General features: G+C 37.6%; 6 protein-coding genes and 7 non-coding genes across 39 annotated transcripts in view; 12 read left to right on the forward strand and 1 right to left on the reverse strand.

Moving 5' to 3' along the window:
- The first annotated feature begins 489 nt into the window (after nt 1-489).
- On the forward strand, nt 490-5,731 carry LOC103718845 (glucan endo-1,3-beta-glucosidase 8-like). Its single transcript, XM_008807838.5, has 2 exons — nt 490-1,163; nt 4,386-5,731. Exons 1-2 carry the CDS (start codon nt 835-837, stop codon nt 5,491-5,493), a joined length of 1,437 nt encoding a protein of 478 aa, XP_008806060.5. The 5' UTR covers nt 490-834; the 3' UTR covers nt 5,494-5,731.
- A 26,724-nt stretch (nt 5,732-32,455) lies between these two features.
- Nucleotides 32,456-35,836, reverse strand: LOC103697398 (protein SINE1-like). Its single transcript, XM_008779247.6, has 3 exons — nt 35,544-35,836; nt 33,768-35,125; nt 32,456-33,132 (listed from the first exon to the last, which is right to left on the reverse strand). Exons 2-3 carry the CDS (start codon nt 35,115-35,117, stop codon nt 32,608-32,610), a joined length of 1,875 nt encoding a protein of 624 aa, XP_008777469.4. The 5' UTR covers nt 35,118-35,125; nt 35,544-35,836; the 3' UTR covers nt 32,456-32,607.
- A 22,125-nt stretch (nt 35,837-57,961) lies between these two features.
- LOC103697399 (antitermination NusB domain-containing protein) lies at nt 57,962-84,483 on the forward strand. The gene is made up of 7 exons (XM_039132000.3): nt 57,962-58,366; nt 58,459-58,535; nt 58,813-58,947; nt 82,787-82,841; nt 83,018-83,105; nt 83,814-83,912; nt 83,993-84,483. The coding sequence occupies exons 1-7, from the start codon at nt 58,050-58,052 to the stop codon at nt 84,119-84,121; spliced, it is 900 nt and encodes a 299-aa protein (XP_038987928.3). The 5' UTR covers nt 57,962-58,049; the 3' UTR covers nt 84,122-84,483.
- Nucleotides 84,484-86,090: 1,607 nt separating this feature from the next.
- Nucleotides 86,091-86,171, forward strand: LOC120112691 (small nucleolar RNA R12). The gene has a single exon (XR_005514262.1). It is a non-coding gene; the product is annotated as a small nucleolar RNA R12 (small nucleolar RNA).
- A 183-nt stretch (nt 86,172-86,354) lies between these two features.
- Nucleotides 86,355-86,439, forward strand: LOC120112653 (small nucleolar RNA SNORD24). Its single transcript, XR_005514228.1, has one exon. It is a non-coding gene; the product is annotated as a small nucleolar RNA SNORD24 (small nucleolar RNA).
- A 3,849-nt stretch (nt 86,440-90,288) lies between these two features.
- Nucleotides 90,289-119,453, forward strand: LOC120112477 (uncharacterized). 26 transcript variants are annotated; one of them, XR_016396396.1, is made up of 6 exons: nt 90,291-90,697; nt 91,361-91,439; nt 93,196-93,242; nt 97,646-97,775; nt 97,856-99,587; nt 99,731-100,278. XR_016396396.1 is itself a non-coding variant. In XM_089925309.1 (5 exons), exons 1-5 carry the CDS (start codon nt 90,381-90,383, stop codon nt 97,982-97,984), a joined length of 702 nt encoding a protein of 233 aa, XP_089781435.1. In that variant the 5' UTR covers nt 90,291-90,380; the 3' UTR covers nt 97,985-100,278. The 26 variants fall into 26 exon arrangements, 3 of the variants coding, with proteins under 3 accessions (XP_089781435.1, XP_089781436.1, XP_089781437.1); XM_089925309.1 differs by having other exon boundaries at nt 97,856-100,278; XR_016396409.1 differs by lacking the exon at nt 93,196-93,242 and adding an exon at nt 91,566-92,149 and having other exon boundaries at nt 90,317-90,697; nt 97,677-97,775; nt 97,856-100,278.
- LOC113461329 (small nucleolar RNA R12) lies at nt 91,571-91,651 on the forward strand. The gene has a single exon (XR_003383543.2). It is a non-coding gene; the product is annotated as a small nucleolar RNA R12 (small nucleolar RNA).
- Nucleotides 91,833-91,917, forward strand: LOC113461328 (small nucleolar RNA SNORD24). The gene has a single exon (XR_003383542.3). It is a non-coding gene; the product is annotated as a small nucleolar RNA SNORD24 (small nucleolar RNA).
- LOC148702440 (small nucleolar RNA SNORD24) lies at nt 92,071-92,152 on the forward strand. Its single transcript, XR_015969215.1, has one exon. It is a non-coding gene; the product is annotated as a small nucleolar RNA SNORD24 (small nucleolar RNA).
- Nucleotides 99,942-100,022, forward strand: LOC113461799 (small nucleolar RNA R12). Its single transcript, XR_003384074.3, has one exon. It is a non-coding gene; the product is annotated as a small nucleolar RNA R12 (small nucleolar RNA).
- On the forward strand, nt 100,207-100,291 carry LOC120112639 (small nucleolar RNA SNORD24). The gene has a single exon (XR_005514213.2). It is a non-coding gene; the product is annotated as a small nucleolar RNA SNORD24 (small nucleolar RNA).
- A 12,083-nt stretch (nt 119,454-131,536) lies between the features above and the next one.
- LOC149752824 (zinc finger A20 and AN1 domain-containing stress-associated protein 9-like) lies at nt 131,537-133,397 on the forward strand. 2 transcript variants are annotated; one of them, XM_089925314.1, is made up of 2 exons: nt 131,537-131,662; nt 132,639-133,397. In XM_089925314.1, the coding sequence occupies exon 2, from the start codon at nt 132,659-132,661 to the stop codon at nt 133,166-133,168; it is 510 nt and encodes a 169-aa protein (XP_089781440.1). In that variant the 5' UTR covers nt 131,537-131,662; nt 132,639-132,658; the 3' UTR covers nt 133,169-133,397. The 2 variants fall into 2 exon arrangements, with proteins under 2 accessions (XP_089781440.1, XP_089781439.1); XM_089925313.1 differs by lacking the exon at nt 131,537-131,662 and adding an exon at nt 131,665-131,795.
- The window catches only part of LOC149752825 (uncharacterized), a 15,806-nt gene continuing 4,818 nt past the window's right edge, over nt 133,192-144,179 (forward strand). The window contains exons 1-6 of the mRNA XM_089925312.1: nt 133,192-133,239; nt 134,279-134,321; nt 134,592-134,620; nt 134,702-135,190; nt 135,536-135,804; nt 136,593-140,337. Coding sequence (XP_089781438.1) covers nt 135,005-135,190; nt 135,536-135,804; nt 136,593-136,713 — 576 coding nt within the window. The 5' untranslated portion in view covers nt 133,192-133,239; nt 134,279-134,321; nt 134,592-134,620; nt 134,702-135,004 and the 3' untranslated portion in view covers nt 136,714-140,337. The remainder of the gene's footprint in view (nt 133,240-134,278; nt 134,322-134,591; nt 134,621-134,701; nt 135,191-135,535; nt 135,805-136,592; nt 140,338-144,179) is intronic.

Below are 144,179 nucleotides of genomic sequence, written 5' to 3' on the forward strand. Positions count from 1 at the left end.
CGGGAGTCCCGTACCGGCCCGGCCGACGTGGGCTGCTAGATCTCGGCAGCGTGTGCCACGTCAGCACCCCACGTCGAGTGAGCGGCGCTCCACGATTCATTCAGGGTCCGGGTTGTGTATCTTACGCGCGAAAGAACGATTGATCTTCTTTTGCGACATCGACCGTTGGATCTCACGTCACACAGCTCTCAAAGCACTACAAACCCCTCCTTTCAGGGCTGCACGGCTCTCGAAGTGGCCATAGCGCCATCCAACGGTGGTTCGCGCGAAGGAAAGTGAATCCTTCTTTCGTGCTCCCTCTTTTCTACCCCTTCGAAGAATTCATCTCTCCTAACCCCTTCCCGTATCCAGGTAATCAGAGGGAGCGAGAGGGGAAAAGGCCCTGCCCTGTTCTTCTCCTTTTGGCCTTTGGGAGTTCTCCTTCTCATAGGCCCCTTCATTTCCAAGAGCTTGAGGGAAGAAAAAAAAAAATACTCGGCAGGTTGATTCTTTAAAGAAAATACATTTATTCTTTGCTTCGGATTCGGCCTCTTCCTTCTCTCTCTATAGTTTTCGTTTCTTTGCTTTTCTCCTCTCTTTTTTTCTGTGGCGATCACAGGGATAGATATAGGCTGTTGCTATAAATTTTACGCAGGAAAAGAGGAAAAAAAAAAAACGATTGTTGGAATTGGGTTTGGGTCGCAAGGTGGTCTTCTAGTAATCTCTCTTGCGGCAATATCAAAAAAAGAAAGAAAAAATCTTGAGCTTTAGGGGAGGATATCTCTCGCTTAAAAAAAATCAGATTTTTGGAGGGATATTTGTTCTCTAGCCAATCCTTGGAATTAGCCGGAAAACATGGCAGGTCGCCACTTCTTAATATGGCTTATCTCCATTGGCTTCTATTGTTCCATGGTGGAAGGCCTTGGAGTGAACTGGGGGACGTTGGCCACGCACCCACTGCCGCCGAATATCGTGGTCCAGCTCCTGAAGGACAACGGGATCAATAAGGTCAAGCTGTTCGATGCCGATGCCAAAATGATGAGCGCACTGGCCGGGAGTGGGATAGAGGTGATGGTCGCCATTCCCAACAATCAGCTCGCCGCCATGAACGATTACACCACCGCCAAGGAGTGGGTCAGAAAGAATGTCACTCGGTACCATTTCGATGGAGGTGTAAACATTACGTGCGTCTTTCTCAACGATTCCATTTGTTTATTTCATACGAGATTTCATCTTAATTCCTCGTGCATGATCATTAGTCTCGATCGGATTCTGATTGCTTTTTTTCTGATTGCTTTATGGAGTTTTCTTAGCAACATCTATTACCTACAAGTTTCAGGATAGTTTTCTCTTTATCTTTGCATGAATAGACTTTTGATATGTGCAATGGACCTACCCCATGCGGCTGATTTTCTTATTGATTTTTTTTTGTTGTTGATTTTCCGAATTTCTGACTGAAATACGAGTTCAAGAAGAATATTTGGAGTTACATTAACTTCCTGTTTGCTTTTAAAATCCTTTTTTTTCTCTTCAAAGACCAATGATACAAGAAAAAACATTCTTCATATTTATGTATGACTGTAAAAGATTTAGCTCTTGGATTTGGCAGGTATACAGCTTATTTGCACATAGCGTAGGTTTTATAGTTTTAATTAATGGATTTTATATTGCTCTTATTGATTTGAAGAATAGTTGGGTGTTTCTTTCTAGACGAATCCTCGCAATTGCTCTCGAACCCACTGACCCACATTTGGTAAAAGAATCCTTCTTGTGATGCACTAAAGTGATCATGCGCATGAGATGTTCCTTTAAAATTGTCAGGATGTGAATTTTTGAAATTCTCTCATCTTTATTCTTAGAATAAAAGGACGTAGTTTTATGAGGTTGTGCTATTTAAATTACAGCATCTGAACTCAGGTTTATGAAAATATTAAATTGTTTAGCATTGCAATCTGTTAAAGTGCCATCTGAGAGACTTTCTCATTGGCCCATATTTGTTTAGATAAAAGTATAGAGATTAAATACCGCTGTAATACAGTACCATGCAATGCAGATTGCCGTTATGGGACTAAAATGATTAATATCGAGGTGTGCTATGTTAAGCAAAAGGAGTCCAAGTCTCCTATCAACCTAAAATGGTGAACTCTTCAACCAGTTCATGGGGAGCATGTTGCGATAATATGTTTTCACATTCGACATTAATTGGTCTAGATGTAGTTTCATATACTTAAAATCTAACTCTTCTTCGAGCTTCTGCCCCTTATCGAAAGGATGGACAACAAGCATTGCTCTGGGAAGAAATTTTGTCAACGGGAATACGTCCGCTCCTAATAGTTTTGATCAAACTTTCCTACTTATTAGTGTCATTCCAAGATATCTGTGCACATGGTAGGTATTGTTGTTCTTCATGTGTACTATAAGAAGGTTTAGAGGGAGATATGGAACTCTACATTGTCTTTCTGTAGGGCAATTAGTAAGGGTAGCTTGATAATTGGCATTATAAGAAAATGGAGCTTAGTCCTTCTTTACTGAAATGTGTGTGAAGGTTTGGGTAAGAGAGGGAGCACATGTGGCAGCAAACTTTTGTGGAAAGGTACAAGATCTTTTTCCACTTCTGAAGGGAAGAGATGGGGTTTTCATCCAAAAAAAGGGAAGAGATAGGGCACAAGACAAACAGAGTGCAAATCCATTCCCCTATTTGAGTGGCTTTATACAAATATAAAGTGAGCATTGCTACTTTCTCCTTGGGGGGGGATTAATGGCAGGGTTGCATATAAGAAACCTTAAAGAGATGGAGAAAGGTAGACTTTTCATTCTCTTAAATGTCATCTCTGATGTAAATGTCCATATTGTTAGTGAGAAATTACATGTTAGGCACTAAGACATTTATGACTGGCCTCTTCTCACCCTACTTAGATAGCTAATGAGAAATGCCGATCTTGGGAACTTGGTGACTCTTGTTTGGGGAGATGGGAGCCTGCCATATGCGGTATGCTCTTTGTTGCCTGGTGGTTTTGAAGAAGATCAACCCTGAGATGTTCATATTGGGGCTTGAGGAGGTGTTCTCCAATGAAAACTCCTATTTTGCCATTACACTTCATGAACACGGTTTTTAACTATTTGGGAATAAGGGAACAACCAGATATATTTATATCAAGAAGATTGTAGCACATGATCAGTGCAAAAGTTCTTAAATTTCAGGTAAGCATGCTTTTTCTTGATTTGCATGCAATGTGCCACAGAACTTGATCCCATCCCTTACATGATCTGATGAGGTGATTATAAAGAAACATGTAGAAAATTGATTGATGAGAAAGCACTCTATTCTGACACCATTATCAATAATATCAAGAAAAACTTTTTTTTTCCCTTTCTTTCTCATGATGTCTTGAGATAGCATGCCTTTCTAGCCCTATAAGAATCAGCATTTGAGCTTGATTTGGATCCTTATAAGATCCATTCTGCCCTATACCGATTAGAAACCTCCCGCCCTTTGGTTCCCACTAGAATGAAATTCTTTTTTTCTCCCCCTTTTTATTTTGGTAATTCAGGTCCCTCCATGATCCATTTCTGTCATGAATTTGGACTATAGGGGTATAGACATAGCTAAAGATGAATGGAGGAAAATGAAAAATAGGGCTTGTAGTTTATGGTTAATAATGGTCACAGATCAAGTTACAAGGTAACAGACAAATGAAGTTGTAAAGATAAAAGAGTATGCTAGGAAGTATCAGTAAGGATAAATGCAATGCATCAAACGCTAACCTTCTTTTGGGCTTTGAGGCCTTTTACATTACGATGTACCCCTCTCTTTCTTCAATAATACCAGCCAGTTATTGAAATAAGAAAATGTAGATTTTGATGGAATCCTTAACAGAGGTAATGGGAAACAAGCACCTAAATTCTCTGGCTGCCTAAAACCTTGAAAGAGTGGATCAAAAAATTCTTAATAAAGACCCAGACATTTTTCACAATTTACTATGAAGATGGTTTGGTTTCTTCCAGTGCACACAGCTGCAAGTAACTTAGACCAAGTACTGAAGTGTTTTCCCTGATTCATTTGAACTTTGAAATCTTGAAGTGAGCAGGGTTCCAGTAGAAATTTAATGCTCTTGTTTGTCTCCCACTAGAAGGATGACCTTATGAGACTCAAATCTTAAGAGCATAACCCATTAAGAGTACTAAGCAGCGATGGGTACTAATGTATATCTTCTGTGATTTGACATCATGCCTGATCTCTTCGATTTAGCAAATTCTATCAGTTCATAGAAATGAAACCGCACCTTTTCTTCATCGACCACCATTACATTTCTCAGTAATTTGAAGCATTTAGTGTTTCTATAAATGCGGATTCTCTATTAAATTTGAGCACAAACTAATGATTAATTTCTTCTCCCTTTTAACAGATATGTAGCAGTTGGAAATGAGCCGTTCCTGAAATCTTACAACGATTCGTTCTCGAATGTGACTTTTCCTGCACTGCAGAACATCCAAAATGCGCTCAATGAGGCAGGGGTTGGTGACAGTGTAAAGGCCACCGTTCCACTCAATGCCGATGTTTATGAATCCCCTGCAGGCAATGCAGTTCCATCGGCAGGAAGATTCCGATCAGATATCAATGATGTCATGACTCAGATTGTCCAGTTCTTCAACCAGAATGGCGCTCCCTTCACCGTTAACATATATCCTTTCCTAAGTCTGTATGGCAACGACAACTTCCCTTTGGACTTCGCTTTCTTCGATGGAGCGAGCCCGCCCGTTGTTGATAATGGGATTGAATACACCAATGTGTTCGATGCCAACTTCGATACTCTGGTCTCTGCTCTGAATGCAGTTGGACTGGGTAATCTGCCGATCATTGTTGGAGAGGTTGGATGGCCAACCGACGGTGACAAAAGTGCCGAAGCATCCTATGCCCAGAGGTTCTACAATGGCCTTCTGAAGCGTCTGGCAGCAGGCCAAGGAACACCTCTCCGCCCCAACCAGTACTTGGAAGTATATTTGTTTGGCTTGCTCGATGAAGACGCCAAAAGTGTAGCTCCAGGAAACTTCGAACGCCATTGGGGGATCTTCAGGTATGATGGGCAGCCCAAGTTCCCTGTCGATCTTTCTGGCCAGGGACAGAATAAGATGCTTGCGGCAGCGAAGAACGTGGAGTATTTGCCTCAGAAGTGGTGTGTTTTCAATCCAGATGCCAAAGACCTAAGCAAGCTAGCAGACAACGTCAACTTTGCTTGCACTTTCTCTGATTGCACTTCACTTGGCTCTGGGTCTACGTGCAGCAACTTGGATGCCAATGGCGGTGCCTCCTATGCCTTCAACATGTACTATCAAGTTCAGAACCAAGACGACACGAGCTGTTTTTTCCAAGGTCTCGCTATGGAGACAGCACAGGACCCCTCAACAGCAGATTGCAAGTTCACTGTGCAGATCAAAACATCTGCTTCAGCTTCCTCTTTTCCACCATTGCTTATGGCGTTTGTTTCGTTGCTCCTTGCATTCTTCTTGCTTTAGTTCATGGAATTAATTTCAAAGGGATGGAATTCCTTATTTATCATTTTGGTTTTAAACTCTTGGGATGTATATGATCTCGTTTCCTGTTTCTGGACTGCTGCTGTACATTAAATGTTGACTTCGAATGCTTGCTTGTTTCATCGTTTGCTTCGTAGCATGGAAGATAATCCCTTTAGACTTTATTCCTCCTTGGTGCTTTCTTTTCTGTGGGTGGACGGTTAGCAGAGACCATGGATCATAGCGCATGCTCTTGCAGGCTCTTTTGTGTCAGTCCAAGCTTAACAAAGCCTGCTTCAGGAACTGGTAGTTCTAATTTTGAACTCATGATGGATCCATCAATCTTCCAATTGGTCCGTTCATTTAGGTAAATGGGATTCATGAGGGCTATTTCGGTGGAGTATGCTTAAAAAGATTTACTTGCTTTTACCTGCCTATTGTCAAACCAAAGCGTGACGATTTTTTGACACTTTCTATTTCAGAAATCCTGTGAGACATGATTTTCCATGAGGAGGATATAAGGTGTAAAATGAAGTTTTTGAAGTTATGTTAATGGATGACAAAAAGGATTACATAACTTATTACAAATAACAAGATTTTTTTTTTTTTTTCAGAAAGATTTGTTTGTGGGGGAAGCTTTTTGGATTGATTTGTTTCGAAGTCCATAGGGACCCAGAAAGCTGCCTTCGCTTTTGGCGTTGCTTCGTAGATATATAGATTTAAACCCAAAACATGAAGCATACTTGGAAGTTGAACGGATGCATGTCAGGCTAAAAGCATAAATATGTGCTCAAGCTTATTGAAGTACATGATGGACAGATTTTGCTACATTATATCAAATATTTTCCCATCAAAAAGTTACCATCATGCTTTGATTTTTTAAAACTTAATCTAATCCTAACCCAATCCAACCTCTATATCTCCCAATACTAGTCCAACCCGATGCAGTCTTAGGCTAGGAACTTTTCTAATTCTAGCTGGTCCAGATTAGCATTAGGTTGCATTGGGTTGGTAATAGGGTTGGGTTGGACAGAACAAATATTTTGAGATCAAGGAAAGGTCCTGAAGTTTTTGATGGATTGAGACCTCAACAATCCACTTATGTTGATGGTACGCTTATACAATTTATTATTTAGCATAATCAAATATATAGTTGTATGAATGATATCAATAATTTATCTAAAACATGTATACATATGTCTATATCTACACACACACACACACACACATATATATATATATATATATATATTCGACTATACAAATTAACACTTATTGGTCACTTTTATACGTCATTTGTATAAATGAATTTTTAAAATAATGGCAATTATAACATTATAATGGCCGATATAACAGTTTCAAGGCCCCTCCATTATTTTCTCTCTAATAACAAAGAAAACAGATTTGTTATAACAAGTTATTTGCATTTATACTATTTCTCTAAATAAAATATTACTTTTAAAAATTCAAATTTTTATATAAATTTTCCTAAAAGAGTTCATACCATCTAAAACAAAAATTTTATAAAGTTAAGAGTGATTCAATTACAGCCCGTTATTTTCTTTAAAGCATCATTATACTATCTTTACTTTAACATTAAAAATTTGAAATTATACATTATAGGACGAAATAAAGAGCATTTTAAGAATCCAACAATAGTTTTGGTTGTAGTCTGTTATAACAAAATAATAACATTATTAAAATCTTAGTGCATATTATTATTATTTTTTTTTGGTAGACGGGCGTCTCACTACACAGCATGAGTACGTCTCGAACCGTCACAATACAAAACACGGGCTAAGCCCTGCGGAATGGGGACAGTGCCCTCCTATTAAAAAGCTCCGGTATGATGTGCTGCAAACGAGGCGACCCAGTCAGCCGCACTGTTCGTCTTCTGAAGTACATGTGTGATCCCAAATGAGTCGAGACCCTCCAAAAAGTGGCATACATCACAGATGAGAGGATGTAGATCTGACCTAGTACGTTCACTCCTGTTCCAGTCAATCGCTATAGCTGAATCGCCCTCCAAGAGTATCCGCTGAGCCTCAGGTACAGTCTAGCGTAAACGAGACCCTCCCACGCCGCATGCAGCTCTGCCACTAGGATCGACTCGTCAAATATGTGTCGTCCCTCTGCCGCAATCATCCGGAGGTTGTGGTCTCTGTGTAGTGTGATTGATATTGCGGACTAAAAGAAGTCATGCTAAATATTCTTTCAAATCTGGGAGTTACAAACTAAAAATTAGGGGTACCCATTTTTGCGTAATAGCCAATAGGGATTCCAGCCATCTAACTGGGATCTACCTTATATACCTTTTAGTCAAACTTTGTTAAGTAGCTCAAATTGCCAGAACATTATGTATCTCATATTTCCAAGCCTATTAAAGAAGTCACAAGAATATTGCCCATCTGAGGCAATTGAATAAGAGTATTTCTATGATTTCATATAGACAGAAAGAGAAGGCCTTAATATTTTGAAATAAAGGCTAGATCTCTTACCTTACGAGGCATCACACCAAGAAGCCCCATCATTAGTACCCAGTGGTCCTTTAAACAAAATACAGAAGAAATGAGCAACTATTACAATCCTTTCTTAAGAGAAAAGAAGGCAAATAATAAGGAAATAAAAGAGATAAAGAAAGAACTGAAGTATATAATCTTGTGTTTCTAGCATTATAGTACATATTCCTTCTAAAGATGGCAATCTCTTGATGAAACATTTCAATTAATTAGGCTGACATAGACACTTTGCATTCTAATAGCATTTTTATTCGAGCTCAGATTCTCTCCAGTTCACCATTGGTCCAAAGAGATCCAGTCTTGCAGTCACAATAATTCAAGTATTGCATCATAGCCATGATTGCAGGGCTTCATTACTGAACATGTTGTCTCATGTATATAACATGGGGCCCATGCAGTCATAATCACAATGCAATGCATGGACAATCACGATAGTAGATCTACACCTCTCCAATCTAGCATTTAACTAAAGAGGATCTATGAACTGGAGAGGATCATGATGCGATTTGAGAGAGTTAAATAAGAGACACCCTCAAAAGGGTTCAGCATAGGTCTATGGGGTGTCAATGGAGCTAAATAACCCACTATCTGATCTGAGACTAACTGGAAATATAAGATTCCAATATGAAAGCAAATCCAATGAGCTATTGGTTTAGGTTTCCATCCCAAATTTTTTTTATTGGGTCAGGTTTGGATTTAGATGGATCCATACTCAAAACCTTGAAACCCAGGATACATGCATATGCACATGCATGCATGCATGCATACATACATACATACATATGTATGTATGTATATTATACATCACATATATCAAGCTTGATATTGTAGGAGTTGTTCCTTATTTATGTCCTTCAATTATATAGATACTTAGAAGTAATGGTTGAATATATATCATTTTTGATACATTTTTTTTATTTTCATGTAGAATATATTTTTTTTTTAGTTCCATAGCTTAGGATGTAGCACTTTAGATGTATTGAATAATTTGAAAAAAAAAAGTGCGACAAAACAACTTACTAAATATCCGATCTCTACCTGAAACTTGATTTGATACCCAAATTTTTTTGCTTCCAATATTGGATATGGGTTTAGGATTTTAATTGGGTCTGGATTTGATATGAATCTACCACATATATTTCGTGTTTGGATATAGGTATGAAGAAAACCCCATTCAAACTTGATTGGTTGATACCACTTGGTAGGTCCTATGCTCATTTGACCATTTGATGGTCCCATCCAACATTAGCCATCCAATCAAACTTATGAAACTTCCAGAAGAGAGCGATGGGATTAACAAACAAATCACCACAAGTCCAGATATGTTCCTAAAATAAATTATTATTAATAAAAAAGTGATTTCTATTTTATGTATCGGAAGAGGGAATGACACAAGCCAAGGAGCTTAAGTGATTGAGGATCTTGCTAGTGCAGTCAAGGTATGTCAGTGGAAACAAAAGGAAAACCTAAATGAGGTTGAGAAAGTGTTGACGGTTAAGAATACCTATAAGTAAGACAAACTAAGGGTGTAGACTGCTAGGATAAGCCCGGCAGGTTCCAAACAAGGCCTCTCCCATCTTAGAAAGGAATTGAGATTTTCTATTGATACAAAAAAATATTTTAAATTTTATAAGAACATTTAAAGAACATATTAGAATGCTAATCTAAACTAGAAGCAAGCAAGCAAGGAGACAACTAGAAGAAAGATAAGAGATAGGATAATTAATTGGAGTCTCATCAAATGAATCCCTCAATTTGATCAGAATTGTACCAATCATCACTTGGCTTTGCCAAACCTACATAGACATCAATATCAACTTCATATAGAACATTCTGAAGTTACACCAGAAGAAGAAAGGCTTTCAAGTGACATGAAAGTTACTACAAACTTGCACCATAGCAAGATAAACTCACCCTAATAAGGCCCTATTTAGGATTGCTGTTGTAGCAGAGTTTTTGTCAGTAAAGTTTTTGAAAGCAGAGCTTTTGCTAGAAGAGCTTTTAACAAAAAAATTGTTTGCTATTTGGTAACTACATTTCTAAAATACTTTAAAATTTTAACATCTGTTTGATAACCAAATTAAGTAAGTGCTTTTAGTATGAGTTGACAATATGCTTAAAAAAGTACCCTCTGACATTTTGTATGGAATTGCAAATACCTCTTGCATGTCGAATTACAGCAATGTCAATCTTGCATTTTTAATATTACTATAATGTAATCCATCATTCTACTAATTCGAATCAGGCTAGTCAAAGGTGCCTAGTGGTCAGTTGATGTGGAGGTAGTTCGCCAGAAGTGCCTACTTATCAACTGACATGGAGGCCAAGATAGAGAGCAAATTGAAAAATAAAAAATAATATAGCAAATTGGTTTTAAAAAGATAAACAAAATAGAGAAAATAAGAAGAGATCTAAGAGAGAAATGGTGATCGAACCTTGGAGATATGTGTGTTGAAGTGGACTATCACTTTGCTCATGAGCAAGTTATTCATGGTGATATTCAAGTTTGCTTTGTTGATATAGTTGATTACTTGGTTGATATTTTACCAAGGATCTCACCACAATATGGTTCACTCAACTTCAATTTAAGATCGACATCATTCATGGGTCATTTATCTTTAGAGAATGTGACAACGTACCACCCATTAATGGAATCAAATCTATTTCATCCATCACACCATCTGTTTCCACTGAGAACTACTCCTATTAATGAGACAAATAATAGCATGCATGAAAATAAATCACGGTATATATCTCCTTAGAATGAAGGAAACAAATAATGGCATACAAGGAAACAAATCATAGTACATATCTTCTTATGATGAAGGAAACAAATAATGGCATATAAGGAAAAATAAATAAAGAAAACAAATCATGGCATATATCTCGTTATTATGAAAGAAACATATAATGATATAATACAAGGAAACAAATCATGGTATATATCTCCTTGTGATGAAAGAAATAAAAAAATGCATACCACAAAACAAATTATGGCACATATCTCCTATGTTAAAAGAAACACATAATAGCATATAATTAAACAAATCATGGCATATATTTATTTATGATACTGTATAGTTGACCAATCTTTGTAATTATGACATATATTTATCATATCACTATAATTGAGCCCATAATTGTGTAACTAGTCTCTTGTAAAGCTTTTATATAATCTTTATATCTCATCCCACCAAGTATGGTGTCCTTGATAAATCATATTATCTTCTCTCTTTTACTAAGCTCTTAATTTTCTCAACTCAATGTTGCTGGTTCTCTGTTAACACTAGATTGATCCATGGGTGAAGAGAAAACATTGCTTGTTGAGTGGTTTAAGCCTTAAGGTTCAATCTTGCTATAGTAGTTTTGGAGACCATGTTCATATTACCACCTCCATCAATGATCAACTCAGCAAATATCTCATTGTACCTAATAAAGATGTGAAAAATACTAATACAATTCACTATCCCCAATAGTTGATAAAATATACCTCACCACATTACAATAGTGGTTATCTACCTCTAAATCATCCTCCAACTCTACCTCATCGCTAGAATATTCTACCGAATCTATGACTTGGTCCTCAACCTTTTGCAGATCATCAAACTCTTGCTCTAAGGCTAAAGCTCACTAAGGACAATGTGCAGCTATGCATCTCCTATTGTGGTAGTGATGATCTGTATCAAAGAACTACTAGAATAAAAATTACTGACAGAACCCTTGAAGCTGTCTGGAAAACAACCCTAGACTAGATAGCAGATTTTGATTAGAAAATAGGTCCAGACTGATGATAGTCACTCATCTAAGAAAAAAATCTACACTGAAGAGTCTTAAGATACCTTTCTACAGTGATGACATTTTAATATGCTTCCTCCAAAGAATCAGGCGCATATAATTCTACTCTTCTCTTAATATCTTCCCATAAGCCCATTTATAAATCTCTTAATTGTGTGGAATGGATCTTTTTGCATCCTAGTTCTAAGCATGAGCTCATCAGATCTCTCCATGTATTTGGACACCGTTGAGGTTTGCCTATGGTTCAAAAGCTAATCATGCAATTAATAACTATAATAAGAAGGTAGGTACTTCTCCATTAATTTGTCTCATGATTGCCTATTGGGTGATCAGTGGTTCACCAGATGTTGAAGATTTTGCTGGACACCCTGCCAATATTTTATAGCAGCTCCTACTAACTTCATCTTTGCAAAACAAACTCTCTCCCTATCAGTCATATCATACCAATCAAAGCGTAATAACCCAAGACTTCACCCAAAGAAGCTAGACGGAAGGTGTTATTTGGGTTCCTTAGCCCTGTAAAAGTATACAAAATCTACCTAGTGTGTAGCCGATGTGGGATTAAACACATGCCCGCATGGGTCCTCACATACTCTCTTTGTTTATGCTCTAGCATGCTCACCAAGCTAAGAGTTCAAATCTACTCAAATCTAATCGCAAGTACCATAATTGATCTATGATCAGCCCTAATAGGTCTATGCTGCATGTTCCTTAGTTCACATGGGCTATGGACTGGGTCTGCTCTGATACTATTTATAACATCCTAGGACCTCACTCAAAAAGGCTGGTCAAAATATGTTATTTAGGTTTGTTAGCCCTATATATGTACTCAAGATCTATCCAGTATATAGCCAATGTGGGACTAAATATACACCTGCATGGGTCCTCACACAAAGTAAGCTCAAGCTCATCCAACTAATCTAAGAAGGTCTCAGGGTCTAATGTAATATTATAGTCTTGTATATGCTGATGCCTAGGAATCTAGTGTTTTTCTATAAACTCATCCTCCTTATGTACATCCTCATGAGCCCTAGACTCCATATTATAACAAGAGTCCTTAGGTAAAACTCTAGCATGTCTAGGAGCATAACCCATCCTATTAGTAGCTACTACTGACCGAGTAATGGGGAGGATACCTTGGACAAAACCAATTAAAGGAGGGGACCCATCTGGCTGCCTAATAGACTCGTCTACTTCTAAACCTCTTAGGGCTTGAGCTACCTACCAACTCAATTACTCATATTGTTGACTCATTCGTTCAATTTTTTGAACTATGGAGTTTATAAAGGCTTAAGGGACAAATGGTTGTGTAGAAGTGGAGGGAATAGGATCTATAGTAGTTTGGTCCATTGTTGACAGGTGGTCACTCTATTTTTTTCTGGTCATAATGTGATACACTCAAGTGTAGGGCAATAAAAGTATACAGAAATAGACTGAAAATTATAATAAGTAATTAAGATTTCTAAACTACTAAGATGCACACATATAAAACTATTAAGTTTAATACAGATGATATGCTAAAGTTCAAAAACGAGAATGCATGCAAATAAGGGTTAAGTGCAAGAATTTGGGTTTTGTTATGGTTGGAGAAAAGGCATTAAGTTAAACTTGGACTAAATCAATTTACTAGTGACCTAATCAAATTAATATCAATCAAGCTTTCAAAGGGAAAGATGTTGCATCACTAAGAGTACTTTAAATAACTACTTCACCTTCTCGCAAAGAAAAACCCACTATAGATAAAGAATCAACAAAAATCGATAGAATCGGCACATTAAAATTAGCTAGTGACAGGCTTCCGAAAATTCAGCAAGTGTTGACATAGTCGTTGATGTGGCAAAGTCGGCTGATGTAGATGTTGACATACCACCACTAACAGGTTACTAAACCGGGTTGAGTCAGATCAGGATTAGTTCCATCTCTGCACGTTAGATCAAGTCGACATGTCGAATCTTGATTTAGATCCAAATCTGCTTGGGCTTTCTTCCTCATTTGGTTTTAATCTAAAGCCCTAGGTAGTGCGGCAGAAGGCCTCAGCCAGGCAGCAGTGGACTCAGTCTGGTTGGTGAGGGAAGTCTAGGTCGACGGTGACTCGATGACAGCAATACAAGGATGGCATCAAGGAGACGGGTGGACCGCAACCGAGAGTTCTCAAGCAGGGTCGACTTATTATGGGAACCGAGAGTCCTTGTGATTGATCCCGACAATGCAGCGGACTTTCGAGGGAGAGAGAGTAGCGAATGACATTAGACTGGATGGAAAAGCATGGGTTTAAGTGGTCGATGGTGGAGTTGCAAGATCCGACAATCATGATCTTCGAGAGGATGATGCAATTGCAGAGGATGTAGAGACCGACGAAAGGAGAGGAATGGAAAAATAGGGGGGGGATGGGGAATAGAGAAATTGTCCCCTTTTTTTGCCTCTTTTTTTTGACCTTAGGAGGAATCCGATGAAGGTGTGCCGCAAGATGTTGAGACTATCGAGATTGGACAACACCAATCTCTAGGTGAAGCTATGGGTGGATTATGCTGTGGTGGAGAGTCAAAATATGCTCTAATACCAAATTTACACAAAACGGAGGAAGGAGGAGAGGGAAGAAGATTAAAAAGAAGAGGGAAAAAAAGCGTAATGGTCAGCTTCAGTGAACCAGTTTGGGACGGTTGAGAGTGCCGAAACGAAAGATTCAATCACATGAATGGCACATGATTGGAGAGGATGGCTCTTACCAGGAGTTTGTCTCCTCTCTCGACTCCATCAGGTGTGGAAAGCCTAGAGCACATCTGAGCCCTAGACTTAGCCTATAAAAGGGAACCTCCTCTCTTGCCTCTACATCTCACCCCAAACCTTGATCGACCACCAGTGAAGTCCATTGTGTTTCCCTTTGATTTTCGTTGAGAGCTCTCGGCAAGCCACCATTGATTAGCTCGCCAAAATAAGGTAATCACTCTGTACATCTCTTCCATACTCACCTCCTAGTCCTTTGGCCAACATCATGGCTGGATTTCTATTGGTCAGTCGCTGGATTTAGTTGCGAGAGGCTCTTCTGTTTTTGGTTCTTTCTTCTTCTTTTTTTTCCTTCTTCATCCACAGTTGGCCACAATGGCCATTGTTGCCATTGCAACCATCACCATAGCATGAGCCGAGCTGGATGCTGGCCATCGTCGCCGACCATCTTGAGGTCATTTTCATCAGATCAAAAGCAAGGCCTCCTACCTTGTTATCTATGTTTCTCTTTTTTTTCCGCTCATCAAAAGGGGTGCTTCTTTTATTTTTTGCTGACTCGCTTGTAGAAGGAGCTACTAGGGTATGAAGAAACATTAGATAAAAAAGGAAATAATGCACATATTAGATCATGCACATCACTCTTGAAAGGAGATTTTAAATTAGTGCCAATGCCATGACTTCTAAAACAATAAACCACCACCATGACAATTAATATATTAAAAGTGAAGAAACCCTAGATGTAGCAGCATGTCAATGCTCCATGCCATGACAAAGGAGAAAGCTCAATCATGTACAACTTAGGGAAACCCCAAAACAACAACCATAAACAAATATCTCTGATTCTTTAGAGCCGTAACCTAAAAAACTGCACATTGGCTCTAGTCATTTTGCTGATAGTCTATTCTAATTATAGTAAGAGCATATTATGCATATAGCCAGTCAAAATACAAAACTGTCACAGAAAAATTTTAGAAAACTTAGCATTATAGACAACAACATTAATTGCAAGAAAAACAAAATCAGAAACAAAAACAAAAAATGTCAACAACGACTGGGCATTACAATGGAACTACATAATCTCATCATTGTCAGTCCACCACGCCTTGGCATTTATGTTGGAACTACATAAGAAAGCTCATCATCATCAATCCACCACCCCGATAATACAACAGCAAGAAAAATTATGCAAAGGCAACAGATGAAATGGAGAGCAGCTCTACCACATATACTCCTTTTGCGTGGCATTCGACTTTCATTTCTGCCTTCACAATCTGATCCGGAAAAGTCTCTGCAAGCACTATCTGCATGATGATCACCCACAGATGACACCAAGCCAGTGGTTTCTGTCACCAAGACAGCACCCAGGATATGCTGTTGATTGTCCAACTCTCTCCTGCTTTTAGGATTCCTTCTTCCTTTAACCTCACGGTTCAAATTCTGTGAGAGATCATTCGTACTTACTGCCCTTGCATGGTTCCACTGCACCTCACCTAAGGTTGTGCTCATTGACATCTTACTACATTCTTGCTCAAGATCCTCCAAGCTGGGATTTACTGAATTCTGATGAGATCGGAGAATCTTATGCGGAGTTGAGCATACCTTTATGTCGTCAGCAGTAAGATATTGTCTAGATATCTTAAAGACCAACACAAGCAGTAACATATTATTTCTTCTCTTCTGGTACTAGATAATCCTATCAACCTGCAGGGTTTCACTTAGCATGTCCAGACCCAGAACCAGTTATTATCCATGAAAAGAATATGAAAAGTAGCGCTTAAAATGAAAATACTTAGTGACATAAGTTTACTACTACACACTGCAGTTTACAAGAAAGGAAACAGTACTGATAATTACTTGACTCAAAGACTGATGTGGAAGTTCATGATAATTATGAAATTAATAACAGAAACTTTCAGAAACATTTGTCTCCTGATTTTTCTATTTACCAAATCCATCTTAAAAAAAAATCCAGCTGAATGAAACTACAAAGCTAGTGGTACGCAAGCCCATAAACTATCCCATGAAGAGATAATTCCTTTTGTTGTACATGATCATTGTATTAAAGATAGGAAAAAATTAAAAAGAAATGTGTAGCTAAAAATTGTATCATGATACACAGAGGTCGCAAGAAAATGAAAGTAAACCATACAATGGCCGTTGTTGCCATTGCAACCATCACCAAAAGATTTAGTTGTGAGAGGCTCTTCTGTTTTTGGTTCTTTCTTCCTTTTTTTCCCTTCTTCATCCACTGTTGGCCACAATGGCCATTGTTGCCATTGCAACCATCACCATAGGATGAGCCGAGCTGGATGCTGGCCATCGTCGCCGACCATCTTGAGGTCTTTTTCATCAGATCAAAAGCAAGGCCTCCTACCTTGTTATCCATGTTTCTCTTTTTTTTTCCGCTCATCAAAAGGGGTGCTTCTTTTATTTTTTGCCGACTCGCTTGTAGAAGGAGCTACTAGGGTATGAAGAAACATTAGATAAATACGGAAATAATGCACATATTAGATCATGCATAGCACTCTTGGAAGGAGATTTTAAATTAGTGCCAATGCCATGACTTCTAAAACAATAAACCACCACTATGACAATTAATATATTAAAAGTGAAGAAACCCTAGATGTAGCAGCATGTGAATGCTCCATGCCATGACAAAGGAGAAAGCTCAATCATGTACAACTTAGGGAAACCCCAAAACAGCAACCATAAACAAATATCTCTGATTCTTTAGAACCGTAACCTAAAAAACTGCACATTGGCTCTAGTCATTTTGCTGATAGTCTATTCCAATTATAGTAAGAGCATATTATGTATATAGCCAGTCAAAATACAAAACTGTCACAGAAAAATTTTAGAAAACTCAGCATTATAGACACCAACATTAATTGCAAGAAAAACAAAATCAGAAACAAAAACAAAAAATGTCAACAACGACTGGGCATTACGATGCAACTACATAATCTCATCATTGTCAGTCCACAACGCCTTGGCATTTATGTTGGAACTACATAAGAATGCTCATCATCATCAATCCACCGCCCTGATAACACAATAGCAAGAAAAATTATGCAAAGGCAACAGATGAAATGGAGAGCAGCTCTACCACATATACTCCTTTTGCGTGGCATTCGACTTTCATTTCTGCCTTCACAATCTGATCCGAAAAAGTCTCTGCAAGCACTATCTGCATGATGATCACCCACAGACGACACGAAGTCAGTGGTTTCCATCACCAAGATAGCACCCAGGATATGCTGCTGATTGTCCAGCTCTCTCCTGCATTCATGATTCCTTCTTTTTTTAACCTCACGGTTCAAATTCTGTGAGAGATCATTCGCACTTACTGCCCTTGCATGGTTCCACTGCACCTCACCTAAGGTTGTGCGCATTGACATCTTACTACATTCTTGCTCAAGATCCTCCCAGCTGGGATTTACTGAATTCTGATGAGATTGGAGAATCTTATGCGGAGTTAAACATACCTTTACGTCGTCAGCAGTAAGATATCGTCTAGATATCTGAAAGACCAACACAAGCATTAACATATTATTTCTTCTCTTCTGGTACTAGATAATCCTATCAACTTGCAGGGTTTCACTTTGCATGTCCAGACCCAGAACCAGTTATTATCCATGAAAAGAAATATTAAAAGTAGCGCTTAAAATGAAAATGGTTCGTGACATAAGCTTACTACTACACATTGCAGTTTACAAGAAAGGCAACAGTACTGATAATTACTTGACTTAAAGACTGATGTGGAAGTCCATGAAAATTATGAAATTAATAACAGGAACTTTCAGAAACATTTGCCTCCTGATTTTTCTATTTACCAAATCCATATTTTAAAAAAAATCTAGCTGAATGAAACTACAAAGCTAGTGGTACTCAAGCCCATAATCTATCCCATGATGAGATAATTCCTTTTGTTGTACATGATCATTGTATTAAAGATAGGAAAAAAATTATAAAGAAATGCATAGCTAAAAATTGCATCATGATACACAGAGGTCGCAAGAAAATAAAAGTAAACCATACAATGGCCATTGTTGCCATTGCAACCATCACCATAGGATTTAGTTGTGAGAGGGTCTTCTGTTTTTGGTTCTTCCTTCCTTTTTTTTTCCTTCTTCGTCCACTGTTGGCCACAATGGCCATTGTTGCCATTGCAACCATCACCATAGGATGAGCCGAGCTGGATGCTGGCCATCGTCGCCGACCATCTTGAGGTCTCTTTCATCAGATCAAAAGCAAGGCCTCCTACCTTATTATCTATGTTTCTCTTTTTTTTCCGCTCATCAAAAGGGGTGCTTCTTTTATTTTTTGCCGACTCGCTTGTAGAAGGAGCTACTAGGGTATGAAGAAACATTAGATAAATACGGAAATAATGCACATATTAGATCATGCACAGCACTCTTGGAAGGAGATTTTAAATTAGTGCCAATGCCATGACTTCTAAAACAATAAACCACCACTATGACAATTAATATATTAAAAGTGAAGAAACCCTAGATGTAGCAGCATGTGAATGCTCCATGCCATGACAAAGGAGAAAGCTCAATCATGTACAACTTAGGGAAACCCCAAAACAGCAACCATAAACAAATATCTCTGATTCTTTAGAACCGTAACCTAAAAAACTGCACATTGGCTCTAGTCATTTTGCTGATAGTCTATTCCAATTATAGTAAGAGCATATTATGTATATAGCCAGTCAAAATACAAAACTGTCACAGAAAAATTTTAGAAAACTCAGCATTATAGACACCAACATTAATTGCAAGAAAAACAAAATCAGAAACAAAAACAAAAAATGTCAACAACGACTGGGCATTACGATGCAACTACATAATCTCATCATTGTCAGTCCACAATGCCTTGGCATTTATGTTGGAACTACATAAGAATGCTCATCATCATCAATCCACCGCCCTGATAACACAATAGCAAGAAAAATTATGCAAAGGCAACAGATGAAATGGAGAGCAGCTCTACCACATATACTCCTTTTGCGTGGCATTCGACTTTCATTTCTGCCTTCACAATCTGATCCGGAAAAGTCTATGCAAGCACTATCTGCATGATGATCACCCACAGACGACACCGAGTCAGTGGTTTCGGTCACCAAGAGAGCACCCAGGATATGCTGCTGATTGTCCAGCTCTCTTCTGCTTTCATGATTCCTTCTTCCTTAACCGCACGGTTCAAATTCTGTGAGAGATCCTTCGCACTTACTGCCCTTGCATGGTTCCACTGCAGCTCACCTAAGGCTGTGCTCATTGACATCTTACTACATTCTTGCTCAAGGTCCTCCAATCTGGGATTTATTGAATTCTGATGAGATCAGAGAATCTTATGCGGAGTTGAGCATACCTTTATGTCGTCAGCAGTAAGATATCGTCTAGATATCTGAAAGACCAACACAAGCAGTAACATATTATTTCTTCTCTTCTGGTACTAGATAATCCTATCAACTTGCAGGGTTTCACTTTGCATGTCCAGACCCAGAACCAGTTTTTATCCACGAAAAGAAATATTAAAAGTAGCGCTAAAAATGAAAATAGTTAGTGACATAAGCTTACTACTACACACTGCAGTTTACAAGAAAGGCAACAGTATTGATAATTACTTGACTTAAAGACTGATGTGGAAGTCCATGATAATTATGAAATTAATAACGAGAACTTTTAGAAACATTTGTCGCCTGATTTTTCTATTTACCAAATCCATCTTTTAAAAAAAAATCTAGCTGAATGAAACTACAAAGCCAGTGGTACTCAAGCCCATAAACTATCCCATGAAGAGATAATTCCTTTTGTTGCACATGATCATTGTATTAAAGATAGGAAAAAAATTATAAAGAAATGCGTAGCTAAAAATTGCATCATGATGCACAGAGGTCGCAAGAAAATGAAAGTAAACCATACAATGGCCATTGTTGCCATTGCAACCATCACAATAGGATTTAGTTGTGAGAGGCGCTTCTGTTTTTGGTTCTTTCTTCCTTTTTTTTTCTTTCTTCGTCCACTGTTGGCCACAATGGCCATTGTTGCCATTGCAACCATCACCATAGGATGTGCCGAGCTGGATGCTGGCCGTCGTCGCCGACCATCTTGAGGTCTCTTTCATCAGATCAAAAGCAAGGCCTCCTACCTTGTTATCTGTGTTTCTCTTTTTTTTCCGCTCATCAAAAGGGGTGCTTCTTTTATTTTTTGCAGACTCGCTTGTAGAAGGAGCTACTAGGGTATGAAGAAACATTAAATAAATAAGGAAATAATGCACATATTAGATCATGCACAGCACTCTTGGAAGGAGATTTTAAATTAGTGCCAGTGCCATGACTTCTAAAATAATAAAGCACCACCATGACAATTAATATATTAAAAGTGAAGAAACCCTAGATGTAGCAACATGTGAATGCTCCATGCCATGACAAAGGAAAAGCTCAATCATGTACAACTTAGGGAAACCCCAAAACAACAACCATAAACAAATATCTCTGATTCTTTAGAGCCGTAACCTAAAAAACTGCATATTGGCTCTAGTCATTTTGCTGCTAGTCTATTCTAATTATAGTAAGAGCATATTATGTATATAGCCGGTCAAAATACAAAACTGTCACAGAAAAATTTTAGAAAACTCAGCATTATAGACAACAACATTAATTGCAAGAAAAACAAAATCAGAAACAAAAACAAAAATGTCAACAACGACTGGGCATTACGATGGAACTACATAATCTCATCATTGTCAGTCCACCACGCCTTGGCATTTATGTTGGAACTACATAAGAAAGCTCATCATCATCAATCTACCACCCCGATAATACAACAGCAAGATAAATTATGCAAAGGCAACAGATGAAATGGAGAGCAGCTCTACCACATATACTCCTTTTGCATGGTATTCGACTTTCATTTCTGCCTTCACAATCTGATCCGAAAAAATCTCTGCAAGCATTATCTGCATGATGATCGCCCACAGATGACACCGAGTCAATGGTTTCTATCACCAAGATAGCACCCAGGATATGCTGTTGATTGTCCAGCTCTCTCCTGCTTTCATGATTCCTTCTTCCTTTAACCTCACGGTTCAAATTCTGTGAGAGATCATTCGCACTTACTGCCCTTGCATGGTTCCACTGCACCTCACCTAAGGTTGTGCTCATTGACATCTTACTACATTCTTGCTCAAGATCCTCCAAGCTGGGATTTACTGAATTCTGATGAGATCGGAGAATCTTATGCGGAGTTGAGCATACCTTTATATCGTCAGCAGTAAGATGTCGTCTAGATATCTGAAAGACCAACACAAGCAGTAACATATTATTTCTTCTCTTCTGGTACTAGATAATCCTATCAACTTGTAGGGTTTCACTTTGCATGTCCAGACTCGGAACCAGTTATTATCCATGAAAAGAAATATTAAAAGTAGCGCTAAAAATGAAAATAGTTAGTGACATAAGCTTACTACTACACACTGCAGTTTACAAGAAAGGCAACAGTACTGATAATTACTTGACTTAAAGACTGATGTGGAAGTCCATGATAATTATGAAATTAATAACAGGAACTTTTGGAAACATTTGTCTCCTGATTTTTCTATTTACCAAATCCATCTTTAAAAAAAAAAATCAAGCTGAATGAGGCTACAAAGCTAGTGGTACTCAAGCCCATAAACTATCCCATGAAGATATAATTCCTTTTGTTGTACATGATCATTGTATTAAAGATAGGAAAAAAATTATAAAGAAATGCGTAGCTAAAAATTGCATCATGATACATAGAGGTCGCAAGAAAATGAAAGTAAACCATACAATGGCCATTGTTGCCGTTGCAACCATTACCATAGGATTTAGTTGTGAGAGGCTCTTCTGTTTTTAGTTCTTTCTTCCTTTTTTTTTCCTTCTTCATCCATTGTTGGCCACAATGGCCACCGTTGCCATTGCAACCGTCCCCATAGGATGAGCCGAGTTGGATGCCAGCCATCGTCGCCGACCATCTTGAGGTCTTTTTCATCAGATCAAAAGCAAGGCCTCCTATCTTGTTATCTATGTTTCTCTTTTTTTTCCGCTCATCAAAAGGGGTGCCTCTATTTTTTTTTGCTGACTCGCTTGTAGAAGGAGCTACTAGGGTATGAAGAAACATTAGATAAATAAGGAAATAATGCACATATTAGATCATGCACAACACTCTTGGTAGTAGATTTAAAATTAGTTCCAATGCCATGACTTCTAAAACAATAAACCACCACCATGACAATTAATACATTAAAAGTGAAGAAACCCTAGATGGAGCGGCATGTCAATGCTCCATGCCATGACAAAGGAGAAAGCTCAATCATGTACAACTTTGGGAAACCCCAAAACATCAACCATAAACAAATATCTCTGATTCTTTAGAACCGTAACCTAAAAAACTGCACATTGGCACTAGTCATTTTGCTGATAGTCTATTCTAATTATAGTAAGAAAATATTATGTATATAGCCAGTCAAAATACAAAACTGTCATAGAAAAATTTTAGAAAACTCAGCACTATAGACAACAACATTAATTGCAAGAAAAAAAAATCAGAAACAAAAACAAAAATGTCAACAACGACTGGGCATTACGATGGAACTACATAATCTCATCATTGTCAGTCCACCACGCCTTGGCATTTATGTTGGAACTACATAAGAAAGCTCATCATCATCAATCCACCACCCCGATAATACAACAGCAAGATAAATTATGCAAAGGCAACAGATGAAATGGAGAGCAGCTCTACCACATATACTCCTTTTGCATGGTATTCGACTTTCATTTCTGCCTTCACAATCTGATCCGAAAAAATCTCTGCAAGCATTATCTGCATGATGATCGCCCACAGATGACACCGAGTCAATGGTTTCTATCACCAAGATAGCACCCAGGATATGCTGTTGATTGTCCAGCTCTCTCCTGCTTTCATGATTCCTTCTTCCTTTAACCTCACGGTTCAAATTCTGTGAGAGATCATTCGCACTTACTGCCCTTGCATGGTTCCACTGCACCTCACCTAAGGTTGTGCTCATTGACATCTTACTACATTCTTGCTCAAGATCCTCCAAGCTGGGATTTACTGAATTCTGATGAGATCGGAGAATCTTATGCGGAGTTGAGCATACCTTTATGTCATCAGCAGTAAGATATCGTCTAGATATCTGAAAGACCAACACAAGCAGTAACATATTATTCTTCTCTTCTGGTACTAGATAATCCTATCAACTTGCAGGGTTTCACTTTGCATGTCCAGACCCGGAACCAGTTATTATCCATGAAAAGAAGTATTAAAAGTAGCGCTTAAAATGAAAATAGTTAGTGATATAAGCTTACTACTACACACTGCAGTTTACAAGAAAGGCAACAGTACTGATAATTACTTGACTTAAAGACTGATGTGGAAGTCCATGATAATTATGAAATTAATAACAGGAACTTTCAGAAACATTTGTCTCTTGATTTTTCTATTTACCAAATCCATCTTAAAAAAAAAAATCCAGCTGAATGAAACTACAAAGCTAGTGGTACGCAAGCCCATAAACTATCCCATGAAGAGATAATTCCTTTTGTTGTACATGATCATTGTATTAAAGATAGGAAAAAATTAAAAAGAAATGTGTAGCTAAAAATTGCATCATGATACACAGAGGTCGCAAGAAAATGAAAGTAAACCATACAATGGCCATTGTTGCCATTGCAACCATCACCAAAGGATTTAGTTGCGAGAGGCTCTTCTGTTTTTGGTTCTTTCTTCCTTTTTTTCCCTTCTTCATCCACTGTTGGCCACAATGGCCATTGTTGCCATTGCAACCATCACCATAGGATGAGACGAGCTGGATGTTGGCCATCGTCGCCGACCATCTTGAGGTCTTTTTCATCAGATCAAAAGCAAGGCCTCCTACCTTGTTATCCATGTTTCTCTTTTTTTTCCGCTCATCAAAAGGGGTGCTTCTTTTATTTTTTGCCGACTCGCTTGTAGAAGGAGCTACTAGGGTATGAAGAAACATTAGATAAATACGGAAATAATGCACATATTAGATCATGCACAGCACTCTTGGAAGGAGATTTTAAATTAGTGCCAATGCCATGACTTCTAAAACAATAAACCACCACCATGACAATTAATATATTAAAAGTGAAGAAACCCTAGATGTAGCAGCATGTGAATGCTCCATGCCATGACAAAGGAGAAAGCTCAATCATGTACAACTTAGGAAAACCCCAAAACAGCAACCATAAACAAATATCTCTGATTCTTTAGAGCCGTAACCTAAAAAACTGCACATTGGCTCTAGTTATTTTGCTGATAGTCTATTCCAATTATAGTAAGAGCATATTATGTATATAGCCAGTCAAAATACAAAACTGTCACAGAAAAATTTTAGAAAACTCAGCATTATAGACAACAACATTAATTGCAAGAAAAACAAAATCAGAAACAAAAACAAAAAATGTCAACAACGACTGGGCATTACGATGGAACTACATAATCTCATCATTGTCAGTCCACCACGCCTTGGCATTTATGTTGCAACTACATAAGAAAGCTCATCATCATCAATCCACCACCCCGATAATACAACAGCAAGAAAAATTATGCAAAGGCAACAAATGAAATGGAGAGCAGCTCTACCACATATACTCCTTTTGCATGGCATTCGACTTTCATTTCTGCCTTCACAATCTGATCCAGAAAAGTCTCTGCAAGCATTATCTGCATGATGATCACCCACAGACGACATCGAATCGGTGGTTTCGGTCACCAAGACAGCACCCGGGATATGCTGCTGATTGTCTAGCTCTCTCCTGCTTTCATGATTCCTTCTTCCTTTAACCTCACGGTTCAAATTCTGTGAGAGATCATTCGCACTTACTGCCCTTGCATGGTTCCACTGCACATCACCTAAGGTTGCGCTCATTGACATTTTACTACATTCTTGCTCAAGATCCTCCAAGCTGGGATTTACTGAATTCTGATGAGATCGGAGAATCTTATGCGGAGTTGAGCATACCTTTATGTCGTCAGCAGTAAGATGTCGTCTAGATATTTGAAAGACCAACACAAGCAGTAACATATTATTTCTTCTCTTCTGGTACTAGATAATCCTATCAACTTGGAGGGTTTCACTTTGCATGTCCAGACCCGGAACCAGTTATTATCCATGAAAAGAAATATTAAAAGTAGCGCTAAAAATGAAAATAGTTAGTGACATAAGCTTACTACTACACACTGCAGTTTACAAGAAAGGCAACAGTACTGATAATTACTTGACTTAAAGACTGATGTGGAAGTCCATGATAATTATGAAATTAATAACAGGAACTTTCAGAAACATTTGTCTCCTGATTTTTCTATTTACCAAATCCATCTTTAAAAAAAAAATCAAGCTGAATGAGGCTACAAAGCTAGTGGTACTCAAGCCCATAAACTATCCCATGAAGAGATAATTCCTTTTGTTGTACATGATCATTGTATTAAAGATAGGAAAAAAATTATAAAGAAATGCGTAGCTAAAAATTGCATCATGATGCACAGAGGTCGCAAGAAAATGAAAGTAAACCATACAATGGCCATTGTTGCCATTGCAACCATCACCATAGGATTTAGTTGTGAGAGGCGCTTCTGTTTTTGGTTCTTTCTTCCTTTTTTTTTCCTTCTTCGTCCACTGTTGGCTACAATGGCCATTGTTGCCATTGCAACCATCACCATAGGATGAGCCGAGCTGGATGCTGGCCGTCGTCGCCGACCATCTTGAGGTCTCTTTCATCAGATCAAAAGCAAGGCCTCCTACCTTGTTATCTATATTTCTCTTTTTTTTCCGCTCATCAAAAGGGGTGCTTCTTTTATTTTTTGCTGACTCGCTTGTAGAAGGAGCTACTACGGTATGATGAAACATTAAATAAATACGGAAATAATGCACATATTAGATCATGCACAGCACTCTTGGAAGGAGATTTTAAATTAGTGCCAATGCCATGACTTCTAAAATAATAAAGCACCACCATGACAATTAATATATTAAAAGTGAAGAAACCCTAGATGTAGCAGCATGTGAATGCTCCATGCCATGACAAAGGAGAAAGCTCAATTATGTACAACTTAGGGAAACCCCAAAACAGCAACCATAAACAAATATCTCTGATTCTTTAGAGCCGTAACCTAAAAAACTGCACATTGGCTCTAGTCATTTTGCTGATAGTCCATTCTAATTATAGTAAGAGCATATTAAGTATATAGCCGGTCAAAATACAAAACTGCCACAGAAAAATTTTAGAAAACTCAGCACTATAGACAACAACATTAATTGCAAGAAAAACAAAATCAGAAACAAAAACAAAAAATGTCAACAACGACTGGGCATTACGATGGAACTACATAATCTCATCATTGTCAGTCCACTGCGCCTTGGCATTTATGTTGGAACTACATAAGAAAGCTCATCATCGTCAATCCACCACTCCGATAAGACAACCGCAAGAAAAATTATGCAAAGGCAATAGATGAAATGGAGAGCAGCTCTACCACATATACTCCTTTTGCGTGGCATTTGACTTTCATTTCTGCCTTCACAATCTGATCCAGAAAAGTCTCTGCAAGCACTATCTGCATGACGATCACCCACAGACGACACCGAGTCAGTGGTTTCTGTCACCAAGACAACACCCAGGATATGCTACTGATTGTCCAGCTCTCTCCTGCTTTCATGATTCCTTCTTCCTTTAACCTCACGGTTCAAATTCTGTGAGAGATCCTTCGCACTTACTGCCCTTGCATGGTTCCACTGCACCTCACCTAAGGCTGTGCTCATTGACATCTTACTACATTCTTGCTCAAGGTCCTCCAATCTGGGATTTACTGAATTCTGATGAGATCGGAGAATCTTATGCGGAGTTGAGCATACCTTTATGTCGTCAGCAGTAAGATATCGTCTAGATATCTGAAAGACCAACACAAGCAGTAACATATTATTTCTTCTCTTCTGGTACTAGATAATCCTATCAACTTGCAGGGTTTCACTTTGCATGTCCAGACCCAGAACTAGTTATTATCCATGAAAAAAAATATTAAAAGTAGCGCTAAAAATGAAAATAGTTAGTGATATAAGCTTACTACTGCACACTGCAGTTTACAAGAAAGGCAACAGTACTGATAATTACTTGATTTAAAGACTGATGTGGAAGTCCATGATAATTATGAAATTAATAACAGGAACTTTCAGAAACATTTGTCTCCTGATTTTTCTATTTACCAAATCCATCTTTAAAAAAAAAATCAAGCTGAATGGGACTACAAAGCTAGTGGTACTCAAGCCCATAAACTATCCCATGAAGAGATAATTCCTTTTGTTGTACATGATCATTGTATTAAAGATAGGAAAAAAAATTATAAAGAAATGCGTAGCTAAAAATTGCATCATGATACATAGAGGTTGCAAGAAAATGAAAGTAAACCATACAATGGCCATTGTTGCCATTACAACCATCACCATAGGATTTAGTTGTGAGAGGCTCTTCTGTTTTTAGTTCTTTCTTCCTTTTTTTTCCTTCTTCATCCACTGTTGGCCACAATGGCCACCGTTGCCATTGCAACCGTCACCATAGGATGAGCCGAGTTGGATGCCAGCCATCGTCGCCGACCATCTTGAGGTCTCTTTCATCAGATCAAAAGCAAGGCCTCCTACCTTGTTATCTATGTTTCTCTTTTTTTTCCGCTCATCAAAAGGGGTGCCTCTATTTTTTTTTGCTGACTCGCTTGTAGAAGGAGCTACTAGGGTATGAAGAAACATTAGATAAATAAGTAAATAATGCACATATTAGATCATGCACAGCACTCTTGGTAGTAGATTTTAAATTAGTGCCAATGCCATGACTTCTAAATAATAAACCCCCACCATAACAATTAATATATTAAAAGTGAAGAAACCCTAGATGTAGCGGCATGTCAATGCTCCATGACATGACAAAGGAGAAAGCTCAATCATGTACAACTCAGGGAAACCCCAAAACAGCAACCATATACAAATATCTCTGATTCTTTAGAGCTGTAACCTAAAAACTGCATGTTAGCTCTAGTCATTTTGCTGATAGTCTATTCTAATTATAGTAAGAGCATATTATGTATATAGCCAGTCAAAACACAAAACTGTCATAGGAAAATTTTAGAAAACTCAGCATTATGCACAACAACATTAATTGCAAGAAAAACAAAATCAGAAACAAAAACAAAAAATGTCAACAACGACTGGGCATTACGATGGATCTACATAATCTCATCATTGTCAGTCCACCGTGCCTTGGCATTTATGTTGGAACTACATAAGAAGGCTCATCATCATCAATCCACCACTCTGATAAGACAACCGCAAGAAAAATTATGCAAAGGCAACAGATAAAATGGAGAGCAGTTCTACCACATATACTCCTTTTGCGTGGCATTCGACTTTCATTTCTGCCTTCACAATCTGATCCGAAAAAGTCTCTGCAAGCACTATCTGCATGATGATCACCCACAGACGACGCCGAGTCAGTGGTTTCTGTCACCAAGACAGCACCCAGGATATGCTGCTGATTGTCCAACTCTCTCCTGCTTTCATGATTCCTTCTTCCTTTAACCTCACGGTTCAAATTCTGTGAGAGATCATTCGCACTTACTGCCCTTGTATGGTTCCACTGCACCTCACCTAAGGCTGTGCTCATTGACATCTTGCTACATTCTTGCTCAAGATCCTCCAAGCTGGGATTTACTGAATTCTGATGAGATCGGAGAATCTTATGCGGAGTTGAGCATACCTTTATGTCGTCAGCAGTAAGATATCGTCTAGATATATGAAAGGCCAACACAAGCAGTAACATATTATTTCTTCTCTTCTGGTACTAGATAATCCTATCAACTTGCAGGGTTTCACTTTGCATGTCCAGACCCGGAACCAGTTATTATCCATGAAAAGAAATATTAAAAGTAGCGCTTAAAATGAAAATAGTTAGTGATATAAGCTTACTACTACACACTGCAGTTTACAAGAAAGGCAACAGTACTGATAATTACTTGACTTAAAGACTGATGTGGAAGTCCATGATAATTATGAAATTAATAACAGGAACTTTCAGAAACATTTGTCTCTTGATTTTTCTATTTACCAAATCCATCTTTAAAAAAAAAATCTAGCTGAATGAAACTACAAAGCCAGTGGTACTCAAGTCCATAAACTATCCCATGAAGAGATAATTCCTTTTGTTGTACATGATCATTGTATTAAAGATAGGAAAAAAATTATAAAGAAATACGTAGCTAAAAATTGCATCATGATACAAAGAGGTCGCAAGAAAATGAAAGTAAACCATACAATGGCCATTGTTGCCATTGCAACCATCACCATAGGATTTAGTTGTGAGAGGCTCTTCTGTTTTTGGTTCTTTCTTCCTTTTTTTTTCCTTCTTCATCCACTGTTGGCCACAATGGCCATTGTTGCCATTGCAACCATCACGATAGGATGAGCCGAGCTGGATGCTGGCCATCGTCGCCAACCATCTTGTGGTCTTTTTCATCAGATCAAAAGCAAGGCCTCCTACCTTGTTATCTATGTTTCTCTTTTTTTTCCGCTCATCAAAAGGGGTGCTTCTTTTATTTTTTGCTGACTCGCTTGTAGAAGGAGCTACTAGGGTATGAAGAAACATTAGATAAATAAGGAAATAATGCACATATTAGATCATGCACAGCACTCTTGGAAGGAGATTTTAAATTAGTGCCAATGCCATGACTTCTAAAACAATAAACCACTACCATGACAATTAATATATTAAAAGTGAAGAAACCCTAGATGTAGCAGCATGTCAATGCTCCATGCCATGACAAAGGAGAAAGCTCAATCATGTACAACTTTGGAAAACCCCAAAACAGCAACCATAAACAAATATCTCTAATTCTTTAGAGCCGTAACCTAAAAAATTGCACATTGGCTCTAGTCATTTTGTTGATAGTCTATTCTAATTATAGTAAGAGCATATTATGTATATAGCCAGTCAAAATACAAAACTGTCACAGAAAAATTTTAGAAAACTCAGCATTATAGACAACAACATTAATTGTAAGAAAAACAAAATCAGAAACAAAAACAAAAAATGTCAACAACGACTGGGCATTACGATGGAACTACATAATCTCATCATTATTAGTCCACCACGCCTTGGCATTTATGCTAGAACTACATAAGAAAGCTCATCATCATCAATCCACCACTCCGATAAGACAACCGCAAGAAAAATTATGCAAAGGCAACAGATGAAATGGAGAGCGGCTCTACCACATATACTCCTTTTGCGTGGCATTCGACTATCAATTCTGCCTTCACAATCTGATCTGGAAAAGTCTTTGCAAGCACTATCTGCATGATGATCACCCACAGACAACACCGAGCCAGTGGTTTCTGTCACCAAGACAGCACCCAGGATATGCTGTTGATTGTCCAGCTCTCTCCTGCTTTCATGATTCCTTCTTCCTTTAACCTCACGGTTCAAATTCTGTGAGAGATCCTTCGCACTTACTGCCCTTGCATGGTTCCACTGCACCTCACATAAGGCTGTGCTCATTCGCATCTTACTACATTCTTGCTCAAGGTCCTCCAATCTGGGATTTACTGAATTCTGATGAGATCGGAGAATCTTATGCGGAGTTAAGCATACCTTTATGTCGTCAGCAGTAAGATATCGTCTAGATATCTGAAAGACCAACACAAGCAGTAACATATTATTTCTTCTCTTCTGGTACTAGATAATCCTATCAACTTACAGGGTTTCACTTTGCATGTCTAGGCCCAGAACCCGTTATTGTCTATGAAAAGAAATATTAAAAGTAGCGCTTAAAATGAAAATAGTTAGTGACATAAGCTTACTACTACACACTGCAGTTTGCAAGAAAGGCAACAGTACTGATAATTACTTGACTTAAAGACTGATGTGGAAGTCCATGATAATTATGAAATTAATAACAGGAACTTTCAGAAACATTTGTCTCCTGATTTTTCTATGTACCAAATTCATCTTTAAAAAAAAAAATCTAGCTGAATGAACCTACAAAGCTAGTGGTACTCAAGCCCATAAACTATCCCATGAAGAGCTAATTCCTTTTGTTGTACATGATCATTGTATTAAAGATAGGAAAAAAATTATAAAGAAATGTGTAGCTAAAAATTGCATTATGATACACAGAGGTCGCAAGAAAATGAAAGTAAACCATACAATGCAACCATCACCATAGGATTTAATTGTGAGAGGCTCTTCTGTTTTTGGTTCTTTCTTCCTTTTTTTTTCCTTCTTCGTCCACTATTGGCCACAATGGCCATTGCAACCATCACCATAGGATGAGCCGAGCTGGATGCTGGCCATCGTCGCCGACCATCTTGAGGTCTTTTTCATCACATCAAAAGCAAGGCCTCCTACCTTGTTATCTATGTTTCTCTCTTTTTTTTTGCTCATCAGAAGGGGTGCTTCTTTTTTTTTTGTTGACTTGCTTGTAGGAGGAGCTACTAGGGTATGAAGAAAAATTAGATAAATAAGGAAATAATGTACATATTAGATCATGCACAGCACTCTTGGAAGGAGATTTTAAATTAGTGCCAATGCCATAACTTCTAAAATAATAAACCACCACCATGACAATTAATTTATTAAAAGTGAAGAAACCCTAGATGTAGCAATGTCAATGCTCCATGCCATGACAAAGGAGAAAGCTCAATCATGTACAACTCAGGGAAACCCCAAAACAGCAACCATATACAAATATCTCTGATTCTTTAGAGCTGTAACCTAAAAACTGCACATTAGCTCTAGTCATTTTGTTGATAGCCTATTCTAATTATAGTTAGAGCATATTATGTATATAGCCAGTCAAAATACAAAACTGTCATAGAAAAATTTTAGAAAACTCAGCATTATGCACAACAACATTAATTGCAAGAAAAACAAAATCAGAAACAAAAACAAAAAATGTCAACAACGACTGGGCATTACGATGGAACTACATAATCTCATCATTGTCAGTCCACCGTGCCTTGGCATTTATGTTGGAACTACATAAGAAGGCTCATCATCATCAATCCACCACTCTGATAAGACAACCGCAAGAAAAATTATGCAAAGGCAACAGATAAAATGGAGAGCAGCTCTACCACATATACTCCTTTTGCGTGGCATTCGACTTTCATTTCTGCCTTCACAATCTGATCCGAAAAAGTCTCTGCAAGCACTATCTGCATGATGATCACCCACAGAGGACGCCGAGTCAGTGGTTTCTGTCACCAAGACATCACCCAGGATATGCTGCTGATTGTCCAACTCTCTCCTGCTTTCATGATTCCTTCTTCCTTTAACCTCACGGTTCAAATTCTGTGAGAGATCATTCGCACTTATTGCCCTTGCATGGTTCCACTGCACCTCACCTAAGGCTGTGCTCATTGACATCTTACTACATTCTTGCTCAAGGTCCTCCAAGCTGGGATTTACTGAATTCTGATGAGATCGGAGAATCTTATGCGGAGTTGAGCATACCTTTATGTCGTCAGCAGTAAGATATCGTCTAGATACCTGAAAGACCAACACAAGCAGTAACATATTATTTCTTCTCTTCTGGTACTAGATAATCCTATGAACTTGCAGGGTTTCACTTTGCATGTCTAGACCCAGAACCAGTTATTATCCATGAAAAGAAATATTAAAAGTAGCGCTTAAAATGAAAATAGTTAGCGACATAAGCTTACTACTGCACACTACAGTTTACAAGAAAGGCAACAGTACTAATAATTACTTGACTTAAAAACTGATGTGGAAGTCCATGATAATTATGAAATTAATAACAGGAATTTTCAGAAACATTTGTCTCCTGATTTTTCTATTTACCAAATCCATCTTTAAAAAAAAAATCTAGCTGAATGAAACTACAAAGCTAGTGGTACTCAAGCCCATAAACTATCCCATGAAGAGATAATTCCTTTTGTTGTGCATGATCATTGTATTAAAGATAGGAAAAAAATTATAAAGAAATGCGTAGCTAAAAATTGCATCATGATACACAGAGGTCGCAAGAAAATTGAAGTAAACCATACAATGGTTCAAATGCACATCCAACAATCAAATACAGCATCATTATAAATAAGCATATTCAGAATACGAATTCTGAAAAAATAAAGCATATTAAAATCCATGAAACTCGGAACATATACCTGAGGACTGGGAGTAATGGCTCTTGTTTCCAAATATGTGATGCTGGGCCGGGCAACTTCAGACAATGTCTCTGAGTGCTCTTTGTGTGTCTCACTTAGCCCTCCATTTTTAGACTGCTCAAAATGAATTACTGAACTACCACGACTGGAGCCAGCCTTGCAAAGGCAGCCATCTTTCAATGTCCTGCCCACGACACCAAAGTCACCACTCCACGACCTTCTTTTGTCATGTCTAGCACACACAAAGTCACAAGATGATTGCTCAACTGGGAATAATGAATCCACAAAAGCATCATAATCAACAAAAGAAACAGCAGTTTGTGACTCGGGCGTGGGAACTTCAGGAGAACCAGCACCCCTCTTGACTATATGATCTTTGGCTGCCCATAACTTTCCCCCATTGTTTCTCCTATCAAAATCTAAACCAATGATTGGATTAGGAGAGACTTCATATCTAGATCCTTTCTTTGCAGCTATTGTCTTAGCAGTCTGTAATGCCTCGAAAGCTGCACCTCTGACATTCAGCATATGATCCCTCTGGCATTTCCCCATGACATCAACAATGTTTGGAATTTCTGAAAAAATGCTCCTCGAATCGACATACTTCATCAAGATATTAATCATCTGAATGGCTGATAACCTTACCCGAGAATCGCTATCTTTAACACCAGCACACAAAATCTGTAAGCCAGATCTCACGAGAGACCTTGCATAAGCCTCAACTATCAGAGCATTGTCCTTCAGTAGAGCCACAGCCAATGACAAATGAGAACTCGTCTGAGTCTGCTTCTCCTCAAGAGCCCCAGCAACTTTTAGGCAGACTTCATTCACCAATTCATCCGATGCAAACTGCCAGTTATCGGACCCCACAAAAGCCTTCAGGCATAGAGCCACCCCGGAGGCGACACTCTCCTGGGGACCCATCAGACAATCAGAGAGCGGCTTGCAGAGGGAGGAAACAATCCTCCTCTTCTCATCATCCGGCATGGAATGATCGATACCATACCGAGCAATTGCAGAAACGACTTTGGAGCATGCCTGCTGGAGGGCGAAAGATCCAGCGCTCGAAAGCAATGTCTGTATGATCATCGACATGATGCTGTCAATATGTGGCACCATGCCGCGGCCATGGACCCTTGCAAGAACCTCAAACAGGGATACCCTGCACTCGCCGAAGGATGAGCCCGGCTCCTTGGTTTCACAGATTTGAGCAAGAAAGAGGGGGATGGTTCTAGAGTCCAGATCCTTGACATAAGATTCTAAAGCCTTCATGGCGGCCCTGCGACTGTCCGGGTCCTTGTCGAGGTTTTCGAGCTCCTCACGGAGCACCAGAATTAGATTTCTACCCATCAGAGGCACTGAAAACATCAAAAAAAAGAACCGCAAGAATAGTCAAGAATTCCAAGAGAATCGATCCCTTCCCGGTTGGATTCAGTAGAACGATAAAAGAAAACTCAAGCTAATAAGAGAAGGAAGACAGGGTCAGAAGAATTAGGTCATCAAGAAGCGGCTATTGAAAAGTTCTCTCACTATTGCGGCGATCAAAGAGTTAGCAGAAGAATTTAAATCGTGATAAAAATAAGATGATTTTGGGCAAATTCTTTTGAAATGGGATCTAAAAACTTCAACAAAAAAAGGAGGTCTACAATTTTATTCCCTACAATCGATCTGCTGGAAAGTTTAAAAAGAATAGAAACCTATCTCGATATAAGCAGAAGTGATTACAATCAAAAGGAAAGTAAAAATATGCAAGAAACCGATCGAAAAAAGACGAACCTGATCGGGAGAGTGAGAAGCTTTCGGCTGTGTTCGCTTTTTCTTTCTTTGCTCTGCTTCGACTGATGAACCAAAGAGCGGAGAAGAGATGGATCTTTCTTGGCTAACCATGTATGTACGTAAGGATTCGAAAGAGGGGAGCCGATTTTCACCAAAAAAAAAGAGGGGAGCCGAAAAATCCGGAGGCGAGAAGATTCGGAGGGCTTGTAAGAATTAGGTAGGGTTTTAAGTGTACAGAAAAGGGCGGAGTTTTTTTCCTTCTTTCCTTCTTTCTTTTTCCAGGCAGGCTGGATGGAGATAACTTCTCCAGCGCTACTTTATGAAATAGTAACGCATTTTACTTTTCATTATTATAATTATTATATTTCAAAAATTATTAGTTAAAGATGATATTTTAACAGACTAGTAATAAAGCATAATATATATATATATATATATATATATATATATATATATATATGAGCGGCTATTATTGGTAAGAACCGCCAAAGCAAAAAAAAAAAAAAAAAAAAAAACTAATAGTATAGATTAGCTGCTGAAATATCATACTCTTGATATAATTAAGGTTAAGTTTTGTTACAGCTAACAAATTACTATGAATTTATATGATGGAGATGAAGGACTCTTTCTTATACATAAAATGATGAAAAGTTTTAATAAAATTATAGCATGGTTAAAATCTTGAAAAAGAAATCTAATCATGGTTAGTAAAAATTGAAATTAAGAAGATATAGGTGTGTTTATATAGCATGGAATCCAAACATTTGCCCTATAGCATGCTTTATAGGGCCAAACTAGCATTGATATGGCAAAATATTATTTGATCTTTCATTGTATGATATAGAAATTCCCTCGTGCCACAGGGGAACAAAAGAAAAGACTACGGTGGTAATTGAATGGAGTCCTGGAGCATTACCATTCTCTTTGTTGAGGCAAAAAGACGCTTCTCTTTTGTTGCTTTGAGGTACAATTTTCATATTTTAAAATTTTGATAAAAACTTATGTTTTAATAGATATTTTAGAATTTGCCTTAATAAGAAACTATTTTTTATAGATATATAAGCAAATATGTATATATGTTTAATTGTTAGGTAAATATTCAAATTTTGTTAAAAAATAGTTTCTTATGAAAAGTTTATACTAGTTTTCTACTACTGCAAGATATTCTAGAAATATTTAGTATTCAATTGAAAATTAAAGGAAAGAAAATATTTGCTTGTCCGTCCTTATAAGTAACTAGATCTTTTCCGATCCTAAAGCAAAGACATGTTTGCTATGAGAGAATTATTCATGGAATAGCAATAACCTTAGTCAAGCCAGGATAAGGGAGTAGGTAATTTAATTCTATGACGGGTGGCCAGCTCAGCTTAGGTTGGCTGGAGTTTATAGGAAATGACAAAAAATTAATGTGAATAAGTTGATGCATTAAATACAATAGCTTCCAACGATGTGATTATAAAAATTCAGACTATAAATGGAAGTAACTGGAACGCAATCCTTGTACATAAACGGTTTTATTAATTTTATTATTTCTTTTTTCCTACAAATATCGATGCTATCAAGATATGTCATTAATCTTTTTCCCATAAAGATAATATCATTTAATTCATTATAAAGTCACCTACATGGATCCAAACACTTATAGGTTCGTATAATAGTTAGCACATGAACATGCAACTACTCACTACATGTATATTATTTTACTCCAACTCCATATGTTAATAATTTTGAGTCTGTTTGGCGTCGTTGGTATTTTGGTGTTTTTTCTCTATAAATTTGTGAAATAACATATGAAGATTGATGTGCAAGATAGCATCTGCATGAGATTTCTGCTATCCATTGCTTCTATTTCATTCTTTTTAAAAACAATAGATCTATGCATCCAATAACTTTGATGCAAACAATGCCAAAAAGACAAAATGTTACATGTCATTCATTCTAATTTATTTTTCTTCTTAGATTTCTGAAAGCAAACACAGAGAACACAAGTAATATCAAATCGACCCTTAGTGCTTAGTATCAAATGAAAGCTCTCCCTTTCTCCCCTCTCCATAAATACATTACTTTTTTGCTAAAAAAGAACAATAATACAGCTCATTCTTTTCTATCCTTTCCACCTTGATTATTGTTATTGATAGTACAAAAGGTGCCTTCTACATTGTATTAGCATCAATTAGGGGATATGCATTTTTTTCTACATTGTATATTCCATCATTGTGTTTGAATGCATTAATATAGTGCGCTTTAAACATAGCTAGCTAATTGTAATATTTTTTTTAAAATATGGTAGTAATTCATCACTATTCAAGTTTGACTCTGAGACTTCTCTTTTGGAGAGGAAGGCACCAACCAACTCAGCTAACAATTGTTGGTTGATTCATAATTATTTTCTATACGCAGTCATGGACAATATTGAGTATGCACCGCATACATCCTTAGAGTCAAAAAAAGAGTTTAAAAACATTAATTGATTATCGAAGTGGTCAGCGTGTTTTAATTGGATGTCTCTATGCACTTGAAAATTGTTTAGCGAGGGAGGTTGCACTCGTACCAAATTGCTTTCATTATACATGGCCACTACATAGTGTTCCTCAACCAGTGTGTGACTTTGTATTGACATGAGGGTGTATTTTATATTGAATTGGTGAACAGTGGACATTTATATCTGGAAATCACTATTAGAATTTGAGATGAGATTCATGTGTACAACTTACAAGGGGTCCTTAGATGCGAAGAGCACAACTTCTTCTTGTACTCTCTCTTGTGAATTTAGGGCCAACCTATATGTTGATTAAGATACCTTATATATGCTTGATATCGAGCAATATTTGCCAGACTTGAGTACGAGTGAGGTTTAGACTAACCAAAGTAGAAACCATCATATAACAGTATAACACTAGCCATATTAGAGCAAAGATATATTCAGCTACAAGAGATAAGGAACTTAGGCAATCAGTTTTATTTTATAAAAATATTGATAAATTGATTTGCAAAATTAGTACAATTAGTAAGTATTAATTTGATACATGGTTTCATGCAAAACAATTTACTAAAATATGTCTTGTTGCCCAAGGTGACAAGCCAAGAGGGGGGGTGAATTGGTTTCTTTTAAATTTAAACTATCTTACTCAAGTCAAATGGATGGTTAGTAAGCTAAAGCAAATCACAACACAAACAACACAAAGTATAGTGGTTCGGTGCTCTCCTTAGCACCTACGTCCACTCCCCAAGCGACCCCTTGGGAATTCACTATAATCTCGCGGATTACAGTTGGATTGTTTTCCGGGCTCACAATCCAAAAACCTTTGTTGGTTTTACGGGCTCACCAATGAACCTTTACACTTTGGTTTTCCGGGTTCACCAAAAACCTTTGTTGGTTTTACGGGCTCACCAACGAACCTTTACAATTAGTTTTCCGGGCTCACCAATCAACCTACTCCGTTAGTTTTCCGGGCTCACCAACCAACCTTTACAAGTTGTTTAACAAATAAAGAAAGAAGATTTAAACTCCTAAATGAGCAAATGAAACAATATAAACTACAAAGAAGAGTATAGAAAATATTTATCGCTTTGAAGTGGCTTCTCTCTTCTTTGTCAAGGATGCTTCACTCTACAAGGGAGGATGGAGCTCTTGATGACTCTTTGAATCTGCTCAACCCCTTTCTTTGATTCTTGAATGAAGCACTTGGATGAAGAAGATTAGGGCACTTTTGTTTTCTTGTGTACTCTTTGATATTGCTTTCAAAAGGTTGTTCTATCTGATGAATAGTGCCACTTTAAATAGTCTCCTACATCCATTGAACAAGCCCCAATGGTTAGAATTCCAAAACTAGCCATTACTGACTTTGGGAAGGACAAAAAGTACATCTGCAGAACTAGCCGTTATGCTTCAGCCCGTGTTTGGGTCGGCTCAACCTGTCCTTGGGTCGACCCAACTTTCACTTGGGTCAACTCAAACATTCCTTGGGTCGACTCTCTCAGAAAACACAGAAACTTGAAATTCAGCCTTCCTTCCCTTGGGTCGACCCAACCATTCTTTGGGTCGACTCAACTTCTTCTTGGGTCGACCCTCTCAGTAATTTCAGAGAACCATTTTCTGTCTTCTTTTCTGTCTTGCCTTTGGGTCGACCCTCTCAAGGTTTGGGTCGACTCAAGCTTGGGTCGACTCAACTACTTCTTGGGTCGACCCTCTCAGTGAATCCAGAGAACCATTGTTCTGTCTTGTTTTGAGGATCTTGATGTTTGGGTCGACTCATGCTTTCCTTGGGTCGACCCAACTCACTGTTCATCTGTGCCATTTTTGCAGAAGTGTGCCAAATGATTTTTTGATGTGCCGGGGTCGACCCAATCATCCTTTGGGTCGACTCAATCCACACTTTGCTGCATCTCAAGGTTAGATTCATTCAAATAAACAATGAAATGTATCTATATCAATTTATACAAATATCCTGAGAGTAATAGTCTTATAAATGAAGTATCAATTTAACTTATAACATACTCTAGATAATTGCTTGTTAATCATCAAAATAACACTATCATCCTCAATCTCCCCCTTTTTGATGATTACAAAATAAAGAGTATGAGCCTATTGATACTTGTCTTTAAGATCAGTTTTTAAAAGGGCTTAACTTGCTGAATTTCAGCTTTTCATATATAAGAGTGAAATCTCCCCCTATTTCATTTAAATGTTGCCAATTTGACTTTTTGAATTGCTCCCCCTTTCATTTATAATTCATTAACGATGAAACTTCAAAAATTAGAGATAAAATATGAGTTTCAGGTTATGTATCGGGGTGCGAGAGGTGCGTGCCAAATTCTGAAATTATATGTGCCAAATTCTGAAATTTGATAGAAATTTTTGATTTGATGATTTTCATTGTTACAAATTGCTCCCCCTTGGATGTATAAGCTTTCTTATATGATTTTCAATTTGTTTGCCCAATTATTTCTCTTTTCTTGCATAAGTTCTTATTTCTCTTTCTTTACATAACTTCTTATTTCTTTTTCTTTACTTCTCCTTTCTTTAACTTTCTTTACTTTTGCTCTTATTAAACTTTCTTTACTTACTCTAAAGATATCTTTAGTTCTTCCCTTTTTGTTACTTTATTTACTCTAAACAATATCTTTACTTCTCCCCTAAGATCTTTACTTCTTCTAAAATAAATACTCTTTCTTTACTTCTTCCCCTTTTTGTTATCATCAAAAAGATACATGGGAAAGATGCAATAAATACCAAACTTCAAATTTCATTGATCAAAATGGGAACATTTGCATACATTCATGCCAAAAACAAAAACAGATACAATGTTCCTGAATCAAAGTTTAAAGATACATGATAAAAGCAAAATACATATGAGAACTAGATATCTAGCCTAGGCTCTAAACATAGATGCTAAGATCAGCATAGGGAGACTCTAACGGCTGGGATCTAGTCCTCATCCTCCTAGTGTACGTGGTGAGGGGAGGTCGAGCCTGGTGAGACTGTGTCTGGCGTGGAGCACGACGAGCTGGATGACTCTGTGCCGAAATCTCTGACTCAGCAGCCTGTGGCACAGATGGTCCATGGGTCTCTCTCTCTCTCCGGAGTGCTCCTATCTGCTGCCTCAGATCACTGATCTCAGCAGACATGACGTCCAATCGGGCGTCCAATCGGCTCGTCAGCCCGTCAGTGATAGTCCTCGCCTGAGCTGATATGAGCTCAGTCATCCTGCTCCAGAACTCATCCGTATCTCTCAGAGGAACGGATGATGATGGTCCAGCCTCTGAAGGTGCAGTAGGATGATCCATATGCTCCTCATCCTCATCCTCTAGTGCATCTCCCTCTGGTGCCTCACCTTGAATGCCTGCTCCAGTGTGAATCCACTGCCCGTTCACTTTCTCATATCCCATGCGTATAAGTGTCCGTGCAGTGTATGTGTCAGTATGATGCAGACTCTTGGATGCCTCCTCCTCGAGAGCTAAACCGTGCTGTCGAAAAATCAAGGTGAGTATCATACCATAAGGTAGTGATACCCTGGAGTTGCACATCACCTTCCTCATCTGTCTCAGTATCATGGCCGGAAGATTTAGAGGAATCCCCTGAATCATACACTCCATCACTGCTAGATCTCGCTCTGTGATGAGATCGAATCTCCCGGTCTTTGGAAATAAGATTCTATTTATTATACTGAGCAGTAATATCATTTCAGCAGTAAGAGAACTAGCTATTACCTTCGCGGAAAAGTCGAAGTTCTCATTTTCCATGATCAACTGTAGAGCTCTCATTTTGTTTTCAAGCTTTTCCGGAGTGGCTCCTACGCAGGGTAGATGAAGTAGCTCACTCAAGCTCTCCTCGGAAACTCGAACTCGAACCCCTCGAACTTCCGAAACAAGCCCTCCCATACCAGTTTTGAGGAAGGCATAGAACTCCTGAATCAATCCGGGGTAGATCATCACGTCTAGGGAGCAAAGATACTCCCAACCTTGCCTTTGGATCCATTCCCTCAACCGAAACCCTTCTTGATCAAAGAACTCGGAATGGATCCTTCTCCCCGTTGTAACCGGTCTCCCCGCAAATCTTGCAAGTATCACTGAGGGGGAAGGAGGAGGAGGGGCCTCCGCACGTGCCTCACGTCGTGGAGACACGGTAGATGGCTCCGTAGGTTGCCTTTCCTCCCGTTGGATCCGTGTGACTCTTCCGGATCTCTTGGCTACGGCTCTTTTGGGTCCCATTTCTCTAAGATCTCAAGGTAATCTACTGTTTGGAGGAGTTTGGAGGAGTTTGGAGAGTGGGGATTAGAGTATTCAGAAGAGGACAAGGGCAAACAGTGCCCTAACAATGCTCTCGGGTCCCCTTTTGATAGTGGGGTCCCGACGTTGGGTCGACTCAAGATTTTTCTTGGGTCGACTCCACGTTGGGTCGACCCAAGTGCAGAATTTTTTCTTTTCTCTTCCTTTTTGCTTCTAAGAATTTTTCTTGCTTCCAATCCTTATAAACTCTTTATGGGACAATGATACATGAGTAAGGAATCTCTAGATAACAAATTTGACTCATGTTTCATGGAATTTTAGAAATTAGAAGAATGTATCATGAGACTACTAGCTCTCTTTTTATATTTCTTCAATAAAAAGGATCACATATGCCTAATTCTCTCCTTAGCATGCAGAATCTATCTTCACTCAATGGTTTCATAAATATGTCGGCTAATTGTTTTTCAGTGCATATATGCTCAATACATATATTTCCATTTTGCACATGATCCCTAATAAAATGGTACCTTATTTCTATGTGTTTGGCTTTAGAGTGCTGAACTGGATTTTTAGTAAGATTGATGGCACTAGTATTATCACACTTAATAGGAATATTATCTAGTGTAACTCCATAATCCTCTAGTTGTTGCTTAAGCCATAATACTTGAGCACAACAACTACCAGCAGCTATATATTCAGCTTCAGCTGTGGACAGTGCCACTGAATTCTGCTTTTTGCTAAACCATGATACTAAGTTATTTCCTAAGAATTGACATATGCCACTTGTGCTCTTCCTATCTAATTTGCATCCGGCAAAATCAGCATCTGAATACGCAAGCAAATTTAGACAGGAGTCCCTTGAGTACCATAGCCCTATATTGGTAGTTCCTCTTAAATATCTAAGGATTCTCTTAACAGCACTTAAATGTGACTCCTTAGGATCCGATTGGTATCTAGCACATATTCCTACACTAAATACGATGTCGGGTCTACTAGCAGTAAGATAGAGCAAGGATCCAATTAGTCCTCTATAGAGCTTGATATCAATACTCTTTCCTTTTTCATCCTTGTCTAGCTTGCTAGTGGGATTCATTGGAGTGCCTACTCCCTTATGATTTTCATTTCCAAACTTCTTTAGTATTTCCTTTGTATACTTAGTTTGATGAATGAAAATGCCTTCTTTAGTTTGTTTGATTTGTAATCCTAGAAAGAAGCTTAGTTCTCCCATCAAACTCATTTCAAATTCTCCATGCATTAAATCAGCAAATTCTTTGCAAAGAGTATCATTTGTGGCACCAAAGATTATGTCATCTACATATATTTGTACCACTAATAGATTTTTGTCCTTTCTTTTGAGAAATAGAGTTTTATCTACATTTCCTCTACTAAAGTCATTATTAAGCAGAAATTTGCTTAGTCGATCATACCAAGCCCTAGGTGCTTGCTTTAATCCATATAATGCCTTATGTAGTTTAAAGACATGATTTGGCAATTCATGATTCTCAAAACCTGGAGGTTGTTCTACATATTCCTCCTCCTCAATAAAACCATTTAAGAATGCACTCTTCACATCCATTTGATATAATTTGAAATCCATGAAACATGCAAATGCTAGAAGTAATCTAATAGCCTCTAATCTAGCTACAGGAGCAAATGTCTCATCAAAATCTATTCCTTCTTCTTGATTGTATCCCTTAGCTACAAGTCTAGCCTTATTTCTTATAACTAATCCATTTTCATCTAATTTATTTCTAAATATCCATTTTGTTCCAATTACTGAATTATGCTTTGGTCTTTCAGTTAATGTCCATACATTACTTCTTTTGAATTGATTTAATTCTTCTTGCATGGCATTTATCCAGTTAGTATCTTTTTCAGCTTCTTCATAAGTCTTAGGTTCTAATTGTGAAACGAAAGCAAGATAATCATTTAAATTCCTAAGAGATGATCGAGTTCTTACCTCTTGAGATGGATCACCAATGATTAAGTCTTTAGGATGTCCATATGCATACCTCCATTCCTTTGGCAAGTTTTGGGATTGTGGTGGCACGCTATCATCTCCCTTATCTTGATTTGGCACATCATCAATATTCAACTTTTCAAAGTCGATAATTTCTGTATCATCATCAACAATATTTTCTTTCCTAGCAGACTCACTATCAGACTCATCAAATATAATATTGACTGACTCTTCCACTACTAAGGTTCTTTTATTGAATACTCTGTATGCCCTGCTAGATGTGGAGTATCCTAAGAAGATACCTTCATCTGACTTGGCATCAAATTTACTTAGATCCTCCTTGCCATTGTTTAAGTGAAACATCTACATCCAAAAACTTTAAGATATTTAGCAGTTGGTTTCTTATTCTTCCAGAGTTCATAAGGAGTTTTCTTGGTTATAGGTCGTATTAAAACTCGATTTAGAATATGGCAAGCAGTGTTTATAGCTTCAGCCCAAAAGTACTTTGGAAGATTTGACTCACACAACATTGTGCGTGCCATTTCTGCCAATGTCCTATTTTTCCTTTCAATAACCCCATTTTGTTGAGGCGTTCTAGGTGCTGAAAATTGATGTGATATTCCATTTTTAGTGCAAAATTCTTCAAAGTGTTGATTTTCAAATTCCGTACCATGATCACTTCGAATTGCTACTAAGGTGAGTTTCTTTTCATTTATGATATTATTATATAGTTTCAAAAATTCTGAAAATGCTTCATTCTTATGTGCCAAAAATGAAACCCATGTATACCTTAAAAAATCATCAACAATAACTAGTCCATATTTCTTCCCTCCTAGACTTGCAGTTCTAGTAGGTCCAAATAAATCCATGTGTATGAGTTCAAATGGTCTAGTTGTTGATACTACATTCTTCGATTTGAAAGATGATTTAGTTTGTTTTCCCAATGAACATGGTCCACATATTTTGTCCTTTTCAAAGATCAATTTTGGCACATCTTTTATTAATTCCTTCTTAACTAGTTTTGATATTAATTCCATACTAGCATGTCCTAATCTTCGATGCCAAAGCCAACTAGTTTCATTTTTCTTTTCTTCATTAGTAATTAAGCATAAACCATTTTTCCTGCCTAACTCATGAAGACTACTAAGTAAATATTTCTTTGCCTTTGTCCTACAAGTACAATGCTATTATCTTTAGGATTAGTGATTATGCATACAGATGCTTCAAATGTAACTTTAAACCCTTTATCACAAAATTGACTTATACTAAGAAGGTTATGTTTCAAACCTTTAACTAATAAGACATTTTCTATAAAAATAGATGGAGCAATGAAAATTTTACCCTTTCCAATGATATCCCCTTTACCATTGTCTCCATAGGTTACTACTCCACCTTTCTTTGATTCCAAGGTGACAAATTGATCTACGTCACCGGTCATGTGTCTTGAACAGCCGCTATTTAGATACCATCGTTTTTCCACTTTATCAGCTGTAAGACACACCTGCAATCAAGATCAAGAAGAAACTTTAGGTACCCAAACTAAGTTGGGTCCTTTAGGGTTAGTACTCCATGTTCCTTTTGGAACCCAAACTTTCTTGAAGTTAATCTTTTGATTATAACTTGATTTGTTTTGACTGAACTTTCTAAAGTTACATTCATATGCTCTATGTCCTAACTTATTGCAGCAATAACAAGTAATATTTTCACTTTTAGCTTTTACAAAAATGTTCTTTAAGAATTTTTGTTTCCTATTTGTTCTATATCCTAAACCAGTCTTATCATATACAGCTTTTTGGCTATCAAGAATCATATTTAATTTGGTAGAACTAAGTTTAAATTTATCTACCAAGGATTTATATTTTTCAGCATCTTCTTTTAGCTTGATATTTTCAGTAATTAGATCCTTGGTTTCATTTGTAAGTTTCCTACTCAAAGTTTCACAGGTATGAGACAGTTTTAACTTGTCCTTAATAAGAGATTGATTTTCTTCTTTTAGAACTTTATTTCTATTAATTAGTTTCTTATGTTCTTCCATGAGTTCTAAGAATGCATCATGTAATTCATCAACAGTAAAATCACAGTCAAGTTCAGAATCTACCTCATCGTCATTGGCCATATGACACATTTGGGCCGTCTCTTGATGATCTTCCTCCTCCGAACTTGATTCCTCACTTTCACTCCATTCAGCCATGAAATTCTTCTTTTTCAACTTTCTTGTCATCCACTTCAAATCTGGGCAATCTATCTTATAATGCCCGGGTTTGTTACACTCATAGCAAATGGGAGTTTCTTTTTCCTTTTCTTTGTCCTTACCCTTTTCTTTGCTTGAGTTACCTTTAAGAAAGGGTTTCTTTTTATGGAACCTATTCTTACCTCTCATAAATTTTCTGAATTTTCTCCCAAGCACAGCCATCCCTTCTTCATCGATTTCTTCATCATTATCTGAATCTTCTGATTCAGTTAGTTGTTTAGGGGTGGTAGTCTTTAGGGCAATGGGCTTTCTTCTCTTGACCTCATCTTCTGAATTTTGCCTCATTGTCAACTCATGGGTCATGAGTGATCCTAGAAGCTCCTCTAACTGCAGTGTGTTGAGGTCCTTTGCTTCTTGAATAGCGGTTACCTTGGCCTCCCAATTCCTTGGTAGAGACCTGAGAATTTTTCGCACCAAATCAGAGTTAGAGTAAGACTTTCCTAAACTCTTAAGCCCATTTATAATATCAGTAAAACGAGTAAACATATCAGTTATGGACTCAGTAGATTCCATTTTAAACAATTCATACTTGTGTACTAATATGTTTATCTTTGACTCCTTAACTTGATTGGTCCCTTCATGTGTGACCTCAAGTCTGTCCCAAATTTCTTTGGCAGTAGTGCAAGTAGATATTCTATTAAATTCATTTACATCTAATGAGCAGTAAAGTATATTTATGGCTTTTGCATTTAACTGTGCTAATCTTCTATCACTTTCATTCCAATCCATTTCTGGTTTGGGTATGATAGTGCCCTCTATGTTAAGTGTGGGTGTGTGAGGTCCTCTAGTGATGATTTGCCATAGTTCATAGTCTGAAGCTTGAATGAATATCCTCATTCTAGCTTTCCAATATGTGTAGTTTGTGCCATTAAATAGAGGTGGTCTATTTGTGGATTGCCCCTCACTCATAGAACATCCCACTTGGGTTGTCATGATCTTTAACTCTTGATTGTGAGATCAATGAGTACTATTAGAGCACCTCGCTCTGATACCACTTGTTGCCCAAGGTGACAAGCCAAGAGGGGGGGGGGGTGAATTGGTTTCTTTTAAATTTAAACTATCTTACTCAAGTCAAATGGATGGTTAGTAAGCTAAAGCAAATCACAACACAAACAACACAAAGTATAGTGGTTCGGTGCTCTCCTTAGCACCTACGTCCACTCCCCAAGCGACCCCTTGGGAATTCACTATAATCTCGCGGATTACAGTTGGATTGTTTTCCGGGCTCACAATCCAAAAATCTTTGTTGGTTTTACGGGCTCACCAACGAACCTTTACACTTTGGTTTTCCGGGTTCACCAAAAACCTTTGTTGGTTTTACGGGCTCACCAACGAACCTTTACAATTGGTTTTCCGGGTTCACCAATCAACCTACTCCGTTGGTTTTCCGGGCTCACCAACCAACCTTTACAAGTTGTTTAACAAATAAAGAAAGAAGATTTAAACTCCTAAATGAGCAAATGAAACAATATAAACTACAAAGAAGAGTATAGAAAATATTTATCGCTTTGAAGTGGCTTCTTTCTTCTTTGTCAAGGATGCTTCACTCTACAAGGGAGGATGGAGCTCTTGATGACTCTTTGAATCTGCTCAACCCCTTTCTTTGATTCTTGAATGAAGCACTTGGATGAAGAAGATTAGGGCACTTTTGTTTTCTTGTATACTCTTTGATATTGCTTTCAAAAGGTTGTTCTATCTGATGAATAGTGCCACTTTAATAGTCTCCTACATCCATTGAACAAGCCCCAATGGTTAGAATTCAAAAACTAGCCGTTACTGACTTTGGGAAGGACAAAAAGTACATCTGCAGAACTAGCCGTTATGCTTCAGCCCGTGTTTGGGTCGGCTCAACCTGTCCTTGGGTCGACCCAACTTTCACTTGGGTCGACTCAAACATTCCTTGGGTCGACTCTCTTAGAAAACACAGAAACTTGAAATTCAGCCTTCCTTTCCTTGGGTCGACCCAACCATTCTTTGGGTTGACTCAAAGTTCACTTGGGTCGACTCAACTTCTTCTTGGGTCGACCCTCTCAGTAATTCCAGAGAACCATTTTCTGTCTTCTTTTCTGTCTTGCCTTTGGGTCGACCCTCTCAGGGTTTGGGTCAACTCAAGCTTGGGTCGACTCAACTACTTCTTGGGTCGACTCAACTACTTCTTGGGTCGACCCTCTCAGTGAATCCAGAGAACCATTGTTCTGTCTTGTTTTGAGGATCTTGATGTTTGGGTCGACTCATGCTTTCCTTGGGTCGACCCAACTCACTGTTCATCTGTGCCATTTTTGCAGAAGTGTGCCAAATGATTTCTTGATGTGCCGGGGTCGACCCAATCATCCTTTGGGTCGACTCAATCCACACTTTGCTGCATCTCAAGGTTAGATTCATTCAAATAAACAATGAAATGTATCTATATCAATTTATACAAATATCCTGAGAGTAATAGTCTTATAAATGAAGTATCAATTTAACTTATAACATACTCTAGATAATTGCTTGTTAATCATCAAAATAACACTATCATCCTCATGTCTGCATGATCCAAGTTTTTAATGGTCCATGAAAAGCATAGATTATGGGTTGGACAATTTAATTTACAAAGCCTAATAAATAAACAAGGAGATAAGAAGAATGGGCGACCAAATTTCTATAATAATTATATATGAACATGGACACTGCCAGTTTCATATTATCTCACCAAGCATCCAGTAATGTGTTATGGGCAAAGCATCTCCATGCTAGTCCACGACATAATCCTTTATGGTTACTTTAGCAAAATCTTTAAGTCCTAATACAATTCATAATAACAAAATAAACAACTGAATATTTTTGTCTATAAAAAAAATTAAAAAGATTTTATTCAATATTGATGGCCGATATCTTGGGGTCATTCCTTATGCCATGATAACTTATATTTTTTAATCATTCCTTACATTATGATACATTATGCTTTGTGGCCATTTCTTATGCCATCACAAACAATTATGATATCTCAACTTACAAAATCATATACTTGTTTTGAGTTTTTTTGCACCCACAATTATTTTGATATAAAATTTAATGCTGTGCTCCTACTATTTCATTCATTTTTTAAAGATATAATTTAATAATGTAATTACCTAGCAAGCAATAAATCTTCAGTTCTCCTTGTATCCTTATAGGACTAAGACCTTTATCTTTAAAGCATAATTGTTAATTTTTTCCAAACTTTAAAGATAAATAAATTATAGATATTCTAATATCTAATTATGGGCCGAGAATATGCATAACATATATATGATAAATCCTTTAAAGACTATTCTAGTCAATTTAATTAGCCCATCATGTAATAGTTCTTTATATTTCACAAAAGATACAGATCATATGATATCACATGTATCTTTTCAAATTTTAAAAATATATATTTTTAGTGAGATAAAATTTATATGTTACAATAGTTGATCTATACCAACATGTTCAAGATAATTATCTAGCATTTATCTTAGGAGGTAATTTATCATCACTTAAGGATGAAGGATTATACTTTTAGAGAGAAAGTTATCACAATAAATACTTATTACCGATTTTTTCTCTTTAAATATTTATATCTTCCTAATAATTCTTGTATATTATATTATTAAACTTCCAATACTTTTGTATTGCACACATTTCTTCTATCTTTATTAGATATACATATAATAATAATCCTTAAAGACTTTTAGTAGAGACAAAATATATGGATCGAACTTCATGATACACGAGTGTGGTACCTTAGAGATCCCGACATAAACAAAACATCTCATATTCTTTAATTATCTTTGAAACAAGAATGATTTAAAACCACTACAAGATAGTGATAATCTATGACCGCTTCTAATATTAATCTTTTTGTAGTCCTTATATGTTCACTGATATTAGAACAAAAAACTTTAGAAACCATTTGATATCTTTGTAAAGAACTTTCTTAACCTAAATATTTGTATAGATAAATGATATCTTTTGCCATATAAAATAGGGACGAACAAAATTCAATTAACTTGAGTTGTATTCACACATTATCAGATAGTGCATTAAGATTTTAATCCACATTTACTAATAATTAATAGAAAAGGCTTCGGGTTGGCTTTATTTAGCCAACTCTAAAGCCTGATGCAAGCCCCATCTTAACTAAAAAGATTCAAAATCTACTACCTTAGTGCACTTATTGAATTCCTTTGTGCTCCACCACGTAATATGTTGGAGAAAACAAATAAAGAAAAGAAAAACATAAACCTAATGTATTTCCTCCTGGGCCCCAATGATTTAAAAAAATACAAATACACGTGTAGGACTCTAGTATAAGATGAGTGGAAACTTGATACTTATGAGTCTTATTTGATTTATTAAATTCTTTAATTGAAAAATCTCTAAATATGTATACTTTATAATCTTTAGTTTTTCTTATACGATGAGAACTATAGTGGAAGACGACATAACAACTATATCCTTAAAGTGTCAAGAATTCATATCCTAATAAATCTCAAGAAAAAATTTATGTATTTTCAGAAGGAATTTTACTTCTTAATCTTCCCAAAAGGTCCTCTAATTAAGTCCCATCAATCAATCCTTATGATGAATATTTTTCTTGTTAGGATATCTTCTCTTTCATATGCTTAGCTTTAACTCTTAAGAAGCAAATCCATAACATAATTAATATTACTAGTTTCTAATAGACTATTCAACCATATTATTATGAAAATAATTGATTCTTTAGATATTCAAGCAATAAAATATTTGCCAACAACATATTTATAATACCTCAAAGAATTCAAAGTACTTATTTTAATAAACATCTTTGTGATTATTAGTAGCATAAAATTTACTATAACAAAATTTGTTTAAAGAAGATGTTTATTATAATTCAATTGATGGGGTTGTCAATTGAATTTTTCAAAAAGTCACTATATAGGATTGAAAAAGACTACTCCATCGAGAAATGCAAGGGTCTTATAATAATCACTTATTTGGGTTGAAACAAAGACTTACAAAATGTTTTACTTAGGGCTAGTTGATAATATACACCACAATCCTAAGAATATTTGTTACTTTGAGAATAGAAATTCTCTTCCCTGTGATGCATATATCATCTACCTATCTGTTCATGTGCACTAAACACTTGTCCACCTCCGAGTGACAGTACTACAAAATATACTTATGACACAATCCTTATACAATTTTATACTAAATTTTAATAGTAAAGTATATTTAGAATTTATTAGCATTTCTATATGATCGGGCCCCTTCTAGGACTAATGTGATCACCTTGAAATCCGATAAACTTGAGTTGGAATTGCACCTAAAGGTGTCACTACGGCATATGAACTTTGAAATTATTATCTTTATTTTATACAAGATTAAGGGTGATTATTAGATATTGTATCAACTAATTATCTCTAATAAATGTTTATTGTATTAAGGCTTGATGGGCCTAGTAATGACCAAATATAAATAAAGAAAGAAATAAATTATCCATGAATAACCAAATAAATCCAAAATAAGCAAAAAAAATACATTAGCTTTTTCGTATTGATCATGAAATATTTGTTACATTTGCAATTTACCAAAGAATTATAGTCATACTTTATATTGGACTCTAGCAAGATACAAATAAATTCAATACTTTGAAGCTTTTTGTGTAAATCCTTTGTAGTTTAGTATGGTTGATATGACTCTTGATTGGCCAAAAAATGCCAACAAAATTAGTGCAAAGAATATAGCATACATAAAAAAATATCAAAAATAGTTGTCCTTTGAGTTCAATTAACAAATTAATCAACATATTTTAGAGAGTCTATATTAGGACATATTGATCGTCACCACTGCAGCGTTGATCAACATAGAATTTCAAAGAAAATGTTCATGCTTCATGAAAATTAGGCTTAAATAAGCTAATATTCAAAACTTTACATGGCTGCTAAATAAAAGTCCCTAAAGAAAAGTTTATTTTTAAGTAGTCCATCCCTATCACAAAGTTTCACATACCTGGCTTCACAATATTTGTAATCATGCTTTAAACTTCCATAAATTTGTAAAACTTAATGGATTGGATTTAGTATGGGTTCACGTTGATGGCAGTTCAAACACAGAGCCAAAAATATATGAAATATATATACCTTCTCGGATTCAGCTGGCTCTTACTTGACTTAATGACTAATCATCTTCTTTCCATTCCAATAATTAGGAAGGAAGGGGATGAAGTGGTGGCATGGATAAGCTTTAAATCAATCCAACTACTAGTTGCTGCCATTGCTCAATGACCATATGCTAAAAGCCTGTAAGTATCTTAATGGCTATTTGTTAGCTAGTTTGGAGACTCTTAGTGAAGAACCAAGCTTTCTTCTTTTTGCTCTATTAGAATAATTTCAAAGCCAATGTTGACCTACAATCTGCACACCTGCTTCCACCAACCACAGTTGCCAACCCATCCAGCAACTTTAAGGTCAGTTTGAAAGCTAAAAAAAATTCATTTTCTCTTCTATTCTTGTTTAATAAATTAACTATCTCAAAGTTTTATTCAATAGAACAATGATTAACATGGATTGAATTTGGGAATTCAAACCTATTATTATTTGGAAAAGATGATTCCATCCAAATATGGATTTAACAAAGCAGATAGATTTATCTACCATTATAAAATAATGATTTTATTAATCCTAAAATAATAGAGAAAGCTTGGTAGCTTTCTTCTTTTTCTGTATTAGATCAATTTTAAATACGATGTTGACCTACTGGCTGCATACCTGTTGTAGCCAACCACAGTTGTTTTGATAATTAGTTGTCAACCCGTCCAACAGCTACAAAGCTAGTTTGAAAGCTAAAAAGTCTTCATTTTCTCTTCTCTTCTTGTTTAATAAATTAATCATCTCAAAGTTTGATTCAATCTAACAATGATTAACACGGATTGAATCTAGGAATTCAAACCTATTATTATCTAGAAACGATGATTCCATCCAAATGTGGATTTAACAAAGAAGACAATTTTATCTACATTATAAAATAAGGCTATATTAATCCTAAAATAATAGAGAAAGCATGATGGATCTTTAATAACCCAAAAAAGATTATTTACTCAATTGATTAGTGAAAATTAACTCGAATTGTAAGATCATATATTAACATGGATTTGATCATGAAGAGAAGAGAGGATTTGAACCTTCACAAAATTAGGATAATTATTTTAATCCAAAAATTAGAAAATAAAATCTTTAGGCCCATGCATTACCATGAACTAATCTTCTCTTGATTCCACAAATTTGAAAAATTGTGTTGCCAAAATTGATTAGAATAATGCATAGGACAATGAGATAAGTTTTATTATAGCATACCTATTAGTCGCTAATTGATCTTATTGATGTTGAATCTTTCAACAAAACAATGGCCAAGCCCTTCTATTCCCTCAAACTTCTAACTTGATTTAGACTAATTTTAGGATTTTGCAATTATGAGAAGAGGGGGGACCTGAACCTAGTATAGGATTCTAATTGTATTATTAACTATATTTTAGGCTTAAATTTCTATAACGGTTGGTTAGACTTATGGGTCTTAATAAGTCAATATTTCTTAATAAACCTAGCTTAATTTGCTATACTTTATAAATGCACCCTACAATCCAAGTTTTATAAAATATGAGTTGTTGCTACGAGGGATTACAATGGGTTGAGTATACTATTAGCCATACCTACCTCACACTTGCCTCGGAATGGGGTGGTGTGAGTAGAGTTAGATAGGATAGGTTGAATGGATCAGATCAAATAAAGTTATAAAATATTTTTTTTGCATACAAATCAAGCAAATAATAAAGAATACTAAAATAAATCTTAGTACCTTCCATAATATTAAATAAAATAAGAGTTGAAGACGTAGAACATAACAAACCAAATTTTTAATATCATAATAAAAAAATATTGATTTTTAAGAAGTCAAAAATTTCTCAAGCTAAAAAATGTAACCGACTAAAGAAATGAACAACTAAGCATATGGCATATTTTCCATGTTCAATCTTTGTCATAAGTAGAATGACTAGGGCAAAGGATGGAAAGAAAATTTGTGAAGAGGTATATATATCTAGGTCAGGTTCCAAGCAGATTTTATAATTACTCATACTAGGTCTGTATCCGCTACAGGTCGAGTAAAACTCGCTCTATTAGGATCAGGTCGGATTAGGTATACAATAAGGTAGATTAAATTTTCACGTCTAATTGCCAATCACATAGAGTAACATTTGCAATACTTGAATGATGTGCAGGTTTTGGAGCTCTCTTGCATGTGTTAAAATTTAGATATTATGAGAAAGGTGGGAAGAATATAGAGAGGAATAAAAACCAAGGACTTCTCTTTAGTTCTCTTTCATCACCCCCTTCGGTGCAAGTTTGGGGGAGATAAGAGGCAAAGCAATGCCTTAAGGGTAGGAGGAAAGCAAGCACATAGCTAGTAATTCATAAAGGTCCTATACTTTGGGGCTCAACAATTTTCCACACTTTTGAGTCGCAGCTCTAGATTCGGATGGCTTCATAAATTTTTAAATCTTTTTTCTTTTAATACCTTCATTGCTATGATATATTAAGAACCTTTTCTACTGCATTCCACAAAAAAAAGAATATTTTGATGGCTACATTATTGTGTTGTAGATCTTTTTTTCTTTGCAAAGCCCCAAAATAGCTATTGTCTTTTATTGCAAATTCTCATAGTGATGCCTCAAAGTAAATACGAATAGATATTGATATAAAATGCAAAGTATAAAATAGTAAGAGGTATTAAAAGCTTAATATTAGGCAGCTAGAAAATTGATGCTCATAAGTATTTGCAATTTCTTTTGATGATCAATCTTTCCTTTCTCTCTCTCTCTCACCCTCCTAGTTGAAGGCTTTGATTGAAAGAACAAGGCCCCCACCAACTCCTTCAATCAAGTTGATAACTAACTTTCTTAATGTTTTGGCATATAAGTGAGACTATATTTTCTTATATGAATGCCAATAATCATGCTTTAAAAGATTACAAGTGGTATTTAGTTATTTAAGGGCCTTTCACATTGGAGATTCCCTTTTTTTAATAATAGGATAGGAGAAATCTTGGCCAAAATCTGGATGAGAATTGGACTGAACCCCTTCTCTAAGTTGATTTTATTAAGTAGACTTATTATGGTTGTATGTTCAATCTACCAAATATTATCTAACATGACAAAATTCTTATGGCCAAATTATATTTTCTCTTGATATGTTCCTCAAAAAATATGATTCAAGTTGATTTCCCCAATTGACGAAGAGATCTTCATAGACTTGAGCACAATTTTGCAAAAAAAAATCCATTTGTTTCTCGAGAAGACAAGGGAAACATGCTCAATATCATTTGCTTCAAAACTTGCTCGAACTTCTTATTGCATGAAGAAAACCTCCCCTTTGATTGGTCTTTATCATGACTCCTAAACTGATTTAAAATTACCAATAATAAGATAAATGCATTTTGACTCTATGTTTTTAGAATTAGCATTGACCAATTATCATCATTTCATCCAAATATTCTTGATCTAGACTTCTATTGTCATGACTCGGATTGCTTGAAAAAGATCTTTTAAAATTGGATCAAATTGAAGTGATTTGATTTCCTACTATGGATTTTTTAAAGAAATAGCTTAGTAAAGCTTTCTTTTTGCTGTTTCTCTTAGTGGTTGAGCTATAGATGTGGAGTGAGTACTATTGGTTATCCTTCCACTTCACCAATATTGAATCCTATTTACTTAGTCATAGTAGAAGTCTTTTGGTTAGATAGTAATATTCATCTAATATGAAGATAAAAATGAATATAATAAAATCAAGAGAAAAGTTTGAAACCAATGTTGAAAAATCTAATCTTAACATTTTTCATGAAATAACATGAAAAATTTATTTCCATGAAGATCAAATTTAATCAATGAAAATAAATAAACAAATTAGAGAACGAAAGAAGGATGGTTTTTGGTCAAGATGTGATTAGATGATGCCTACATCTTGGTTATATCACTTGTGTGAGTATAGTTGTGAAGTCTTTTCCTAGATATAATAACTTTAATAGCTAAAATCCTTCAATTATATGATTTATAATGCACACAAACTTGTCGATCTTAATCATTCAATTTGTTAAGAATGACAAAAATGATACAAGAGTATCATTCGCAAGTTGGGGTTTCTTACTCAAAGCATAAAAAAAATAATATGTTTTCATGGAATAATCAAATCTCTCAAAATGGATTTTCAAAATAAGCATCCAATTATTTGTTATCAAAGAGAGTAACTCCTTGATAAGAAAAAAAAGGGCTACAACTCTTTCCATTAGACAACCAACATCTAGAAATAAATTAAAATATTAAAAAAAAAATAAAAATAGAAAGGTACTACAAATTGAAGTGCAAAAAAATATTAAAACAGAAATGAGATAAAGGATAAATAAAATATCTATCAAATTCGAAATACATGCATGTGTAGGGTTGGATCAAATTTGGGGTAGGCTAAAAATCTTAAACTCATATTTGACCCATTTCGAATCAGACTTAGGAAAGTAAATCCATAGGGACTTATATCCAACATGCAAACTCATTCATATGATTTCACCTATTCAATTATATATTTCTAAAAGTAAAAACAACTAAGGATTGGAATAGGGGATTGAGCATCCAAATAATACACGTGCGTGTATAAAAGAGATATACATAAACTTGAAGTAAAAAATCCTAAAATCATATTTGACCCGTTTAGAATCATACTTAGGAAAGTAAATTCATATAGACTTATATCCAATATGCAAACTCATTTATATGATTTCACCTATTCAATAGACAAGGATCAGGAATAGAGGATCATAGATTGAGCATCCAAATAATACACGTGTGTATGAGAAATATATATATGAAATTCAAGTAAAAAAATCATGATAAATCCTTAAACACTCTTGCACCCAACTTTTTTTATTATTCTTTATTTTTTACCAATCATTAATTGTATGACTTCTCTATTCATTTTGAATTTATGTTATCACTAATCTAGAAGTTTTAGAATTTTATGCACTATCTGTGATCCATAGCATTCAATAGGCTAAACCCAAAAGGGCCAAAACTAACATATTATAATTGAGTTTGTGTCAACCAACCTAAGTCCAATTCAGTTTTCAAAAACTTGCATCTAAGCATGTTTATTTTGGATAGGTTAGAAAATGATCAACAAGCTTGCATTAAAAATAGCCATATTGAGTAGATAGTATGGTATAGCGTGACCCGTTTAATTGATAAAGTTATTGAAAGCTGATAGCAATAACCTGATCTCTGTCCTGCTTCCATCATTATAAAGTTTATTGTCTTAATTAATTAGGTGTGATCTGAAAAATCCTCTCTTACTCTTTAAACAAGAAAGTTTAGATGGCTTATTAGTAAAACTTAAAAAATTAGGAGGAGCTGGCTAGATATATTTTACAAAATTATTCACCCTCCGTTGCCCCGGTGCGCCCTCAAAATCTTAGGAAGCTACAAATATCATGTTCCCTCAAACGACAGGACCTTATCTCTAGATACTCCGAGGAAAAAAAAAAAATGGAAGCGAGCTCCGCCGTTTTCTTCTTCTCCGTAAAACCCCTTCTCCCTTTCAACCTCTGCGGCTCTTCTCCCTCCTCCTCCTCTTCTTCTTCTTCTCCGAGACGTCTCCTCGTCGTAAACTTCAAGCCAAGAACTATAAAATCCCTGATGTTTCCTCCGTCTTCTCGAGGTTCTCTTTCCCTTTCGCCACCCTTCGCCGTTGCTGAAGCCTTAGAGCAAGTAGCAGACACTTCGGATTCTCCGAGAGGGGCGTCGCACAAAATCGACAAGAACGGGAGATTTTGCAGCCCGAGAGCTGCACGAGAGCTTGCTCTGTGAGTTTGTGCACTTGTTTTGGCTCAAAGTTAGAGTCTTTGGGAGTTTGGTTGCTTGTCAGGTTTCTAATTGGAAGAATTTTTGATGGCAGGCTGATTGCTTATGCCGCGTGCTTAGAAGGGTCTGATCCGGTTCGGCTCCTAGACAAGAGAGTTAATGCGAAAAGAGGTAAGCTATTTCTTGCAATCCATTCGCAAATTTTTATGGATTTATAATTCTTTTCGGGTGTTCTCCTTATTTCTGATCTGATAAAAAAACTGTCTAATAAGTACTTTATGCGTAAAAAAAAATTGGTTCTTCTTTTCCCTGGTGGGTTTTTTTTGTGTGTGTGTGTGTGTGTGTGTTGTTTTGGGGGGGGGGGGGGGGGGGTGGTGGTGTTGAATTGATAAATGATGCTTGTGCAAGGAATGTACTATTCAGATTGATTGATTAGCTAATCCTTCAGAGCCTGGCTATGTTTTCGACAAGGCTGCTTTATTGCAGTATGATCACATGAGCTTTGGTGGGGCACCTGTGGAGGCAGGGACAGAAGAAGAGGCAGAGGAGCTCATGCTCAAGAATGAAAGGGACTCAGCTATTGGTAATCAGCTAATTAATATTTTGCAGTTCTTTTCATGATTTCAAATTGCAATAAAATCTGTTCTGTTTAATATAAAGAACATTTATCACTGCATTTTCCATTTAAGATATTTGCAGCTTCTGAAGCACTTCTCTTTCACAAATTTTTTTTTTTAAATTTCTCTCCTCTGTATCTTCAGGAATGACTTTTATTGTTGTTTGTGGAATTCAAGTTTATTGACGGTGCGAGATTAGGATTTTTAAAGTTCACCAGTCTAGCTGTTCATATTTCTTTACTTTCAACGTAAGAGTGCTTGATTGCTTGGCCAAATTTGGCACTTTAGCCTGCTATGGCTTGATTGCTTGGCCAAATTTGGCACTTCAACCTGCTATGGATCATCTTTTACTAGGAAAGTGGATGAGGGGACATGCCTCATGTTAAAGATTCCCACATAGGCCATAGCATGGATGATTCCTATGATCCTAGAGCAAAACTCTGAGGATGGACATTGCACTTACTTAATGAGAAGTAAATTATTTGGAAAATATGCTTGTAGGGGAGGCAACTATGGAGGCGCTCTGGCTTAGCAGTTGTTTCATGCCTGCCAATGATAGGTCATCATCTACTACTCGCTGAATCTATTCACACATTGGCTTGCTATTGTTGGCTCCACCAGCTGATTCAAGAAATTCATATATATATAGTTGTAGAACTCTATAAAATATGAGATATAGCAAAAAGAAACAAATTATCGAGCTTGCGATTATTGATTATGTTAAACATGATGACTATTTACTATTTACCCACAATAAGGAGCTTATGCTGCAGAAATATGGGTTTTGAAGGGGTTCAAAGGTGTTTTCAAGGGTTTTCAAGGGTGTTTCAACAAAAATGTTGCAATATTGGTTAAGACCCAATAACTCTGCACCTCTAACATGTAGCAATCTTTAGTGCATTGGTTAGGGTCCTAACTTTTGTATTCGGATCAACTCTAATTTTGGAATTTGAAGTGCAAAAAGAGGCATGTGGGCCAGCCAATTAGGAAAAAGCAAAACAAGGCTAGAGTATAAGGCACCTAGGGAGAGGGTTACGTAAGGAAAGGGATGCTTCATTTTCCTAATGCGAAAGTTGTCACATGAAAAAGTCTATGTAATTCTACCAAGAAAAAGGCTACCTTGGCCAGAGTGACAGCTGTCAAACCGTGGGCCATTGAGGGCATGGTTGTAGAGTGTGGTGGTTTGTTGCAATAGTGGCTAAGCAAAGCCTTCTGCACTTCTACTGCCTAGGCATTTTCAGTGCATAGCTTAGCATCACAAAATTTTGAATGTCTCAACACCCTAACTGATGCACCTGGTTCTCTAACTAATACTGTAACAGGAAAACGTGCTAGAAACAAAGAATCACTATTGGTAATAAAGCAGTTCTTAGTCTTTCAAGAGAAGATTACGAGAGCAAGGGGTCATCTCACTTCTCTACTTCATCATAGTATTGACCAGTCTGGTCATGGGGGTGAATTTTAAATCGCTACAAAACGTAACGATTTGCGATATGATTTGACAAAATTTGAAATTTAGAAATTAAGATAATTCTTTAGTCATCGTATTTTAAATGTTCCATGGGTACTGGATGGCTGAGAATTTAAATAGCATTGGATTTAAGAGGTCCATGCGAGCAGGATTCTATACCCATGTAGGATAAGATTTTTTTGGGTTGGCGAATAAATAAGGTGAAAAGGCATTGGCTAAAGAATAGCAGAAGCAAAGAGAAAGCTTCTGAAATCTCTCAGGTCAATGTATCTAGAAATTAAAGTATATAAACACTATAAATTTATTTAGAAATTAAATTATATAAACACTATAAATTTTAATTCCAACCATACATGTTATTTTCTTTTATTAACCATCCGAGGGTTCTAATTTTTTTTTCCTTTATACTTTATAAATCATAATAGTTAATTATCCTAATGAAAGTTTTGTTTTTAATATTTTGAAATGTATTTTCTAATCCTAGTCTTATCAACTTGGGTTTGTGTGTAGGTAGCAAACACTGAATTACAAACTTGTATTTGTATTAAATGAATGAATGAATGAATTAGGTAACATAGGTACCTACAGTAAACCAAGTTACTACCATCATATGAATCTTATTTTTCAACCTAGATTCAAGCATATATCTAGCTGTAAACTTCTTTCAATTTCTTTCTTCATGAACTCATATAAAATGTCAGAATAAAGTTGTCTAGCATTTCTACTAGAAACTATTGTAGCTAACCCTTGCATTATATGCAATCTCAACATGCCACATTTAAAACTTTAATGATGAAATTTCATAGGCCACCTTAAACATTGACTCTGTTTGAATATTATAGACTTCCCTGAATTGACCCTCTCCAAGTTTACATATGTTTCTCTTTTTTGGGTAGATGTATATGCTTCTTTCTGTTTGAAGTAGTGCTTTCTGTGGAATTTTCTTGTCCTTAAGATAGTTGCTTTCATATGGTATCAAATACTCTCTCTCCCCCACCCCCTCTTCATCCCATGGTTGCACATTTTGGTGACTACGAGAAGGATCACAACGAATGTTCTTTAGACAGTATAACATATCTTTTCATCAAGCTAAGTGAGACCTCAGAATCTAGAGAGGTCTTGATATTAAAACTAAGGTATGCGGAACCGACTAAACCGATGTACCGGTGGGGACCGGTACCGGTACCGAATTGGCCAACTGAAAAAAAAAATCTGCGATGTGCGCGCGCGCGGACGCGTTTTAGTCACAAAGTAAATGCCACGCGGGGCCGTGTGGGCTCGCGCGCGGTGCCGCATGGGCTCCCTGCCCCACGCGGGGAACCGTGCTCGGGAGCAGTTCCCTGCGCGTGGAATTGCGCGCGGGCGCTAGTGATTCCCTACTCGCGCCCGCGCGGGCATGCTGCCCCGTGCGCGGGTGCTCTTTTTTTTCCTTTTCTTTTTTATTCCTTCCCTTCTTCTTCCTCCTTTCCGAACTCTTTTTCTCTCCTTTCTTTTCCTCTCTTATTCTCTCTTTCCCCCTTCTCCCGCGAGCAAAGAAGGGGCCGGAATCGCAAGCAAGACGGGTGATCCTCGTCGGCCCGAGGGAGGAGGTTGACTCGAGGCCCGATGCGACAGATAGGCTTCTTTTCTTCTTCTTCTCCTCTTTCTCTTCTTCTTCCTCTTTTTACTCTTCTTTCTCTTCTTCCTCTTCTTTCTTTCTTTTTTTTCCTTTTCGTTCCTCTTCTTCTTCCCCGGTGCCAGTTCAAACCAGACTGGTTCACACCGGTACAGGCAAGGAGCCGGTCGGTTCCAACCTCAAAGGGGTCGGAACCGAATTCTATGGCTGTATCGTCCGGTGCTGGCCGGTACCGGTACGGTACAGGCTGAACTAGTTGGTTCCGACAGGTTCAGCATACCCTGATTAAAACCTATTTGCTACCAATTTATTCTATTATAAACCTCATGACTACCATCACATCCTTCTTGGGACATCTGTAACTCATTTTAATATGCTCTACAATTGGTGGTGGCTTGTTTGCAGCCAAGGGGTTTCCCCTAGAAGAGATCTACTTATCTAGCAATCCTTTTTACGAGACCATCTACTACCAGTTGGCTAGTATTTACTTTTCTTGATTTATCTTGCACAATTTCCAAGTGTTCCCTGAATTGCCAAATATTCACCTGGATTTCTCCAATCTAAAGAATTTATTATGATCCATGTAGTTGCTTTGAAGGATTCAAAAATCTGAACCACAATACAAATCTCAGCTTCCCCAGAATCTTCATTATAGAACAAGCAGGACCAGACAAAACATGAAGACTTAGATCTGGATTTTTTTTTAATATTAGAACTCCTTGCCTTCTTGGATGAACATAGGAAAAACTTCATGAAAAGTACCACCAGAGAGTACCGAAGACTATGCAGCTGGGGTTTTTTTTAGAGAATACCAGCTACTCCATAGGTCAATTAACTGTTCACATGTTGGGATCAGAATTTGATTATAATTTATCCAAATGCTCTGACATGAGCATTCATCTAGGCCATTTTGGCTGCTTATTCTTGGGTTTCTTTTATGTTTTAGTTATCTTCTTTAATTGTGGTCCATCTTTTTATAGGCTAACAAATATTTGTAATTAAATGAATAAACTATTCAGTGATTGATAAGCCTGTGCTGTCAGTTTTCAATTGCACGGCTAGTGGGATGCCCTTTTCATTGTAGCATTGAAAGAACTGAAGGATAGGCTGATCAATTCGCCCAATTTATACAATTGACCATCTGACCCGTTGGTGGTTGATCAATCAAGCAAGGCCATGCCTATGATTGTCAATCATTTGATCAATTTTTGTCTAAAAATAGGAAATGGATCATCAGGTTAAACAATTCTGAAGCACTTCTCTTTCTCAATTTTTTTAAAAAATTTCTCTCCTTTGTATCTTCAGGAATGACTTTTATTGTTGTTTGTGGAATTCAAGTTTATTGACTCTGCAAGATTAGGATTTTTAAAGTTCACCAGTCTAGCTTTTCATATTTCTTTACTTTCCCCCTAAGAATGCTCGATTGCTTGGCCAAATTTGGCACTTCAACCTGCTATGGATCATCTTTTAGTAGGAAAGTGGATGAGGGGACATGCCTCAGGTTAAAGATTCCCACATAGGCCATAGCATGGATGATTCCTATGATACTAGAGCAAAACTCTGAGGATGGACATTGCACTTACTTAATGAGAAGTAAATTATGTGGAAAATACGCTTGTAGGGGAGGCAACCATGGAGGCGCTCTGGCTTAGCAGTTATTTCATGGCTGCCAATGATAGGTCATCATCTACTACTCGCTGAATCTATTCACACATTGGCTTGCTATTGTTGGCTCCACCAGCTGATTCAAGAAATTCATATATATATAGTTGTAGAACTCTATAAAATATGAGATATAGCAAAAAGAAACAAATTATCGAGCTTGCGATTATTGATTATGTTAAACATGATGACTATTTACTATTTACCCACAATAAGGAGCTTATGCTGCAGAAATATGGGTTTTGAAGGGGTTCAAAGGTGTTTTCAAGGGTTTTCAAGGATGTTTCAATAAAACTGTTGCAATATTGGTTAAGACCCAATAACTCTGCACCTCTAACATGTAGCAATTTTTAGTGCATTGGTTACTCTAATTTTGGAATTCGAAGTGCAAAAAGAGGCATGTGGGTCAGCCAATTAGGAAAAAGCAAAACAAGGCTAGAGTATAAGGCACCTAGGGAGAGGGTTACGTAAGGAAAGGGATGCTTCATTTTCCTAATGTGAAAGTTGTCACATGAAAAAGTCCTTGTAATTCTACCAAGAAAAAGGCTACCTTGGCCAGAGTGACAGCTGTCACACCGTGGGCCATTGAGGGCACGGTTGGAGAGGGTGGTGGTTTATTGCAATAGTGGTTAAGCAAAGCCTTCTGCACTTCTAATGCCTGGGCATTTTCAGTGCATAGCTTAGCATCACAAAATTTTGAATGTCTCAACACCCTAACTGATGCACATGGTTCTCTAACTAATACTGTAACAGGAAAACATGCCAGAAACAAAGAATCACTATTAGTAATAAAGCAGTTCTTAGTCTTTCAAGGGAAGATTACGAGAGCAAGGGATCATCTCACTTCTCTACTTCATCATAGTATTGACCAGTCTGGTCACAAAACGTAAATATGATTTGACAAAATTAAGAAATTTAGAAATTAAGATAATTCTTTGGTCATCGTATTTTAAATGTTCCATGGGTACTGGATGGCTGAGAATTTAAATAGCATTGGATTTAAGAGGTCCATGCGAGCAGGATTCTATACCCATGTAGGATAAGATTTTTTCGGGTTGGCGAATAAATAAGGTGAAAAGGCATTGGCTAAAGAATAGCAGAAGCAAAGAGAAAGTTTCTGAACAGGTCATTTTATCTAGAAATTAAATTATATAAACACTATAAATTAATTTAGAAATTAAATTATATAATCACTATAAATTAATTTAGAAATTAAATTATATAAACACTATAAATTTTAATTCCAACCATACATGTCATTTTCTTTTATTAACTATCTGAGGGTTCTAATTTTTTTCCTTTGTACTTTATAAATCATAATAGTTAATTATCCTAATGAAAGTTTTGTTTTTAATATTTTGAAATGTATTTTCTAATCCTAGTCTTATCAAATTGGGTTTGTTTGTTGGTAGCAAACACTGAATTACAAACTTGTATTTGTATTAAATGAATGAATGAATTAGGTAACATAGGTACCTACAGTAAACCAAGTCACTACCATCATATGAGTCTTATTTTTCAACCTAGATTCAAGCATATATCTAGCTGTAAACTTCTTTCAATTTCTTTCTTCATGAACTCATATAAAATGTCAAAGAATAAAGTTGTCTAGCATTTCTACTAGAAACTGCTGTAGCTAACCCTTGCATTATATGCAATCTCAACAGGCCACATTTAAAACTTTAATGATGAAATTTCATAGGCCACCTTAAACATTGACTCTGCTTGAATATTATAGACTTCCCTGAATTGACCCTCTCCAAGTTTACATATGTTTCTCTTTTTTGGGTAGATATGTATGCTTCTTTCTGTTTGAAGTAGTGCTTTCTGTGGAATTTTCTGGTCCTTAAGATAGTTGCTTTCATATGGTTTCAAATACTCTCTCTCCCCCACCCCCTCTTCACCCCATGGTTGCACATTTTGGTGACTACAAGAAGGATCACAACGAATGTTCTTTAGACAGTATAACATATCTATTCATCTAGCTAAGTGAGACCTCAGGATCTAGAAAGGTCTTGAATATTAAAACCAAGGTATGTGGAATCCACCGAACTGATGTACCGGTGGGGACGGGTATCGGTAGAAACCGGTATCGAATTGGACAGTCGTAAAAAAAAAAAAAAAACTGCGACGCGCGCGTTCGCGTTTTAGTCACAGAGTGGCATTAAATGCTCACGCGGGGCTGCGTGGGCTCGCGCTCGCGCTCGGTGCCGCATGGGCTCGCTGCCCCGCGCTGGGAACTGCATGCGAGCGCGGTTCCCTGTGCGTGGAATCACGCACGGGCGCGCTCTGCGCGCGGATGCCCTTTTTTTTTCTTCCCTTCTTCTTCCTCCTTCTCGAACTCTCTTCCTCTCTTTTCTTTTCCTCTCCCGTCCTCTCTTCTCCTCTCTTTCCCTCCTTCCGCAAGCAAAAAAGGGGCCGGAACCGCGAGCAAGATGGGTGATCCTCGTCGGCTTGAGGGAGGAGGTCGGCCCGAGGCCCGGTGCGACAGGTATGCTTCTTCTCTTCTTCTTCTTCTCCTCTTTCTGTTCTTCCTCTTCTTTCTCTTCTTCTTCCTCTTCTTTCTTCCTCTTTCTTCCTCTTCTTCCTCTTCTTCCTCCCCGATGTCGGTACCGGGCTTGTACCGGTTTGAATCGGACCGGTTGCGTCGGTACCAGGTTGTACCGGTGCAAACCGCATCGGTTCGCATCGGTACGGGCAAGGAACTGTTCGGTTTTGACCTCAAAGGGATCGGAGCCGTTCGGTTCCGACCTCAGAGGGGTCGGAACCGAATTCTATGGCTGTACCGTATCGGTGCTGGCCGGTACCGGTACCGTACAGGCTGAATCAGTCAGTGCCGACCGATTCAACAGACCTTGATTAAAACCTTTTTGCTACCAATTTATTCTATTATAAACCTCATGACTACCATCACATCCTTCTTGGGACATCTGTAACTCATTTTAATATGCTCTACAGTTAGTGGTGGCTTGTTTGCAACCAAGGGGTTTCCCCTAGAAGAGATCTACTTATCTAGCAATCCTTTTTACGAGACCATCTACTACCAGTTGGCTAATATTTACTTTTCTTGATTTATCTTGCACAATTTCCCAAGTGTTCCCTGAATTGCCAAATATTCACCTGGATTTCTCCAATCTAAAAGATCCATTATGATCCATATAGTTGCTTTGAAGGATTCAAAAATCTGAACCACAATACAAATCTCAGCTTCCCCAGAATCTTCATTATAGAACAAGCAGGACCAGACAAAACATGAAGACTTAGATCTGGATTTTTCTTTAATATTAGAACTCCTTGCCTTCCTGGATGAACATAGGAAAAACTTCATGAAATGTACCACCCAAGGTTCGCTGTACCGATCGGTACCGGCCGGTACCGAGCATACCATACCCGTACCGATGGGTACCGGTATCGGTACACCAATGTCGGTACGCCTGGCGTACTGCATACCGTACCGTGTCGACACTCGATATGCCTACACTAGTGCGGCACCAGTACGGGGTTCGGTACCGGTATGGCGTTTTTTTTAAGAGAATACCAGCTACTCCATAGGTCAATTAACTGTTCACATGTTGGGATCAGAAGTTGATTATAATTTATCCAAATACTCTGACATGAGCATTCATCTAGGCCATTTTGGCTGCTTATTCTTGGGTTTCTTTTATGTTTTAGTTATCTTCTTTAATTGTGGTCCATTTTTTATAGGTTAACAAATATTTGTAATTAAATGAATAAACTATTTAGTGATTGATAAGCCTGTGCTGTCAGTTTTTAATTGCCCGGCTAGTGGGATGCCCTTTTCATTGTAGCATTGAAAGAACTGAAGGATAGGCTGATCAATTGGCCCAATTTATACAATTGACCATCTGACCCTGTTGGTGGTTGATCAATCAAGCAAGGCCATGCCTATGATTGTCAATCATTTGATTAATTTTTGTCTAAAAATAGGAAATGGATCATCAGGTTAAACAATTCTCATGCCGAATGGTTCCCTCCCTAGCCGTTTGATAGATCCTTTCATAGGTGTTCTACTTAAAGAGTGGACAGATCTTTTATCCATTGTAAAGGAAATCAAAAAACAATTCTCCTTAGACATAATTGGCATCATAGTACATCCATTGGATCTTTATGGTGTGACCAATATTCCAAATACTTAAGCAAAGGTGCAATGCTTTGTGTATTGGATTGTTCCTTCTTGTGGTGTGTTTTATATGTACGTGTGGAGTGATTGATTATAACCCTATTTGATTTTGATGAGCACAAAGCCATTGAGTATATTTTATGTTATACTAATGAATTCAATCAGCATATCAGGCAAAATTTGTAAGAATTCTCTTTTGAGTGTTGGAATGAATATGAACTTTCTTAAGAGTTCCACTCCTATGAAAACAGAAACTTAAGAAATGGATAATTAATTCCTCTGCTAAAAACGATTACAAATGTGAGTATTTATAGAAATATGTAGACATGAATAGGTGCATCTCTTCATGTAGAGTTGCAATGCTTCAATCATAGGTGCATCCCTTCATGTAGAGTTGCAATGCTTCATGAACTGGTACACTACTTCCTGAACAGTCACGATGCTTTAATTTTCAATCTCATTAACTTTTAACATTGAGTGCATGTGGAAATCAGCTTAAGTCAAAGGCTGAAACTCGAGTCGACTCCGGAAGATTTCGAGTCGACTCCAAGTGTTTCAGACGTTCTGGCACAGGCTCGAGTCGACTCTGGCACACTGCGAGTCGACTCCGACTGAGAACAGACAGCAGGACAGAAAGATGAATCTCAGACCCTGTCACCGAGTCGACTCTTGAAGAATTCGAGTCGACTCCGATGCTTGCCGAGTCGACCCTCGATAGTTCCGAGTCGACTCCAAGGAGTAACAGACAGAAAGACAGAGAAGTTGTTTTGGACTCTGAGAGTCGAGTCGACTCTAGAAGAACTCGAGTCGACTCCAACGGTTGGCTAGTCGACTCCTAAAGAAGCAAGAGTCGACTCTCAGAGGAATGCAAGACTAAAAGTCAGAGAGCCAACTTCGGTGTCTGAGAGCCGAGTCGACTCCAGCAAAGTTCGAGTCGACTCCGAGGCAGTTCAACTCCAAAGACAGAAGACCAGTTTTTCGGTGTCTGAGAGCCGAGTCGACTCCAGCAAAGTCCGAGTCGACTCCGAGGCAGTTCAACTCCAAAGACAGAAGACCAGTTTTTCAGGCTCTGAGAGCCGAGTCGACTCCAAGAGAATCCGAGTCGACTCGAGGAAGTAAACCCGAAAGAAAGATCTTTGGATTCCTGAAAAACGAGTCGTCTCCAGAAGGGAGAGTCATCTCCGGACATTGGCGAGTCGACTCCAGGTTTGGCCGAGTCGACTCCAGAACGGGACAGTACTTTATTTCAAATTTTGAACAGTGGGCGAGTCGTCTCCAGTAAAGCATGAGTCGACTTCAGCAACAGCCGAGTCGACTCCGATCCCAACGGACACTGTGTCAGGAGTTGCAGATTGTGCAGAACGGCTCTAAAAGTGTGTCTAACGGCTAGTTTTCGATGGGATTGCTTAAATAGCCAGAGTGAATAGTAATAAACAAGAAGAGAGACACTCCATTCAAAGCAAAAGAGATTTCCACCTACCAAAGCTTCTCAAGAGTAAATACAAGTGAAAGAAGGAAGAAGTGCATTAAAAGTCTATCCTCCAAACGTCTTCCTCGCATTCAAGGCTCTCCTTCTGACAGCAAATCTTCAGCACACTCAAGAGGAGTTGCAGAGTTTGAGAAGCCCCCTTCTTCACATTCAAAAATCTATTTGAGGGCTTCTAACTCTTCTTTATTTATATTGTTTATATTTACTTTTCAAGAAGCTTTCCTTGTACTCTTTTCAAACTGCTTTTCTTACTTGATTCAATTAGGGGATTGAATCAAGGGTGTTAAGGTTGGTTGGTGAGCCGAGGGTAAAACCAACGTGTAAGGGTTCGATTGTGATCCCGGAAAAACAATCGGGTGGTTCTAGTCGGTGAGCCTGTGAAAACCGACCGAGTTCGTTGTGATCTCGTAAAACAAGTTGGGTTGTGAGCTTGTAAAACAACCGGCTGTAATCCGAGGGATTATAGTGAACTCCCAAGTGAAGCTTGGGGAGTGGACGTAGGAGCAAGGGTTAGCTCCGAACCACTATAAAATCTCTTGTGTTTGTGATTGTTTAATTGTCTCTCCCATTCCCTTCATCCACTGCATATAGTAAACTAATTAATCCACTTGCAATAAGGTTTAATTAGTTACTCATTAAGTTTTAATTTGCAATTATTACTTAAAACCCAATTCACCCCCCTCTTGGGTTGTCTTCTTGGGCAACAAGTGGTATCAGAGCCGGAACTCTTCTACCAAAAGAGTAAAAGATCAAAATGACAACCCCATTTGGATCTTCTTATATTAAGGGGCAGTCTACCCATAGACCTCCATTCTTCAATGGAACCGACTACTCCTATTGGAAGGCTAGGATGAGGATATTTATCCAAGCTTAAGACTATGAGATTTGGACCACCATACTTAATGGACCATACATTCCATCAATTTTTGTAGAGGGTGTTACTATACCCAAACTTGAAAAAGATTGGGATGACAATGATATTAGGAAGGCACAACTAAATGCCAAAGCAATGAATATGCTTTATTGTGCCTTAGACCGTAATGAATTCAATAGAGTCTCTACTTGCAATTCTGCAAAAAAGATATGGGATAGACTTGAAGTGACCCACGAGGGCACGAATCAAGTAAAAGAATCTAAAATAAACATACTAGTTCATAAATATGAACTATTTAAGATGGAATCTAATGAAACTATCACTTGCATGTTTACTAGATTTACTGATATTGTCAATGGCCTAAAAAGCCTTGGCAAAAATTATACTAACAGTGACCTTGTCAGAAAAATTCTTCGAAGTTTGCTAAGGTCATGGGAGGCCAAGGTAACGGCAATCCAAGAAGCCAAGGACTTGAACAAGCTTCCACTTGAGGAGCTTCTTGGATCCCTGATGACGCACGAGCTCACAATGAAACAACACAGCGAAGAAGAATCCTCTCATAAGAAAAAGGTAATAGCTCTCAAATCTACTTCTTCTAACAAGGATTTATCTTTCAGTAGCTGCAGCGAAGAAGAAGATAATGAGGGAGATGATGATGAGGCTCTTCTCGTGCGAAAGTTCAGAAAGTTCATCAACCGGAAGAAGTTCTTTCATCAGAGGAGAGGTCCCTCAAGTTCCTACAACAAGGATAAAGGTAAGGAAAGGGAAAATGAAGGAATCGGATGCTATGAATGCAAGAAGACGGGACATTTCAGAGTTGACTGTCCCTTGCTTAAAAAGGGCAGCAAATATAAGAAAAAGAAAGTCTTCGTCTCCACTCTGTCGGACTCCGATTCATCATCATCATCATCGGATTAGGAACAAGAGGAAAAGGCCAACTTTTGCTTCATGGCGAATGAAAATGAGGTAACATCTGAAACGCATTTAGATTTTACCTTTGATGAATTGTATGATGCGTTTAATGAATTAATGGATGAATATAAGACAATAAATCTTAAGAATAAAGAGCTAAAACTAACCAATCAATCTCACCTCCATAAATACGATAAATTAATTTAGGATAAGGATTTTATCATTAAAGAAAATTTAGAACTTAAAACAAGCAACCCAATGTTAATTAAAAAAACTAATACTTTAATTAAAGATAACGAAAAACTAGTCAAGAAAATTTCAGAACTTAAAAACGATAAACAAACTATAAGAGATAATCTCACAAAAGACTTAAACATACTAAAAACAGAAAAACAAAAGCTAACAAAAGAACTTGAAAAATACAAACCTTTTGTTGAAAAGTTTACTTATAGTTCTGAAAAAATGGAAATGATACTTAATAATCAACGAGCTGTGTTTAATAGAGCTGGTTTAGGATATAAACCTAAGAATAAGCAAAAGCTCCTTAGTAACTTTTTTGTGAAAGCAGGGGAAAGTAAAATTAAGAATATAACTTGTTTTTGCTGTGGAAAAGTAGGACATAAAGCTAATGTATGTGACCATAGAAAAATAGGAGCTGGAAGAAAAATTAAAAAGGGTTGGGTTCCAAAAGGAACCAACTTTACTAATCTTGAAGGACCCAAGAAAACTTGGGTACCTAAAATTGTATGATCTCTTTGTGTAGGAGTGTCTTGCAGCCAAAGTCGACAAAAACTGTTGGTACTTGGATAGTGGCTGCTCAAGACACATGACGGGTGACAAGGAGCAATTCTTCACCCTAGAGCCAAAAAAGGAAGGTGCTGTGACATTTGGAGACAATAACCAAGGTCACATCGTTGGTATAGGTAAAGTACAAATCACCTTCTCAACCTTTGTTGATAATGTACGATTTATAAATGGTCTTAAACATAACTTACTTAGCATAAGTCAATTATGTGATAGGGGTTTTGATGTTCTGTTTAAGCCAACCCTATGCATCATAACCAACTCAATTGACAATAGCTTAGTATTCAAAGGAATAAGACGTGGAAATGTGTACGTAGTAGATCTTGAAGATCTTGCCAAAAATAACCCTTGCTTAGTAGCTAGTGATATTAAGGTTAATGATGCAAGTTGATTATGGCACCGTAAGTTAGGTCATGCAAGTATGGATACAATATCAAAACTGGTTAAAAGAGATTCTGTAATAGGTTTGCCAAAACTAAAATTTGAGAAAAATAAAATTTGTGAAGCATGTCAATATGGCAAACAATCTAGGAGCTCTTTTAAATCCATAAACTGTCACAACTACTAGACCCCTTGAACTACTACACATGGATCTATTTGGACCAACTAGAACCTCAAGTCTTGGTGGAAACAAGTATGGCCTTGTCATTGTAGATGATTTTTCTAGATACACATGGATCATGTTCTTAGCTCATAAAGATGAAGCATTTTCAGTATTTAAGAAATTTCATAAAGAAGTTACTAATTCAAGAAATGCTTCAGTTATAGCTATTAGGAGTGATCATGGAACGGAATTTGAAAATCATCTATTTGACGAATTTTGTAGTAAAAAGGGGATAACTCATAATTTCTCTGCACCTAGGACACCACAACAAAATGGAGTTGTAGAAAGAAAGAATAGAACTCTAGAGGAAATGGCTAGAACCATGTTGTGTGAAAGTAACCTCCCTAAGTACTTTTGGGGAGAAGCCATTAATACATCATGTCATATACTAAATAGAGTTTTATTGAGACCCATTATAAAGAAAACACCTTATGAACTTTGGAGAAATAGAAAGCCCAAAGTAAACTATTTTCATGTTTTTGGATGTAGGTGTTTCATTCATAATAATGGCAAGGATAACTTAGGTAAATTTGATTCTAAATCTGATGAAGGTATCTTTTTGGGATATTCTACATCAAGTAAAGCTTATAGAGTATTTAACAAAAGAACCCTTATTATTGAAGAGTCTATACATATTGTTTTTGATGATATTAATAATATCTCTTCTAGCAAGAAAGTAGCTCTTGATGATGATGCAGAAATTCTTGAAGAAAAGATTGATGAGATGACATTACAAGAAGATGAACCAAAGCTAATTGGAGAAGCATCAACAAGTCAAGAGGTAATTGTTGATCATGGACTGACTAAAGCTTGGAGGTATGCTCATGGTCATCCTAAGGAATTAATTTTAGATGATCCCTCTCAACCTGTTAGAACTAGAGCATCTCTTAGGAACTTAAATAATTATCTAGCATTTGTCTCACACTTTGAACCTAAAAACATAGAAGAAGCTGAAAATGATGCAAATTGGATAAATGCAATGCAAGAAGAGCTAAACCAATTCACTAGAAACAAGGTATGAAACCTAGTTGAACGACCCACTAAATACTCAATAATAGGAACTAAATGGATATATAAAAATAAACTTGATGAAAATGGAATCGTGATTAGGAATAAGGCTAGACTAGTAGCAAAGGGCTATAATCAAGAGGAAGGTATAGACTTTGATGAAACTTTTGCTCCTGTAGCTAGACTTGAAGCAATTAAATTGTTACTAGCATTTGCATGCTCTAAAGATTTCAAATTATTTCAAATGGATGTAAAAAGTGCCTTTTTGAATGGGTATATTAATGAGGAGGTGTATGTAGAACAACCTCCTGGTTTTGAAAATCATCAATACCCCAATCATGTTTATAAACTAAACAAAGCACTTTATGGTTTGAAACAAGCTCCTAGAGCATGGTATGAAAGACTTAGCAAATTTCTGTTAGACCATGAATTCTCTAGAGGGAACGTTGATACTACACTGTTTTTAAAGAAGAAAAACAAAGATATGTTAGTAGTTCAGATTTATGTAGATGATATTATTTTCGGTTGCTACTAACAATCGCCTCTGTGAAGAATTTGCTGACCTAATGCAGAGTGAATTTGAAATGAGCATGATGGGAGAGCTGAACTATTTTCTTGGGCTCCAAATCAAACAATCTAAAGAAGGCATCTTCATCTGTCAAGCAAAATACATCAAGGAGATGCTTAAGAAGTTTGATATGGAAGGAAACAAGTCAATCAGCACACCCATGAGTTCATCATGCTAACTAGACAAAGATAAATCAGGTAAATCAGTAGATCAAAAGATGTATAGAGGTATGATAGGATCTTTATTATATCCTACTGCAAGTAGACCTGATATCATGTTTAGTGTATGCATGTGTGCTAGATATCAATCTAATCCTAAGGAATCACACTTAATTGCTGTTAAGAGAATCTTTAAATACCTAATAGGAACAAAAACCATAGGTTTATGGTACTCTAAAGATTCGAGTATAAACTTAATAGGGTACACTGATTCAGACTTCGCTGGTTGCAAACTTGATAGAAAAAGCACCAGCGGGTCATGTCAATTCTTAGGAGAAAACTTAATCTCTTGGTTTAGCAAGAAACAAAACTCGGTTGCACTATCTACGGCTGAAGCCGAATATGTTGCTGCCGGGAGTTGTTGTGCTCAAATCTTGTGGATTAAACAACTTGAAGATTATGGCATTAAATAAGATAAAATTCCCATTAACTGTGATAATACAAGTGCCATTAATCTAACTAAAAATCCAATTCAGCATTCAAGAACTAAACACATTGAGATAAGACATTACTTTATAAGAGATCATGTACTGAATGGTGAGGTGACACTTCAATTTGTTTGTACTGATGATCAACTTGCTGATATCTTCACAAAACCTTTGAGTGAAGATCGATTTGGCATACTTAGAAGAGGGTTAGGAGTGATTGATCCATTCTAGTGATACTCTCCTCTAGTTCATAGATTTTGAGGATTAGTTTATGTTGGACATAGGATTTCTTATCTATGATCATCAAATCAGTTCTTAAATCCTAGATAAGCCCATAACTCTCTCTTTTGGCACGAAAATAACAAGATTTTTGGTTGTGTGCCAGAGTTCGAGTCGACTCGGATACATTTTAGAGTCGGCTCATGGGGGAGTCGACTCGCGCATATTTGGGAGTCGACTCAAGGTCGAGTCGACTCGCGACTTATCGGAGTCGACTCGAGGTAGGGAATCCGACTTTTTACCCTAAGCGGAATGTTTTTTTTTTTACTTCTATTTTTAGCCGCCACTGCTCAAAAACCCTAGAGCCGTCTCCGACCTCGTCTCCGACCCACTTTAGGTCATCTCCGTCGAGGTTTCTCCCTATTTTCCGCGTCCTTCCCCGTCTTTAGGTCAAAAATGCCTAGGAAGGTCCTTGTCCCGAGTCGAAAGAGACCCGTCTCCGCGAGTGGGGCCGAGCGACGGTCCAAGGCTCGGAACGAACCGGCGAGGCCGCCACCTTCGGTTCCTTCCCCGCCTAGGCCGGTCCCTCGCGCTCATGCGCCGGGAAGGTTGTCTCTACCGGGAGGCAAGTCAACTTTGACTTCCTCTCCCGGGAAGGGTTCAACCTAGGGTATCACCTTAGGGCTCAGGGTTTAGAGTTTTTCTGCACACTTGACCTCCCTACCTATCCAGGGTTAGGGAATTCTATGGTACTGTCGCATGGGTTAGCGGGGGTATCCAGGAAACTGTTTTGGGTGTCCCTATTTTCATCTCGGAGGACTTCATTGCTCGAGTCCTCCATCTCTCGAGTGAGGGGATTGTTCCCACACACCCCTTCGATAGGACAGAGGCCCTTACGGCCATTTTAGGGAGTCCACCTCTGTCCCCCATAGAGGAGGTGTTCGCAAATCAGCTTTCGGCTGAAATGCGGCTTCTCCTTAGTGTCATCTCTAGGACTCTCTTCCCAAAGACTGGTAGGTTTGACTTCATTTCCGAGAGAGACCTGGCCTTGATATTCTACCTCCTCCAAGACACTCTCATCAACTTTCCAAAACTCATCTACAAATACCTTTGTGAACCTCTAGACAAACCTAGGCTGAGTCTCCCTTACGGTATGTTATTCACTCTGATATTTAGACAGTTAGAGGTTCCTATCCCTGAGGGGGGATCCTCTCGCTCACTGCGTTTTACAGATCGCATGGGTGAGGGGACCTTTCACCGGATGGGATTCCACAAGGTAGGGGGAGTCTGGGTTAGGAAATCATCCATATCCACATCTACACCTTCTGACCCTACCACTCATCACTCACCCAGTCCCGATCATGATCAGGACCATGACATAGCTCCTCCCACTTTTCCTTCCACCTCTGCTCCTACCTATACTGAGCCTTCCACCTCCACTGCCCCACCTTCTCAGCAGCAGCCCCTGGAGGTTCGGATATCTTCTGAGCAGCTCCGAGAGTTGCGGCAGGAGATAGTGAGGGAACTGAGAGATGATCTACTGAGGGAGCTCCGAGGTCCTCAGAGTGCTCCCTCCACCGAGCTAGTTCCCTCCTTAGCAGCCGTGACAGAGATGGTTGCAAATCTGAAGGAGGAGATATTCAATATTCGAAGCCTAGTTCAAGCTCAATACTGGAACATAAGTGACGTCAAGGACGACACAAGGAAGATGCGAGACAGCATCAGACATGAGCTAGGCAACCAGAGTCAGGGTGCAGAGCGGCTAGCTAATGTATTGATCTTCAAGCTTGACACCATCTAGGAAAAAGTGAACAAGATTTCCTCGACACAGTCTAGACTCACCTCGGAGATCATCGCACAGCTAGGGAACGTATCTGAGGGGATAAGCTTAGTCATGCAAATGAATAGACTCAAATCAGGAGCCACATCCTCCACTACAAAGAAACCCTAGAGTAGCTTTGTTTTCTATCTTATGATGTATTTACTCTATACTTGTATTTCTCTCTACTATTGTACTCAAAATTAGCATCAATACAATGAGTAGACACTTTCTTACAAAACTGTGCAATACTTTTCTGTGTTCTGCGCTTTTTTTTGCTATGATGACAAAAAGGGGGAGAAAATGTGATGAATTGAAAATGTGATGTTTTGAAATGTAAAGAAAGAAAACCCTTAAAGCAAAACGTAATTTGTTCTAAGTGGATTCGATACCTCGAGGCTCATTATCTCTCTGTTGGGGCTCCTAAAGGAGTAATCTCCAGAATCTATTCAAGGGATATTCGGAGATTAGTTGAATCATACTCAAGAACAAATTGTCAGATTTTTTCTCTAAAACCAAAAATTTAAGCTCAAAAGCTTCAAGACATTAAAAGAAAATTCAGAGAATCTAAACAAAATTGAATGCATATGTTGAGGGGGAGAATCTGAAATCTTAAGAAAGCGAAATCATTAACTACATATGAGCCAAACAATTGATTGCATGATATGAAGGCTTATATAATTCCAAATGAAAGGGGGAGCTTTAATTTCAGGATTTACTGATCCATACCTTTCAATTCTGGATAGATTAAAATAACCAGACATTTGAATTCATTTCAAAACTTTTACTGAATGATTGAGCAATTCCCTTCAAAAATATTCAATGTTTTGTCATCATAAAAAAGGGGGAGATTGTGGAGTGATTGATTATAACCCTATTTGATTTTGATGAGCACAAAGCCATTGAGTATATTTTATGTTATACTAATGAATTCAATCCAGCATATCAGGCAAAATTTGTAAGAATCCTCTTTTGAGTGCATGTGGAAATCAGCTTAAGTCAAAGGCTGAAACTCGAGTCGACTCCGGAAGATTTCGAATCGACTCCAAGTGTTTCAGACGTTCTGGCACAGGCTCGAGTCGACTCCGGCACACTGCGAGTCGACTCCGACTGAGAACAGACAGCAAGACAGAAAGATGAATCTCAGACCCTGTCACCGAGTCGACTCCTGAAGAATTCGAGTCGACTCCGATGCTTGCCGAGTCGACCCCCGATAGTTCCGAGTCGACTCCAAGGAGTAACAGACAGAAAGACAGAGAAGTTGTTTTGGACTCTGAGAGCCGAGTCGACTCCAAAAGAACTCGAGTCGACTCCAACGGTTGGCGAGTCGACTCCTAAAGAAGCAAGAGTCGACTCTCAGAGGAATGCAAGACTAAAAGTCAGAGAGCCAACTTCGGTGTCTGAGAGCCGAGTCGACTCCAGCCAAGTCCGAGTCGACTCCGAGGCAGTTCAACTCCAAAGACAGAAGACCAGTTTTTCGGTGTCTGAGAGCCGAGTCGACTCCAGCAAAGTCCGAGTCGACTCCGAGGCAGTTCAACTCCAAAGATAGAAGACCAGTTTTTCAGGCTCTGAGAGCCGAGTCGACTCCAAGAGAATCCGAGTCGACTCGAGGAAGTAAATCCGAAAGAAAGATCTTTGGATTCCTGAAAAACGAGTCGTCTCCAGAAGGGAGAGTCATCTCCGGACATTGGCGAGTCGACTCCAGGTTTGGCCGAGTCGACTCCAGAACGGGATAGCACTTTATTTCAAATTTTGAACAGTGGGCGAGTCGTCTCCAGTAAAGCATGAGTCGACTTCAGCAACAGCCGAGTTGACTCCAGATCGAGCGAGTCGACTCCGATCCCAACGGACACTGTGTCAGGAGTTGCAGATTGTGCAGAACGGCTCTAAAAGTGTGTCTAACGGCTAGTTTTCGATGGGGATTGCTTAAATAGCCAGAGTGAACAGTAATAGACAAGAAGAGAGACACTCCATTCAAAGCAAAAGAGATTTCCACCTACCAAAGCTTCTCAAGAGTAAATACAAGTGAAAGAAGGAAGAAGTGCATTAAAAGTCTATCCTCCAAACGTCTTCCTCGCATTCAAGACTCCTCTTCTGACAGCAAATCTTTAGCACACTCAAGAGGAGTTGCAGAGTTTGAGAAGCCCCCTTCTTCACATTCAAAAATCTGTTTGAGGGCTTCTAACTCTTTCTTATTCATATTGTTTATATTTGCTTTTCAAGAAGCTTTCCTTGTACTCTTTTCAAATTGCTTTTCTTACTTGATTCAATCAGGGGATTGAATCAAGGGTGTTAAGATTGGTTGGTGAGCCGAGGGTAAAACCAACGTGTAAGGGTTCGATTGTGATCCCGGAAAAATAATCGGGTGGTTCTAGTCGGTGAGCCTGTGAAAACCGACCGAGTTCGTTGTGATCTCGTAAAACAACAAGTTGGGTTGTGAGCTGGTAAAACAACCGGCTGTAATCCGAGGGATTATAGTGAACTCTCAAGTGAAGCTTGGGGAGTGGACGTAGGAGCAAGGGTTAGCTCCGAACCACTATAAAATCTCTTGTGTTTGTGATTGTTTAATTGTCTCTCCCATTCCCTTCATCCACTGCATATAGTAAACTAATTAATCCACTTGCAATAAGGTTTAATTAGTTACTCATTAAGTTTTAATTTGCAATTATTACTTAAAACCCAATTCATCCCCCCCTCTTGGGTTGTCTTCTTGGGCAACAGTATGTCTAACATAACTTTAAAATGATTTTTAGTTATGAAACTTAATTCTTCTTAAAAAATTTAATACATTAATTTTACACTAGCATGCTACTAAAAAAGTATTTATTCAACTTCTCAAAATATATGATTAGGCTTGATCTCCTGCATGATGAGCCAAAGCTCATAGTGTTAGAGCAGTGTGTGCCCTAAAAGCCATTTCTATGTAATTATAAGTATTTATTGAATTAATGCATGAATTTGTCCTTTCCATGATCATATATAGTGTCAGCTATGCATCATACATCGGCCATAGAGCTAGAAAAGAGTCCACAAGTACTTCGAAGAGCTTATCCAAGTAGACAGGATGTTTTCCATGGAAAGGATCAGATAGACCTAAGCATCGAAATTTGTTCACAGCTATGGGTGTCGTTGGGCATCGCATCTATAAAGTTGTCAAGGTAAACAGTAAATGGTGTCGAGTTCCTCTTGCACTGACACCTAGTGTGCCATTATACTGAATGGTCACCACCGGCAGTCCATCTCACAAAGCATTGTTAGGGATAGAGGTGTGAACTAGTACATGAGTTTTTAAGTGATCGCGACTTGAAGGGTAGTATACCAATTAAATTTTGAAGGTGAATAAATGTGTAGGCAAACCCGTATATCGATCGTGATATCCTGGAGTATGTCCTTAATAGGGAGCATAGTGATTTACTGGATTCGGATACGAGTAAGGGTCAGGCTATTCAACTTGGAAACCATCATAATTGTATAATGTCCATATTAGAATAAAGACACGGTCAGATATATAAGTCTTGAGACCCAGGTAATAACTTGAAAAGATTTTGAATATAATTCTTTTACAAATTATTATGATTAGCGATTAATTATTTCTAAATAATTCGCACAAACAGTTAGCATAAAAGATGTCCGATATGATCTAAGGTTCTAATGGGCTATGAGACTGTATGATTAAGAGTCTGCTAGTGCTATACTCAATTATTATGTGGGGACGTACCGAGTCATACCGATGGTGGATCGAGACGATTTCGGCAATAAAAATGAGAAACTGGCGAGGAAGGAGGAGAGGGAGAAGGAAAAAGAGAAAAAGAGAGAGAGGGAGACAGGGAGGAAGGGAGGGGGAGAGTGGTAGAGGCTGGCGGTGAGTGGCGGCTGCCCGATTAGGACCGAGGGAGGGGGAGAGAGGGCTTTCGAAGCTTTTTCTTCTCTGTGCTTCAGAACAGGGGCGGAGCCTATGTTTTGAAAGAACTTGGGGCTTTGGTCCTTTATATATATATATATTTATTTTTCTAAAGTGAAGTCGACATTCCCTCCCTCCCTCCCTCTCTCCCCCCTCTCTCTCTCTTTTTCTCTCTTTCCTTCTCCCTCTCCCCTTCCCTCTACCTCCCTCCCTCCCTTCCTCTCCCTCCCTCGCTTCCTCTCTCTCCCTCCTTCCCTCTCTCTCTTTTCTTCTCTCTCCTTCTTTGTCTTCCCCTCCCTTGCCAGTTTCTTTAGTAGTTTATGCCGAAACGACATGGCATGGAGGCATACCATATTGTACCACTGGCCTGTTAGCATGGATGTCAGTTCCAGTATCGCAGACCTTGGGTAGGTCTTTGGTGAGCGGGAATTTGAGTTGATCTATCCTAGCAACGTATCTAGCATATGCCACCTATCTCTAATTCAATTGAAATTGGACTTCTTCTCTCACTAATTGGATTTCTTTGGATTCAATGGAGAATATATTGGGCTAAAGAATTAGCCTCGAATACTTGGATTGAGCTAGGTTAGGTTAAGAAAGGCCTGATCTGGACCAACCAGCCGCTTGGGAGGGACCTAAGTGGGGGCTAGCGCCCCTTCCCAACAAAGATTGGCGCCCATGCCCTCTAGGGTGTCCACCGAAGATGCCAACCTAGAGCCCTCTAGAAGAAGGGGACCACCTCCCGAAGGGGATCGGGACCCCTCTTCTTTCCTATCATGTACTCAAAGTTCATATTGGACTCTAGGGAGACATGCAACTAAGAAGACACGCCGCCGCTTCCTCTCATATATCCTTCTCTAAGACAGTCTTTGAAGGACTCAGCCTGAGCGCAGCTCCCTCCTCTATATAAGGAGGGGGCATCCCCTAGGGTGGTGACCAACCCAGTCCATAGTTCCATGTAATGTATATACAGAGAGGCATAGAGAGGGTAGGCTTCTTCCTTCTCCATCAAGAAGAGAGAGAGAGAAAAGAAAAGCTTGTGAGGCAAGTCTTTCTAGTAGTGCATCCCCTTGATCTACGGTTCCTGGAGACTCAATCTAACAAAGCTATGAAAGATAGGTACGCGGATTATAGCCATTGCAGATAGTAATTCTCAGAGTGTCGTATACTTTTACGGCCTTAGTGTCTCCTAGGAAACACTCCAGAATCGCTGTCATGGTTAGGTATAATGTTGTAGTCCTTATTTATGCTTTTGTATGTGGTAATATCCCGAACAAAGGTTCTAATATTCTGCCACTACAACTCTGATGATCCTCAGGATTCCATCACATAGATTAGTTGAGCAACAAACATGTCCTGCATGATTCAAACATATCCTTTTTCGTGTTAACACTGTTGTATATTTTCTCTAGAGCTTGAGGTGCTGGCATAATTGATGCCATAAAGGTAGTCTAGTAACATGATCTTCCTGCTAGTGGTCAGATTTTCACAAAATGGCATTGATCCACATTAGGACATTGGGATTAGCTGCTGGATGTGTATTAAACTCAAGTAACAAAGGGACCAGCCAAGACTTCTTCTGATATTCCCGTGTTCAAAATTCTCAGTGAATTTCTCAAAGCTAATAACATCATCGATATGCTAATGCTGTGTGCAATAGGTATGGACAAAAGCAAAGTACACTGTGCAGTGACAAATTCAGCAGATAACAAATGAGTCTAATGTACTATTTGTTAAGCTTTCTGTTGGACGAGGAATATATTCAATATTCAATACCACTTCCAACAATTTGTCAAATATGCAAGATGTCTTATATTTTATTTCATCGCAAGACAAATTTGTTATCACAATCCATCTCATGCTTTTGATGTTGGCCGATAAAAGTTTACAACTACAAACACCATCTGATAAGTGTGCAAGCGCCATTGTTGTTTGCAATGGTCCATGTATATTCAGTTTAACATTTCCATGACACAATAAACACTTGAATTTATGCTCATTGGTATCTTAGTGTTGTCTTTTATCATGTAGTTGCTAATTACATATCCTTCTTGGGGTCTTGTGCTTTTCAGAAGGAGAAGTTCTTTCAGCTCCTCCAAAACTGGTGTACAACAGATTTGTTCTACGGTATTTGACTATTTCCCTTTAGGCCCAAAACCCATGAGCAACCATTTTGTCTTAGAGAAATATGTATTGGTTATCGTTTTCATGTTGCTTAGTATAAACTCTAGATTTATTTGGTGTATGTTAATTTTGAGTTGTGCATAAGACTTTGTATAAATGGGATATCTTGCCATTTACAGTTTGACAAGGAAAATCTTGGGAGCAGTTGTTGATCGGTGGAATCAGCATGTTCTTGTCATTAACAAAATAATTCCCCAAAATTGGAAGGTTGGTATTTATTTCCTTTATTATTTATATCAATCAGTTTCCCTATTCCACTTAACAATACAAGCCATTTTTCTCTGGTTCTATTTTTTAATTTCTTTTTTGAAAAAGCTTTGTCAGAGACATCAGATATCAGCAAACTGTGACTCTGTTTTGACCAAGACTCAATCATTGACTTTCATTCGATCTAGGGTATACTGGATAGCTAATTCTACGAGCTGTTCAATAGAGTAGGTCCAAGGTGCAAACTTTTTGATGATCTGATTACATCTTGTTTTTCTACTTTTTTAACGGCTCCTTTTATCTGTGTCAGATCATTCCTTCCTCATTGAATTGGATCATTGCCCAAAGTCTGAAGTCACATCACGACATAATTGGGCACAAGTCATGCTTATTGCTGATACAAACATATTTTGCCACCCTAGTTGTGATTCCATAGGCTATTCAAATTTTCTTCTTTTTAGGAACTAAACAATCTTATATCGCTGCAGTGAACCTAATGTATACCTTGGTAACTCTCAGCTTAATGTACTCTACTTATGCCTTGTTTTACTTCCAGCTTATGGATCATGCCTATGTTTTCTGTGGTATAGTTTCTCCTCTGCATATATATGCGCACCCATTTAATTCTCCAGAAATTGGATGGAGAGAAACTTTTAACTGTTTCATTATGGAAGCAGAAGCCTACGTCTCATAACATTCCTAATGCAGGATCAGCCTGCAGCAAGAATTTTGGAGCTCTGCATTCTTCACCTTGCAATGGCAGAAATAACAGTGATAGGAACAAGGCACCAGATTGTCATAAATGAGGTCAGTTATCCTCCCCCTTCAGCCTACCTAGTGGGTTTTACCTTATCATCTTACTCATTATTTGAGTGTCTTTCGCGAAGGCGGTTGATCTTGCAAAACGATTCTGTGATGGCTGTGCTCCTAGGATTATCAATGGATGCCTCCGGACTTTTGTCAAAGATTTCAGTGCAATGGATGCTGTTCAGTCTTTGGAATCATCAAAAGCTTGAAATTTAAGGACATCTTTATAGCAGATCGGAGTGGAAAGCAGCGGCAAAAGTTCAAGAAATCCTCATTCTATTTGTCAAAGCCTAACAGTCATGTAAAGTGGGAGTAGGGAAAACTGCAGGTTAATTGTGGTGATCAAAAGGACTTGATAAATTTCCATTGGTTACTGGGAGAACCAAGTGTGAGGAGAAAACGAAATGTACTTAGCCTAAGAAATGAATCACGAGATTCATATTTTTTACGCATGATTAGAACCTTTAGTTTTATTTTGATGAATATTGTGCCCACATCTGTATTACAAAATAATTCAGACGAATGCATTGTAGATTCTGAGTTTTTGTATTACTGATACCAAATTCACATATTTGCATTTTGTTGTACAAGTTATATTGTAAGATGTGGTGAGCTAGAAGAACTTCCCAACTAAATAACTCATGTAGTTATTTTATAAGAGAGATGTGTGTTTTTTTTTTTTTTTTTTTTCATTATGGAAGAGTCGTAGGTTTTGAATATTCTTGGTTTTTGTTCTTCTCTCTTGCCAAATATTAAGAATTCCAATAACCATCTGAAAGAAAGATACGGCTTTGTGATTCTGAGGGCATAACATATATCCATGTCAATATACAAAATGAGCGAGTCAAGACGAAGATCCATACGCTTCATTATGTTGAACATATAAATGGAACCAAAATTTGTGATTCATATACATTCTAACTTTGTCTTGGGAAAATAATAAACCCATTCTATTGTTTGAGGAGCCCTTCATTTCGTGATTTTTGATTTTTGGGTTGGTTAAGAAGTCTCTAAATCATTTGAAGGTGTCGCTTTTAAGTACTTTGGATGATAGATATCCAAACTTATAAAGCTCAAATGCTGTGGTCGCCTCATCTCCCTAAAATCCAATTTGTGTCCAAGCATCTCATTAATAACCAAAATTTTTTGTGGTGCCATCCGTACACCATAAAGTGCAATGCATCCTTGAATAGCTGCCATCAGAAGATGGATGACTATCAAATAATGTACGTGACTATTAAACAATGCACGCCATATATGACATGACGTGCACTTTTGGATTATTTTGTTTGATGGCTATTTATTTCTTGATGGCAGTCATCCAAAACTGCATAGTATTTTATGGTGTTGTGCGCGCCCTGTAGAGGATCCGTGCTCTTTTATTAATTTTTTTTTTTTTTGGACTGAGTTAGGTCAAAAAATATTTTGACCACGAACCATGAGGGATGTTAGTTTTTCCATAATTAAACTCATGAAAAGAGCCATATTTTAGAGATGAAGAGAATACCGACCGAGTAACATGGAATGCATTATGAAACCCAATTTCATACTTGGTGATGCTTGGTATACTTAAAAGCCCACCGCGGGACGCCAGAAACAGGCCCCACTGCCTATAAATTGGATCAAGAGCCCTCCGACAAACCGAGTCCCAGCGTCAACGCTTGTTAGGGTTTTCTCGGTCTCCGCGGCTCCTCGCCCTTCAGCTTCTTTGGGCGAGAAGCCCTTTTTACAATTCTTCTATGTTCCTTGATTTTTTTGATTTGATCTCTATTCTCTCCTTTCCTCCTGTTGGAAGATCTTATGCTAATTTCTTAGATTACATGGTCATCCATCGCTTCTCTGATATTTGCTAAGCTTTTCTATGGTTTCTGTTAGTGAATGATGTTGTTTTCATCCATTGTTTATTTTAGCTGTGTTTAAGGATGGCTTAATATTGCAATTGTTTGCTGTTGGATTTTGGATGCAACAAGGAATCTATCGTTAGGCCAAATGTTTCTCCTTCCTTTAGCTCCGAATCATCCTTTCTAGGGTTTCTTGGTGACAAGGTAGGTAAATTGCTTCAAATTTTTTTTTCCAATTTTATCGATATATTTCAACAATTTCTTCGATGACTTTTGCATTCTTTTTTTCTTTTCCTTTCTGTTTGTTGTGATTTGGTTTATGTATTCTATAGGCGTGATGTTGGATGATGAACTGAAACATTCGGATTCCCATTGATTTCCTTAAGATGATATTATTAACCAGCTACTTCTGACACATTATGCCAACTCCCTTCCATTACGAAGATAATGTTTCGTCAAAGTAAAGTTTGGATTTTTTATTTTTTTTGGTTATTTCTCTCATGCTCGTTGTTGACTTGGTCTTAAATTTCTACCTGCTTGTCTTTTTTTTCCTATTTTGGTAGCATATGGTTGTAATTCCACTATATTGAAAATTTTGATGAGCCTGTGATGTGAGAAAAATATATTTGCTACTCTTGATGGGGAAACCCATCTGATGACAATCTACCACCAAGATCTCTCAGGCCCTGGTTTCCATTACCCTATTCAAGTCTTCTTTTTTCGGTTAAAAATCTCATTTTTTTGTTTAATTTCTGTAAATACCACCTCCAGCTCACGCCACTCTCTTCCCTCCCTTTTCTCTCGAAAATCGAAACAACGTGGGTTTCTTTCTTGTGCTTCCAGCCATCCCCTATGCTCCCAGGCTCTACTTTCACAACCGATGCCCCGATCGCATCGGTCTCCTCCATCCGCCCATCTCGGAAGAAGAAGATTTGCATAAGAAGCTCTTCTTTTTTGCTCTAGGTCAAAGGTATGAATTCTTGGGCCTTCTCTCTTTCCCTTTTTATCGTTTTTGGTACTTCTTTTTGAGGTCTGAGTTCTTGGCCTTTTTTTTTGTTCGTCCTTGGTGCTTCTTCCTGAGGTATGGATTCTTGGTCTTCTCCTTTTTTTTGCTCGATCGTTTTTGGTGCTTCTGCTTGAGATTTTTTGTAAGAAATTTTTCTCTTCGACTCTGATCATTGTTTATGTTTCTCGGGATCGTACTTAGATATCTCTCCTCAGAAAATTTCGGTTTTCGACTTAGGATTTTAATGGGTGTTCCTCCATGCTTTTTATTTTTTTTTTAATTTTTTATTTTTCTAGACTAGAGTTTATAAGGAGAAAATAAGATTTCGATGCTTGGTATGTTGTGAGCTGTACTTCTAATCATCTAACGATTAGAGCTGTCAAAAGAGATCATGGATCACCTATGAATCCACTATCGCCACAGCTTCGATACCGTTTCATGTCATGATGAATCTTAATTTGATGATTAGTTGGATGATTAGAAGTACAACTCACAACATACCGAGCATCGTATTCTTATTCTTTCCTTATAAACTCTAATCCAGAGAAATAAAAAGAAATAAAAAAAAAATAAAAAGGATGGAGGAACACCCATTGAAATTTTAAGTCGAAAATTGAAATTTTTTGAGGAGAGATATTTAAGTATGATCCCGAGAAACATAAACAATGATCGGAGCCGAAGAAAAAAATTTCTTGCAAGAGATCTCAAGCAAAAGCACCAAGAACGATCGAGCAAAAAAAAAGGAGAAGGCTAAGAACCCATACCTCAGAAAGAAGCACCAAGAACGAACAAAAAAAAAAGGCTAATAACTCAGGCCTTAAGAAGAAGCACTAAGAACGATCAAAAGGGTTTTGGAGAAGGCCCAAGAATTCATAACTTTGACCCAGAGCAAAAAAAAAAGAGCTTCTTATGCAAATCTTCTTTTTCCGAGATGGGCGGATGGAGGAGACCGATGCGACTGGGGCATCGGTTGTGAAAGTAGAGCCTGAGAGCTTAGGGGATGGCCAGAAGGACAAGAAAGAAACCCACATTATTTCGACTTTCGAGAGAAAAGGGAGGGAAGAGAGTGGCATGAGCTGGAGGTGGTATTTATAGGCTATGATGGATACTATGTGAGTCGGTTATAAAGCCGTTACTTTGTATGGATTACTTATGCAAATAGCATGAACCAGATAGGTATACGATGTGAGTCATATAAAATACACGTAACTATGTATAGTTGTTTCTTTGACAAAGGCGATTTAAACAAGGAAGCGTCGACTATGGATCCGATTGGATATGGATCCAGGCCGAGCAGGTGCATGAATGTTCCAGCACACGAAGAATAACATGCCTGGTGCAAAGGAGGTTAGGCTTGCACTCTGATTTTTTTATTCGGCATTGTAGTGAACCTTGTTGGGGGTTGCTTGATGAGCCGGATATTTCATAATATATGATTTAGAGAGGTACCTAAAACTAGTCATGCTGATTAAATACAGGTGTCATGAATGCAAAAAAACCAATGAAGAGAAGGGGCATATATTGGATCAGGTTAAGTCACGTCTAGACTGATACCAATAAAACTTTTATCCAATCCCAACTTAGCCCACTTTTAGGTCAAAAAGTCAAAGCCCTATCATAACACATCTTAAAAGTATAAACCGAACTTGAAACCAAAAGCCAACCTAAGCTCCCTACATGGGAGACAACAAGAGAGAGAGAGCTTTGAGCCTCCATGTTTCTAGCCAATTTGAATAGAAAGTGGGGTAAAGGTTGACGATTACACCACCGCTCCACGGGTATGGTGATGGCTTTGTCTTAGATAAATAATAGTGACTGTTGAAATAAGCACAATCAATTAATTGCAGCCAGAAATCCCATCATAAGTAAACAAAAGGAACACAAAGCCATACCATGCATCCATATTTTGATGATGCGGCAGAGAACGATACCTTGATCGGATGGTTTAGACTAGTGATTGACTAACTGATTGGCCTTTGATGGTGGAATTAGTTATCTAACATGATTATGTTTAAGAAAATAAAAACACATTGCTAAAAAAATTAAAAAGAAAAGAAAAGCATACAATATCTTTTTTCTCTTTAGTATGGCTGAGAATAAGTGTACTTCAGCTTATGGGCCAAACTTTCACTGTCAAGCCAGTTTGTTTAACAATTTTGCGTGCTATTTCAAATTCAGGCCCGATCCGTTTGTCCTCCTTAACACCATACTTAATCGAATGCCTGTCATCGCCACATCATTACTCTGCATGTCACGCCATGCCTAGGCGGGGAATATGGTGCTTAAGTGATTAAATGCGGTCTTATTTCGCTAGAGAAAAATCCTTTTTATTTGAACATAGAGTAACTCCTTGATAAGAAAAAAAAGGGCTGCAACTCTTTCCATTAGACAACCAACATCTAGAAATAAATACAAATATAAAAAAATAAAAAATAGAAAGGTACTACAAATTGAAGTGCAAAAAAACATTAAAACATAAATGAGATAAAGGATAAATAAAATATCTATCAAATTCGAAATACATGCATGTGTAGGGTTGGATCAAATTTGGGGTAGGCTAAAAATCCTAAACTCATATTTGACCCATTTCGAATCAGACTTAGGAAAGTAAATCTATAGGGACTTATATCCAACATGCAAACTCATTCATATGATTTCACCTATTCAATTATATATTTCTAAAAGTAAAAACAACCAAGGATTGGAATAGGGGATTGAGCATCCAAATAATACACGTGCGTGTATAAAAGAGATATACATAAACTTGAAGTAACAAAATCCTAAAATCATATTTGACCCATTTAGAATTATACTTAGGAAAGTAAATTCATATAGACTTATATCCAATATGCAAACTCATTTATATGATTTCACCTATTCAATAGACAAGGATCAGGAATAGAGGATCATAGATTGAGCATCCAAATAATACACGTGTATGAGAAATATATATATGAAATTCTAGTAAAAAAATCATGATAAATCCTTAAACACTCTTGCACCCAACTTTTTTTATTATTCTTTATTTTTTACCAATCATTAATTGTATGACTTCTCTATTCATTTTGAATTTATGTTATCACTAATCTAGAAGTTTTAGAATTTTATGCACTATCTGTGATCCATAGCATTCAATAGGCTAAACCCAAAACTAACATATTATAATTGAGTTTGTGTCAACCAACCTAAATCCAATTCAGTTTTCAAAAACTTGCATCCAAGCATGTTTATTTTGGATAGGTTAGAAAATGATCAACAAGCTTGCATTAAAAATAGCCATATTGAGTAGATAGTATGGTATAGCGTGACCCGTTTAATTGATAAAGTTATTGAAAGCTGATAGCAATAACCTGATCTCTGTCCTGCTTCCATCATTATAAAGTTTATTGTCTTAATTAATTAGGTGTGATCTGAAAAATCCTCTCTTACTCTTTAAACAAGAAAGTTTAGATGGCTTATTAGTAAAACTTAAAAAATTAGGAGGAGCTGGCTAGATATATTTTACAAAATTATTCACCCTCCGTTGCCCCGGTGCGCCCTCAAAATCTTAGGAAGCTACAAATATCATGTTCCCTCAAACGACAGGACCTTATCTCTAGATACTCCGAGGAAAAAAAAAAAATGGAAGCGAGCTCCGCCGTTTTCTTCTTCTCCGTAAAACCCCTTCTCCCTTTCAACCTCTGCGGCTCTTCTCCCTCCTCCTCCTCTTCTTCTTCTTCTCCGAGACATCTCCTCGTCGTAAACTTCAAGCCAAGAACTATAAAATCCCTGATGTTTCCTCCGTCTTCTCGAGGTTCTCTTTCCCTTTCGCCACCCTTCGCCGTTGCTGAAGCCTTAGAGCAAGTAGCAGACACTTCGGATTCTCCGAGAGGGGCGTCGCACAAAATCGACAAGAACGGGAGATTTTGCAGCCCGAGAGCTGCACGAGAGCTTGCTCTGTGAGTTTGTGCACTTGTTTTGGCTCAAAGTTAGAGTCTTTGGGAGTTTGGTTGCTTGTCAGGTTTCTAATTGGAAGATTTTTTTTTTTTTTTTTGGACTGAGTTAGGTCAAAAAATATTTTGAACACGAACCATGAGGGATGTTAGTTTTTCCATAATTAAACACATGAAAAGAGTCATATTTTAGAGCGATAAAGAGAATACCGACCGAGTAACATGGAATGCATTATGAAACCCAATTTCATACTTGGTGATGCTTGGTATACTTAAAAGCCCACCGCGGGACACCAGAAACAGGCCCCACTGCCTATAAATTGGATCAAGAGCCCTTGAACAAACCGAGTCCCAGTGCCAACGCGTGTTAGGGTTTTGTCGGTCTCCGCGGCTGCTCGCCCTTCAGCTTCTTTGGGCGAGAAGCCCTTTTTACAATTCTTCTATGTTCCCTGATTTTTATGATTTGATCTCTATTCTCTCCTTTCCTCCTGTTGGAAGATCTTATGCTAATTTCTTAGATTACAGGGTCATACATCGCTTCTCTGATATTTGCTAAGCTTTTCTATGGTTTCTGTTAGTGAATGATGTTGTTTTCATCCATTGTTTATTTTAGCTGTGTTTAAGGATGGCCTAATATTGCAATTGGTTGCTGCTGGATTTTGGGTGCAGCAAGGAATCTATCGTTAGGCCAAATGTTTCTCCTTCCTTTAGCTCCGAATCATCCTTTCTAGGGTTTTTCGGTGACAAGGTAGGTAAATTGCTTCAATTTTTTTTCCAGTTTTATCGATATATTTCAACAATTTCTTCGATTACTTTTGCCTTCTTTTTTTCTTTTCCTTTCTGTTTGTTGTGATTTGGTTTATGTATTCTATAGGCGTGATGTTGGATGATGAAGAAAATCATTCGGATTCCCATTGATTTCCGTAAGATGATATTATTAACCAGCTACTTCTGAAACATTATGCCAGCTCACTTCCATTACGAAGATAACGTTTCGTCAAAGTAAAGTTTGGTTTTTGAATTTTTTTGGTTATTCCTCTCATGCTCGTTATCGACTTCGTTTTAAATTTCTACATGCTTGTCTTTCTTTTCTATTTTGGTAGCATATGGTTCGAATTCCACTCTATTGAAAATTTTAATGAGCCTGTGATGTGAGAAAAATATATTTGCTACTCTTGATGGTGAAACCCATCTGATGACAATCTACCACCAAGATCTCTGAGGCTCTGGTTTCCACTACCCTATTCAAGTCTTGTTTTTTCTGTTAAAAATCTCCTTTTTTTATTTAATTTCTGAATGTTTAAGATTTAAACTATGGTCGCATAGTATAAATGTCATCAGGTCTCAAAAAACACTCGCATAGTTTAGATACTTTCATGAGCCTGTGATGATAGAAAAATATTTGTTGCTCTTGATGGGTGACCCATCTGATGATCATCAACTACCAAGATCTCTGAGGTTCTGTTTCTTCTTTTTTCTGTTTAAAATCTCATTTTCTATTTAAATCTTGTTTGTGTAAAAATTTAAATTTTGTGACCATTTCATACTAGGATTTTAGAATACATGCTTGTTGGATTTAAATAGTTAGCTATCATTTTACATCTGGATCCGTATAACGTATTTTTAGACATGTCTTTTAAAAATTTTATATTTATAATTTCACAACCATAAGTTGATCAAGGTTTGAAAGATGAAAATTGATTAGTCGAATTTGAATTGATTTTACTGATTAGGCTGATAATTTTTAATTTTTTCACAGGTTGATGGTGCCAGTTAAGAATGTGGCACTTGTGGTGGATATATTCTTTATTTTCTAATAAAAATAAAAATTTTGGGGAAAGCGGTTGATTCTTTGAATTTGTTGTTACAACCACTCTCTCATCTTATCTGCACTCAACTTATAATGTTTGGAGAAATTAAATTGATTGAGGAATGAGACTGAACTTACTTCAGCATGCCATGCATTAGATATTGGATTATATGTTGAATGCTGCGGAATCTAACATTATCCTTCTATATATCTCTTCTAGTCAAAATGGGTCATAACTCATTTGAGTTTTTGTTCAAGTCATTTTTTTTATAATTTAGTTCAATCATAACATAGTCATATTTTAAGATGCAGAGCATAAAATGTTGACATTTGTATGGATTAAACCTTCTGTTTTTGGTAACTCTTTTCCAAAATGCGCAAATCCTACAATTGTTTGAAATATGATCAAACTCTTTCGACCCATCTCCCATCCATCTTATCTTGTCAGATTGGAGTAATCCACTAGTTTTTGCTTGTGATGACCATCTAAATGGTAAAATAATCTTTAATATGAATGGTTTGAAGTTTAGCACCATGTCGTGAAACATAATCTAGAGTTTTACATGAAAAATTGTAATGATTTAAATTGCAATGACAGTCCTTTATCCAATTTATACCTATGATGCCTGTCTAACTTGATGATCCCGATGGCTGATTTGAACTTTCTTTTTGCTAACCCTTTATTTGGATGCAGCAATATAAATCCATTGGAATCTATCCCATTTGTCTTGTCATCCACAGGTAGTCAGTTTTGATTTAAACTCAAAATGTTGCAAAATCTATTCAACCAACCAACCCAGATGGTGCAACCATCTTGTTATTTTAAAAAAAAATTGTGGGCAAATTTTGGTTATTTGTTAGCTGTTTGCTGATATTAAACTTTTGGAATGTAAAAATTATAGTCTTTATTGCATGCGCTAGAACGGTTGTTGATGCTACCAATCTTTGAGGCGCATTCCTATGAGCTCAATTTTCGAGATCAGCACACAATGAATGTAACCAATGGTAATGCACCTGGGTGAGTGGTGGCATGTAATGAATGTTACGGTTTCATAGTCTGGCTTGGACGATAGACAATTTGGCTCAAGCCAATAAAGTAGAAGAAAATTTTAGAGACATTCACTTTTTTAGAGAGTTGTATATTGATTTTTTCTTTTTGATACATTGTTGTTTTTTGATAATTTATTAAGATTAAGCTCAGTCCCATGGCATCTCATGGCTATTCTCCTTCTTGGATAAACGTTATATCAGTTAAGCCTAGTTTAGTCCAATAAACTTGTCCCCTTATCATGAAGCTTAGACTAATTGAGAGCCCATTTGATATTGTTTTCATTTTTTATTTCTATTTTCAAAATCCCAAGAAGAAAGCACAATAGACAAACAACCTGCATGATATAAACCATTTTGCATTTTCAAATTTGTTTGATAAAAACTTTCTCAGACTTTGGAAACATAAACTTATTGCTTTCGAAAATAAATGAAAATATAATGAACGTATAGTTTGAGTCTCATGGGAATGCTGTCAGCCACATCAAGCTCCATGCTACTTTTTGCTAATTTGTGGATAAAGAAAGTCACAAAAATGATAATAGTATCAAACAGATCCATAGCGTTTAAGCTAGTATAGCATTTTGGTTTGGTAACCATGACTTGCTTTCTTTGATAATTGCTATGCGTACTCTAGAGTTGTATTCTAGAGTTTTTATGTTATTGGTTGATGAATTGTCTTGCTTTTCAAGGCTTAGTTACCAACCTTCCATTCAATAGTTGATCATAAAATCTAGCTCGCAGCTTTTCAATAGATTTGCAAGGGCGCTCTGGTGGAGAACCTCCGAAGGAGGAGGAGGTGGAGAACCTTCGGAGGCACTTCGCGATGGTCCTCAAGTTGTCGGAGGACCAATCAAAGCCGGTAGGCAGCCTTGGGAGAAAGTTGCAGTCGTTATTTGGAGCCTTGGTCGATGGGTTCTGTTGAAGTGGGTGCCTCGTGAGGTGGTGGCGCACGGAAAGCTTTAGTATGAGGTGGAGGTGTCTCCCCTTGCCGACGACCATTTGGTGGTTAGGTTCAAATTGGAGGACGAACGGGACACACTCTATTCGGTGGCCCTTAGGTGGTGGCGGGTGAGCTGTTGGCGGTGGAGCCATAGGTTCCTGTCTTCATCCCTAGCTTGGACATTGTCAAATCGGCGGAGGTGTGGCTGTGGATGTTGAAGCTCCTGGTGGAATACTGAGACAAGGATATAATCTTGCAGATCACCTCAGCTGTAGTTCAATCGTTAGTCATGGATGGCTTTACCGACTAGTTGAAGAAGTTGGAGCTAGGGTTAAGGTGGCCATTGATGCCAATGAGCTGTTGATGCCGGAGATTCAAGTTAAGAGGAGGAATAAGGTTTTGGGGTGGCCTTTCATGTACGAGAATGTTCCAGATTTCTGCTACCATTGTGCGTGAATAGGGCATGCAGATGAAGAGTGAAATTTCCAGTGTCGGAGCTAGCGGTGGAGTTGTAAGATTTGCAGGAGCGTTCAAGGTCCATGGCTCCAATGGTGGTGGAGGTAGGCGGAGGCTAGGGGATTGGTGGCGAACTTGATACCAGCTTGGACGAGCAAGGTTTGAGGCCTATTTTTGGCCCTTGGCTGACGATTGCGAGGATCAGCCCGTAAAGGGCTATGAAGGGACTGCCGAGGATGAGGAAGATGACTGAGTAACCCTGGAGTTGTCAAGGCTGGGTTCCTCTTCCTCACGGGTGAGCTTCCCCTCCAATCGTCCTAGTTTTCTTAGCTCGTCGTCGAACTCGAATGGGTGGCAGAAGTCGACGAAGGTAGTGCATCAGCGATCGCCCTTGAAGGATTGGGTGATCGTTGATGGCGATGACTCGGGTGCCGTGGATGAGCAAGGTTGGAGGCCTATTTTTGGCCCTTGCTTGACGATTGCGAAAATCCGACCATCATAGCTTTGAAGGGGTTGTTGAGGATGAGGAAGATGACCGTGTAACCCCGAAGTTGTCAGGGTCGAGTTCCTCGTCCTCACGACCGAGCTTCCCCTCCAACCGTCCTAGTTTTCTTAGCTCGTCATCGGACTCGAATGGGTGGCAGAAGCCGACGAAGGTAGTGCATCGGCGATTGTCCTCGAAGGACCAGGTGTTAGTTGATAGCGATGACTCGGGTGCTATGGCAACTTAGGTGGGGATCCGAATCGGGTCAGGGTTCGACCTGTTGAGAGACTCGACTGACTCGATTGAGGAGACTGGCGGGGCCGGGCCACGGATGAGCTATCTGGTGCATGAAGCTGTAGGAGGGCAAGCAAGCCCCCCCTTTATTTCCTCATTTAGGAGACTGATTCGGATGTATGGCCCGGTCTTTTTTTTTTTTTGTGTGAAATCCAGCTTTCTTGAGACAGCCTCCTTCAAACACGGCGTCGGTTTCTAGCGACCTGGGATTCTTATGTCATTGAATCACTAGGTTTATTGGGGGGTATCATTGTTTTGTGGAAGCGGGATGTAGCCACTGTGGATTTTTTCTATAAGTGCCCCCAGTAAGTTGTAATAGTAATTTTGGAACATAATGAACCTCCTTTGATTTTGTCGAATGTGTGTTCTAGTACTGACTACAAAGTGAGGAAGGCCCTATGGGGCGAGGTGACTAATCTTGTTGCACAAGGTATTCTGACCTTGATTGCTGGTGATTTTAACTACATCTAGGGGCCCATGGACAAGAGAGGAGGCAATGCCTATAGTGACAAAGTAGAAAGAAGGGAGTTTCATGACTTCATGGGGGCTAATGGGTTGGTGGATCTTGGCTTCTTTGGATTGAGGTTTACTTGGTACAACAACCATTTTGGTCATGCCAGAGTATGGCAGAGGATTGATAGGGTTATAGCCTCGACGAGTTGGATTCAACACTTTTCTGTCTATTAGGTTTATCACCTTTTTCGGATCGCTTCATATCATTGTCTGCTCTTGATTAGCATTGTTTCTAACACTTGTCACCACAACCCATTTCGCTTTGAGAAGATATAGTTGTCGAATCCAAAGTCTTGGGACATCGTCTGTGGGGTGTGGGGGATTTGGTGCGGGGGATGCTATGTGGAGGGTCACCTACAAATTGGAGCTCACTAAGTGGAGGTTGCGAAGATAGAACTGGAAGGTGGCGGGTGATACTTTAGAAGTTTCAATGAGGTGATGCATTTGTTGCTGACTTTTAGGGAATAGAGGATAATAGTGGGTCTTGTTAGAGGAGGAGCTAGCTAATCTTCGACGAAAACGTGCTACACATCATATTTTTTTGCGGCATGTGGAGGTATTATGGCGGTATAAGTCAAGAGTTCCGTGGATTACAGAAGGGGACATGAACATTAGGTTCGTCCTCCGATCTACCATCATCAAGAGATAGAGAAACTTGGTCCGATTGTTGAGAGATAAGACTGGCAAAGTGTGGAGGAGGAGAGCGGGGTTAGATAGGTGTTGTTCGATTTTTTCAGATCCAGGTGGATGGAGGGCTGCGATCGAGAGGTGGCCAACTATTTTTTGCCCCTAGATGTTGGGGTTGGGGAAGCAGAGAATGCTAGACTTGTCGAGCCGGTCTTGGAGATCGAGGTGGTGGGGAGGGGCATTTTGGGCCTTGGCGGAGGATAAGCCCACCGCGGTACACCACTCAATCTCCTCCGATTACAACAAAAATGTACAAACATGAAGATGCTCACAAACCAAGAGAGACATTTTGATGCTCCTATCTACTGAGTAATACCCACTGAGTAATATGGATGCATTATGGATGCATTATGAAACCCAATTTCATACTTGGTGATGCTTAGTATACTTGAAAGCCCACCGCGGGACACCAGAAACAGGCCCCACTGCCTATAAATTGGATCAAGAGCCCTCCGACAAACCTAGTTGTGATTCCATAGGCTATTCAAATTTTCTTCTTTTTAGGAACTAAACAATCTTATATCGCTGCAGTGAACCTAATGTATACCTTGGTAACTCTCAGCTTAATGTACTCTACTTATGCCTTGTTTTACTTCCAGCTTATGGATCATGCCTATGTTTTCTGTGGTATAGTTTCTCCTCTGCATATATATGCACACCCATTTAATTCTCCAGAAATTGGATGGAGAGAAACTTTTAACTGTTTCATTATGGAAGCAGAAGCCTACGTCTCATAACATTCCTAATGCAGGATCAGCCTGCAGCAAGAATTTTGGAGCTCTGCATTCTTCACCTTGCAATGGCAGAAGTAACAGTGATAGGAACAAGGCCCCAGATTGTCATAAATGAGGTCAGTTATCCTCCCCCTTCAGCCTACCTAGTGGGTTTTACCTTATCATCTTACTCATTATTTGAGTGTCTTTCGCGAAGGCGGTTGATCTTGCAAAACGATTCTATGATGGCTGTGCTCCTAGGATTATCAATGGATGCCTCTGGACTTTTGTCAAAGATTTCAGTGCAATGGATGCTGTTCAGTCTTTGGAATCATCAAAAGCTTGAAATTTAAGGACATCTTTATAGCAGATCGGAGTGGAAGCAGCGGCAAAAGTTAAAGAAATCCTCATTCTGTTTGTTAAAGCCTAACAGTCATGTAAAGTGGGAGTAGGGAAAACTGCAGGTTAATTGTGGTGATCAAAAGGACTTGATAAATTTCCATTGGTTACTGGGAGAACCAAGAAGGGTGAGGAGAAAACGAAATGTACTTAGCCTTAGAAATGAATCACGAGATCCATATTTTTTACGCATGATTAGAACCTTTAGTTTTATTTTGATTGTGCCCACATCTGTATTACAAAATAATTCACACGAATGCATTGTAGATTCTGAGTTTTTGTATTACTGATACCAAATTCACATATTTGCATTTTGTTGTACAAGTTATATTGTAAGATGTGGTGAGCTAGAAGAACTTCCCAACTAAATAACTAATGTAGTTATTTTATAAGAGAGATGTGTTTTTTTTTATTTTTATTTTTTTCATTATGGAAGAGTCGTAGGTTTTGAATATTCTTGGGTTTTGTTCTTCTCTCTTGCCAAATATTAAGAATTTCAATAACCATCTGAAAGAAAGATATGGCTTTGTGATTCTGAGGGCATAACATATATCCATGTCAATATACAAAATGAGCGAGTCAAGACGAAGATCCATACGCTTCATTATGTTGAACATATAAATGGAACCAAAATTTGTGATTCATTTACATTCTAGCTTTGTCTTGGGAAAAAATAAACCCATTCTATTGTTTGAGGAGCCCTTCATTTCGTAATTTTTTGGTTGGTTAAGAAGTCTCTAAATCATTTGAAGGTGTCGCTTTTAAGTACTTTGGATGATAGATATCCAAACTTACAAAGCCCAAATGCTGTGGTCGCCTCATCTACCTAAAATCCAATTTGTGTCCAAGAATCTCATTAACAACTAAAATTTTTTGTGGTGCCTATCCGTACACCGTAAAGTGCAATGCATCCCTGAATAGCTGCCATCAGAAGATGGATGACTATCAAACAATGTACGTGACTATCAAACAATGCACGCCATATATGACATGACGTGCACTTTTGGATTATTTTGTTTGATGGCTATTTATTTCTTGATGGCAGTCATCCAAAACTGCACAGTATTTTATGGTGTTGTGCGCGCCCTGCAGAGGATCCGTGCTCTTTTATTAATTTTTGTTTTTTTGGACTGAGTTAGGTCAAAAAATATTTTGAACACGAACCATGAGGGATGTTAGTTTTTCCATAATTAAACTCATGAAAAGAGTCATATTTTAGAGATGAAGAGAATACCGACCGAGTAACATGGAATGCATTATGAAACCCAATTTCATTCTCAGTGATGCTTGGTATACTTAAAAGCCCACCGCGGGACACCAGAAACAGGCCCCACTACCTATAAATTGGATCAAGAGCCCTCCGACAAACCGAGTACCAGCGCCAACGCTTGTTAGGGTTTTCTCGGTCTCCGCGGCTGCTCGCCCTTTAGCTTCTTTGGGCGAGAAGCCCTTTTTACAATTCTTCTATGTTCCCTGATTTTTTTGATTTGATCTCTATTCTCTCCTTTCCTCCTGTTGGAAGATCTTATGCTAATTTCTTAGATTACAGGGTCATACATCGCTTCTCTGATATTTGCTAAGCTTTTCTATGGTTTCTGTTAGTGAATGATGTTGTTTTCGTCCATTGTTTATTTTAGCTGTGTTTAAGGATGGCCTAATATTGCAATTGTTTGCTGCTGGATTTTGGGTGCAGCAAGGAATCTATCGTTAGGCCAAATGTTTCTCCTTCCTTTAGCTCCGAATCATCCTTTCTAGGGATTTTCGGAGACAAGGTAGGTAAATTGCTTCAAATTTTTTTTCCAGTTTTATCGATATATTTCAACAATTTCTTCGATTACTTTTGCGTTCTTTTTTTCTTTTCCTTTCTGTTTGTTGTGATTTGGTTTATGTATTCTATAGGCGTGATGTTGGATGACGAACTGAAACATTCGGATTCCCATTGATTTCCTTAAGATGATATTATTAACCAGCTACTTCTGACACATTATGCCAACTCCCTTCCATTACGAAGATAACATTTCGTCAAAGTAAAGTTTGGATTTTTGATTTTTTTTGGTTATTTCTCTCATGCTCGTTATTGACTTCGTTTTAAATTTCTACATGCTTCTCTTTTTTTTTGCTATTTTGGTAACATATAGTTGTAATTCCACTATATTGAAAATTTTGATGAGCCTGTGATGTGAGAAAAATATATTTGCTACTCTTGATGGGGAAACCCATCTGATGACAATCTACCACCAAGATCTCTCAGGCCCTGGTTTCCATTACCCTATTCAAGTCTTCTTTTTTTGGTTAAAAATCTCATTTTTTTATTTAATTTCTGTAAATACCACCTCCAGCTCACGCCACTCTCTTTTCTCCCTTTTCTCTCGAAAATCGAGACAACGTGGGTTTCTTTCTTGTGCTTCCAGCCATCCCCTAAGCTCCCAGGCTCTACTTTCACAACCGATGCCTTGGTCGGATCGGTCTCCTCCATCCGCCCATCTCGGAAGAAGAAGATTTGCATAATAAGCTCTTCTTTTTTGCTCTGGGTCAAAGGTATGAATTCTTGGGCTTTCTCCCTTTCCCTTTTTATCGTTTTTGTTGCTTCTTTTTGAGGTCTGAGTTCTTGGCCTTTTTTTTTTTGTTCGTTCTTGGTGCTTCTTCCTGAGGTATGGATTCTTGGTCTTCTCCTTTTTTTTGCTCGATCGTTTTTGGTGCTTCTGCTTGAGATCTTTTGTAAAAAATTTTTCTCTTCGGCTTTGATCATTGTTTATGTTTCTTGGGATCATACTTAGATATCTCTCCTCAGAAAATTTCGGTTTTCGACTTTGGATTTTAATGGGTGTTCCTCCATGCTTTTTATTTTTTTATTTCTTTTTATTTTTCTAGACTAGAGTTTATAAGGAGAAAATAAGATTTCGATGCTTGGTATGTTGTGAGCTGTACTTCTAATCGTTGTCAAAAGAGATCATGGATCACCTATGGATCCACTATCGCCACAGCTTCGATACCGTTTCATGTCATGACGAATCTTAATTTGATGATTAGTTGGAGGATTAGAAGTACAACTCACAACATACCGAGCATCGTATTCTTATTTTCCCCTTATAAACTCTAGTCTAGAAAAGTAAAAAGAAATAAAAAGAAATAAAAAAAATAAAAAGGATGGAGGAACACCCATTGAAATTTTAAGTCGAAAATTGAAATTTTTTGAGGAGAGATATCCAAGTATGATCCTGAGAAACATAAACAATGATCGAAGCCAAAGAGAAAAATTTCTTGCAAGAGATCTCAAGCAAAAGCACCAAGAACGATCGAGCAAAAAAAAAGGAGAAGGCCAAGAATCCATACCTCAAGAAGACGCACCAAGAACGAACAAAAAAAAAGGCTAATAACTCAGACCTTAAGAAGAAGCACTAAGAACGATCAAAAGGGAAAGGGAGAATGTTCAAGAATTCATACCTTTGACCCAGAGCAAAAAAGAAGAGCTTCTTTTGTAAATCTTCTTCTTTCGAGATGGGCTGATGGAGGAGAGCGATGCGACTGGGGCATCGGTTGTGAAAGTAGAGCCTGAGAGCTTAGGGGATGGTCGGAAGGACAAGAAAGAAACCCACATTATTTCGACTTTCGAGAGAAAAGGGAGGGAAGAGAGGGGCATGAGCTGGAGGTGGTATGTATAGGCTATGACGGATACTATGTGAGTCGGTTATAAAGCCGTTACTTTGTATGGATTACTTATGCAAATAGCATGAACCGGACAAGCTATATGATGTGAGTCATATAAAATACACGTAACTATGTATAGTTGTTTCTTTGACAAAGGCGATTTAAACAAGCGTCGACTATGGATCCGATTGGAGATGGATCCAGGCCGAGCAGGTGCATGAATGTTCCCGCACACGCAGAATAACATGCCTGGTGCAAAGGAGGTTAGGCTTGCACTCTGATTTTCTTATTCGGCGTTGTAGTGAACCTTGTTGGGGGTTGCTTGATGAGCAGGATATTTCATAATATATGATTTAGAGAGGTACCTAAAACTAGTCATGCTGATTAAATACAGGTGTCATGAATGCAAAAAAACCAATGAAGGGATGGGGCATATATTGGATCAGGTTAAGTGACGTCTAGACTGATATCAATAAAACTTTTATCCAATTCCGACTTAGCCCACTTTTAGGTCAAAAAGTCAAAGCCCTATCATAACACATCTTAAAAGTACAAACCGAACTTGAAAACAAAAGCCAACCTAAGCTCCCTACATGGGAGACAACAAGAGAGAGAGAGCTTTGAGCCTCCATGTTTCTAGCCAATTTGAATAGAAAGTGGGGTAAAGGTTGACGATTACACCACCGCCCACGGGTATGGTGATGGCTTTGTCTTAGATAAATAATAGTGACCGTTGAAATAAGCACAATCAATTAATTGTAGCCAGAAATCCCATCATAAGTAAACAAAAGGAACACAAAGCCATACCAGGCATCCATATTTTGATGATGCGGCAGAGAACGATACCTTGATCGGATGGTTTAGACTAGTGATTGACTAACTGATTGGCCTTTGATGGTGGAATTAGTTATCTAACATGATTATGTTTAAGAAAATAAAAACACATTGCTAAAAAAATTAAAAAGAAAAGAAAAGCATACAATATCTTTTTTCTCTTTAGTATGGCTGAGAATAAGTGTACTTCAGCTCATGGGCCAAACTTTCACTGTTTGGTACAAATCATCAAGCCAGTTTGTTTAACAATTTTGCGTGCTATTTCAAATTCCTGGTCCGTTTGTCCTCCTTAACACCATACTTAATCGAATGCCTGTCATCGCCACATCATTACTCTGCATGTCACGCCATGCCTAGGCGGGGAATATGGTGCTTAAGTGATTAAATGTGGTCTTATTTCGCTAGAGAAAAATCCTTTTATTTGAACATAGTATACACGAGTAAATCAAGTGGTGTTGGATATGCATTGGTTTATAGATATATGCTCCTGTGTGCTACCAAGATTCTCTATATGAATCATCATCAAATTAGGAAAAAAATTATAAATTTAAAACTGATTCATCACCATATGCTAAATAAAACATCTACAACCTATAAGTTTATAATCCATTTCGAGACTTTAGAATTAAAGACCAAGGATACAAGATATAGGTTTAGGAGAGAAGAAGATCGAGAGAGGGAAAGTAGAGTCAGTCGCTGGAAACAAACTAGGTTGTCGGTGGCCCGGTCAGATTGAGCCCACTCAGTTGCAACTTGAAACCAATCAGTTCGTTTAGAGCTCAGCCTAAGCCCGGCCCAAGTCCCAGCAAAGATTATTCAGAACTATAGGTAATTTCTCCCTCCCAATCGGGTTCGGTTGGAACCTGTGGAGTGATTGATTGAAACCCTATTTGATTTTGATGAGCTCAAAGCATTTGAGTATATCTTATATTTTACTAATGAATTCAATTGAGTGTTTCAGTGAAAATCTTGTCTAAATGTCTCTAGACTTGGCTCAAGATATTTTGGATAAGGTATGAAGTCAGATTGAACCAAAGTCTGAGACTCGAGTCGACTCCAGGATATTACGAGTCGACTCCAAGCGTATCAGAATCACTGGCACGGGCTCGAGTCGACTCCAGACCAGTACGAGTCGACTCCGACTGAGAACAGACAGACGAACAGAAAGCATCAACTCAAAACCTGTCAGCGAGTCGACTCCTGAAGTGCGCGAGTCGACTCCGATGCTTACCGAGTCGACTCCGGAGTAATATGAGTCGACTCCAAGAAGCTACAGACAGAAAAGTCAGAGAGCGTTATTTCGACCCTGAGATTCGAGTCGACTCCTGTGGAACGCGAGTCGACTCCGATGGTTGGCAGGTCGACTCCAAAGAAAGCGAGAGTCGACTCTCAGTGGTACACAAAGAAAAAGTCAGAGAGGAGTTTTCGGACTCTGAGATTCGAGTCGACTCCCGCAATACACGAGTCGACTCCAAGGCAGCGCTCCACCAAAAAGACAGAAGGCCAAGTTTCGGAAACTGAGAGCCGAGTCGACTCCAGAGAAGTTCGAGTCGACTCCAAGACTGGACGAGCCAAAAGACAGAAGATCGGGAGTTCGGGCTCTGAGCGCCGAGTCGACTCCCAGGATTATCGAGTCGACTCGAGTGGGCCAAGTTGAAAATTGGCTCCGTGGATTTCATGAGATGAGCCGACTCCGAAAATGCCAAGTCAGCTCCAGAAGTTGGCGAGTCGACTCCGGGTCAAGACGAGTCGACTCCCAGTCGAAGAGGCTACTTTAATTCAAATTCGGAACAGTTGCCGAGTCGACTCCTGATCGCGCGAGTCGACTCCGACCCCAACGGACATATTGTCAGGTTGTGCAGAGTGTGCAGAACGGGCAGAAAAAGGTGTCTAACGGCTAGTTTCCATGGGGGATGGCTTAAATAGCCACAGAGGACTGTAGCAAAGTAGAGAAGCACCATTCCATTCAAAGAGATCAAGCCTTCATTCTCTGCAAGTTGGTTTTCAACGAAAAGAGGGAAGAGCGGCATTAACTCCATCCAACTTCCTCTTCCCAGCATTTAAAGAAGACTCCTCCTGCATTCAAGTCGACCAGACATTCAAGAGGAGACCCGAAGTTCAAGAAGCCCTACTCAACTCCAACTCAAACGTGTTTGAGGGCTTCTAACCTCTCTTCAGTTTATATTGTTATTTATCTGCTTTTGAGAAGCTTTGTTTTCTGTTTGTCCCTTTTATTTATATCTTGTCTTTGCTTGGTTCAATCGGGGGATTGAATCAAGGGTATAGAGGTTGGTTGGTGAGCCGAGTGTAAAACCAACGTGTGTAAGGGTTCGATTGTGATCCCGGAAAAACAATCGGGGTGGTTCTAGTCGGTGAGCCAGGGAAAACCGACCGAGTTCGTTGTGAGCTCGTAAAACAACAAGTTTGGTTGTGAGCTTGTAAAACAACCGGCTGTAATCCAAGGGGTTATAGTGAATTCCCAAGTGAGACTTGGGGAGTGGACGTAGGAGCAAGGGTTAGCTCCGAACCACTATAAAACATTGTGTTTGTGATTGATTGCCTCTCTCTATTTCTCTCATTTCATTCACAGCACATATAAACGAATCAATCATCACGCTAAAGCTTTAATTAGTCATCCACAAACGTTTTAAATAGCTAAGTTATTTTAAAACCCAATTCACCCCCCCTCTTGGGTTGTCTATCTGGGCAACAAGTGGTATCAGAGCCTAAACTCTTCTACCTTAGAGTCAAAGATCAAAATGACAACCCCATTTGGATCTTCCCACATTGAGGGTCAGTCCACCCAAAGACCCCCTTTCTTTAATGGATCCGACTACTCATATTGGAAGGCTAGGATGAGAATATTTATCCAAGCCCAAGATTATGAGATGTGGACCATTATAGTGAATGGACCATACATCCCATCCATCTATGTAGAGGGTGTCAATGTACCCAAACTAGAAAAGGATTGGGATGACCATGACTTTAGGAAGGCACAACTCAATGCGAAAGCAATGAATGTGCTCTATTGTTCACTAGATAGGAATGAATTCAATAGAGTCTCTACTTGCAATTCTGCAAAAGAGATTTGGGATAGACTTGAAGTGACCCATGAGGGCACGAATCAAGTCAAAGAATCCAAAATAAATATATTGGTTCATAAGTATGAACTATTTAAAATGGATTCTAATGAATCAATCACATGCATGTTCACTAGGTTTACTGACATTGTCAATGGCCTAAAAAGCCTTGGCAAAAATTATACTAACAGTGATCTTGTCAGAAAAATTCTTCGCTGTCTACCAAGGTCATGGGAAGCCAAGGTGACGGCAATCCAAGAAGCTAAGGACTTGAACAGGCTTCCACTTGAAGAGCTCCTTGGATCCCTAATGACTCACGAGCTAACAATGAAGCAGCACAGCGAAGAAGAGTCCTCCCATAAGAAAAAGGTAATAGCTCTTAAATCTACATCATCTAACAAAGATCTGTCTTGCAGTAGCAGCAGTGAAGAAGAAGATCATGAGGGAGATGATGATGAGGCTCTCCTCGTGCGCAAGTTCAGAAAATTCATCAACAACAAGAAGTCCTATCATCAAAGGAGAGGCCCCTCAAATTCCTATCGGAAGGATAAAGGTAAGGAAAGGAAAAATGAGGGGATTGGGTGTTATGAGTGCAAGAAACCGGGGCACATCCGAGCTGAGTGTCCCTTACTAAAGAAGGGGAGCAAATACAAGAAGAAGAAAGCTCTCGTCACCACCCTATCGGACTCCGACTCATCATCATCATCATCGGATGATGAACAAGAAGAAAAGGCCAATTTCTGCTTCATGGCCAATGAAAATGAGGTAACGTCCGAATCGCATCTAGATTTTACATTTGATGAATTGTATGATGCATTTAATGAACTAATGATTGAATATAAGGCCATAAATCTTAAGAATAAAGAGCTAAAGATAGCTAATCAATCATACCTACATAAATATGATAAATTAGTTAAGGATAAGGACTCTATCACTAAAGAAAATTTAGAACTTAAGACAAGCAATCAACTCTTAACTCAAAAGACTAATACCTTGAGTAAAGATAATGAAAAATTAACTAAGGAAATTTCAGAACTTAAAAACAATAAACAAATCTTAAACGAGAATTTCATAAAAGATTTAAACATTCTAAAAACCGAAAAACAAACTCTAACTAAAGAACTTGAAAAGTACAAACCTTTGGTTGAAAAGTTTACATATAGTTCTGAAAAATTGAATATGATACTTAATAGTCAACGAGCAGTATTTAATAGAGCGGGTTTAGGGTATAAACCAAAAAACAAGCAAAAACTTCTTAGTAACTTCTTTGTTAAAGCTGGGGAAAGTAAAACTAAGAAAATAACCTGTTTTTGTTGTGGAACCTTAGGACATAAAGTAAATGTGTGCGATTATAGAAAAGGTAAAACTAAAAGAAAAATTAAAAGGGGATGGGTTCCAAAAGGAACCGACATGACTAACCATGAAGGACCCAAGAAAACTTGGGTACCTAAGATTATATGATCTACTTGTGTAGGAGTGTCTTGCAGCCAAGGTCAACAAAAATTGCTGGTACTTGGATAGTGGCTGCTCAAGACACATGACGGGTGACAAGGATCAATTCTTCACCCTTGAAGCTAAGAAGGGAGGTGCTGTGACTTTTGGAGACAACAACCAAGGTCACATCATTGGTATAGGTAAAGTACAAATTACCCCTTCTACTTTTATTGATAATGTTAGGTATGTTGACGGTCTTAAGCATAATTTATTAAGCATTAGTCAATTATGTGATAAAGGTTATGATGTTATGTTTAAACCATCACTATGCATTGTAACAAACCCAAATGACAATAGTTTAGTTTTTAAAGGAATAAGACGTGGGAATGTGTATGTTGTAGATCTTGAGGATCTTGCCAAACACAACCCATGCTTAGTTGTTAATGAAACTAAGGACAATGATGCTAGTTGGCTATGGCACCGTAAGTTAGGTCATGCAAGCATGGACACAATATCTAAATTAGTTAAAAGAGATTCCGTGATAGGTTTGCCAAAACTAAGATTTGAAAAGAATAAAATATGTGAAGCTTGTCAATATGGCAAACAATCTAGGAACTCCTTTAAATCCATAAAATGTGTCTCTACTTCTAGACCTCTAGAATTATTACACATGGACCTATTCGGACCAACTAGAACAACAAGCCTAGGTGGAAATAAATATGGTCTAGTTATTGTAGATGATTATTCTAGATACACATGGGTCATGTTCTTAGCTCATAAGGATCAAGCATTTTCTGTTTTCAAGAAATTCCATAAAGAAGTAACCAATGCTAGAGATACCTCAGTAATAGCTATTAGAAGTGACCATAGTACCGAATTTGAAAATCATTTATTTGATGAGTTTTGTAGTAAAAAGGGAATAACACACAATTTTTCTGCACCTAGGACACCACAACAAAATGGAGTTGTGGAGAGGAAAAATAGAACTCTAGAAGAAATGGCTAGAACTATGTTATGTGAAGGTAACCTCCCTAAGTACTTTTGGGGAGAAGCCATTAATACTTCTTGTCATATATTAAATAGAGTTTTATTGAGACCCATTATAAAGAAAACACCTTATGAACTTTGGAAAAACAGAAAACCAAAGGTAAATTACTTTCATATTTTTGGATGTAGGTGTTTTGTTCATAATAATGGGAAAGATAATCTAGGTAAATTTGATTCTAAATCTGATGAGGGCATATTCTTAGGATATTCTACAACTAGCAAAGCCTATAGGGTCTTTAATAAAAGAACCTTAGTTATAGAAGAATCTATACATGTTGTATTTGATGATTCTAGCGACATTTCTTCTAGCAAGAGAGTTAATTTTGATGATGATGCTGAAATTCTTGAAGAAAAGATAGATGAGATGACATTACAAGATATCAATCAAAAATTAATTGAAGATGCATCATCAGGCCAAGAGACTATAGTAGATCATGGGCTAACTAAGGCTTGGAGGTATGCTCACGGGCATCCTAAGGAATTAATTCTAGATGATCCATCACAACCTGTTAGGACTAGAGCATCCCTTAGGAACTTAAATAATCATCTAGCCTTTGTTTCACATTTTGAGCCCAAATACATAGAAGAAGCCGAAAATGATGTAAATTGGATAAATGCAATGCAAGAAGAATTAAACCAATTTACTAGAAACAAAGTATGGAATCTAGTTGAAAGACCTTCTGAATATCCAATTATAGGTACCAAATGGATTTATAAAAATAAACTTGATGAAAATGGAATTGTAATAAGGAATAAGGCTAGACTAGTAGCAAAGGGCTATAATCAAGAAGAAGGTATAGATTTTGATGAAACCTTTGCTCCTGTAGCTAGACTTGAGGCTATTAGATTATTATTAGCATATGCATGCTCTAAGGACTTCAAATTATTTCAAATGGATGTAAAAAGTACATTCTTAAATGGGTATATTAATGAGGAGGTATATGTAGAACAACCTCCTGGTTTTGAAAATCATCAATACCCCAATCATGTTTATAAATTGAACAAAGCACTTTATGGGTTGAAACAAGCACCTAGAGCATGGTATGAAAGGCTTAGCAAATTTCTATTAGAACATGAGTTCTCTAGGGGTAATGTAGATACAACACTATTTCTGAAAAAGCAAAACAAAGATATGTTGTTAGTGCAGATTTAGGTTGATGATATCATTTTCGGTGCTACTAACAATCGCCTCTGCGAAGAATTTGCTGATTTGATGCAGAGTGAATTTGAGATGAGCATGATGGGAGAGCTGAACTACTTCCTCGGGTTTCAAATCAAACAGTCCGAAGGAGGCATCTTCATCAATCAAGCCAAATATATCAAGGAGATGCTCAAGAAGTTTGATATGGAGGGAAACAAGTCAATCAGCACCCCCATGAGCTCATCATATAAATTAGACCAAGATGAATCAGGTAAATCTGTAGATCAGAAACTATATAGAGGTATGATAGGATCTTTATTGTATCTTACTGCAAGTAGGCCTGATATCATGTTTAGTGTTTGCATGTGTGCAAGATATTAGTCTAATCCTAAGGAATCACATCTAATTGCAGTTAAGAGAATCTTTAAATACCTAATAGGAACTAAGAACATAGGTTTATGGTATTCTAAAGAATCTAGTCTGAACTTAATAGGATATACAGATTCAGACTTTGCTGGATGTAAACTTGATAGAAAAAGCACCAGCGGATCATGTCAATTCCTAGGAGAAAACCTAATCTCATGGTTTAGCAAGAAACAAAACTCGGTTGCATTATCTACTGCTGAAGCTGAATATGTTGCAGCCGGGAGTTGTTGTGCTCAAATCATATGGATCAAACAACAACTAGAAGATTATGGCATTAAACAAGATAAAATACCCATTAATTGTGATAATACAAGCGCCATTAATCTAACTAAAAATCCAATTCAGCATTCAAGAACTAAACATATTGAGATAAGACATCACTTCATAAGAGATCATGTACTGAATGGTGATGTGACACTACAATTTGTTTGCACTAATGATCAATTAGCTGACATTTTTACAAAACCCCTAAGTGAAGAGAGATTTAGTGTGCTTAGGAGGGGATTAGGAGTGATTGATCCATCCTAGTGGTATTATCCACTAGATTCATTGATTTTGATGATTAGATTGTGATTAATATAGAGTTTTGTTTCAATGATCATCAAATCAGATCATAATTTAGTGATTTTCCCTCATTCGGCACGAATATAGCATGATTTTAAGGTGCGTGCCAGGGTTCGAGACGACTCGAGCATGTTTCAGAGTCGGCTCGTAAGGGAGAGTCGACTCGTGCATTCACGGGAGTCGACTCGAGAACAATGGCAGCAGAGGGGGAGTCGACTCGCATATAGCCGGGAGTCGACTCGAGGTCAATAGGCGCATAAGAAGAGTCGACTCGCGCATATTTTGGAGTCGACTCGAGGCCGAGTCGACTCGCGACTCAGTGGAGTCGACTCGCAGTCGGGATCCGACTTTTTAACCCTAACTTCATCGCTTAGAAAATATTTCTTTTCACCGCCGCCACTGTTCAAAACCCTAGAGTCGACTCGTAGATCGTCTCCGGCCGCCCTAGGTCCTTTTCCCGTCGATTTTTCATCGCCCATTAGGTTTTCATCCCATTCTAGGTCAACCATGCCTCGCAAATCCGTTGTCTCAAGCCGGAAGAGGCCCCATTCCGCAACCGGTGCCGAGCGGCGTTCCAAGGCTCGGAACGACCCCGTGAGGCCACAAACTCCGGCTCGTTCCCCGCCGAGGGCGGTTCCCGCGAGGCCGTGCGCCGGGAAGGCGGTCTCCACCGGGAGATACGTCGATTTCGACTATCTCTCCCAGGAGGGCTTCACCATAGGTGAGAGATTGCGTGTCCAGGGCTTAGAATATTTCCTTATATTAGATCTCCCCACATACCTTGGATTAGTTAGAGAGTTTTACGGTACCGTCCATCGGAGAGATGGGGGTATAGAGAGCACGGTAGCTGGTGTCCCTTTGTTCATTTCGGAGGATATCATTGCCCACATCCTCCACCTTCCACAAGTAGGGGTGGCTCCCACACATCCCGAGGATAGGACTGAGGCCCTTACGGCCATTCTAGGATACCCACCTCAGTCCCCCTTAGATGAGGTGTCCGCTAGCTCACTTCCTGTTGAGGTGCGGATCCTCCTGAGCATCTTGTCTAGGTCCATCTTCCCGAAGACTGGGCGCTTCGATTTTGTTTCTGAGAGGGACCTCGCCCTTATGTTTTATATTCTTCAGGACACCCCAATCAACTTCGCCAAACTCATTTATAGGTATCTATGTGAGCCACTAGATAGACCTAGGCTCACCCTTCCCTACGGTATGTTGTTCACTCTTTTGTTTAGGAAGTACGAGATTCCTATTCCAGAGGGGGAACCCTCTCGCGCATTGCGATGGACAGATCGCATGCGTCCGGGGACCCTACACAGGATGGGGTTTCGGAAGGTAGAGAGGACCTGGGTTAGGAAGTCTTCCACCTCCACACATACTACCAGACATTCCCCTAGTCCTGAGCCAGATTCTGACTATCCTGACTTTTCCTCCACTTCTGCTCCTACCACCTCAGCCGGACCCTCCTCCTCAGCTCCACCACCTATGGAGGTCCGGATCGCTCCTGAGCAGCTCCTGGAGTTGCGGCAGGAGATTGTCAGAGATCTACGGGATGATCTACTTCGGGAGCTCCGAGGTTCAGTGCCTGCTCCCACTCCTGCACCCACATCTTCTGAGTTGGTCCCTTCCTTGACTGCCGTGACTGACATGACGGCCCATGTACGGAAAGAGATCTACAATGTCCGGAGCTTGATCCAGGCTCAGTTCTCCAGCATGAGTGAGGTCACGGGTATCACTCGGAAGATGCGCGATGACATCCGGAAGGACATGAGCACCACTACTCAGGAGGCCGAGCGTTTGTCGAATGTGCTCATCGACAAGCTGGATGCACTTCAGAAGTCGGTGATCGAGCTCGACACGATGTATAGCAGGGCCACCTCGGCCATCATCCGACAGCTAGAGCACGTCACCAATGCGGTCCAAGCACTCGCTGAGCGCATGCCTCGAGGAGCCACATCCTCGAGAGGAGGAGTTACATCCTCGAGGAGACCTTAGCTGTTTTTGTGTTGACATATATTGTTTTGCTTTACTTATTGTATTCTCAAATGTATTTACATACAAATCAATACAATGAGTAGCCATATTTTCTGCAATTCTGTGCCATTTGATCTATGATTGATTGTGTGTTCTGATTACCTCCTTTTTGATACGATGACAAAAAGGGGAAGAAATATTTAATAGATATGTAAATGAAATCAACATAAAAGGAATCAAAATGAAAATTAAAACATAATTTGTTCTTAGTGGATTTGGTACCTCGAGGCTCATTATCTCTCTGTTGGGGCTCCTAATGGAGTAATCTCCAGAATCTATTCAAGGGATATTCGGAGATTAGTTGAATCCAACTCAAGAACAAATTGACAGATTTTCCCTCTAAAAACCAAAAATTTCAGTTCAAAAACTTCAATGTATTAAAAGAAAATTCAGAGAATCAAAACTAAGTAGAATGCATATGTTGAGGGGGAGAATCTGAATTTTTAAGAAAGCTAAATCATTAAATATATATAAGCCAAACAATTGATTGCATGATATGAAGGCTTATATAATTCCAAATGAAAGGGGGAGCTTTAATTCCAAAATTTATTGCTTCACACCTTTCAAGCTTGGATATATTAAATTATCAGACATTTGAATTCATTTATGGATTTTATTTCCTTGTTTATTGAGCAATTCACTTTACATATACTCAAAGTTTTGTCATCATCAAAAAGGGGGAGATTGTGGAGTGATTGATTGAAACCCTATTTGATTTTGATGAGCTCAAAGCATTTGAGTATATCTTATATTTTACTAATGAATTCAATTGAGTGTTTCAGTGAAAATCTTGTCTAAATGTCTCTAGACTTGGCTCAAGATATTTTGGATAAGGTATGAAGTCAGATTGAACCAAAGTCTGAGACTCGAGTCGACTCCAGGATATTACGAGTCGACTCCAAGCGTATCAGAATCACTGGCACGGGCTCGAGTCGACTCCAGACCAGTACGAGTCGACTCCGACTGAGAACAGACAGACAAACAGAAAGCATCAACTCAAAACCTGTCAGCGAGTCGACTCCTGAAGTGCGCGAGTCGACTCCGATGCTTACCGAGTCGACTCCGGAGTAATATGAATCGACTCCAAGAAGCTACAGACAGAAAAGTCAGAGAGCGTTATTTCGACCCTGAGATTCGAGTCGACTCCTGTGGAACGCGAGTCGACTCCGATGGTTGGCAGGTCGACTCCAAAGAAAGCGAGAGTCGACTCTCAGTGGTACACAAAGAAAAAGTCAGAGAGGAGTTTTCGGACTCTGAGATTCGAGTCGACTCCCGCAATACACGAGTCGACTCCAAGGCAGCGCTCCACCAAAAAGACAGAAGGCCAAGATTCGGAAACTGAGAGCCGAGTCGACTCCAGAGAAGTTCGAGTCGACTCCAAGACTGGACGAGCCAAAAGACAGAAGATCGGGAGTACGGGCTCTGAGCGCCGAGTCGACTCCCAGGATTATCGAGTCGACTCGAGTGGGCCAAGTTGAAAATTGGCTCCGTGGATTTCATGAGATGAGCCGACTCCGAAAATGCCAAGTCAGCTCCAGAAGTTGGCGAGTCGACTCCGGGTCAAGACGAGTCGACTCCCAGTCGAAGAGGCTACTTTAATTCAAATCCGGAACAGTTGCCGAGTCGACTCCTGATCGCGCGAGTCGACTCCGACCCCAACGGACATATTGTCAGGTTGTGCAGAGTGTGCAGAACGGGCAGAAAAAGGTGTCTAACGGCTAGTTTCCGTGGGGGATGGCTTAAATAGCCACAGAGGACTGTAGCAAAGTAGAGAAGCACCATTCCATTCAAAGAGATCAAGCCTTCATTCTCTGCAAGTTGGTTTTCAACGAAAAGAGGGAAGAGCGGCATTAACTCCATCCAACTTCCTCTTCCCAGCATTTAAAGAAGACTCCTCCTGCATTCAAGTCGACCAGACATTCAAGAGGAGACCCGAAGTTCAAGAAGCCCTACTCAACTCCAACTCAAACGTGTTTGAGGGCTTCTAACCTCTCTTCAGTTTATATTGTTATTTATCTGCTTTTGAGAAGCTTTGTTTTCTGTTTGTCCCTTTTATTTATATCTTGTCTTTGCTTGGTTCAATCGGGGGATTGAATCAAGGGTATAGAGGTTGGTTGGTGAGCCGAGTGTAAAACCAACGTGTGTAAGGGTTCGATTGTGATCCCGGAAAAACAATCGGGGTGGTTCTAGTCGGTGAGCCAGGAAAAACCGACCGAGTTCGTTGTGAGCTCGTAAAACAACAAGTTTGGTTGTGAGCTTGTAAAACAACCGGCTGTAATCCAAGGGGTTATAGTGAATTCCCAAGTGAGACTTGGGGAGTGGACGTAGGAGCAAGGGTTAGCTCCGAACCACTATAAAACATTGTGTTTGTGATTGATTGTCTCTCTCTATTTCTCTCATTTCATTCACAGCACATATAAACGAATCAATCATCACGCTAAAGCTTTAATTAGTCATCCACAAACGTTTTAAATAGCTAAGTTATTTTAAAACCCAATTCACCCCCCCTCTTGGGTTGTCTATCTGGGCAACAGAACCCCTTAAATTTTATCCCAATCAAAATATTCCGGCTTCTTGGGTTTCTCAAATAGTCAACATTTAGGGCCTGAAAACGACCAGGGTTTTCCGATCTCAATTCCATATAATTCACTGCATAATGTTTTAGTCTAATTCGAAGTGTTCAAATTGACAGTGTAATTATTATATTACATCATAGATTGTTCTATTGACACTATGGTTATTTAATATAAGTAATGAAATTGATGAAGTTTTTTTAAGTATTATAGCTAATAATTCAATATTGATTGTTACATAATTCAATATATATATATTTGATGATATTCATTGAAATATTCTTTCGAGGATTGAAAACTATATGTGGATCATGTATGTAGATGGAAAATATATTTGGGATGAAATTCTAGAATTATTCTTTGGCTTTACCTTGAATTTGAAATTTTAGATCTTTTCAAATTACAATGCAAATTGGGATTTTGATTGGAAGTGATTTAGTAAATTATGAGAATATTGGTTGTTTAAATTATTTTAAGATGGTCAACGATATTAACTCTGTGATTAAGAAATATTTTCTGATGGGTTTTCTTGTTGAGGAGAATTTCGTTGTCAATGAAAAGGATAGTGTTTTTGATTTTGACTGATACGGATATTATCGTATTATTAGTAGGTTCTTTTATTTGCTATGAAAAAAAGAGAGAGAGAAATTTGGCATCCCAAGTCTAGGATTAATAGTTTCTGCATTAGCTGATCTTGGATTTAGAATGTTTTAGCATAGATCTCTTTTCTCTTAAATTTGTAGCTTATGCTTTTGAAAGAATTAAGGAATAATTATCAAGCTTGAAGAAATAATTTTATTGGAGATTATAAAGTATTCATCTCGGTGGAATTATTAATAATTTAAATTCTCGTCTTTGGATCCAAATAATAGATCTTGTTCATGTCTATCGGAGATTATGTGATGTATATGAAACTTCAATTCAATGTTCGGATTTAAGCGGATCTAGGGTCTTTTGTCAATATTGTTGCGGTTGCTAATCAAATCTAGATTTGCATAAAGAATTTGAATTTTAGAAGCTTACATGGTTATGATGAAAGATTTTTGATAAATGCTAAAGATCTCGATGAAGAAAACTTTAGGAGAGATGGTTGAGTCGGTTTTACTCATTCATATTGATTTAACGCCTTCTAATTTGGAAGAGCATTAAGAGAATTCTTCGGGTTGATTTTACTTGTAGTTTGACTTAGAATCCTCTAGTTGAACTAATAAGAGAATTAAGATTCAATCAATTTTAAATCATAGTAACTAGCTTATATGATGGTTTGAATGCATCAATTGACTCAAGGGTGAATCTAGACGGATGTGCTCGAGGTAAATTAGGGGATGAGAATCAAAGATTTCTTTTTTGGCTTTACGTGGAAATTGAAATTTTGGATCTCTTTAGTTCATAATACAAAGTAGTATTTTGATCAAAAATTATTAGTGAATCCAAAGAATTTTGGTGGTTTGAATCAGAGTGCGCAGCGAAAGCGTAGTGGTATGAATTATTTTTTTTAAGTTGGTCAGAAGTATTATCTTTTTGATTCGGCAAGTTTTAAGAACAAAAGAATTGATCTATTTTCTTGTGTAGTAAGATTTTTTTGATAAACGAAAAGAAAATATTTTGATTCTTGTATATCGCCGCACTATTTTAGGTTCTCCAATTTTATGTCATGCTAAAGAAATTCTTAGCATCTTGAGACTAGATTTAATGGGCTATCAATTTTGACCTTCGGTTTAGAATATTTTGGTGTAGACCTCTTTTCTTTTGAATTTGAAGCTTGAACTTCTTCAATTAATATCAACCCTCTATCTAATTGAAAGAAATCAAGGTTATCCATTGATTTTGATGAATATTCTATAAGGAGTGGATTAGAATTGTTTATGATCTAATCTTGTGATAGATCGATTAATCAAGAGCAGTTGATATTTTGACAAAAAAAAAATTGATGTTCTTATTCAAACTTTAAGACGATTTTTATTTATGAGAGAGAAGCTTGACTTACATCATCTACAAAAAGAACTAAATTTGGAGGTATTGGACCTTATTCTTATGATAAGATGAAGTTGTATTGATAAGTAGAATTATTGGAAGATTTGAGTTAGTCTTCTAGTAGAGAAGAATGTTGTTGGTTCTATGAATAATCTGGAGGTAGCTATGTAATTTTCATCAGTGGGTTTTTCTATTGTTGACAATTTTTGGGAGAATCTTGGGCATCTTAAATTTAGTATTAACAGATTGATGGTTACTTGGTTGGACTTAGACCTGAAATGTTTTAACATGGATCTTCTATTCCTAATTCTGACATTGTTAATCTAGCTATTTGAAAGGGGCTTGAGGCTTTCCTAAGACAAAGATTAATCATTATATTATGGGAAAAAAACGAGGAGCATTTGATACTAAAGCTTTCTCCTACTTATATTTAACCGATTAAATTTCTATGTGGAATTAATCAAGAGAAATTAATTTCTTGGAGAAAAGAATTATGGCATTTTAATCCAAGGCTGGAAGGTTAGTCTTATTTTGAAAGAGATCAAAAAAACTTGCTACAAATCATAGATGGAAAGGATTAAGTTTTGAGATGCCATGATTTTGCCAAAATCTTGTGAGGTTGCATTTCGAGATGGAGATTGTTTAGAAGCTCGGGAATGATATGATATTTCCAAACTTTCAAAATTTGAAGCCTTAAATGAGTTAATTTCGAGGACGATTTTTTTTTTAGGAGGGGGAATGTGAGACTTTGGACCTGGGCCCGGTCAACTTGACCGGCCTAGTCCCAAGTTTCAGCCTCACGTGCAACAGGATGGAATGATCCCTCTCGAAGAAGAAGGAGCCCCTGTTTAGGGCTTCTTCTCCTTCTCCTTTGTGGTATCAGGGAGAGCCGCCACACCCAAGAAGAGGGAGGGGGGGTTCTTCTTCATGTTGCCGCTGAAGAGAGAGAGAGAGAGGGCCGTTGGGTCGGTCTTCTTTGGTACAGGTAGCCTTCTTCTTCCTTTGCCGTCGGAGAGGAAGAGAGGTGCCGGATCTTCGTCGGAGCGGAGGTAAGAGTCCCTAGCCTTCTTTTCCTCTTCTCTTAGTGCTTGGCCATGAGGTATTGTGGTTTGGAGTCGGCCAAGCACTGGATTTGGGTCCAAAACGGGGTGCTCTGCTTCGGCCTGTGTGCTCTATCCGCGGCATGTTCGCCGCCGGCAGCCACCAGGGGTGGTCGGGCTTGCTCCGCTACCTCTTGCCGCCGTCGGGGCCGGCCACCACGGTCGCCCCTGAGTCCGACTGAGAGGGAAGAAGAAGAAGAAGGGGGGTCATGGGCCCCCTGTTTCGCCAAAGGAGAAGAGAGGAGTCGGGAGAGGAAGGGAAAAGAAAAAGAAAAGAAAAAAAAGAAAAAGAAAAGAAGGAAAAAGAAAAGAATAATAAATAAATAAAGAGAGGGGATGGTTTACGGGTATGAACCCGAACTCGGGGTGCTAGGCACTTCTGCAGGATCAACTATGGGAGAATATTAAAATTTAAGTTTTTGTATACATATATTGTGATGAATTTTAAAAGAAGAATGTGATTTTTGGATATTAGGTTTTGAGAGGGATTTGCGAAATTAATTAGATTTGTTGTGGATCGCGTTCTCAAAGTAAGTAATGTAATCTTTTCGGTTAGATTTACAAATTCGATGCATGGTGTTATATGTCTATTTTTAGAATATTGTATAATTTCGATTGAACGTATTTGCTTTCGTTTGGATTATGTTTGATTGATTCGATATCATATTTTTGGTTTAGAACCTTGAACATAATGCAAGAAAAGATAATAATAACTCGTAATAGATTCGGACTTGCAGTCGGGCTATGTTGAGGATCTTGCCAATGGGGGCTAATACATTGGTATCGCAAGATTAGTCGGTGATATGACCCTGCCATATAAAATATGTGGTCTTAGTTCCTGGTTGTTGAGTTGAATATGATAACCTCAGTTCCTCGATTCATTCCGTGGCGCGAAATATTGAAAGAAATTAAGATATGAATGATATTTGGTTTGATACTGTATGTTTTCATAACTGAAGTATGAAATAAAGAACTAATTGAACTTCGACCTGGCTATGTTGAGGATCCAGCCAATGGGGACAGATACATTGACAATTGACTATCCTGAAGGACTCAACGCAAGAAGATTAGTCAGTTTTGATGACCCTGCCACTGGAAATATATGGTCATAGTCCAGGATCGACAACTTGAATCGAATATGCGAAATAATCTCGAATCCGTAAAAAAAATCTTAAAAATTTAAGAAATATTTGACTTGTACCTTGGAACTGCATATATATTTATTTTCTACATATTATTGCCTGATTTATCTAGCTAGAGTGTTTGTTTTGCTTATTATACATTTTTTTGTTATTTTACAGATTTCGAGAACTAGTCTATTGAGGTTCCAAAATGGGAGAGCGACTAGAAGGATTGTGGCCCAAGCTATCTTAGATTTGGGTTATTTAAGTTGAACTGTTATCTTGGACATTCATTAAGATTGTTGGACATTGCAAGGTTTTGTTATTTTAAGAACTAAGTTTTGCATGTTGGTAAATTATTGTTCCGCTGCGTATTTAGAACTGTGAGACTTTATGACTTAAGTTAGTCAATGGAATAAGATTGCATTTATTTAGCTGAATTATTTTGGATTTATATAATTGAGATGTTGGTTAAGATGCCTTGCATGCTCGTGGGAAGAGTTTTCTATGGGTGTACAGCAGTTGGCGCGTTCCCCTGGCTCGCGATTTCGGGCCGGGGGCGTGACAATATTAATATTTGGATAGGTCGACTACTCTTTTATTTAGGGAGAATTCCAACAAGTTAACTTCTATTGCATATGACTCTTCTTTATTTGGACTCTATTTGCATATGAACACTTGTTTGATCAATTTTATAAGCAATACATAATAGTGATAATCATTTTAGGATACAGTCATATCCATGGTATTCGTAGTCCATGGTTCCTTGCTCAACCGCCTTTTGTGAAAGAAACAACCATACATAATCATGTGTATTTTATACGACTCACTGTATGGGTCCGGTTCGTATCTTTAGACACGACTTTCAAAAATTTTATATTTAGTTAAATAGTTAGCTATCATTTTACTTCTGGATCCGTTTAGCATATCTTCAGACATGTCTTTTAAAAATTTTATATTTATAATTTCACAACCATAATTTGATCAAGGTTTGAAAGATAAAAATTGATTAATCGAATTTGAATTGATTTTAATGATTAGGTAGATAATTTTTAAGTTTTGCACAGATTGATGGTGCAGAGCATAGTCATATTTAGTTCGATCTTACTGATTTTACTGTATAAAGTCATATTTTAAGACGCAGAGCATATAATATTGACGTTTCTTTGGGTTAAACCTTCAGTTTTTGGCAACTCTTTTCCAAAATGCGCAAATCATACAATTGTTTGAAACTTGATCAAACTCTTTCGATCCATCACCCATCCATCTTATCTTGTCAGATTGGAGTAACCCACTAGTTTTTGCTTGTGAGCACCACCTAAATGGTTCAATAATCTTTTATATGAATGGTTTGTAGTTTAGCATAATGTCGTGAAACATAATATACAGAGTTTTACATGAGAAATTGCAATGACAGTCCTTTAGCCAATTTATACCTATGATGCCTGTCCAACTTGATGATCCCGATGGCTGATTTAAAGGTGCTTTTTCCTAACCCTTTGTTTGGACCCAACGATATAAATCCATTGGAATCTGTCCCATTTGTCTCGCCATCCACAGGCAGTCAGTTTTGATTTAAACCCAAAACGTTGCAAAATCCATTCACCCGACCAACCCAGATGGTACAACCATCTTGTTTTTTGAAAAAAATAGTGGGCAAATTTTTGTTATTTGGTAGCTGTTTGCTGAAATTATTAATTTTTTTTGGGTGCATCGGTGGCTCACATATAACGGGTGTGAGTATTGCCCAATGAAATAAAAAGAATGGGTCTGTGTTTCATGCGCCAGCACGGTTATTGATGCTACCAATCTTTGAGGCGCATTCCTATGGGCTCAATTATTGAGATGAGCACATAATGGATGTAACCAATAGTAATGCAGCTGGGTGAGTGGTGGCATGTCATGCAATTTAGGGAATAATATCTGCTGTATCAACCAACACTACACTAGTCTTTGTTGGTCATGGTGAAATATAACCCAAAAAAAACTCTTGATAGCTTTATTTTTGCAATCCCTTGCCAAAATGACATAACAATTTTTTGAAATCGCCAAAAAAAAAATGTGTTCGAATCTATCCGGATATTAGGGTTGAGGACGAGATTGGGCCCAAATTTATAAATGTTATATAAATTTAAATAAAGTTACAAATAGAATTGAATATTCAAATACGAATGGAATGGTTGTTTATCCAACCTTTATTTTGGTCCAATCTCATCCTCAAATACTGGGTATTTACCTTATCAACTATCAGATCAATGGCGGGTTCTATTTGATTTGGCACCTGAATTCGCACCTGAATCGGACCGCACTCAATATTTGTCAGGCTATTGTTCTCTTGTTCCCTCGAATCTATGGAGTAAGACATCGATTTGTCAATAAGATTAATTATGTTTATTGCATTGCATAATGGGCTTCCTTGAAAAGCATTGGAACACGTGTAAACGAGGTGCTCTATCTAACTGAGCTATAGCCCTTGTCATAGATATATTAACACATGATAATTTCTTATCATGTGGGATATTATGAATATTCCATAATAATCCCACATGATAACTTTCTAATTGATCTACTGTTAACAGATTGGTATTGCTTAGAAATAATATTCCACTTATAATCCTATAAGTGATGGGTTCTTTTTTTGGTGATAAATAACCTACTTAACTCAGTGGTTGGAGTATTGTTTTCATATGGCGGGAGTCATTGGTTTAAATCCAATAGTAGGTAAAACTTATTAGATACCGAAGTCAATTGAGTAAGTGGGCCTCACTATAGGATACCGAAGTCAATTGAGTAAGTGGGCCCCTACCTAACTATATCAGCTCTTTGGGCCTCACTAGCCATCTCTCTGCTCAAAATTAATTTTATAAGAAAATAAGGCTCCATTTTTACTTTTCTGCCATGCCAACCTACTACGAGGGACCAACAACAAGCTTTTCTTTCCAACCAACATCCGTTTCCGACCAGCATATGTTCTTCTTAATCAGTTTTAGTTCTCGTTTTTTAGCCCACCGCATTATAGAGATCGAAGATATCGGTGTATTATTTACTGGCTTTGAATTCTACTTGTCCAATTTTGTAAATATAATTTTTTAACTTTATCGTTGCAAATGAGAATTTCTATATTTATATATTAAGCTATACTAGATTACATAGTTTATTATCTAAGGGGTCCAAATCAGTACGTGTATAAGAACTCTTTTTTTTTGAGGGTGCATCGGTTACAGTTTTATAGCCTGACTTGGACCATAGACAGTTTGGCTCAAGCCGATAAACTCTTGATGCTAGTTCTTTGTAAAAGAAAATTTTAGAGACCTCCACTTTCTTAAAGAGTTGTAGAATTTTTTTTTTGGTACATTGTTGTTTCCTCATAATTTTTCTAAGATTAAGCTCAGACTCGTAGCATCTCACGGTTATTTTCTTTCTTGGGTTGATGTTATATCAGCTAAGCCTAGTTCGATTATTTTTTACATTTTTTTTTCTGATGTGACATTTAGGTTCTATTAAAATTAATGATTTGTCAAACATTTTGTTCAGTTATAGGTCAAAGTGTTGGATTAAAATAAATGTTAAGGAGATAAGTGTAGATTTTTCAAACAATTAAATTTAAGTATAACTTACTCCTAACCTTAGGAATTTTTTTGTAATTTACTTAGGGGCAATTTTGAGATAAATGGTTTTAGTAATGCCGTTAATTTAATTGGGTGTAAGTGTAGATTTTATAAACTAGTAGGCATAGGTGTAATAAACGTAAACTTCATTTGGGGGGGGGGGTGGTGGTGGTTTGCATTTTATTCTTATTTATATTAACCTTTTTATAATATAATTCTATCAAGTTACAATTTAAGGTTACTTTAGATTAGATAATATATAATATGTGGGTTAGGGTTGAAACACTCTAGTTTTTGTTTGCTATATTTAGACAAAGCCAACAAGTTCTTTTGATCACAAATGATTAAAGTATAAGAAAGCTAATCTAATATTTAAGAAATATGGGAAATAATATATAGTTATTAATTCAATAAACAAGCATCTAATTTTCTAGTATCATTATTTTCATAATTAATAACCATGGGATCAACTTGTAGATAGCATATATATTCTTAGATTGAACCAAAAATATGTAAGATACAATTGGTGGAAGAATGCACTTTCCTCTTGAGTTGGTATGCAGGAGGCTTTGCCAATATTTGTTTATTTCCACCAACTAAAGAGATATTTGACTTTTTACAGGTATTACACACTTGCAGATAGCCAATGCAATTGGATGCATAAGACCACCATGATAAGTGATCTATAAAATGATTTGAGAGAATGGGCCTAATAAGTTCTAATGCTAGTAAGGTAGGTCATGAGTTGGGGGGCGGAGCGAGGATTTAACATCTTAGGGAGGATTAGGAAAATGCAAAATTTCTTCTATTAATAGTAATTTTTTTTCCAACCTAAAGAAATTTTATTTTTTTTATAGAAGAACTGTTTTTGATATCTTTACTTATAGAGTAAATTACAAAATCTTTCTAAAATTAGGAGTAAATTCAATTACACTCAATAGTATGAAAAACCTACATTTACCCATTTGAGGTTTATTTTTATTCAATACTTCAACCCATAACTTAACAGAATATTAGTCAAACTGTTAACTTTTAATCAGACCCAAATGTCATATTAGAAATTTTTTTAAAATGACCAAAACAACCTTACAAAAATTTTGTTGGGATTTATGTTTATAATACTTACATCCAATATTTTGTAAATTCTTATACTTACACCCATTTAAATTAATAGTGTTAGTGAAACCATTTATCTATTTAAGTCAAAATTAACTTTATAAGAAAATAAGGCTCTTCTTTCACTTTTCTGGCTCTTGGAACTCTTCGAAGTATTATGTCTTCAAGAGTCTTCTTCTCTTCGAGATTAAGCAGCCAAGAGCACGTTTCCCCTTCACCACCCCACCGCAAGCATTCCTTCTCGACGAGCGATCAACAACTAGTTTTGTTTGCAACCGACATCCGACAATGAACATCCTTCCTGACCAGCATTTGTCATTTCTGATGATGTTTTGTTCTCACTTTTTGCCCACCACATCATAGAAATCGGTGATGCCGGTATATTATTTACTGATATTGTCGCTATAAATGAGGATTTCTATATCTATATATGGAGCTATAATAGGTCTCGCAGCCAATCATCTAAAAGATCCAAATTAGTAAATGCATAAGAACTCTTATTTTTGGAGGGTGCATCAGTTGTGGTTCCATAGCCTAGATTGGATCATACACTGGCTAGTTCAAGTGATAATACTCTTGATGCTCGTTTCCTACAACAGAAAATTTTAGAGACATCCACTTGATTAAGAGATCTAGATTGCTTTTTTCTTTACACATTGTTATTTTTTGATAATTCATTAAGATCAAACTCAGACCCATTAAACCGCACAGCGATTCTCTTCATTGGGTGGATGTTACATCACTTAAGGCTAGTTTGGTCATTTTTTGAATTTTTTCTTATGTGGCATTTAGGTTCCATTAAAGTTAATAGTTTGGCTAACATTCTATTAAGTTATAGGTTAAAGTGTTGAATGAAAATAAATCTCAGGAGGGTAAGCGCAGTTTTTCAAACTATTAAATGTAAGTATAATTTACTCCTAATTTTAGGGTGCATTTTGTAATTCATCACTCGTAGATAATTTTGACTTTTTATATGAGATAAATGGATTTGATAACGTCGTTAATTTAACTGAGTGTAAGTATAGATTTTACAAACTAGTGAGTATAGATGTAACAAACATAAACTTCAAAGGGGGCTTTTGTAATTTACTCTTATTTATATTAGCCTTTTTATAATATAATTCTATCAAGGTACAATTTAAGGTTACTTTAGATTAGATAATATATAATATGTGGGTTAGGGTTGAAACACTCTAGTTTTTGTTTGTGAAAATAGACAAGGCCAACAAGTTCTTTTGATCACAAATGATTAAAGTATAATAAAACTAATCTAATATTTAAGAAATATAGGAAATAATATATAGTTATTAATACAATAAACAAGCATCTAATTTTCTAGTATCATTCTTTTCATAATTAATAACCATGGGATCATCTTGTAGCTAGTATATATATTTTTAGATTGAACCAAAAATCTGTAAGATACAATTGGTGGAAGTACGTACCTTCCTCTTGAGTTGATATGCAGGAGGCTTTGCCACTATTTGTTTATTTCCACCAACTGAGGAGAGAATTGACTTTTTACAGGTATTAGACACTTGCAGATGGCCAATGCAATTGGATGCATATGACCACCATGATAGGGGATCTATAAAATGATTTGAGAGAAAATGGACGTAATAAGTTCTAATGCTAGTAAGGTAGGTCATGAGTTAGGGGTGGAGGCAGGATTTAACATCTTAGAGAGGGGGTCTAAATTAAGAAAATACAAATTTTCTTCTATTTATAGTAATTTTTCTTTCAACCTAAAGAAATTCGGTGTTTTTGATAGAAGAACAGTTTTTGACATTTTTTTTATAGAGTAAATTACAAAAACCTTCCTGAGATTAGTGATAAATTACAATTACACCCAATAATATAAAAAACCTACACGTACCTACCTGGGTCGGGTCGGTTCGGGTCCACCACTACAATTTTTGACCCAACGGATCATTTGGATCATCGGTTTCATGTATAACCTGGATTCAATCCAAAAAATTCGGATCTGGTTTGGATCCGGGTTGGATCGGGTCTGGGTCTGTGCTTCCTTTTATTTATTGAATATCTAATTTTTCACACCATGAGCAACGTATATGTCGCTTGATGTACAATTTACAAAATCTAGCTTTATTTTCTAGAGATTCATAAATCAAAATAGATAAATGATATCCGAGTGATTCAAAGTCCTGCAAGAACGTTGATCATAGCTTGGCGTGGAGAGTACATGGCCTCCAACGGAACGACCTCAGGCAAGGTCAATCTGGAGCCTTCACCCATGTCCACCTCTTCTTTGCCAACTCTTTTCCACTCAAAACATTGGATCAACGTCCCAAGTGCTAGCCCAACCTCTCTTATTGCAAGCCCTTCCCCAGGGCACCTCCTCCCCATTCCAAACGGGATCATCCACTACCCTTCCCCTTTCCTATTCTCAAATCTTTCTGGCTTGAATTTTGCGGGCTCCTCCCACGTCTTGGCGTCTCTATGGATATAGTCTGCGTTCACCAGCAAGGTTGTTCGTTACGGAATACTGTAACATCGCACAGCACATTCACTGGATGATTTATGGGGCAAAAGGAGCGGGTCGACAGGGTACAAACGAAGTGTATATCTTTATTTCCATCGGCAAACTAATCTAAGAGATGTAGCAACGTTGAAACCTGTCATTGACTAATAATTCTACATCTTACAGTGACCACATCTACACCCACAGCGAGCAGCATTTCACAAGCCCAAGCTACCTGAAGCCCAAATCATCCATAAAGGGCCAATTGTCGATTATGAACCTGCAACTGAACCAAATGAACCAAATGAACTACCTAGACCATCTGCAGTATAATTGTTTTCTCTGTAGTTGATAGGACTGCTAAACAAAAAGACACACTACCTAGACATCCATGAATGATCGGTTCACTTTAACTAAGAGAATATTCCAGTAGTTCATTTGAACATTGACATGAGCCGATCCAAGACACTATGAAAATGAATTACATCACAGTCAAACGAGAAAAAAACGTAGTTCAACGTGTCAAGTGAAGTAGATAGCACATGGCACACATGGCACATGGCAGTGTTCAAAAAACGGAGTCTCTTACCCTTCAGTTCGCAAAGCCACACCCCGACGTTGTATGGACTTGATAGAAAATAGCTACAAAAAAATTTCTCTTTTTCCTTAGGTAACAGATATATAGTTAACTATGCATAAAAATTACAATATTTTTAATAATATAAATATAATAATGAAGATGATTGTTACCTGCATAAGCTAATCATCAGTACTCATAACAACAGCTGTTTTGTAATCTTCAACCATATAATTAGTTTAGGGAGGTGGGTCATCTACAAATGAAAAAAAATTATAAATTAAAAATTGAAACGCTTTGAAGCATTAGTATATGATAAAGTTAGGGATGTCTAGAAATTGAACTTGCAAGATGAGGCAAGGTGTTTCGAAGTCAATCTTGTATGGATATCAATGTCTCAACCGTATCTGGGAATAGGCTATTATGGAAATCATCTAAAACCTTGCCAGCAGTGTTGAAGGCAGACTTAGATGCAACGGTAGAAACAGAAATTGCCAAAATATCATGTACCATTCTAGATAATATTGGATATTTTGATTCGTTGAATCTCCAAAAGTTTAGAATGTCAAAATTTTGATCTCCTAATGGATGAACCTGCTCAAAAAAAGTACATTGGAAGTCATTTTTATTAGTAATATTGACTTATATTTTAATATAAGCATCCAAATTGGAGATCATAAAATACCTTCTCTTTCAAATACATCTCTATTTCCGGCTTGGATGGTTGGGCAGTTGCAAGTCATTTTTATTAGTCATATTGAATTATATTTTAATATAAGCATCCAAATTAGATATTATAAAATACCTTCTCTTCCAAATGTATCTCTATTTTTGATTTGGATGGTTGGGCAGCTTCTTCTTCTTAGATAAATTCTTTATAGTCTTGCAAAAATTAAAAAAAACTCTCATCTCCTCTATCATGAGATGTAGACACCATTTTCTTCACTTGAACATGAGAGAAATTTGCACCATATGAAATTGTATAATGATCATAAAGATTTTAAAAAACATCGTACACTTTCCTGATCTCAAATGAAGCACGATCACCATTACTATAGATTTTTGAAAGTAATACTTAATAAGCTTCATCTTATATCTTGGATCAAGAACAACCCCTACGGCAAGAATATGAGAGCATTCCTCTCAATATTGATCAATTTTTTCTTGCATCTTTAAGGCCATCATTGTCACAATTGCATTTGAACTCCTAAATTCTTGAACGAATAGCATCTATATTCTCCAAATTTTATAGAAATACAAATTTGTAGCTGGACTTTTTGTTTCTGAAAAACCTTTAAGAAGTTACAAATAATAGTGCCTTGAGTCTAATCTTTCTCAGTTGGCGCATCTTCAAAATTAGAATCCCGTGCCTCAAGTCGCATAAACATATTCTTGAATTGTATAGCATCATCTATGCGTATCCTTTTCTTACTATGTATCTTTAATTGTTTCACAATTGCCATAAATGTTTTCAATCTTGCTTGGGATGATTTTACATATTTAACAGCCTCACGGATCCCATGAATAGCACCCTCCACTACCTTCAACCTGTCCTTCACAATCAAATTAAGAATATGTGCACAAGAATGCACATGAAAGAACTTACCATCCAAAAGTAAATCTCTTCTAAATTATCTTTGAAGTTCCATGGCCATAGTTGTATTTGCTGAAAAATTATCAAGGGTGATTGAACCCAACCTTTTCTCGATATTTCAAAATAAATTGCAGCTAGCTATACAATCACTAATGACTAAGCCCATATGTGGGGAAGAAACCATCTTAAAATTGATAATATGCTTTTTAAGTTTTCAATCATTAGTGATGTAATGTGTAGTAAGACACATATATCCCAATATCTAATTTGATGTCGCCATATCAAATGTTAAGCTAATTCTTCCACAGTTTGCCTTAAACAAACCATCAAGTCTTCTTTTTTTCTTTTCATATGCTTTACAGCAGTTAGATGTCAATGTTGTCCTTGAAACAACACGAAATTCAAGTCTAAGGTTCATAACAAATTTTCGAAAAGAGAGTTCTCGACTGTTGTAAATGGCAACTCTTGTAGAATTACCATTCCTACAAGATCCTCATGGATTCTCTTTTGATCAAATGAATAGAGAGTCTACTCATTCAATGGTAAGACCATCTTTTAAAGTCACATTACCTATTAACTGTTTCTGCCTCCTATCAAGATTTTTTTTGGACTTACAGTTCTTTATTTGTTTGTGAAAATGACTTGTCTCATATTTAGGATCGGCAATGGCGATAATTATATTTAGCCTTCTCGTTTTGGTTTTCTACCTCACTATAATGATTCTATATCTCTGACCTCCTTTTTTTGCTTGCTTGGAAACTTTCTGTATTAGAGGGCTCCATAGCTTCAGAACGAAGTGTACTTGAAACTTCAGCTGTGTTTTCATTGCTACCCATCATAGACATTAACTTATATCCAAAAGCACTTAAGAATACATTTCGACAAGTTTTCAATTTCTAAAAAAATGTAGTATCTAGAATATTATTTTCATTTTTCAGAGCATGATAGAACTAATAGAGAACCTTTAATGATCCATAAGAACTCACAAATCAAGGATGAGAATTGTTCAGAACGTACGTTCATCTGAGAATAAACTTGTAAATGGATGCAGTGCATGGTTCAATTTTAGGAAAAATGATGTTTGGATTTTCCATAACCTAAAGTCTAGCTAAACAAGCATTACAAGCTTCAGACAAATTTTTACTTCTCTGGAGCTGCATTGGTTTCTTCAAGAGCCCAAACTGATACATTAACTTCTTTGTGATAACTTCCCTGAAATTTGGACCTCAAATTAAGTGGAATGGGTTCCAGAGCCTTGAACATTACTAGAGGAAATGCCCTTGTATGAGAGCAAATAGTTCAAATACTTCAAGGCTGTATAATTCTGTAGGCAGCATTTATCTGTTGCTTGTGCCAAGATGATTTCCATATGTTCCATAAACAAAACAGAAGTGGAAGATGAATTTTGGAGGACCTCAACTCGGAAGAAATTCTTGTTCAACGGAACCATTATTACTAGAGCAGATATTCCTGATTAGTATAGATAGATGGGTATTAATCCTGAGCATCAAAAGAGTAGATCTTCCAACTCACTAAACAATATCTAAAAGCTCACCCCTCACAAATGATATATGGCAACCATTTAGATTATGAGGGATGCAACTCCGATCACAAGAAACCCATTCAAAGGCAAAAACCTTCATCTGACCATCTAGGATGAAAAGCCATGAAAACACAAAAAAATTGAGCTATAAATCAAAGAAGGAAGCAAAGATAGATACATCGGAGGAAGAAAGATCGAAATCCAATCTTACTTCCTCCACCCACCGCCAATAGCACAAACCAAAACCATCAGATCAAACAAAAATCACAAAAAGCCCGACCATTCCAAGAAGCGAAAGCAAGAAAAGTAAGCGAACCAAATCCAAATATCAAATGCAAGAAACGAAGCAAAGACCTACGAGTGATTTGATAAGGAGGAATGTAGGGGGCATTACAGTTTTATAGAAGAACTGAAGAAGCTTATGACTGCCACACTGCTGGTACCCTAAGCGCCATTGCTGGAACCCTAAGTGCCACTGGCGGAGGAGCTCCGCCTTTGACCACTGCCCTCCCCCCTCTTGCTCTTTCTCTCTCTCTCCCACCATTCTTCCCTCTCCCTTATCCCTTGTGCCTTCTTCGTCCATCCCTCTCTCTTGCTTTCATGGCTCCACCTCGAACTCGAAGGCTCGAAACGGCGAAACCCTTATGATTTTCACTGTGTGTGTGTGAGAGAGAGAGAGCCGCTTCCGCCTTTAAGGAACTAGGAATCCTAAGACGCTTACCGTCTGGTCATGGGTTCGGGTCAACCCGACCCATTTGCAGCCTTAATCCCAGCTTGAAGTTCTTTTTTATTTTTTTAAGATGCAAATTTTTTGAGGAGTAATTGAAGGTTGTTGCATGCTATAGTCAAAAACACTTATTAAATTAGTTCATGAAAATATCATCCCAGTCTATGTTTTGATTCTTTTGATTGTTAATGCAATGAAAAAAGCAATAGTTGAAAAAATGATTGGTGTTTGATTTGTGAGCAAAAAAAAAAAAAAAAAAAAAAAAAAAAGGAGTTTTATAACTTTACCTCTTCGATCCGTCCAACTCATCCTATCTAACCATTCCTACTATGCCCGGTAGATACGAGTATATAGTTTCCAATTGCGGGATAGGAATGAGTAATGGCTTACACAATCTATACCGACCTGTTGCCATCTTTAACAAAATAAACTTTTTTCTATGATTATTTTTCAGTAAGAAAAGAAGTTTGACTTCTACCTTTTTTAGCATGGAAAAAATCATGGTAATGTTTATGGGATTCCATAACTATAAATAGGGTACATAGCTAATGTAAAAACAGTTTTAAAATAAATTAAGCTATAATTATCCTTTCTATTATTTTATTATTATTATTTTTATGTTACTGTTTTATTATGAATTTACTATCTTACATTGATATCAAACTTAGATCATTAGTACTTAGAAAAATCGAATAACAACATTGGCATGACATGTGATGTTTGAACCTAAGGTGAACTTTATCTCAAATTGACCTTATTTCCTCGTCACCCCTACTTAATTCTATTGACTAAAGTTGTTGTCAGAATCTCAAATCCAAGCCCAATATAGAAATTCCCTTCCTCCTACAAAAATTATTAAAAAAAATAAAAAAAATTCCTTCTCGGCAACGAAAAAAAAAGCGGCTAGACCCCGGACGGCTGATCGGGAGGTTCCGGGCAGGTCGGGCAGACGCGAGCGATGAGTTGTCGTTTCAATCCTACTTCGCATCTACGTACTTATTTTTGGTAAGTTTCTATCTATTTATTCAAAACCCTAACAACAACCTCCCAACCTCAAAACCCAGACTTGAAACAAGAATTCTTTCGTCTCGTCTCTCCTCCGCCGTCGCCCCGAATAATAGATTCGATTCCGAGCAAGGTCAGTCCTATCTCTCTCCCGTTCGATCAATCGTTTTGCTTCCGATGCTTTTATTCCGGATTAGATAAAAAACGAGGTTGGCGTTTTTCTATCTCTGCGTTTCTCTTGATTCTTTTTGAATTCTGCTTTAATAGATTGATTCTTTTTAAATAGTTAATTTGTAAATACTGTGTTGGTATCATTTGATGATCAGAAATCCATGGATTTTGGCTTCTAATTCGACAAAATCCAGTCTCTCTTTGGTTTGGGACTCTGTGATTTCTTTTGTCTTTCTTCTGCACCCGTCGATGCTGTCATGAGTTAGATAAGGGGTTCTTTTGATTCTAGATGAAGAAGTTTTTTTTTTTTTTTTTTTTATCCTAAAGATTGGTTTTTTCTTGTTTTCTTTTTTTTTTTCCTTTCCATCTGATTGATCCTATTTATTAGAAAAACCAGGTAGTATTTCCGGTTCCGTGATCAAGTAATTAAGTCTTTCTTGCTATGTATGGGATCGATGCCCAGTTTCTGAAACTTTGGTATCAGTAAAGGGTTTAGGGATGTCGATTTGTTGTCTTAATTCTTTTCTGTTCCCTAATTGGTGTCAAGTTGCTCCTAAGTTATCAGTCTTTCATTACATTGTAAATTTTTACATGGTGATATAAGTATTTAAAATATCGAAAGAGACAGACAGTTGATATTGCACTTATAATTCTCAATGCTGGATATATTTGAATTTTGGTTATAGTTTTTGAGAATTCATTGAAGCAAAGAGAAAATTACTTCAAGGACTACCTCTTCTTTCTTTTTTTTTTTTCCTTCAAGGTTGATTCATATCTAAATTGAGATACATTCTTGGACTGTTAGGTTGTTATAAACTGTGAAGCATGGCACAAGATAGCTGGAACAAAGAGACCGAGGAGACTGAATGCTGCGCACCTGAAGGTCCGATTCTGTGTGCCAATAACTGTGGCTTTTTTGGGAGTGCAATGACCAATAATTTGTGCTCCAAGTGCTACAGAGACTTCATCATGATGCAACAGTCTGTTGCTGCTATGCCTGTTATAGGAGTTGAGAAGGCAGCTCCTACTGCATCTTCTTCTGTGCAATTGGAACCTAGTATTGAAAAGTCTGATAAGTTGGATGGAGGCAATCTCATGAATGTTTGCAAAGACCAATCAGAGGATGCTTGCAACAAGCAACCAGCAAATCGCTGCTTGCTATGCCGGAAAAAGATTGGGTTGACTGGGTTTAAATGCCGGTGTGGAGGCACATTTTGCTCAGCTCACCGGTACTCTGAGACCCATGAATGTTCGTTTGACTACAAGAGTGCTGGTCGACAGTATATAGCCAAAGAAAATCCTGTCGTGAAGGCAGAAAAGATTCGGAAAATTTAAGTTGATGTCTGAAATTGAAATTATTAGGATCGAACAGAGGTCACTCCTAGTTTCTGAGGCATAAGTTTGGTGTTAGTTTTCTGTTGATCCCCTAGTCAATGTTCTTTCCAGCAAAGCACTAGAAGTGAAGTCCTTTTCTTATTTTTTTATTGTAATTAGTAGTGTCAATGAAATGCCTTGTAACCATTCATGTTTTGCTTATTAAGTGCTAAATACCATTCCTTTCTAATATGAGCTTTTCCCAAAGAGATTTTATTTGTGCCTGATCCATACTGGATGCTTGTAAATGACATGAGTTATTGAGGGATGGCAAAGTGCCTCATCTGAGTGTGAGAAGGTTCATATCACGATCTTAATTTACCATACCTATGATTAAATGTAAAGCCTGTATATTGAGTTTAGCATTTGAAAGGTTCCTTGCATTTGAAATTGTAATCATATAATAATTTAATTAGCATAAAATATACTGAAATAGGTTCAAGAATACAAATTAATATAGCATAAAATTTAATTATCATATAATAATTTAATTAGCATTCTACAATTAATATAGCATGGATGATGAAGCTCCCAATACAAGATCAATAGCGTGCTGCATGTTTGCATGGGAGTGAGTCTATCTGGTAGATTCTCAAGGATCATATCCTTGAAGTCTAACAAGAGGGTATGGGATCTTTAGTGGATGACCCTATACAGCTTCTCGATGTGCCTATAGTTCACAAGCTTCCATGGCAAAGGTTGTCGCATTCGAACCCGTCACATGACCTTCTATACACTACTATGCAATAATGAATTATAAGTCCTCTATTTATAATGACCGCTTAAGCTGTACCGGCTTAACATGAAAATAGGAGCAGTACCAAATTGCTTTCTTTGTTAAGGTCTACTTTCAGGAAGATCATGATAGTTGGGGTCCTCAGTTGCTGTTCTTGTTGCACCAAGTTGGACTAAGCTCAGCTATTCTTTTCTATGAGTTCATTTTTCTCCAGTGAAAAGCATTGATTGTACAATAAAGTTTAATCTCTTCTTTCACAGTACAATCATTATTCTACTCATTAGATAAGAATATTACAGGTTCTACCCACTAATTTGATGATGTTACTAATGTAGATCGAGGAATGTTCCTCTAAGCCAGTGGGTAGCTATATTGATGGTATGATTCTTCTGATGCTTATTATTTTCTTGTTGGTGTACATGTAATTTGTTGTTAGCAGAATATGGTGGAATAGTGTAGCTGGATATTCTTATTTCTCCTTTGAGGAAGAATAAAACTATGTAATCTTCTATAAGAATTTATATGCTTGATAGTTAATATCGAAGAAACAGCTGCATATGAAAATGTTTGTAACATTCTTCAGAAAGTCTTCTCTTGATTTGGTTGGGCAATCTGCTGCTATTTATGTTTTTAAGTGTTTATATGCAGGAAACAGAAGCATTATGCTTTCCAAAAAAGTAAGTTTGGAGAATATGGCATGAGATGCTGGTATTATGTTTCTAAATTACCATGTGGCTATTAATTTGTTTAATGCGCAGGGACATGAGATGAGTGGGAGATCCAAGGACCTGATGACTCAGTTGCAGTCTGCAAAAAATAAGTTTGAAGAAGTAGAAGCGAAAAAAATCTGAAATTAATATATCAATCAGCAAGGCATTTCTTTGATTACAATTGATGGAATCAATTTACAATTATGGATGGGGACTAATGTTCTGTAAGTCGAGCATCCTACAATAAGAAAATGGAAATGATTTTCTTTCTTAACAGTCAAAGCAGCTTGTTGAGCAAGTAAAGCACCAAATTGAGAGTGTTCCAGGGGGTCCATCAAACCAAATTAATAGATGATTGGCTATCATTCCTTCCAAGTCAGTCCACAGAAATCTGTTCTGCTTCATGTATGTTATCATATGATGTGCTGGTTCATCCAGTCTCCTTTGATGGAAATGGATGAGGATGCCCTGCAAGAGGAATACAAAGCTCTGTTGGCTGATAACACTGGAGAAATGGAATACCGGAACTCTCTAGAGGTGTATTCTGGTTTGAACTTCTGCTGTATTGATTTGATAGTTTACCTGTTTTTATTGCTGATGCTAGTATCTTTTACTAAAGATTTTGCTTTGTATCAGTTCGTCTATGGTATTAGTAGTCTTAAATCGCCTGATATTTTTGCAATTTCATTGTTTTGTGAACAATCAACTTCTTTATCGTATCTGTTATTGGAGGTTTTCAATTAATTTCCTCCGGGGACTAGGTTTAGAGGAATAAACCTGGCTTACCTTCTGTATGTGTGCTAATGTTGTGAAATATCATGTTCTGTGTGCAATCGGTAATCATTCTGATATTTTTGTAGTTGCATTCTTGCTTGATTGCAGACACCGGAGCTTCTTCAACAAGAAATGGTCATCCTTTCAATAAAAATAAAAGAAAGTGGTATGCATCAGAGTGAGAGTTCAATCACATTTTCGTCATATAGATCATTGAATTTTGTGTACTTTGTCTTCAATAGATCTTACTACTCAAAGATCACCGAGGAGTTGAATGTTAAACTAAAGGAACAGCAGCTAGGCTCGAATGAAATATTCCAAAATTCTTTTGAACTATCATATCATCCCTTGGCATGCCTTGTGCTTCTAACTTGCAAGTATGTACAACAAAGATTTTCCATGTTTTTTCCTCCTTTGTCTTTTGTGTGTAGGATTGGTTTGACTCACATAAGCAGAAAATGATACAAGATGCTTGGCCAGTATGCTTTCACTAACATTCACCATGACCTTCTATACACTACTATGCAATAATGAATTATGAGCTCTCCATGTATAATGACCAGTTAAGCTGTGCAGGCTTAACATGAAAATAGGAGCAGTACCAAATTGCTTTCTTTGTTAAGGTCTACTTTCAGGAAGATCATGATAGTTGGAGTCCTCAGTTGCGGTTCTTGTTGCACCAAGTTGGACTAAGCTCAGCTATTCTTTTCTATGAGTTCATTTTTCTCCAGTGAAAAGCATTGATTGTACAATAAAGTTTAATTTCTTCTTTCACAGTACAATCATTATTCTATTAATTAGATAAGAATATTACAGGTTCTATCCACTAATTTGATGATGTTGCTAATGTAGATCGAGGAATGTTCCTCTAAGCCAATGGGTAGCTATATTGATGGTATGATTCTTCTGATGCATATTATTTTCTTGTTGGTTTACATGTAATTTGTCGTTAGCAGAATGTGGTGGAATAGTGTAGCTGGATATTCTTATTTCTCCTTTGAGGAAGAATAAAACTACGTATTATTCTAGCAGAGTTTATATGCTTGATAGTTAATACCGAAGAAACAGCTGCTTATGAAAATGTTTGTAATATTCTTCGGAAAGTCCTCTCTTGATTTGGTTGGGCAATCTGTTGCTATTTCTGTTTTTAACTGTTTATATGCAGGAAACAGAAGCATTATGCTTTGCAAAAAAGCAAGTTTGGAGAATATGGCATGAGATGCTGGTATTATGTTTCTAAATTACCATGTGTTATTAATTTCTTTAACAGCAGGGACATGAGATGAGTGGGAGATCCAAGGACCTGATGACTCAGTTGCAGTCTGCAAAAAATAAGTTTGAAGAAGTAGAAGCAAAAAAAATCTGAAATTAATATATCAAGCAGCAAGGCATTCTTTGATTACAATTGGTGGAATCAATTTACAATTATGGATGGGGTCTAATGTTCTATAAGTCGAGCATGCTACAATAAGAAAATGCAAATGATTTTCTTTCTTAATAGTCAAAGCAGCTTGTTGAGCAAGTAAAGCACCAAATTAAGAGTGTTCCAGGGAGTCCATCAAACCAAATTAATAGATGATTGGCTATCATTTCTTCCAAGGTCGGTCCACAGAAGTCTGTTCTGCTTCATGAATGTTATCATATGACGTGCTGGTTCATGCAGTTTCCTTTGATGGAAATGGATGAGGATGCCTTGGAAGAGGAATACAAAGCTCTGTTGGCTGATAACACTGGAGAAATGGAATACCAGCACTCTCTTGAGGTGTATTCTGGTTTGAACTTCTGCTGTATTGATTTGATAGTTGACCTGTTTTTATTGCTGATGTTAGTATCTTTTACTAAAGATTTTGCTTTGTATCAGTTCGTTTATGGTATTAGTAGTCTTAAATCGTCTGATCCTTTTGCAATTTCATTTTTTTGTAAACACTTTTACTAAAATCAACTTCTTTATGGTATCTGTTACTGGAGATTTTCAATTAATTTCCTCCAGGGACTAGGTTTAGAGGAATAAACCTGGCTTGTCTGCTGTATGTGTGCTATTGCATTCCTATCTTCACTTTATTTTCTCTAGCTTAGTGTTGCTGATTGTTGACCTATATTCTCTTGACTGTTCCCTATGGTCTCATAGTTCTATTATCATCATATTAAACACAATATTTGTTTTTCCATTACACATATGAAATAGAAATCAAATGCAAACGTTGGTTCCAGCTGAAGTCTTGGTTCTGCAATATTTTATCACTTACCGGACTGAGCTATTTAATTACAGTTTTCTTTTTTTTTCTTTCAAACTTCTTAGTTTACTCACTTTCGGATATGACTTGGCTCTCTTATTCCACAGGAGATCTTTTCAGATTCACCTATTTTGTCTTGGAAACATTTATTTTGTCAACTGATTTCAAGATGTAGTGTTATTCGCTGCAAATCATCGAATCATGGTGATAGGAAGTTGTCATTCATTCACAGTTTATCTTTGTGGACAAGTTACACCAGTTAATTACTCTTCTCTTCCTTTTGAATTGATGGATACCTATTAACCGATCTTAGTAGGATGCTGCATAAATATCATTCTTGTTAGGTTCTTGGTTAAGTATTGATGAGTAGCCATTGTTGGATACCAGCTGTATCATCTTGGAAGGATGGTTAGTTATATATTGATCTTGTTAGGTTCTTCGGTAATTCTAGGGGGGATTAGTAGAATAGGTTGGACTATTGCATTCACATCCTCACTTTGTGTTCTCTAGAATAGTGTTGCTGATTGTTGACCTATATTCTCTTAACTGTTCCCTATGGTCTCATAGTTTTATTATCATCATATTAAACACAGTATTTGTTTTTCCATTACAAATATGAAATAGAAATCAAATGCAAAATGTTGGTTCCAGCTAAAGTCTTGTTTCTGCAGCATCCTTGACTTATGCCTTATTTGATCTATGTAAAGATGGATCTCCGCCTTGACTGCATTTTAAGTGTATGGGTGCCTGGATAACCAAATTTTTTGAGTAATTACTTTTCTTCCTGTTTTTCTTAACACATGTTTTTCTACATGTACAGAAGTTAGAGAGCCAGTTATCTGTATAAAGTTTCAACAACTTGATCTAGGTATTGGAAAATATTGCAATTCCCTTTCTTTGGTGCCCGAACATTTTATACTAGCAAGACTGTTCTATTTTATTGTTATTTTATTTCTTTTACAGTCTTAATTTACTCATGTTTGTATATGACTGGGCTCTCATACACCACTAGTTTTTGTTTCAGATTCATATGCTTTGTTTCTGAAACATTCATTGCCAAATTATTTCACATGCAGTGCTATTTACTTCAGTTCATTATAACATCATGATAAGACATTGCTGTTCATTCATAGTTCATCTTCATTGGCAAATTGCTTTGAAATGTTGCATTGGATGGGAGGTTCCAGGTAGTACATATTCATGATTTAAGATGCTGTGTTATTTACTTAAAATTATTGTTTCATTGTGATAGGAAGTTGTCGTTCATTCACAGCTTATCTTTATGGACAAATTGCACAAAAATGTCAGTGTTGTATCCATGATGGTGTTTTAACTTGTTTACAGACTCTTGTAAAAATATTTTAGCCTAAAATCATTCTTTGTTGCTAGCTTTGGGGTGCAGGGGATGAAATGACCCATATCTTTTGGAAATCAATTAAAAAAAGCAAGTGATGAGCTTTTAGCCTTTTTATTTCAATTTTGTGTGCTGTACTATTTTTCTATCAATTTCCGCTGGAATGCCATGCAATTTTTTTTTTTTGTTATAAAAATCACTGTACAGCCAATTTAATTGGTTGTTGCTTTTTGAAATTGCTTGTTGCTTCTCATTTACCCATTCTTGGAGTTTGATATAAGTATTTTGACTTGGGGCTTCCTAATTTGGGATCCAGATGTCAAGGGCAATAGAAAGTGCACGAGCTCCTCTTAAGTGGCCATAGCGTTTTTAAGTTGCAAGATGTCTTCAATGCCTTTTCCCATTGTAGATGCTACCTCATGTTTTATATTTGCAATTCTGTTTATGCATGCTAGTGTGGAGTTAAAGTTAAGGTTTGTTTATTTGGCCCATTTGTGCTCTTTGTTAAAATGGAAAACAATGGCCTGCTAAAAACTTATTGTCGTTTTTTTCCTCATGGACTACTGTTTGTTCATACTTTGGAGTTTGGAGCTGCTTTTTCTTCCCTAACTCTACTTTGTTTGTGTAGTTGAAATTAAGGCTTGTGTATTTGGTATTATCAATGTCTTTGTTGGAGTCATTGACCTTATATTTCTGCTGTTCGAATTTAATGTTTTCTTGAAAAAGCTGTACCCACTCTGTGTTATATGATTTTACGTGAGAAATGTTTTGTATGTCGGCTCTGTGATAGACTTTTAGAATCTTCTAAAGGCATAATAGTTGGATGCCGTCAAGACATCTTAAAATAATTATAACATTGGTGGTTGGCTTTTTGGTTATTGTGGCATTTATGGAAGTGATTCTTTTCCTGGAGGACCTGGAACTACTTTCTTTTGCACTTGGTGTTGATGGTTGTCTGATTACGAGCTTTCTTGTCATTGAAATAGCTTTGTTGTTAAGGCCAGTGCATCCTAGGAAATCAGTTTTTTGAATAAGAACTAAATTATTGACTAGGCTCCTGGGCAAGAGATGCCTCGTCATACCCATATATAAGGACATTATGAATCTACAAATGTCCATATGGTAGTGCTTTAGACATATTTTACCTCTTACATTGTCACTTGTGCTACTGGTGATGCTTATTGAAAGTTTATTTGGATTTTTCTTTTTTTCTAGGTGTGTCGCAATGGAAAAACCATGGAAGTTGATGTTGCATGTGGTACAGTAACCAACACTACAAATAACATTTCTTATATTTTGCTTGAATGCAAGGGCTTGTGCAGGTACTTTTTCCTTTGCTTTTGACTATAGCAATGGTTCTAACTGGAAGAAGTAACTGAGAAGTTGACTTTTATTTGCCTTTCACAAATGATATTGTTCATGGTATACTTATGTAAATAAAGGATCTGTCAAAGACTCTAGCTTTCTTTTGTTTGCCTAGAAAAACTTGATCATTATCGTCAATTCCTCATCATAATTTTATAGAGGATACTAGATTCATTAATGGATTTAAATATGTTGCAATCATATGATTTTTAACACATCTTGATTGATTAGGTTTTACCTAATTGCTGAAATTAATAACACAACTGTCACAATTGTATCGAATGTTGATTAATGAGAAATTTGTTCCCCCTTTTTTTTGATTTTGATCTTCTGTCCTATATGGTAAAATGCTCAGGCAATGAGAAGATGTTGTAGCCCTCAACGACGGGTTAATTCTCCTTTTGATTTGGATTCCATTCACGACCTTCCATTTTGAAAAATGTTATCTTTGTCTTGAATGGCCTTTGCGGCGTACTTCAATATAAAACATACTTATGTTCTCAATTTTACTATATACTATATGTGAATAACGATTATAATTCTCCGATATCTTTATTTTGATCCAGTCATCTATTGTGTTAATCATGATTTAAATCATACAGAGTCCCAGTATGGTTGAGATGTTTACTTGTATAATTAACTTCAACTCTATCAGGTGGTTATTTTAAATCTTGAGAACTGCAATCTGAAACTTAATTTGTTTTATGATTTGAGATTCAACAATATTATATAAGATTCTCTAGATCATTCTTTCTTAAATACGATATTATTATGTATGAATGTCGTAGAATGTGTCAGAGCAGATTGTAATCTCATAACTAAATACGTAACTAATACTTAATTTTAATGAGGATGAGTCAAGACATGTTTAACTCGTGCCATTAATCCACTGATACTGTGTATTACGCTATTAGCACAGGCAATACTTTAGGAATTGGTGTCAAGTGTGTATTCATAACCATGAAGAGCATCAATCACTTCAAACCCTGTGCTTGTCAAGTCTCGCAATAGTTGCTTATGAAGATTATTTTAGACATTCAAATGGTAAGAGAATAGGTGATCACAAATAGATCTTCTGTAACTCAGAGCGAGACATCAGCTAAGGCCAGTAACTTGCTTTTTCTGGATCGTGCACAAGAAGTTACTAAATGAGTTGGTTTGAGACAAACTCACTTCTTGGTCTAGAACAATGATCAAATTATTTTTTTCTTTTTATTTGTCCTATTGCTTCAAAAAGTTTGTCACTTTTTCCTGCCTGCACACTTTGTAGTGCACTTCAGCAAGAGAATGACAAATTCTAGTAGCATCTTCAAGTCTCAGTAATGCCTTAGTCCAGTTATTATAGTCCTGGCTCTTACCATTTATGGCTCCTATATGGAAAATAAAAGCCTTTAATAGGTATGCCCAGTTTTTTTGTAGTTAATGGCCGTGACGATGGTCTTTAGGCAAATTTTCTTTCTTTCTTTCCTCCTTTTTTTTTTTTTAATTTTTTGATTAATTGGACAAAACAAAGTTAATGAAGTTAAATCCTACTGTTAGCCAAACTGGTATTCTTCGGCATGTTGATGATGAAATGGTGGGATTATATTTCTTGCTGCCCCTCTATTTATCTGCTCACGCTACCAAGAGCATAGTAGGCCTTCTTCCAGTGCTTGACACCTGTCCAGCATAGTATTCTTTTAGCCACATGCATGATGCTTTGGGTTTCACAAGAACAGTTGATGGCACTTAGAAAATATGCCCTAAGCATTAAAATTAGATTCCTAGTCTATATGTTTTATGTACAACAATTTATGATATTGAGGACAATGAGATAGCAGATAAGAAACCGAAATTTATTAACTGTATATGATGATTTACTTATTAATCCTAGAGTGTTCATACAGCTTACCTTGTGCACATAATATGCATGTGTTTTTGTGTGCGTTGCCACTATTTTTATTTTTTTGTAATATTCATTTGAGTAAGTTGTGTGTGTAGGTGTGTATTTCTATAATTATGCTTGCATATGAGGCTCATGATCCTATCATGATATTTGTATGGAAAATTATGTCAGACCACTTTACGTAACAAATCTTTGCCAGTAATGTGTTCTTTTTCTTTACCTGCATATTAATTATTGTATGTTGCATGGTTGGCAATGAGTGACCTAAGAAAGTTGGACAATATGTATGAGCACTATATTTGTGAGACCCTGGAACTGGGCTCGGTCCACTTGACCGGCCCAGTCCCAAGTTTCGGCCTCACGTGCATGTGAGGCAGCGGGATGGAAGGATCCATCCCGAAGAAGAAGGAGCCCCTATTTTAGGGCTTCTTCTCCTTCTCCTTTGTGGTATTAGGGAGAGCCGCCACACCCAAAAACGCACGTGAGGCAGCGGGATGGAAGGATCCATCCCGAAGAAGAAGGAGCCCCTGTTTTAGAGATTCTTCTCCTTCTCCTTTGTAGTATCAAGGAGAGCTGCCACACCCAAGAAGAGGGAAGGGGGGGTTCTTCTTCGTGTTGCCGCCCAAGAGAGAGAGAGAGAGGGCCGTTGGGTCAGTCTTCTTCGGTACGGGTAGCCTTCTTCTTCCTTTGCCGCCGGAGAGGAAGAGAGGCGCCGGATCTTCGTCAGAGCGGATGTAAGAGTCCCTAGCCTTCTTTTCCTCTTCTCTCAGTGCTTGGCCATGAGGTGTTGTGGTTTGGAGTCGGCCAAGCGCCAGATTTGGGTCCAAAACGGGGTGCTCTGCTTTGGCCCGTGTGCTCTAGCCACCGGCGTGTTCGCCGCCACCAGCCGTCGGGGGTGGTCAGGCTTGCTCTGCCGCCTCCTGTTGCCATCGAGGCCGGCCACCACGGTCGCCCCTGAATCCGACCGAGAGGGAAGAAGAAGGGGGGGTCACAGGCCCCCTATTTCACCAAACGAGAAGAGAGGAGTCAGGAGAAGAAGGGAAAAGAAAAAGAAAAGAAGAAAAGAAAAAGAAAAAAAGGAAAAAGAAAAATTAAATAAATAAATAAAGGGAGGGGATGGTTTATGGGTATGAACCCGAACTCGAGGTGCTAGGCACTTCTGCAGGATCAGCCATAGGAGGATATTAAAATTTAAGCTTTTGTATTCATATATTGTGATGAATTTTAAAAGAAGAATGTGATTTTTGGGTATTAGGTTCTGCGAGGGATTTGTGAAATTAATTGGATTTGTTGTGGATTGCGTTCACAAAGTAAGTAATATAACTTTTTTTTAGATTTATCGGCAAGTTATAAATATTTTCTCGAGTCGAGTTATTCTTGATATACAAATTCGATGCATGGTGTTATATGTCTGTTTTTAGAATATTGAATAATTTCGATTGAACGTATTTGCTTTCATTTTGGATTATGTTTGATTGATTCGATATCATATTTTCGGTTTAGAGCCTTGAACATAATGCAAGAAAAGATAATAATAACTCATAATAGATTCGGACTCATAGTTGGGCTATGTTGAGGACCTTGCCAATGGAGGCTAATACATTAGTACTGCAAGAACATTAGTCGGTGATATGACCTTGGCACCGGAAACATGTGGTCATAGTTTCCGGCTATTGAGTTGAATATGATAAATTGAAAGAAAATAAGATATGAATAATATTTGGTTTGACATTGCATGTTTTCATAACTGAAATATGAAATAGAGAGCTAATTGAACTTCGACCTGGCTATGTTGAGGACCTCGCCAATGGGAGCAGATACATTGACAATTGACTGTCCTGAAGGATTCACCGCAAGAAGATTAGTCGGTGTTGATGACTCTGCCACAGGGAACATGTGGTCATAGTCTAGAAT

This window comes from Phoenix dactylifera, chromosome 9 (assembly GCF_051530095.1).
Source record: "Phoenix dactylifera cultivar Ajwa chromosome 9, Ajwa_hap1_PhDact_Kaust_v1.1, whole genome shotgun sequence".
Classification (NCBI taxonomy): domain Eukaryota; kingdom Viridiplantae; phylum Streptophyta; class Magnoliopsida; order Arecales; family Arecaceae; genus Phoenix; species Phoenix dactylifera.

Excerpts from the sequence above, each read along its gene's own strand:
- LOC120112477 (XM_089925309.1), top strand. The coding sequence starts at position 90,381 with ATGGAAGCGAGCTCCGCCGTTTTCTTCTTCTCCGTAAAACCCCTTCTC. Across the intron at positions 91,440-93,195 it reads TAGGGTTTTTCGGTGACAAG|CAATATAAATCCATTGGAAT; the intron begins GTAGGTAAATTG and ends ATTTGGATGCAG. Across the intron at positions 93,243-97,645 it reads ATTTGTCTTGTCATCCACAG|AAGCCTACGTCTCATAACAT; the intron begins GTAGTCAGTTTT and ends TTATGGAAGCAG.
- LOC103697398 (XM_008779247.6), bottom strand. The coding sequence starts at position 35,117 with ATGGGTAGAAATCTAATTCTGGTGCTCCGTGAGGAGCTCGAAAACCTC. Across the intron at positions 33,133-33,767 it reads CCATTACTCCCAGTCCTCAG|GTATCTAGACGATATCTTAC; the intron begins GTATATGTTCCG and ends TTGGTCTTTCAG.
- LOC149752824 (XM_089925314.1), top strand. The coding sequence starts at position 132,659 with ATGGCACAAGATAGCTGGAACAAAGAGACCGAGGAGACTGAATGCTGC.
- LOC103718845 (XM_008807838.5), top strand. The coding sequence starts at position 835 with ATGGCAGGTCGCCACTTCTTAATATGGCTTATCTCCATTGGCTTCTAT. Across the intron at positions 1,164-4,385 it reads GATGGAGGTGTAAACATTAC|ATATGTAGCAGTTGGAAATG; the intron begins GTGCGTCTTTCT and ends CCCTTTTAACAG.
- LOC103697399 (XM_039132000.3), top strand. The coding sequence starts at position 58,050 with ATGGAAGCGAGCTCCGCCGTTTTCTTCTTCTCCGTAAAACCCCTTCTC. Across the intron at positions 58,536-58,812 it reads GAGAGTTAATGCGAAAAGAG|AGCCTGGCTATGTTTTCGAC; the intron begins GTAAGCTATTTC and ends CTAATCCTTCAG. Across the intron at positions 83,913-83,992 it reads ACCAGATTGTCATAAATGAG|GCGGTTGATCTTGCAAAACG; the intron begins GTCAGTTATCCT and ends TCTTTCGCGAAG.